The sequence below is a fragment of the Coloeus monedula genome (genome assembly GCF_965178545.1).
Source record: "Coloeus monedula genome assembly, chromosome: 27".
NCBI classification, from domain to species: domain Eukaryota; kingdom Metazoa; phylum Chordata; class Aves; order Passeriformes; family Corvidae; genus Coloeus; species Coloeus monedula.
This window is the reverse complement of record NC_138807.1, coordinates 918,303-1,057,082: the sequence shown is the minus strand read 5'-3', so window position 1 is coordinate 1,057,082 and position 138,780 is coordinate 918,303. Positions and strand designations below refer to the sequence as shown.

The 138,780-nt window shown below is 44.9% G+C and overlaps 4 protein-coding genes across 10 annotated transcripts; 3 read left to right on the top strand and 1 right to left on the bottom strand.

The window, feature by feature from the left end:
• Positions 1–35,323: 35,323 nt before the first annotated feature.
• On the top strand, positions 35,324–90,701 carry RANBP3 (RAN binding protein 3). Of its 7 annotated transcripts, none has more exons than XM_082298029.1 (18): positions 35,324–35,412; positions 49,516–49,571; positions 57,664–57,867; positions 63,724–63,760; positions 63,848–63,934; positions 66,437–66,508; positions 69,161–69,226; positions 70,695–70,787; positions 71,895–71,998; positions 77,830–77,949; positions 78,513–78,616; positions 80,909–80,987; positions 81,864–81,966; positions 82,816–82,925; positions 84,879–84,999; positions 86,193–86,335; positions 88,195–88,375; positions 89,261–90,701. In XM_082298029.1, the coding sequence occupies exons 1-18, from the start codon at positions 35,391–35,393 to the stop codon at positions 89,302–89,304; spliced, it is 1,746 nt and encodes a 581-aa protein (XP_082154155.1). In that variant the 5' UTR covers positions 35,324–35,390; the 3' UTR covers positions 89,305–90,701. The 7 variants fall into 7 exon arrangements, with proteins under 7 accessions (XP_082154155.1, XP_082154159.1, XP_082154154.1 ...); XM_082298028.1 differs by having other exon boundaries at positions 35,327–35,412; positions 82,801–82,925; XM_082298033.1 differs by lacking the exon at positions 66,437–66,508 and having other exon boundaries at positions 35,326–35,412.
• Positions 90,702–97,318: 6,617 nt separating this feature from the next.
• NDUFA11 (NADH:ubiquinone oxidoreductase subunit A11) lies at positions 97,319–100,675 on the top strand. Its single transcript, XM_082297840.1, has 4 exons — positions 97,319–97,433; positions 97,519–97,611; positions 99,452–99,574; positions 100,466–100,675. Exons 1-4 carry the CDS (start codon positions 97,352–97,354, stop codon positions 100,576–100,578), a joined length of 411 nt encoding a protein of 136 aa, XP_082153966.1. The 5' UTR covers positions 97,319–97,351; the 3' UTR covers positions 100,579–100,675.
• Positions 100,676–103,677: 3,002 nt separating this feature from the next.
• Positions 103,678–108,151, top strand: KLHL33 (kelch like family member 33). The gene is made up of 5 exons (XM_082297924.1): positions 103,678–103,789; positions 104,496–105,023; positions 105,280–106,213; positions 106,637–106,807; positions 107,368–108,151. Exons 1-5 carry the CDS (start codon positions 103,705–103,707, stop codon positions 107,942–107,944), a joined length of 2,295 nt encoding a protein of 764 aa, XP_082154050.1. The 5' UTR covers positions 103,678–103,704; the 3' UTR covers positions 107,945–108,151.
• Positions 108,152–111,271: 3,120 nt separating this feature from the next.
• Positions 111,272–113,419, bottom strand: GP1BA (glycoprotein Ib platelet subunit alpha; the record flags this gene model as incomplete). The annotated part of the gene is made up of 1 exon (XM_082297674.1): positions 111,272–113,419. The coding sequence occupies one exon, from the start codon at positions 113,417–113,419 to the stop codon at positions 111,272–111,274; it is 2,148 nt and encodes a 715-aa protein (XP_082153800.1).
• Between the last annotated feature and the right edge of the window lie 25,361 nt (positions 113,420–138,780).

The following is a 138,780-nucleotide window of genomic DNA, read 5'->3' as shown; positions in this document are numbered from 1 at the left end:
TTGGAGGTAGCTTCAAGGCTTGAGCAGGGAGCACAAGATATTTTGCAAGAAAGTTCAGTGTTGCAAAACTAATGCCTAGTTCCTGGCAGTGAGGTTTCACATAAACAGAGGAATTTTGGCTATTTTAGGGGTATCAGTCAGATGCTGGTGAAAGAGAAAAATGGGGAAGGAAGACTTCTGCACTACATTTTGTCCTGCTCTTTGCAGATTTTTCAATGGTTATCTCCCCATCTATCCAAGGAGATTTCCAACATGAGGGGAGGAGTCCAATAGAGCTTAAGGACTTATAAAGAGCTAGAAAACAGGGAATCTCCGAATCAACTGAGATGCATCTGTTCCAACTTGAACCGGACATTAAAGAACATTTGTCCTCTTTATCTTTTGTCTGTGCTAAAGCAGCCAACATCAGACAAGCTGGCATCACCCAATGTGCAGCATCTTCCCATGAGCACGTTTTAAAGACAGAAGATATTAAAATTCTGGTTGAAGGGAGGTTGGAGATAGCTGTGGCACACTTACAGTGCTGGAGAGCCAAATGTAGGACCATCGGGGCAGGTTTGCTTCCCCTTCTCACAAATTGTATAATTTTGGCCCCACAAAGTTCTACAAAAGGTTAGAATCTGAGAGTAAAATATTGTACACAGCAGAAAAACTTCCTGAAATAGTATCTTGAATGTAATCTTTGACTACAGCCTCTGTAAAGACACACAGCCTCTCACATCTTTGTCCATGCCCCTCTCCCAGAGAAAAGACCAGCTTGTTTAAATGGAGAAGTAGGGAGAGCAGGAGAAGTAAAAAGCAATCTTCAAATGCATCTAGTTGAAGGAAAACCCACATCAATAAGGATAGGGCCTCAGTGTCAGATTAGTCAGGGTTTTTAAAAAACTTCTGTCAACGATCATGTATAAAAGGTTTTTAAAGCAATGGATATGAAAGGGAATGAAAGGGGAGATCCTCTTTTCATCATCACTTGTGGTGACAGGCTGCCAAAAGAGATTTCAGTTGTGAGGTCCAAAAAGAAAGTGTGCAGAGGGCTGAGCTGTCCATCTGCTCACAAGTGACAGGAAGAATGATCTGCTCTATACATAAATGAAAAGCACTAAACACAGAAAGAAAAACTCTTGATTCCAGTGACTCACAAAGAAGCTGGAAAGACCACAGACTGACAGAAAAAAGTACTAGGAATTATTTGGGAGACATTAGGGGACAAAGAAGAAAATACAGAGCATATTCCATCCCTGAGAGGATGAGTGGCAGCTGGGACAGAGTTAATTTTCCTCCTAGTGGTTGGTACAGTGCTGTGTTCAGAATTTAGGGTGAGAGTAATCTCAGACTTTGTCTTGTGATAAAGTGAAAGTGCCAAGACATGAATCGCACTTGTGGGAATGATACAGCTTTCACGTTGCAACATTAAATGCTTGAAACTGTTGAGATTTTTAATATTTGGAAACCCATATGCACATCTTCAATATTGCTACATCACAACAACAGAAAAAAAAGAAATTTCAAATTTCAAGTTACTTGCTGAAGAAATTTTGCATTTAACTCAGACTCTAGGAAAGTTGTGTGAAAGTCTTCAATGACTTACTTTCTTTGTTGTGCAGGCTCAGCTTCGGAAAAAAACCCAGCCAAGTTTGACTGTTATAAAGCTGTCATCACTGAAATGTTCCTGCACTCAGTTATTCAAACATCAAGAGGTAGGCTGTAAGTATTTAAAAGGTTTTTTTCATGTGCTGCAAAGTTTTGTACTGTCTATATTAAGACAGTTTGCATCCATGGGAGCCCACAAGCAAGCTCCTCCTGAGGCATGCATGTGTCAGGCTATCAGCAGAGGTGAAGGGCAGACTTTCCTCAGAAGTGCACAGGTCATGAATCCAGTCTGTCCACTGGGCAGGCAGGTAGACTCTCAGTCTACGTGTTCCATGGTGCTGGGGTAGCCCTGCAGAGCCCCACAGGAGTGGTGCCAGTGTTGGCAAGAGCAGAGCCCAGTGCTGCGGCAGTAGGGCTGCACCTGGCGGCAGGAGCTGGGGGGAGCTGGAGGAGATAGGTTGCATCTGCATATGCACATCTACACAGCTTGTAGATCTGCAGAGAGGGCACAGTTCCACATGGAAAACATCTCAGAAGAGGTCAGGGCAGTGGTGCTGGCCAGAGGAGATCAGTTCTGTGTAGCAGTGATGCACTGAGTTTCTGCCAGGGAGAATAGACAGTTCTGCTGCCTGCAGAGAAGCTGTTTGACTGGAACCGAAGGGGACAACTCTGTTTCGCGTGAGCTTCTCATGCCTTAACACCCCTTTGTAACAAGAAGGGAAAATACACCTAGGGAAATAAATCTACTTCATGCCTACGTGCAGCTCTGCCCTCATTCCAGAGACATGCAGCAGCTCTGAGGTCACAGAGCAGCGAGTGTTCTGAGCATGGGGGTAAGCTGCAGAGAGCTCTGGCCTGGCTTTGTCCAGGTAATGGTCAGAATAAGGCTCTGGTGGATGAAGAGGAAATGTATCTGACTACTTTACATGGTCCAGACAAAACTCAATATGAAACCCCTAATAACAGTTTCCTAGGGCCTGCATCTGGTACATCACCCCTGGGACCACAGAACTCCCGGGACATCCCAGGTGGGACCAGCAGTAGAGTCCAGAAACTCTGCTGTGCTTGTGCCAGCAGGTTGAGAGAGGTGATCCCGCCCCTCTGACTCAGCACTGGTGAGGCCGCAGCTGGTGTGCTGTGTCCAGATCTGGGCTTCCCAGTATGGATACACTGAAGAGAGTCCACTGAAGGACTGCAGAGATGATGGAGGGACTGGGGCATCTCCCATGAGGAAAGACTGGGAGATCTGGGACTGCTCAGCCTGGAGGAGAGAAGGGGGGTGGGTCTCATCAATGTACACCTGTAGGGAAGGTGCGAAGAATTCAGTGCCAGACCTTTCTCAGTGTTGCACAGTGACCACCTGAGAGGTGGCAGACATGAATTGAAGTACCAGGAAATTCTTCTTAAGCATAAAGAGAGTCTTTGTTGCTGCAAGACAGATTGAACACTGGGACAGGTTGCACAGAGGGGCTAGCGGGGGGTTCTCCATCCTTGGAGATATTCAAAAGCTGTCTGGACACAGTCCTGAGGAACCAACTGTGGCTGACTCTGCTTTGGGCAGGGGGATTGTACTAGATGATGTTCAGGGGTCCCTGCCAACCTCTGCAATGCTGTGACCTTCCTTCTGCTGATATGAGACAAAGCTTTACGGAACTTCAGACAGCACTGACACATCCTGTCCATGGCAGTGTCCTGGAGCTGATTTACATTTATAATTAGCACGGGGACATGGTCGGTTCTCCACTCTTCTCACCCTCTGACCCCTGCACAGCACTTCTGCACCACACTGAAAGACAAACAAGAAAATGCTGCTTCATTGAAACAGCCAAGTGCCATTTGTGGCTGTTGGACAGATTGTGAGGAACCCAGGGATGTCTCAGTAGAGGGGGAGCCATCAGTCAAGTGGATCCACTGTGAGATACTTCTCTGGGAAAGGGGGAGGTCCTGACCACTGGCAGGACATGGCATTACAGAGCGGTCTTGCCATGGTGTGTGGGATTGGAAAAAGTAACAAAAATTTCAGATGAAGACTGTGTCTGCCTTCTTGCCCTGTGCTGTGCTCTCTCATGAGGCAGAGCACAGTAGTTATCCCATGCCTGCTTCCTCTGCCCTCATACAGCATGCTGGCGCAGCTTTCTGATTGTTAATGCATCCAAGAGATATCAGCCAATGATCAAATAACCTGCCCCAAGGGAGGCAAAAATCTGTGTGGCCAGCATGGCAGAGGAGAGCTCCATTCTTCAGAGGGTTCAGGCTCTTGGCTGGGACAGGCCCAGTTGTCAGTACACAGAACAAATGGATGGGAAACAATGACTGAAATGGGGCTGCTTTACACCGTTGTCCCACTATTGCTAATGTCTGTGTAGAAGAACACAAAAGGGATTCATCTAATTAGCCAGTTTTACTCCTGGGACTGCAGAAGTCAGCCAAATTAGAAATGCCCATCGCAAACCCTCTCCCAGGTTTACCAGCCTCCAGGGGCTGGTGGAAGAGAGGCAATATAATCCCAAGACAGCAGTGTTTGGTACAGCATGTACCATCACACCCTGCCACAGGCACGGCACGTGGCACTCGGTCAAGCCATGCTGCTAAAGGGATGACACTGGAAAAGCATGTCAGGTGTCCCCCTCAATGATGGCTGCTCCAGGCTCCCTCTTCCCTTTGCTAATGCAACTCCCTTTTTAGTTTTCATTGCTGAAAGCTGGTCAGACTGTGAAATAATCAGCACTTGGAGCCCACTGTTTCTCTTGTCTCCAAGGAAACTCTGCTTTATGTTCAACATCAAAACCAGAATTTTCAGTCAGGGAAGTCTCTGCAGGTAGCAGCAAGGAAGCACCCTAAGTGGGAGAAGAAGGAGAAATCTCTGCAGAAGGAGAGGTATTGGAAAGAGTTGTGCACAGTTAGGCAGATATGGAAGGGCAAGGCAGGGGGTCACTGAAAAAGCTGTGCCAGTCTTTCCACGGTGGACTTCTGGTGCTGGGTCACCAAGGGAGAGGAGTTAAATAGCCCATCCTCACACGGTGGGAGGGGAGGCTCAGTACTTGCAAGGAAGGGACATGTCACTCTGCTCAGTGGTCTGAAAGTTGCTGTTAGCAGCTCTCAAGTTCTACTTGCTTTTGGGCACTCCAGAGTGGGAAGCTACAGTCCCCCCATTGCCAGCTGACTAAAACAGGTGCTTTGTGGTGCTTTGTCTTTGCAAGGATGGCAAAGAAGGAGTAGATGTCTCCACTCCCACCTGACTTCCTCCCATCAGTAGCTCAGTGCCTGTGATCAGGAGCATTAAGTCCAGCCACTGTGCTATTGGCTGGGCTTTTTTTTCACTCCTGAGGACCAGGATCTCTGTCTTCACAGGGTTTGTAGAACCCCCCTTGGCTGCAGGCATCCTCACCCCTCATACTATTAGATCCTTTGCAGCCTGGCCCATTGCTTGCCCTTGGGAAGGGACGTACAAGCTGAAAGCAGAGCAGCCAAAGAGCCTAGGTCAAAAATTTCCATTCACAAGCCCAACTCAGCCATCTTTGCATTGCTATAGCAGCCCCTGGAAGGGCTTTCTGCTCAGTAGGGCATTTGTGGTTTTTGATACCAAAATGTCAGCCAGCCCCCTCCCAGACAACTCCCACCACAACAGTGGGCCCAGGAAGAGAACAGATCTGCTCAAGGCCTAGCTACTGACCCATCTCTGTGAGAGAGCACCAGCTAAAGGGAGAGGAATCACAATAGGCAGTAATTTCAGCCCAGCTGAGCTCTACAATGACAAAGTGATCACCAACTGAGCAGTGGGTCTGGGGCCTAAGTCCAATACTGGAAGGACAAGTGCCACTCTCTGCAATGCTCCCTACTCATGCCAGCTTACTTACCACCTCCTGTGGTAAGGTTGTCTCGCTCAAGCTCCTCACCAGGCATTTGACTCCAGCCCAGGACACAGAGTCCCACTTCTAGAGCACCCTGCACTGGACAGACCCCTGTCCTAAAGCAGATGAGAGCTATCCTTGCCGCTCTCTCACGCACATGCCCAAGGAAATCTCCTGCCCTGCTTCAGCCCCTGGTACTGGCACCACTCTTATTCATGCATCCAGATTCACAGACAAAACCACTCACCTGGAACCAGTGCAGGCTGTCAAGCAGAGAGGGCAGTGAGTTGTTTTCGTCTTGGGGGATTATTCTGAGTTGTTTTGTTCTTTAATTCTTTCAAAGGCAGGAAGCAGGATTTTCTCCCTAGAAAGGTTCAGTGTTAGCAGAGAGCTCTGAGCAGTACCTCCTGAGAGAGGAAAGGAAGACTGTAATATGCTCAGGATACATGGCAGTAAGGGGTGGGGGAGTGGCATGTAGGAGGAGACAGAAAAAATCTTTGATGATTGCACCAGACCAGAGCACAGAAAGCACCTGTCACCAGGAGGTTGCATAGAGCCCTTACTGGGTTTCACAGTACCAGTGGGTTTGCACTTTCTTCTGCCTCCCCACACAAGCTTCAAGAAGAGTTAGCAGTAACAGACAGCAGGGCAGCTGTTAAATGAGAGACAGATCTCATCCCCATTCCACTCCTGCCCCTTACAAGGGCTCCTTCCACAAGGGAGGCTGCATGCATAAATCAATCCAGCAGCAACAGCTGAGCACTGGACAGGCAGGTCCTTCACAGGTCCAGTCTGTGTGCCCAGGACCTCTGAGGTCCAGACAACCCCTGTGGTTTATCCAGATCAGCCTTAGGGGATAGACATGTGTCTGTGCCTCAGCCAGACTGCTGCAGTTTCCCTTCGATGTATTAGGCACATCATAAAGAGGAACCAGTTCACTGAGCGTGCAAAGGAAATACACTAGCTGTACAGGCTGTCAGGGAGACAGGTTCTGCTTTCAAGGAAGCAGGCAAAACTTCCACTGCTGACTGATTTCTTAAATATTGATTCCTCATGCAGTTTCTTAGATAAAAGTCCCACATTTCAAATTTTTGATCAATGAACTATGTCAAAACCACAAGTCAGGTTGCAGGTGTGAGCACCACACAGCCCATGCTGGCAGAGTGAAAAATTATATTCAAAAATCAAGCCACAGCACCGAAGTTACAACAGCACCTCTGTTTCTAGCCCTACCAGATACATGACTCGCAATGGACATATCATGAAATGATATGATTTTAATGAAAGTAGCCTTCTCCTTAATTCAGGTGGCCCCAGAGTAGGGTTGTGCTCTGTGCTCTGGCTTTGGCATACCACGGCTGATATGTTGTGTCTTCAGCGGGAGCTTGTGACAGAGTTTGAACTCATCCAGGAGTAGGTCAAAGCCAAAGTGTCATGCTCATTTGACAGAGGACCTTGGAAATTAAATCCCCCCAAATCCTATGTCTCCATCGGCTCTGTAGGAAGAGAAGAACTGGACCTCTTCAGCCCAGGTTACAGAGCGCAATTCCCAGCACCAGCTGGCTTTTTCAGACATTGATCATAGAATTGTTTAGGTTTGAAAACAACTTCAAAATTATTGAGTGCAACCATAAATCAGGATGGTAATTTGATGGGACTTCACTCAATGAACCATTTGGAGTCTGGGTTCTTGACTATCTCTGCCATTCTCCCTTGTTGCTTCACACAAGCCATTGCTGCATCAGGAGACAAGGACACTTTCTGAACCAAATAAATTGCTTGGTCTTCACACTATTCCATGGCTCAAGTGGCACTAATGGCCCTAATCTTCCTATTGAAGGTTCAACAACATCTCAGGTCATGCAAGTGTCAACTGGGGACTGGAAATCCAAGTACTGTACCCTGCAAAGTTTCAGTCATCTTTCCAGCAAAACACATATTGGAATGGGCTACACAAGAAAATATTTTTATTCCAAAATTAATGTTTCTGGGTTTGAGGAAAAGGTGTGCTTTGCCTGTACCACGCATCAAAACCCTCCTGCAGAAATGTGGCTGAGAGCCAGTCCAGCCACAGAGGTAAAGGGAGACAGATTGTGGCAGCCCAACCTGGTACATGGCTGATCTTCTTTCCTGCTTCTGCTGGTTCACAACATCGGCCATTGCTGGGGCAGTCCCAGAGAAAGGACATCTCCTATTCCTCATGCCCCTACTTCTTGCATAGCTTGGCCAGAAGCTGGTCTTGCAGAAGGGCCCCTGAGAGCACTGCTGGCTACTGCTGGGGGCTGATGACCTCTACCAGAGCACTCCTGACCTGGACAAATGTGTTTCTGGTGCTACCCAGAGAGTGGCAGAGCACCCCTCAAATGCTGTTCTATTCCCCAGTTGCACCTCAGGCAGCAGTGAGTGGTTGTCCTTTCCACCTCCTATGCCTGAAGTTCGGCTTGGCTCCTAGAATCTGTGCTAATTCCTACCCTTGTTTTTAATCCCCTCGTTAGCACCCATAGGCCTTTACAAGCCATAAACTTGCAGTGACAAGTCCCTTAAACCTTGTCCTTTGGCAACTTCTTCTATATTTTGACTTGTACCTGTGGCAAATTCCAGACAACTTTGAGTTATTAAATAGGACACAAAGCAGCAGCCTGAAGCTATGGAGGAGGTGAAGAGCTCTGCTCCCTCAGGATGGAGCTGCCTGATGCCCAGACAGTCTTTCCAGGGTAGGGCAATCCTTGGGGAACAAACCCCATGGTCAGCTAAATCCCCCAAGTCTCTCCTTGTTCTATGAGTGCCAGGCACACTTGATCATCCACATCAAACAGAGGCCACATGATGCTCTATGTTTTCGACAACGGGTAAAAAGGAAACTCACAATGTCAGCTTGTGAGAGGCAAGGAGAAAAGACATGACAACTGCACCTCATGTCATGGAGTCACCTTACAGAGGGTGTTCTGATGCTATCCTTGCACAGCTGCTTGAAGATAAAGGAAGGACTTGATGGGAAACAGCCTGGAACAGCTTTCCAAAATCAGCTCCCTGGAAATTTCCTCCACAAAACACCTTTCAAAATGATTTATGCTAATTCCACAAGTAGACTAAAAATGTTACGTAGGGACAGGGCACTTTGTTTTGCACCCATTCCATCTTTAAATGCATCCTCAGTATGTATTGATGCCTTTTTCTCTAGTCCTAGAAATATGAGCCAGGCACAGTTAGGGTGATAAAAAGGGGTACCTTTATATTAGAATCCTTAGATGCACAGTCCATTGGGTGGAAAATGCCAAAGATGCTTGCCCCGTGTGACACGTGTACAATTTTTATAGATTTTGCAAATTGAAATATCTGACAAGAGCCCCCCAATTAGAAGTACACTCGATGAAGTCATGCCCCCTAGCTCTAGCACTTTCTAAATCCTCCACCCTCAGATAAGGACCAGGCCCTATTTATAAAAATATGTCTCGAAGAGCTGTTTTCAACCTTGGTTTCTAAGGAGAACCAAGATAGCATAGGGGTCCTGGAATTTGTTTTGTCTTTCTGCCTAGAAAAATACTAAAGCTAAGTTACAATAATAGACTACAAAGCTACAAATATATGTGTAAAGAATACTGAAAATATATAAAAGAAAAAAGGTAAAAATTCAGACGCATCAGTATCTCTGCCCAAACTGGAAAGACTCTAGTCCTAAACAAGTGAAGTTCTGGGCAAAGGACTCTGGAGACAAATTTTTACAAAGGGCTTGTGTATCTAAAGGAGAGGTTTGCAGGTCTAGCAGAACAACTCCTTTATCATCTCTGCCTTTTAAGAAAGACTGACTTCTATTGGATCTTTAAAAAGCAAAACACCTAAAAATGGGCTAAGGGTTGACTCGTAATGAGGTAAATCTCCCATGTCAGTCTCTGTTAGAATGCAGTTAGTGTGTCCAGTTTGGACACACAACCTGGAGGAGGCATTGAGGCTGCGGGGCTGGGATACAAAACCCAAGTAGATGGTTGTATCCACTGTCCCATGGCTTTCCTGGCTTCCAGCAAGCACTTAGCATATCTGCCTTTTGAAAGTGCTTGATTTCTCTGAACTGCTGGAAAAAACCCCCTTAAGGACCATGATGTAGTGAATGGCAGGTAAGTGTGACAGCCCTGTCAACTGAACATGTGGTGACTGGGAGGATGGATATGGACCATCCATATCTAGACCTGTCCTAGGACATGGATACTTTCTGCTGGAGTGTAAAAAGCCACCGGGATATTCCCTGCTGCTAATTGTCATGGGGAAAGATGTGATTTCTTTGTGTGTTAAGCAATCCTTCAGCCCTCCCTTCCCTGGATTTTGCAATTCTATAGTCTTGTTCTCCTTGTTACAGTAACCTTAATTTGGGGGTTGGTATTAATTCTGTCTCCTGCATTGCTCACTGGCCCTGGGAACAGAGTCCAATTATGCAGCTGTGACCTTCATTACAAGTTAGCAGACTTTCTGCAAATGAACTTCCTTCATGTTTCACAGAGCTGCTCAAATAATGGAATTTCCTTCCTATGGGAAATGCCAATCTTTCAACATCTATTTTTGCCCTATTTTTTAACAAAATGTCAAAATTTCAACTCTTACCACACATGAAGCTTAGGAAAATTTAGAAATGTAAAGAAATGTTTTGGTTTGGATCACACTGATGCAAGTCTACTCCTACCTGAGCTATAGTATTTCTTCATGTAAGTGCCTCTCATAATTTTTTTACCTCATTTTTTATAGACTACAGGTCTCATGGTGCTCTGCAGCGTCCCCGTGTAGCCAAGCTGCTATGGTGCATTTTCCTGGATGTGGCCTGGAGGGAGGAGCAAGGGCCAAGGAGAACAGGGCCCAGAGAGCTAAAAGAGAAAGAGCATGTGATGCCATTCCCACTGACAGCACCTGCCAGAACATTCGGTTAGAATTTCTGATGGGACAACAAAACAAAGAGGGTAAAGTTAAAAAAATTTATATCCAATGACAAAAATTATTACCCCCAAAATTTGTCTGGGTAGTTTCAACTGATGAGTGAGACAAAGTTTTGTGAGTTTCTGAAGTTTCTGTCATTCTAAAAGTGCCCTCATTTTCTTCTTGACTCTGCTGAGAGTGTATGTGACTGAGGCATTTTAGCTATTTTGAATCCCAGCTCGTGCTCCCTGCTTCTTCCAGGTGCACAGGGAACTTGAGCTGTGCACTCCTAGGAGGAGTTCTGCGCTGGGAGTTTGTGTGATTTGTTATGTACATTTTGCTTTTAGCAATCCCTGTAAATCACTATACAGGCACAGCCAGTGCAAACTGCAGATTCTCGTAGTGGTTACTCTGAAGCCTGACTTTTCAAAAGCACCATTTTCTCAAACAGTTTGAGAAACTACACTGCCAGTGCCACTGGAGAATAAATCCCCTGCTCCCATCCTGAGAGGCTCTCTGATGGAAACTCACCTGGTTCCCACAGCATGACAAGAGGGGTGAGGAGTAATTTTGATTTTCTTCCCTGCCCTGATCCACCTCTTCCTCTCAGCCCCATGCTTGTCTGCTGCACTACAAACCAGCAGTTGTTCAGCCTATTTGAAAGATACTTGATTCAGGTTTCATGCCATAAACAAGTTCTTTCTAAAGACCTTTTTATTTTCACTTGCCTTATTGTATTTGTACATTTAATTCTACTGTATTATGTGTTTTACCCATTACTTGGGAATGCAGCTTTCTTCCACTGCTTGTGCTGCACAGAGACAATTCCAATGCCAATGTGGCACTGACTTTTCTTCCTTTCCATGAGCACGTTGCATCTCTCCTTCCTTCCCACCTCTGCTCTGCCTCTTGCAGCCTGTGGTTGGCTGTGCTTTCTACCTGCACAATTGGCCTCCTGGTTCTCAGGCTCCCAGGTTTAACAGCTCTCTCCTCTGCACTATTGTGGTTTCCATGCAGAGTGGAGTTTCAGTGAAGATGCCAACAGTCATCAGCTGCCTGGCTGAATATCAGCACAGAGTTTATGTTCTTTGTCACAGAGGCTGAAAAATCACTTTCTGCTTCTGCAGTAGATCAGTTATAAATGCAAAATACCAGAGCTGCCTTCTCTATGAGTTATTGGCATTTTAATTATTAAACAACTCTTTACACATATATGAGATTCTTCTTTATGGTAATAGGCAGTTTTCTTGCACTCACTTATAGATTTGAACAGCTGAACTCTACATGTGCCCAATTGCTCTGGCTGCTCTACAGAGGGATGTGCAATGCAACCTCACAAGTGAATTCACAGTAGATAGAAGCATTTCTCAGGGCCCATCTTTGTACACCCTTTGAAGCACTGTGAAATACAGTCTGCCAGAATGACAGGTGCCATGACTCCCATGGATTGCCCTTACAAATATATTATTTCTTCTTGAAACTCGGGCAAAATCTTCCAATAAGAGAATGTCCTGCTATGAAGAAGAATAGACTTCAGTACAGCACAAGGTGGATGTGCCTTGCCACAGAGGCCGGAGAAAGCAGTGTACATATGAAGACTGGGCCATTCCCTGTCCCTTTCTCCAGACCCTTATTTCTGAAAACCACTATCTGTCCAGGAAGACGCATTTCAGACTGGCACATTAACTGAATACCCACAATATAGTGACATGAATGCCATCTGACTTTATCTCTTCATTTCCTGCCTTGTCTGATCTGACTCCATTCCTTCTGAGTCATGCTTTCAAATAGTGAGGATCAAACCTTACGTGGTTTTTTTCTGTGGTCCAGGGTAGTGTTCAGTTTGAAAAAGCCCTCTGAGATCATCAAGTTCAGCCATTCCCCCAGCACTGCCAAGCCCACTACTAACCCATGTCCTGAAGTGCCACATCCAAATGGCCTTTAAATCCCTGCAGGGATGGGGACTCCACCACTGTCCTGGGAAGCTGTGTCAGGGCTGGACAGTCCTTTCGGTGAAGAAATTTTTCCAGTCTGAACCTCACCTGGTGCAACTTGAGGTCATTTCTTATTGCCACGTCCCTTGTTCCCTGGGAGGAGAACCCAACCCCCACCTGGCTCCACTTTCCTGTCAGGGAGTTGTGGAGAGTGATAAGATCACCCCCAGCCTCCTTTCTCCAGGCTGAGCCCCTCCAGTTCCCTCACCTGCTCCTCATCAGATTTGTGCTCCAGACCCTTCCCCAGCTCTGCTCCCTTCACTGGACATGCTACAGCCCCTTTAATGTCTTTCTTGGAGTGAAGGGCCAAAAACTGAACCCAGGACTTGAGGTGGGGCTCACCAGTGCCCAGCACAGGAGGACAGTCACTGCCCCGATCCTGCTGGCCACACTATGGCTGCTACAGGCCAGGTGCCATTGGCCTTTTTGGCCACCTGGGCTCATGTTCAGCACCCCCAGGCCCTTCTCCGCTGGCAGCTTTCCAACCACTCTGCCCCAAACCTGGAGTGTTCCATGGGGCTCTTGTGACCCAAGGGCAGGGCCTGGCACTTGGCCTTGTTGAACCTCACACCACTGGCCTTGGCCCATTGATCCAGCCGGTCAAATTGCCTCTGCAGAGCATTCCTGCCCTCCAGCAGATCAACATCCCAGCCAGCTTGGTGTCATCTGTGAAATGACTGAGGGTGTCCTTGATCCCCTCGTCTAGATCATTGATGGGCCCAAAACTGAGCCCTGGAGAACACCACCGGTCCCAGCTGCATGTGACTCCATTCATCACCACTCTTTTGGTTCAGATGTCCAGACAGTTTTTACCCATCAAAGAGTACACCTGTCCAAGCCATGAGCAGACAGTTTCTGTGGAATACAGTGGGAAACAGTGTCAAAATCTTTACGAAGGCTGAGGTGTACAACATGCACAGCCTTTCCCTCATCCACTAAGCAGGTCAGCTCCTCACAGAAGATGAGGCTAGTCAAGCAGGACCTGCCTTTCATAAACCCATGCTGGCTAGGCCTGATCCCTTGGTTGTCCTACACATGCCATGTGACAGCTTAAGATGATCTGCTTCACGACCTTCTCTGGCACTGGCTGGCCTGTAGTTCCCTGGATCCTCCTTCCAATCCTTCTTATACGTGTGCCTCACATTTGCTAACTTTCCATCACCCAGGACCTTTCTGACTGACCGGGACTGCTGGTAAAACATGGGAGAGTGGCTTGGTGAGCTCTTTTGCCACCTCCTGCAGTATCCTCGGATTTATGCTGGTCTAAGTGGCATAGCAGGTCACTGGCCATTCCCTCCTGGATTACAGAGTCTTCATTGTGCTCCCCATCTCTGTCTTCCAGTTCAGTCCTCTGGGTACCTTGAGGATAATGGTGCTATTAAAGACTGAGGCAAAGAAAGCATTAAGTACTTTAGCCTCTTCCTCATCCTTTGTGGCAATGTTTCTCACCGCATCCAATAAGGGATGGAGATTCTCCTTGGCCTTCCTGTTGCGATGTGTCTACAGAAACACTTTTTGTTATCTCTTACAGCAGTGGCCAGGTTAATTTCTAGCTGGGCTTTGGCCCCTCTAACTTTCTCCCTGCATAACCTCCCAACATCCTCATAGTCCTCCTGAGTTCCCTGCCCCTTTTTCCAGAGGTGATAAATGCTCTTTTCCTCCCTAAGTTCCAGCCAAATTTCTCTGTTCAGCCAGGCCAGTCTCTTCCCCACCGGCTCGTCTTTTGGCACATGGGGACAGCCTGTTCTTGTGCCTTGAAGGTTTCCTTCTTGAAGAATGTCCAGCCTTCCTGGACCCCTTGGCCCTTCAGGGCTGCTTCTCAAGGGACTCTCAATCAGTCTCCTAAACAGACCAAAGTCTGCTCTCTGGAAGGCCAAGGTGGCAGTTCTGCTGTCTCCTTTCCTTATTTGTCCAGTACCAAAAACTCATTATCTCCGTGTCCAGACAGCCTCAGCTGTCACATCCCCCACCAGTCCTTCTCTGCTCACGAACAGCAAGTCCGGCAGGGCAGCTTCCCTGGCTGTCTCACTTTCCAGCTGTGTCAGGCAGTTCTCTTCCACGCACTCCAGGAACCTCCTAGACTGTTTTCTCTCCGCTGTGTTGTATCTCCAGCAGACATCTGGTAAGTTGAAGTCCCACACAAGAACAAGGACCAGTGATTGTGGGGATTTTTCCAGCTGCTTATAGAATGTTTTATCTGCCTCTTCTTCCTGGTTGGTCAGGCTGTGACAGTCATTGACATTCCCCCTTAACCATAAACATAAGCATTCAACCTTATCATTGTGATGCCTTTATCAGCCCAAAATGCACACGTGATATAGGGCTATGACACTTTTATAAGTTTAGCATATTAGCATAATTGACAAGAATTCCCAATTAGAAGTACAGTTAATAAAGTAATTCCCCCCTTGGTTCAGCCTCCTACTGAAGCCTTCCCACCTTGGTTATAGCCCCACATTGTTTATGTCTACATACATAGGAAAGCAGAAGAATGGCCTTGGTTCACTGAAGAAGGAAGATTAGAATAGGATTCCAGGAATGTGTCTGTCTTAATAGACTACTGGAAAAGTACTGAAGTAAACTAAGAAACGATATAACTATGCAATACAATAATCATCTACAAAGCTATGACTATATGAAAAATATATAAAAAGAAAAAATCTTGTGGCATCAGTTGCCATTATTAAGCTCGAGGCAGTCAAAACACTCCCTCACACACAGGGTTACCCCAACACTTCCCCTTCCATGCCTGTCCCTTCTGACAAGTCTACAGCCACCCATTGCAGCACTCCAGTCATGTGAGTTGTCCCACCATGTCTCTGTGATGGCAACTATGTTGTAGTTTTCCAGATGCACCGTGGTTTCCAGCTCCTCCTGTTTGTTGTCCATGCTGCAGGTATTGGTGTAGGTGCACTTCAGTTGGTCTATTGATACCACCACCTTTTTGGAGGGAGAAGTCCTAATTCCTATGTGACCATTCTCAGATGATTCCATGGTTTCTAACGCATCAAAAATTCTTGCTTCTTTGCTGCCACATCAATCTCCATCCCTTTGCAAGCATGGAGATGACAGACTGAAGGACCTCACTAGCACACCATCTCTCAAACATCAGCGCGCCACCCCCAGGCTTATCTCTAGTGAGCCTGGGTTATTCACCTTTGTAATTTTTCTCACTTTGTCTTTTCACTGCTCTGTTCCCTCCTCAGCAGCACTTTCCTGCTGCTCTTCCCTAAGTCCCCAGCCTCCCTGCCACCACAGGTGGGTGATGATGAGGTAACAAAGAATGGTTAGGATGAAGGAAATCCCAGGCAAGAATAAGAGGTGGGTTCTTAGGAAGCAAAAGGTTATTGAGTTGGAAGCAATCACTCTGAAACAGTTTCTGGCTTGATTGTTGTTAGAAGCTCCCTGGTAACCCAAGAATCTTCAGTATAGAGTGATGTTATCCCATAGGACAACCATGGTAGTAGGAAGGCCAAAACTGGAAGAGCAGCTGTGTTGAGAGGAGCTACATTTAGGTTGCACTATATTGTTTGAATGCATTTTTTATGTAGCCAAGCAATTTAAAAAAAAAGCAAACAATCCTTGGCAGCAGCAGCAACAGTCTTCTGAACCATAGTGGACACAATCATTATTTGTTCTGAGCGTGGTTTGTTTCTGTGGCTAAGACTCTGCAATAGACAACTTCATGTACGCCCTGTTCCATGTTAATAGACCGAAATGTCTGAACTGGCAATTAATTATTTCAGGGGAATGGCTTGCATGATATTGCAACAACAGCATGTGACTTTCATTTGGATATCCTCTATTAATACAACCAAAGGATGTCCCAAAGCCTTTCTGTTGCTTCAAGTAGCTTGGTCTGATACTGCTATGGGCTGTCTGCCTTCTCTGAGCTGGGAAAACAGGATGGCAATGCTTCATTTCTGCTGCTCTGATGATATATTTGTCCAAATTTAACTTGGCCCATTTTCTTTGGCATTCTCCATATGGTATTACCATTGGCATTGTGCTCTTCTCCAACAGCACCCAATGCTATGTATTTGTATATGTATTACAAGGACAAAAGGGACCAAGTGTGATCATCTAATCTGACCTCCTTTTTCAGGACAGGAATAGTCCTGTGTTAATTATTTTTCTTTTAAGTAGAATATACTATTTAAAAAAAATTTTGGAACCTGCATTACCACCTTCTGGTGGTCATGAATTCACCACAGTTTCAGGCAAATTATGTAAGCCTGGGTCTACCTGACCCTGGATATGATGCATAAGCACTCAAGGAGGAAGAAGCAGTCAGCTGCTGCTGTAGAGGAGCTGAACCAAACCTGCTAATGCTGATGGTAATGCTGACATTGACACGCCAAGAGGCTGTAGCTTAATCACCATGGGTAAGCAAACATGCGTGCATACAGCACCTGCAGGCAGTCTTAGAGGCTAAAATGCAAATGGGGTCGGTGGTATGAAAGTCTTAGTCAAGGTGGATGATCCTGCAACTGTCACTGGGACAGCAGCACCTCCAAGTTTTTTCCAGATGCACCCTCAAATCATCACTTCCCTCAGCATAGATTCACATGGTTCCTCTTCCTCTCTTTCCAAGAGAAATCTTAAACTACAGACTGAAGTGTTATGTTGACTTCTGGGGTCTGCTTTTGCAATTTGCTGTCCATTGGGAGTCTACCCTATTATTCAATGGCTTTCTGGAAGAAACCACAAGACTTCAGAGAATGCAGACAGCTCTAGAGGAAATCTACACCATTGGCTTTCCTTCACTGAATTGCAGAATCCCCTAAAACTATCTGCTTTCAACCATTCCTCATGAACTTTGTATTTCACTCTCTCAAGTTCTCTCTAGAAAAAGCACCTCTCTCTTCTTCAGAGACTTTATATCACTCTGTTAATGACACTCTTCTGTCATGTTTCTTAGGCTCCTAATTTTGACAAAATATCTGTTTACCTTGGGGTAGAGCCTTGCTGTAAGACCCCCAAGCGGAGAACTCAAAGGTTCCCAGATCCAGCAGGAATCTCCAAATCTTCCTCACTGTGGAGCATCTCCTGGAAGCTGTATCAGAAAGATACAGGATCTCCTCTTTCAGACTGCAGGTGACAATACATGCATCTCCTTGCCAAACTGCCTTTGTTGTCAAATGGTATCTTACACCAAAGGCATATGTAGCTATGCCTATCTTTGTATCTTGTCCAGTCAGCAAGATTTCTGCCAGATCACTCTTTTATAGATGTTAATATATTAATGCAGTCTGAAGCCAATAAACCAGCTTTCAGATTAACCATTGAACAGGTTCAGCTTCATAAGCTTTGCCCTTTCTGCTACATCTTTGAAGTATTACAGGGGGAAGCATGGACTTATCTTCAAACAGTTCTCCAGAGCTGGTGTCTCAGGGATCAGTTTGCCCCCTTTGGTGCTACAGAAGGGTTTGCCAAGCACACTTCACCCACTGAGACTGCACAGATCTGGTGCCTGGATCTCCCTGGCCCATGAAGGAAGCATGCACAGACAGTAGTGGGCTGTGATTCGGAAGGTCTCCATACATGGGAAGGGTGCACCAAGCTGGCTGTCCTGTGCCAGCACACAGCACAGTCGTCTAGAGGCAGTCACACTATATGGGATCACTCCTGCCTCCAACCAAGCATCCTTTCCAAGTTCCCAGACAGGGAGTTTTCTCCCCATTCCCTATCATGGGTCATAAAGCAGATGGGTCATGAGGTGGCCCCAGATGCCTGTGGGTGTTAGGCTGAGCTCAGGCAGGCATGTGGGGCTCAAGTCCTTGCTCAGGAAAGTGTGGAATGGTGCTGTGCTGGCTGCACACTGTCAACAGAGGCAACACAAGCTATCTCACAGCTCATTACAGAAACTGAGCCAAAGGGAAGACACGTTCCCAGCTTATCAGGCCACCTCCTCTGTGAGCTCTCTGATCTACTTTTCCAGTGATTGCTCCTGACCTAGGAGAAGCCCCTGAGAAATCTCACCGTTCATAGCCTGCAGCTAAATGGGCATCTGCAAGCAGCCATGGTGGGGAGACAGCAGCATGGCATGCAAAGTCTGATTAACCAGATGGAAAATTCCACTCTTCTTCATCAGAGCATACCATGCTGAAGAACTTGGGAAGCAAACCAGCCCTGTGTTTATCTGCTTGCCAGGCTGCTGGTCTGCTTTGGTCCCATGAATGGTGTACATTTGCCAGGATACCTGCATTATCTGCTCAGCCCTCTTTTAGCACTATGATAAGAAGTACCTCTGGAACAGCATCCTGCACACTTTGCTCTGCTTTGAAATATTTTTTTAGCACTGCTGACAGTCAATGCAGTGCAACATGAAGGGTGAGGCTCCAGCATGGGGACCAGCGGAACCGACCCCTCCTTCAGCTCTGGCCATGCTGAGCACAAGAAACCCATTCCCCTGACGCTTGCACTCCTTGCACCTCTGCTAAGTGATCAGCCTGGACATGTCCTCACCCCAGGTTAATTCAAACCCTGCTACCTCGTGTAAAAATGGTCAAATTTACAGACTCTTCTTACTTAAACACATGAATGATAAAGTAACTAATGAATGCCAGCCTTTCAACAATTCAGGAATCCCGTCTGAAAGCCTTTGTGTGCTCCCAGCAACCATCGCTTTGACTTACTTGCCCTTCTTCCCGGTGCTTTCCCACACACAAACACACTCTTACCTCCCTGATCTGCAGCTGTGCTCACAGCAGGTTAGTTTAGTTCCCTGTGAAGAGGTGAGAAACGCGTGCGAGTGTCTGGGCAGAAAAGCCTCGTGCTACAATGTCACTCAGGTCACCAGTGTACAGCCAGTGCTAACCAATGGGAATAAATCCCATGGGAATTACACAGCTGTAAGTCCTGGAAACTATGCTTCACACTGTGAATGTACTATTGCTGGTTCCCTGGCAATGAAATCATACAAAACCAGCAAGTAAAAAATCATTTTTAACGTACAACATTATTCAGACTCTGCCCTCTAACACTCCTCTACCATGGAGTGTCTCACTTGCTAATGGCCACAAAGCACCCGCTGCCTCTGATCGCAGCAGGGAAGAGGAAATGCAGAGCAAGTGGCTGCACAAACGATCCCAATCCCGGCGGGGGGGGGGAGGCCAGTCGTCCACCTTGTAGCAGGAACATGCTTAGACACTGCCAAGAAGGGGAACGAGCCTCAGGAATGAAGTGATCTCTACGGGATTTTACTTAGGTATGCAGCTACAAGGCTATTTAGTAAGGCTTCAATTCCATTATATGCTTCCCTTGGATGAACTTATATATGCATATATGTTTCATCCACATGTTTAAAACATTGTCTGAAAAATGAGTTGATGGGGGAGGTCTGTTAGCACCTTCCAGATCAGATAATTTAAAATGTGGTGTCAGAAAAGAGAATGAAATTTAAAGAAGTGGTGCTTGCTCAGTCTAACCAACCAGGCATCTAGCACAAAAAATTACATACTGAGTTCTGGTTAAAATGCATATTTTGCATAGCTGTCAGGGAAAATGTAAAAGATCAATAGAAAGCAGTGACATAGCCAATATACTGCATTAGGCAGCTCAGCTCCTTCACAGTCCAAGAGCAAAGCTGCTTTTTGAAGGTCAGAAGTGTATGAACGTCTGTTCACAAAACCTGGATTCACGTAAAAACTGTAAGGACAAATTATATTAGTGATATCCCATACCCTCATCCCCTCTTCCTGGGATGGTGGGAAACGCACTAAATCTCTGAAAACCAGAAATAAAACAGAGTATTTCTGATCCTTTCAAGTCTCTTACCATCTTTAATGCTTCCCTGGATCGGGAATTTGGGATCTCCTGTATGATTAACAAAGTCTTCATGCAAAATTGAGCAGAGTATTACCTTAACAGGGTGCTCACCATACCGTCACACTGTAGACCTGGAGTAAAGGTTGTGGAGGGCTCGGGGGAGGGGAGGGGGGGTAGTTCAGACTGGCTCAGGAACTAAGCTCTGCCGGTTCAGGTCGAATGACAGGCTCTGCCTACTCCCAACTGCACAGTAACGCCAGGCGCTGAGCTTTTGCGGATGGAGAGAAATCCTTTGGAGAGGAGGGGTTAGCCACAAGCATCATATCCACAGCTCGTTCCTTATTCCTTCTTTGTGCCCGTGGCTTCCGCTGGCTCCACCACCCCCAGCCAGCACGAGGCCGCTGCCCAGGGCCGGGGGGCACGGGGGGCAGGGCAGGCTGTGGACAGCGGTGGACAGCGGGGTCCGGGTTATCCCCCAGTGCTCTGTGAAGAATGGCATGGCTGGAACAGGCACACGTGGGGCTCAGCGAAATGCCGGGCAGTGGCGTCTGAGAGCAGCAGGGGTTGCAGCGGCAGGACACAAGGAAGAGCCAGGAGGCCTTGATAGGGAAGATGTGTGATAATGTCTTTACAAACAATTCGATGGGTGAGGGCACGGGTGCTAACGTCTTTGAAGGGGGTCTTAATGTCTTTACTGCCTTCAAGCAGCAGGTTTGTTACAGAGCCCAGGGAGCTCGGCTCCTGAAACAGACAAGTGGGTCTGCACAGGCCTGAACTTCTGAGCTTTGCGATAAAATGCCAGCTTCAAGGGGGACTGTGGTGGGCGGTTTGGGAAGGCTGCACCTTCCTGGTACCTCAGCCAACGGGGAAAGGAAGAGGGCAACCTGCGGCCGGGAGTGCAGGATAAAAGGAGGCTGCGCCCTCCGAGACCTGGAGAGAGAAAACCCCGCGGGCGTGTGCCCCAGGGCACTCTCTCCCTTTATTCCAATAAAGTTGCAGGGCTCCTCTGTCTCTTTTATGGACACTGGCTTTTCAGTGCGTGATTTTCAGTACAGCCTGAAGTCAATCTTGCAATGCTGAGGGGGGCAGAGTCTGCCCTGGGGATAATGTGGACTACCGCTGATAATCTGCTGTTTCGTGAGAACAACGAACCGTTTTCAAACGAAAGGCTGTGTCCTCTGAAACCTCCAGAGAGACCTCATGGGGATGTGCCCCAGTGGATTCTCTCCCTTTATTCGAATAAAGTTGCAGGACTCCTCTGTCTCCTTTGTGGACACTGGCTTCTCTTAGCATGATTTTACACACAATTGCTTCTTTGCCAGTTTGGAGGAACCAGTTTCCACAGACCTGATTGTAGGTGAAAGCCATTGAGGCAATCTGCCACATTACTCTGCACTTCTCATAGCCTGCCTTCGCTATTACAGACATATCGTTTGCAGCCTTCCTACCTCCATCAGGATCTCACTATTAGCAAGGAAGGGATGGCTCAGTCATTCAGCAGTTTTGTATTTCTATTTTAGGCCAGTGAGGTACAAGGCAGTCAGCAATGCTGCTCTGCAGAGAAGAACAATACCTGAGGAAGGTCTACCACTGCCTTGCATCTTACACACCTAATTTTTACTTGAAATATTTCCTTTCTGGCTCTAGAGACAAACAAGTATCAGCAGCATGGGCCAGCTGTCATAAACATGCTTGTGGCTCTGATATGCTTGCAACCTGATGGACCTCATCAGCAGAATGGCAACAATAATCTGAATAATCTTTGTAGAAGATGCTCACTTCTACTGCTTTAAAACAAGAAAAGTTTGACTACTGGAGACTGATACTGGATTTGTACAGTGTTGCTGTGAAAGTGTGTGTAAGGTTGTTTTGCAAAGCTGAGGAAGGAGACTGATAGTACATTTTGAGTGTGTTTACATCAAGCTTTAAAAGTCCTGAAAGCTTTTTTTTATTAAAAAGAAGCAGCAAAATGTGTTCCCTTTTGAGTTTTGTTTACATCAAAATTCATGTTTTCATATTTCAGCAAACTTTTCGTTGTACAGAGACAGTTGCCTCCTCTGCATAAATCTCACATCTAAAAACTTCTGTTGTCCACCCTAGCACTTTCTCATTTCTAGTTTGCACCTGAGCATTTAGCTTGGAAAAGGGTGACTCGTCTTCCTTTAATCTGAGACGGCACCCAGCAAACGAGATGCAGAAGGAAACAGACAATCGTTCATGTCCAGCATGGGAAGTGACAGCCCCGTCCGTCCATGTGTGGCAGTGGGAGCAAGGAGTGCTGCTGCTACGGGCACTGATGTGCAAAGCATGCAACAATATGGGTATTTGTGATATCTACTGAACTGCCGAGATCAGGGTAGTTTTGCTGGAGAATCAGTCTTTGTGGTTACAACCACTCCCGCCAGCTCTTAGTCCCAGACAGGAATGCAAAAAGCTATGGTGTCTAACCCTGCAGCTCCTCCCCTAGGGAAGCCTATTCCATCTTTTAGAGCCTTTTGGAAGCTTCAGTGGAGCTAAGGGGCTCTTTGGTGCTAAGGGGATTCTCTGCAATGACCCCTCTGCTTACAGAGGCAGACCCCTCTTCAAGGGTAAGTTGCAGGGAATTGTCCAGTTCAGCTCCCTGTAATGTGCCAGTTTCTGGCAGAGGTGGCAAATGCAGTGTTGCTGGTTTCTTAAGTTTTCACTGCCTGGTACAGGAGCACAGGGTATAAATTGGCCAGGAATATTTGGTGCCATCTGCCCTGGGTAGTGCAAGGTGCCTGCATTATTCCATGTGGCATGTTGCTGCTATGCCTCTGCTTGGCCCCAGAGTAAAGTTTTAGGGGCAGGGAGCTGGAGCTGGTTCCAACTTGTCAGTGAGGCTGGTGTTGTTGCTTGTCTGTGTCAGTGCAGGAATTTCATTACTGACCATATTCCTTTGCTGTACAGCTCTGATAGGCTGATATTCCCCCATTGCATCTCTAGCATGACATCTCTTGGACAGTGCCTCCTATAATCTTCCTGAAGGTAAGATGTGCTGGTGTAAGTGGTGGTAGGAACAGTGTCAAGGTAGACTTCTGAAAAGTTATCTGGGCTCTCTGCACTTGCCTTCTCCAGTGGCCATAAAGAACACTGATTTGAGAAATGAGGGCAGGCATGCTGCCATCCTGGTACCTTGGGATCTTCCCCCACACCCTGACCTCAGCATTTTCAGCACTCTGACCCTTCATGCTCCCGGGTGTGAGAGCATGTGCCTAGCCTGTCCACTTTGGATGAGCAGAAAGTTGCTGCGTCCATGCCTAATGTCCCTCAGAGGCTAAGCTCACCATGGTGTTAACCAGGGAGGAGTGTGTTTGAATTCATACTGGAAAATTAGAAACATGTGGGAAGCCTGTGCTGAATTGCAGCTACTCAGGGAGGGTCCTGAAAGGGGTCATGGTTGCTCAAGTTCATGGCTAACAGGTCTAGTGCCCTGATTGACAAAGGTGTAGTGCCCTGCTTAGCATGGCCAGAGGACCAAATACTGTGCCTGAGATAGAGCCATAGCTGAATATGCAGATCCCCATCCTTAGCCAGATGCCTTCAGCTGTGTGCCTCATGCTTTGCTTGCTACAGATGTTTCTCTGACATCTCAAGTCTAGGAAGATGCCATTTAGAATAAAAGATGGAATTCAATACCCAGTGGTTTCCCAAGAAAATATTCTAACTGCCTAATCACAAACTTGTCGTGGCAAAAGTCATGCTGGATAACCCCAAGTAGTATCAGCCTTTGGGACAGACACTGATTATGAGGCACATGAGAACCAACACCTAAAACTTATTTCCTCCTTAATATGCCCCACAGTTTTAAATGTCCACAGTCTGTAATTCCAGTTTTCCAAATTGTTGTTGATGGTATTTTTCAAGTACTATATTGAAGCTAAGACAGGCTTCGACTGCTTTTGTTATGTTCCAGGCTGCTGAAGGATCTTTAAAAACATAATGAAGGTAAAGATTGAAGATACCCAAGGTACTGATTGTTTGCAGGTGTATCAGCAAACGTGTCTGTTTAATCATTTTCCTGTAAGTCATTCTCCTGCTGTACAACCTGCACAGACCTGAACCCATGCACGACCTTGCCTCAGACTTCCTGCCTCTCCCAAGCTGCTGAACCTCCAGGTGAAGGTTGGGGGACTGTGTTCCTCCCACCGTCAGCAAAGAACAGGTCCAAGACCACCTGATGGAACTGAATAGGCATAAATCTGTGGAGCCTGATTAGATGCATCCCAGGGTCCTGAGGGTTGATGTAGTTGCCAAGCCATTCTCCTTCCTATTTGAAAAGCCATGGTGGTCAGGTGAAGTCCCAGTGATTGGAAAAAGGAAAACATCCATCATACTTTTAAACAGGTGTCATGCTTTTAAGCCCAGCTTGAAATTCAGCCTTAGGCAGCTGCTACCCCTCCCATAAGAGAGAAACAAAAGTCAGAGATAAGAGCAATTTACTGGAAACAGTAATGCAATAAGAAAACCAACAGTAACAATTTTAATAACAGAAGTATACAAAAAGAGGGTGATTTACATTCAAAAAAGTGCTCACTGACTGACCAACCAACCAACCTGGCAGGTGCTGCATGGTTCTGAGACAATGAAGAAAATGGCCCTTGGGCCCCCCATGTGAACCTTTTTCCCCCTTGCTTCTCAGAAATGAGAATCCCTCATTTCCACCCCACCTCCCTTGATGTGATGTCGATGGTATAGAATAACAACCTGGGCACACCCACAGAGCTCCAGGTTCTGCCCCCTCATGGCTACTGCAAGAACATTAACTCTGTCTTGGCCCGTGGAGCTACATACTAGTGACTGTCACCTCTGCGCCTGGGAAGATGTTACAGGTTCAGGAGGATGCCCGTGCACAAAAAACTCAAGATGCACTTAGAATTGCAAAGCAAATTAATTTTATTAGTCGCATTAGCCATTAATACATACTGACCCCTGGATTCTAGAGAAGCTGCCGAGCAGGAGAAGGAGATGGAGCCTGGCTTCTGAGCTGGAGGCGTAGGAAGGCAGCACACCTTCAGGGTGTCCCCTGGAGGAAAACAGCATGCATCCTTTCTTCCTCTCCCCTCCACCCCAGGGCCACACCTTACATCTCCTCCTCAGGAGTAGCCAGTTTCAACATCATCTCATGTGGAGCCAGCGTGTGAGATGAGGTCATAACAGCCCATGATAACACCTCCATGCCAACAATGGCTTTATTGTGTATTATTTCCCTTTCACAGGTTGAATCCTACCAGGTGACCAATACATAGTTTCATTTCTGAAGGTTAAAGTCCTACCAACTAACAATAAGGTCTTCTACATTATCTTGTTGATGTGCACAACAGTGGACCAAATATGGCCTTAGACACGTCTTTGGTCCCTGACACAGAAAGTGCTGGAGCAAATTTTCATGGAAGCAATGTTAAGGCACATAAAAGACAAGGAGTTGACCCGAGACAGCCAGCACAGCTTCACCAAGGGCAAGTTGTGCCTGACCACTTTGGTGGCCTTCTGTGATGGAGTTACTGCAACGATTGACAAGGGAAGATGACCAATTTTATCTACCTAGACTTCTGTAAAGCCTGTGACATGGTCCCATGTGGCATCCTGTTGGGGTTTTAGGAGTTCTCCTTCTGCTTTCTTTTTCTCTTAAAGAATTTTCCCCATACATGTTGCCAGGGGGACAAATTACTGGGTACTTAAGAGAGACAAAAGACCTGGCCATAGGGGGAGGGGTCCATCTGGCTACTCTCTTTCACCTGGTGTTTTCTTGTGTAGAGCAGGGGATGCCTCCAGATTTGAACTGGGAAAAAGGGGTTGGGTACAACCCCCAGCTTCTCTTGTTCTCCTGGCATTCAGAGGGAGAGGAGGGCTGTCGTCCGTTGTGGAGAGAGTTCATAGCTGCTGCAAGTTTCTGCTTTCTGTTGCCTTCCTTCTACCGTGAGTGGAGCTTGCTCACTGGAGTGGCCGTTGCACTGGGACCCTAACAGCCCACCTTATTAAAAGAGGAACCTTTTCACCATCTGCTCGGGTGCCTCAGGGAAAACCCTGGGATCCCAGGCCCGCCGTTCCCTGCCCTGCTGGGAGCCAGGCCGCGGCCGCCCTGTCCCCGCCATTCCTTTGCCGTTGCTTTGAGTCTTGGCTGCACTGTAGCCCCACATGCCCTGTCTGCCGAGACCTCCCGGGGTTCCCGCTGCCACTCCGGAGTTTGATACATCTCGTCTGCCACCTGGGATTTGTGCTTGTCCCTGCTGTTTCAGCCTGCTGTTCCCGAGGGTCCAGCCAGGCACCAGGATTGGCTGCCTGATGCCATGATGATTTTTTGCCTTTTCTTTTATACCCCAGCTATACCTTTTTACAACTTATGTATTCTTTAGTGCTTTTGCCTACATTCTTGGACCCATTTGTTCAGCTAGGAGACTAAACATTTTAGAAGCTTCGTAGCTAGGGATCAGTGTGCCCCCGACCCCAAGGTCCTCTCCAGAACACATTCTGCAAACTAAGATAGAACCATCCAGGAGAAGGTTCCTTGGAGAGGGGGGCTCATTCAAGCCTCCCATTGGGAAACTTTTAATAGATATGCTAATTAGTAAAACCTATAATGTTACACCAGATCTTTTTGGGGGTGTGCATTTTGGTGTGCATTTCGGTGCATTCAACCTGGATGCAGTGCACCTAAGGATCCTTAAAATCCTAAGAAAATTTTACCAAGGTAAAATCCATTTTTCCCTTCTAACTGTGTTTGACTCTTGATTTTAAGACCAGGAAAAGGCATCATGCCCAGGGGTTTGTGGAGCCTTTGTTCCATCTCTCCCCAGGATCCCAGGCCGCCAGTGCCGCGTGCTCCCCGAGCTCGCTCCGGAGCGCCCCCTGCAGCCGCGGGGGAACCATCGCACCTGCCCTGCTCACCGGGAGCCGCCAGCGCCCCTGCCGGCTGCGAGCGGAACTGCACCCGAGGGGAAAGGGCCCGACAGCCGAGAAGGCTGGCACTGGGTTTGGGATTGTTTGCTGTTACTGCCAGAGTTACTGCTGTTTGTTTGACTGGTTATACACATATCGATATATGATAGTAAAGAACTGTTATTCCTGTTCCTCATATCTTTGCCTGAAAGCCCCTTAATTTCAAAATTATAATAATTCGGAGGGAAGTGGCTTACATTTTCCATTTCAAGGGAGACTCCTGCCTTCCTTGGCAGACACCTGTCTTTCAAACCAAGACACATCCTTATCTCCAAACTGGGGAGACATGGATTTGAAGAGCGGACTATTTGGTGGTGTAGTGATTTTAGAATGGTATTCTCCAGTTTAGTACTCCCACTAACACCATGAGCTGCTTCTCCTCCAACTGGAGGCTCAAAAGGCAAAGATCATGGGTTGACATAAGAACAATTTACTGGAAACAGCAATGAGATAAGAAAACTAACATTAACAGCAACAATATTAATAACAAAAGGTACAAGAAAAATAAATTATTTTCATGGAAGGCCCCCCACAATAAAAAATACCAGACTATTCTGTCCATGTTTTCTCAACTAGACAGAACCACTTCTTCCTGGACAAGACAGAGAGGGAGTCTCTGTTATGTCAAATAACATCTGGGCCTTAGCCACACCCCCTCTTGGCTACTGCAAAAAATTAACCCTGTGCTGTCTGAAACCAGGATAGGTGGCTAAGAAATTGGCTGGATGCCGCAGCCAAAGATATATGGTCTGTTGAGGATTAAAATAAGTTTACTTATAGAATATTGGAAATTATTTGTGTAGGTTGAAGTTTAATTGTAACTTGCTTACAGTTTAACATGACTGGGCCCTGCTCAAAGCTTGGCTTTGAGGTGAGCTGTAAATGAATTCCGTGAACATGAACGGCTGAGCAGGGGAGGAGACAGCAATCTGGAGAATGGAGATCTTCAGATAAGCTGAAACCCTGGAGGGCCCCAAGGTTGCCCCAAGCTGGAAGAGAAGAGCAATTAATGATCTGCCCACATGGATATGGAGAAAGAATCCAATGAGGTTTTAGAAAACCCCAGATCATAAATTACCATTGGACCAAGAGGCATCTGCAGAGCGTGTGAAGAGCATGTGAAGGTCAGGTACACAGACTGTGAGCAGATAAAGGCCCAGGGGTTACGCTGTTCGGGGTTGTTCTTTGGAGGCACCAGCTCAAGCTGAAATAAACTGGCTGCCTCATAACCTTGTCAGAAGAGAAGGCTCTGGGGTGACCCCAACTGCAGCCTTTCAGTGCTTAAAGGGAGCTTATAAGAAGAGGGAGAGCGACTTTTTACAAAGGCAGATAGTGATAGGACAAGGGGGAATGGTTTTAAACTAAAAGAGGAAAGATTTAGATAATGCTGAGTTATGAGGAGGAAATTCTTCCATGTGAGGGTGATGAGGCCCTGGCACAGGTTGCCCAGGGAATCTGTGGCTGCCCATCTCTGGAAGTGTTCAAGTCCAGGTGGGACGTGGCTTGGAGCAACCTGGTCTGATGGAAGCTCTCCCTGCCTGTGGCATGGGATGGAATGAGATGGCCTTTAAAGTCCCTACTAACTCAAACCTGTCTGTGAATCTATAACTATACACCTCCAGATTTAGAGTCTTTCTTTTGTGGTCTTGTGCAGAGCCTTCTTTAAATTTGGATAGGCTGAAATCCTGAGGTTGGATGCTACAACACAAGGTACTAAAGCAGGTATACATTCAGAGATGGTAAACAGAGAGGCAAGAATTGTATAAACATAGCCAAAACCATGGAAGTACAATTTTCAGTAAGAAATTGTGAAAAATCAAGTGCTTGCTTCCCCATCTAGTGGTTATATTCAGAAGGAAGAATGTTCCAGTAAATATAAGTTGCTAGTCTCTGAAGGCTGGGGCTATGTGCATGCACTAAGGTCAAGCACCACAAATGTGGTCTTACATGTTTTTGCACATTGATCCTATTTAGACGGACAAAGAGCTGCAGCTATAACTGTTCACATCCTCTTCCCCTTCTACCTGCACAGCTCATTTCAGAGAGTCTTTTAAGAATGAAAGAAATTAAATATATCACAAAATCATAGAAAGGTATAGGTAGGGCAAGACATTTTGTACTTTAAGTTGCTGCTTGAAACAAAGCTGTCTTCAAAGTTAGATGAGGTTATTCAGTTGAATTTGATCCAGCTAAATTTGAAACTCTCCAAGGATGGTGATTCATCACCTCAGTGAATATACCATCTCAGTCCATATACCAGTACTGTTCCACCAGCTTGGGAAAGCACTTGAAGAAAACAAAGTCCTAGCAAAAAAAAGCTCCCAAGTCCTGCCAGAGAATGAGCATGCAGGTCCCCTTTTTCTTGCACACTGTGATGTCTGCAGAGGAAGATGCTCTTTGCATTACAGCTCTTAAGTTGTGCCAAGAACAGGCTCGAACTGCCAGGGTCTCCCAGCAATGCAGGGTGGTGAGTGAGATTTCTAAGCCTTTTAGTTTAGCCCCTGAATAGCCCTAATTACTGACAGCTTTGCTTATGCTTTCAGGGTCTAGAGTCCTGGGCCAGTGTGCCTGGAGAGTCACAGCTCAGGAGCAGCACTAACATTGCAAGTGAATTAGAGATGTGAACCTCAGACTATGAATGCTTCTAAGGCATTTCTTTGTATTTGTGAGTGGACTTAGTTGCCCTTGCACAGATGCACTTTGCTAGAAGCAAGTCACAACTTGTAACAACCCAGCTTGCTTCCTCTGAGAGAAAATATCAGGAAGGTAGCTTTAATGACCCTCCCATAGTGTTTTTAGCTCCTTGCCCCCAGGTCTAGTGTTTTGACAAATCCCTTCAGTCCCTCAAGGCAAACAATCCCTGCTCCTTTGCTCTCGGGGCCTCATAAGCCTCCTTCTTGTTATCCCAGACCACCATCTAGTGGGTGCTGGAGATCCCTCCACAGCCAGGGAGGAGGCTATGCCATGGCCTAAGGACACCAGGCTGCTCTTTTGAGCAGCCCTTAAGTGATGCCTGGATGAGCAGAGCTGTGTGCCAGTGGGACATCATTGGAATTTTGGAGTTTCACTCAGCTGTGCTGTTGGTTATCTGCAAAGCATTTAACAGAAAAAACCTTTCCCTTTGTGTCAGTAGTGCCTTGGCCCATGCTGTTATAAGATCTGCAGTTGAAATTGCATACAATTCCTGGAAACGCTGAGTAAGCCCCCAAATAGCCCCTTATTTTTATAAAGCCAGATTCAGTTCTGGAATGTGTTAAGCATGTTAGTAGCTTCACTCATGAATCAATTCACTGATAGGACATATTGGTCATTCCACTTTAGCAAGTATTTTACCCTGTAGATATTCCCACTGAAATAATTGTAAATCCTTGCAGACAAGGATACTAAAAGGAACTGAATTTAATAACAACCGGAAAACCTTCTGAAACTACACTAGATGCCAGAGAAAAGACAAGGTGTAGGCTGTGTAGCTGGTTGGTTCCTCAAAACTGACACGAGATGACCTCTTTCCTTACAGTTGGAGAAAGATTGATGGCTCTCTTTCCTTGGGGAAAAATTTATGATTCAGTCCTCACAAAGGGGGAAACAAATGCTTCATAAGAAATCCCCTGCTGAGTTAGAACCTCTGAAGACATTAATGGTGGTAACCAACATCACTTTCATGTTACTAAAGACCCTCAGATGCAGGCGTGGCCAGACCCACCCCGACACCCCCCATTACTTTAAGGTTAGGGTTACATGCAGTTTTCAGTGATGAACCACTACCTTCACATTGCATGTTGCCTGAAATCAGGTTAACAGATATATTTTCTTTATTGTTGTAATTTCCAGCAAACAAGTGCTTGAAAATACTTGGCTTCGCCACTGCTCAGTTACTCAGTGTTATTAATATAGCAGCTTCTGGCTCAGGGTCATGATGCCACAGGAGGTGTGAGCTGCCACAAGAGGGATCAGGACTTTAACAAAATATTCTGAAGTGGATCTATAAGACCCACGGAAATGGTCTGGCAGCTGGGAAAGCATGTGACATTGGTCAGTTGAGTGTGACATAAACCCATGATGCTGTTGAAAAAGGAAGCCCTATTCCTCTTAAGGTTGCTTGTCTTTGCCAGCTCTCCCATGCCGTAAGGAATGAGTTATCTGAGAAATTACTTCATTAGCTCAGAAACAAGTTAAAAAAATAGGTTTCAGCTGAATCAACACCAGCAGAACCTAACTTACACAGAGTCTTGGATATATTTCCCGATTAATAATAATTACTGAAAATCATAGAGGTGTGGGCAGAATGGACCTCTGGAGGCCTCAGGTGCAACTTTCTGCTCCATCCAGGTTTGCCAGCAGAAGCAGACAAGGTAGTGTATTGACTGACCCACATGGTGTGAGCATCTAGTGACTGCCTTCTTGTCCAGGACACTGGCAGAGCGATAGAGCCAGAAATGAGATAGTGGTTCTGTCTTCACTGTAGAGCCTCTGGTTCTTTTCTTGCTGATGAATGCTTATGACTATGGATCAAAATGTCACTGTCATGCTATGGAACAACTTTGAGTGCTCCAGGGTCTGAGTCCATCCAAATGACAGTTTCAGAAGTAGAAAGTTTTCAAACAGGGCGGGTTGGTTTTGGCTGGGGTTTTCTTTGTGAGGTGGTGGCTTTTTGCCTTTGTGGGGTTTTTGTTTGTTTGTTTGTTTGTTTGTTTTTTGTTTGTTTTGGTTTTTGTGTGTGGTTTTTTGGTGGGTTTTTGGTTTTCTTGGTGTTTTTTGGTTGGGTTGGTTTTTGATTTTTGGGGGTGGTTTTGGTGGTGTGGGGGTTTTTTTTGGTGTTTTGTGGGGGTTTTTTTGAGAGCTCAGCTATGGAAAAATATTTAATTTGTCAAAGTCATAGTGACTTTTAGGCCATGTCCCTTTAGAAATACTGACCTAACAATAGTACTAATCAGAAAGTATGGCATTTATAGTATCTTAATGGCATGCACCCAAAATAGATTCTAGTTATATCAGCAAGTTGACAAGCTCATATGGTACAGATAACTCTTGTAATTAATTTCTAAAAGTCACAAGAACTGTAAAGTTGGTGTGGGTGGCGTTTACTTTTTATTGAAATAATAAATTGCTAGAATCACATTTATCTGGGTATTACTACAGATATACTTGAAGGTAAATTAAATCACAATCAGAAACCTCCCAACACTGTTAGGATAAAACTGTTAATTCTCCTCGTTTATGTTAATGATTCTGAGAAGTATGGGCTCTAATTAGAACATGAATAGAGAACACACTGTGACCTGCTGGTTCTTAAGGTCTAGTAAGTGTAACTTTCTGAGGTACATTCTTTCCAAAACACTCCCCTTAAATAGGTCACATCACTCACTATGCTGGTACCACACATTCATTAGAGAAGCACAGGACAGTAATTCCTATAATTAAAGTTGCCCAACATTTTCATGATAAAAGTATGTTCAGAGTTTCTTATAGGTTTAACAGGTTTTAATGCTCTAAAGTGAAATTTTCTGTAATGGATAGCTGTATCAGAATAAGTACTTAAACTAAAAATGTAATTATTGTTTTTTAGACACATAATAAGTAATTACTCTCACTCTCACTTTTCAGTACTAGTGTTTGGCTCAGTTTGTAGGACATGTGTGCTTTGGGAAAGGAACTTAATTCCATAAAGACTGGAGCTAAATCAGCCATGTTGTATATCCCTGAAAATTACAGTTCTTGTATGAATAGAAACAAGCTAATTCTTTTGGCTAAATTCTCTGCAAATTGTCTGCACCAAATGTTCTCCAGGAAAAAGGCACAGACAAGGTCTAGAACCACACACAGACTCAGGCTGCCATGTGGACATCATGCAGCTGCCTGCACTAATGTCCAGCCCTGTAAGCTCCCAGTGGACATGCACAAAATGAAAAAAAATCTTACAAAGCTATTCAAAATGTCAGGTCATGATCAGAGGATATGCTAAAATCAGCTCTAAGTCAGTTGGGATCAAATAAAAAATGTTGCAGCCCCAGGTATCTATGGGTACCATGGCTGGAGCTCTACCCTCAGGGAAGATGGGGATGACTTGTTCAGGACCATGTAGCTTATTGACTAGTGGCAAGTTCATTTAAGCCAGGGAAGCATGACAGGACCCATCTCAGGTGAAAAGTAACACTTCTAATGGTATTTTTCTTCTGCCTTGGTAGATGGAGAGTGAGAGGTTAAAAAGAGCCTCCTGCTGCTTAAAGTGCCCCCTGGAATGCAGACTCGGTCTTCACTGATCTCCAGGATCCTTTAAAGCTGGTGGTGGAGAGGTGGGACTTAGAACTTCTACAAAGCTCAGCATGCTCCAGCCACGGGCACTGGCACACAGAAACCCCCCCTGTGCTGGGCTGAGCCCCAGCGTGGGCAGCAGGGGAGGGGGGATTCTGCCCCTCTGCCCCGCTCAGCTGAGACCCCACCTGCAGAGCTGCCCCAGCCCTGGGGAACAACATCAGGAGCACGGGGAGCTGCTGGAGCCACTCCAGAGGAGGCCACGGAGCTGCCCCAAGGGCTGGAGCCCCTCTGCTCTGGAGCCAGGCTGGGAGAGCTGGGGGTGCTCACCTGGAGAGGAGAAGGCTCCAGGGAGAGCTCAGAGCCCCTTGCAGGGCCTAAAGGGGCTCCACAAGAGAGGAGTCTGGAATGACAGGACAAGGGGGAATGACTTCCCACTGCCAGAGGGTAGGGTTAGGTGGGATATTGGGAATAAATTCTTGGCTGTGAGAATGGTGAAGCCCTGGTACAGGCTGCCCAGAGATGTGGCTGCCCCATCCCTGGGTGTTCAAGGCCAGGTTGGATGAGGCTTGGAGCAACCTGGTCTAGAGGAAGGTGTCCCTGTCTATGGCAAGGGGTGGAATGAGATGGGCTTTAACGTTCCTTGGAACCCAACCCATTCTGTGATGTTTGTTTTTCCTAAATTAGTGCCATTCATTTATTTTTATCAAGTTTTGTCAGTTCTGCTGTTATATTCCTGATGGAAAATTCTCCCAGCAGGCAAACCAGATGGTTTCAATGTAATGTGTGGTACTTGCAAAAAGAATTAGGAGCCTGGCCCTTGGGTTCTGCCTTGTGCTAGTGTGATCGCTTGTGAGGGATGTAGTCAAAATGATGGGCTCCATGCATGCTCTTGTTAAATGAGCCTTGAAGCTACCATTAGGGGTAAGATGAGATTCATGGATTGCTTGGTTTCTACCCCCTATGCCAGCTGCTGTTGACTAATGCATAGAGACTGAGACCATGCAGTCAGGGGAGCTCTGGTGCATCAAACAAAGCAGCCAACAAAATATGGGGCACCATCAAGAGAACGAGAGCACTAGTATGGTTATATACTGTACTGTTTGGACTGACACTCTTCTGACCATATAACCCTGCTGCACCTACATTTCGAGCAGTGTGGACTGCTGTAGAGCTAGATGTCACACAGAACAGCAAACACACGTGTGGGATGGAGCAGATTCCTCCCAAAAACAGAGAGTTTCAGTCTTAAGTCTGGAGAAAAGGCTCAGAAAGTTATGACCCACGACCAAAGTGAATGATGTGAAGCTGTGTCATGGGAGGTTTACATTGGATAGTAGGCAAAGGTTCTCCCAGAGGGTGGTCAGGCACTGAACAGGCTCCCCAGGACAGTGGTCACAGACCCAAGGCTGCCAGAGCTGAAGGAGTGTTTGGACAATGCTCTCAGGACCAGGGTGGGATTGTTGGGGTGTCCTCTGCAGGGCCAGGAGTCGGACTCGATGATTTCGCTCGGATATTCGACGAGTCAATGTTCAGGCTGGCAGCATCCCAGAGGCGTCCTGTCCCAGAGCAGGCGCTGCACGGGGATTGCTGCCCCGCGACCGGCCCGGGCAGCGGCACTGCGAGCACAGGATGTGGCACCAGGAGCAGCACATGGCCTGCCCGCCTGGGCTCCGCAGCCGCGGGAGGAGCTGCGGAGGGCAAGGCCGCGCGCGGAACGGAGACTCGCAACTGGCCCCGCTCCGACGGCCGCGGCCGCCACGGTACACACGGTGCGCGGGCCGCAGGGAGCGATCGGGCCAACGGGGACCCGTAACGAGCCGGCCCACGGGGGCTCCGTAACGAGCCGCCCACGGAAACGCTGCCCAGACCGCCCGCCCGAGCGGCGAGAACCGATCGGGCACCGCGCGGGGCCCGCGAGTCCGCCAGGAACGGCCCGGCCCCGCCCCGCCCCGCCGCGCACGCGCGGTGCCGTCCCGGAGCGGCCGTAATTCGGGGCGTGCGCGGCGCGCGGGGCTCGCGCTGAGCGGTGTCGCCCGGCCGCGCGATGCATTGTGGGTGCGGCTGAGGAAGTAAAATGGCGGATCTGGCGAACGAAGGTAGGCGGGAGCTGCAGGCGTCGCTACCCTGGCCCACACCGGCCCTGCGCCGCCGCGGGCCCGGCCCGGCCCGGCCAGTCTAGTCTAGTCTAGTCTAGTCTACTCTAGTCTAGTCTACTCTACTCTATCCTATCCTAGGCTATCCGTGTTTAGGGGCGCGTCCGGGAGCGCCACCTCCCCGCGGCCGTCCCGGCCACTGTGGGGCGAGCGGCCGGACAAAGGAAGCGCCCTGGCCGGGCCACCGCGCTGTCCGCGAGGCGGGGGCGGCCGGGGTTAGGCTGGGGTTGCGCCCTCAGGTGCCTCCCGCGGGTCGGTGTTCCCTGGACGCGGACAGCGGGCTCGGTGCTGGGCACGGGCCCTGGAGCGCGGCAGCGAGCGCTGCCTCTCGGCCCCGGCTCTGAGCCGCTTTGTGCCCCGCCTTGTCCAGTTGCTCTTTGAAGTTGCTGTCCACAACTTTCGCACCACTGTAAATCTTTTGCTTACACTCATGTTAATCCTTTCTTTAGTTAAAGGATTAATAGAAGGGCTATGTAAAACAAGATGGGGTATCATAGTAGATGTATTCTATTTTTTTGAGCTGAAAACATCACAGGTCCACTAGTAAAGTGGCTTCATTTTTTCTTCTGAAGAGCATTAGGAGAACCTGGGCAGCAGTACTCCAGTATTGGGGTATTCTGCCCCAAGGTGTGTATAGTGGTGTTTTAAGTGGCAGTGGGTATCTATATTTTGCCTTTGGGAATGACAAATGTCTCTCAGTGTTTTGACAAAAGCCAGTTTGCCCTGCTGTCTCTGTTGTTTCTCATCATTCTTCTCAGGTAATGTCAGAGGGAAAGAAATGCCTAGAGGGAGGTGAATGGAAGTGTGTGTGAGGCCCCTTCTTTCAGGACTGTTTCTTACTTTTGAACTCTCTGTCAGTGGCAATTACTGTTCCGATATTAACGTTAAACAACAGGAAGCAAATAAATGTTGTAGGTGCAGCCTTTGAATATGAAGCCTACAAGCAGCTAACAATACAATTACACTTAACAAATCCTGTGATGCAGCATGTCTTGGGCTGTTGGCTTCCAGACTCAAGATGAGTTGTCAGTGCCTGAGGAGGCATGATAAGTGGTCTCAAGAATAGTAGTAGCCAAATCTGTAATGACTATTTGTGAGGAACTTAATGTCAGTATTTGCTTAGTATACTGCCATTATAATGATCTTATAATAAATTTTAATGGGTTCTTTTGTTCTTTTAAAACCAGAAGCTTGGCAATAGTTGTCTTAAGTCATGCAATCCCCTCACTTTACCTCCCCTTTCTGCTGGAGAACATTAAGCTCAACAGTTTACCAGTATTTATTATGTCTTTTGATTATGACTTGTTTTGTGATTCTATCTCTACTTCTGTTTTTCTGCAGGGTCTTATAGACTGTCTGGGATGGCAGGGGGAGTGTGATCCCATCCCTAAGACCCTTTTCTGCCTCCAGAGACTTGCCTCACCTGCAAACCTCTTTAGTTCATATTCGGGTGTCTTTCCAGAGTTGTCACCTTCATCTGTTGCTGTTGTTTTTTCTTGCAGTAAGCATGTGATACAATCTTTCCTCAGATGAAGCAAGATTAGCTTGCTTTGGAACTGTTATCTCCTGCTCGTTCTAATACCATTGACTGTTGCTAGTTTTGTTCCCTTCAGTTCCATTTTTGAGGTCTATGTTCTTTGTGTAATAGTGGAAATACATGCACTTTCTGGAATTTGCATCTTTGTGGTGAAACTTGGAGAATTCCGTAGTCTTTCTACTTGCCTTATTTGCAGTCTATCATGGCTAGGATCTTCTCAGGTGATTGTTTTCTCCTCATTCTTAAACACATCAATTAGTTTTGTTTTTCCATTGTTTAGGTGAATGCTTTACTTCCTTGTGCTCAGGTGTTTTCACTTGAATATTTGAAGTAACTATTTTGGTACTGATAATTCTTCGACCTTCTGCATCATATTGGTCTTCTATTATTTATAGTATTTGATAGCTCAATGTTCATGTTCACAAAGAAGTGTGATTACAGCAAAGTTCTTAATGTTCCTTAATCCTGATTGATCTGTACAACAGTGCTGTCTCAATTATACTTCACTGTGAGGTGTGAAGCTAATTATTCTTTGACGCATAGTGGACACAAGTACCTAGAATGCGGTTTCAGTCATTCTTCCAGACTGTTTTTGTTTGGCATGTTTAAACAGTAGCTTTTATTGTCTGTTCATGCAGGTGAAACTCAAGATTCTTACCTGTTTGATTACTGCAATAAACCTTTTTCTGGCCTTGAAAAGTGCTGAGTTTCATGCTGCCTGTGTCTTCTCATCTTACTAATGCAAGGCTCTTAACATTTACCATGACAGCCATCTTTCAATTCATTGATTGGTGTTTCTGTTTCCAACGGTATATTAGTTATCTTTACCTTCTAGGTTCTGATGTCTGTCTTAGACTACTGAATGTCTTAAATCACCACTGAGCTGTCAGTATTGCCTCCAAGTAACCATTCTACCAACGTCCTTGGCAACTTCAAACTATTTTAATGGATGATCTTTCTGTGATGCATTTCTTCAAAGCTACAAGCATTTCCTCTAATAATTACTTAACTTTTTTCATTCTTATTGTTACTCAAATCTTTTTCATTCACTTGTCTTTCCTTTGCTTCTATTGAGTAGGTGAAACGGTTGGCCATCATTCTTTATATTGGAGTGATGGCCAACTATATCTTGACGGAAGAAGGTTGTTGGTTTAAGGACGTCCTCTACTGCATAGAGGGGGGATGAATGATAAGGTAGTCCTAGTGTCACTTGCCAAAGAAGTTCGTACTATGAAGTTTCCTAGGAACAGATCCTGATCTTGGCATTGCCTGTCATGGTGAGAGATGAGCTGATAAGTGTGGAGCTAATGAAGAGGAGGAGAGAGTGACTTCTCCCTAGCTGTATGAAGTTTGATCGACTTTGCTGCAAAGATTTAGTGACATTGTGGTAAAGGTTTTGGGGACTGTTATTGTGAGGGTGATTATTGAAAACCAGGGTTTTAGAATGGTAGGTGTAGTTGGTATTGGTACTAATGTATAAAGTAGTTACTAAATGTTCTTAGAAACTTTCTTTGAAGTCTTTGGTACTTCACTGCCGCATGTGTGAAGTGACAGTTTTAAGACAAGCCAGCTAGAGTACCAAAGAGAACTAGCAACTTCCTGTCAGTCCCATATATTCATGGGAACCTGAATGCTTCTCATTAACTTGCAGCTAATACACAGCTAGTAATTTGCTTGTCTATAAATTACTACTGAAGCTGCACTTTCAAGACAACAGGATCCCTTTGGGTGGGGAATGAATTACTTTTTATTTTCAATGGCTGAAAGGTGATAAAAATTTTTCTAAGGGCTAAAATTTGATGGATGTATTCACATTTCCCTTCAGGAGGTATCTGCAACTTACTTGGCTTTATGAAATTGCTGAGCATACAGTTCACAATTATAACAGGTTTACTGTGTGTAACTGCCTTAAATTAATTAGAGGCTAGAGAGCAGTGCTGCAGGAAGGGACCTGGGGGTCTTGGTCAAGGGCAACTTGGATCTGAGTCAGCAGTGCCCTGGAGCAGGAGGGCCAGCCGTGTCCTGGGGGACATCAGGCACAACCAGGCGAGGGAGGGGATTGTGTCTCTCTGCTCTGCACTGGGGCAGCCTCACCTTGAGTTCTGGGGGCAGTTTTGAGCACCACAGTATAATCAAAGACATTAAGCTTCTAGACAGTGTCCAAAGAAGGGCCAGAAGGACTGGGAAGGGTCTAGAGGGGAAGCCGTATGAGGAGCTGCTGAGGGCACTTGGTTTGTTCAGCCTGGAGAAGGGGAGACTGAGGGGACACCTCAATGCGATCTTCAACCTCTTCATGAGGGGGGAAAAAAAGCTGAGGGGCAGGTACCAGACTCTACACTCTCATGACCAGTGACAGAGCTTGAGGAAACAGCATGAAGCTGAGTCAGGGGAGGTTTAGGTTGGATACCAGGAAAAGGTTTTCCACCGAGAGGGAGGTTGAGCACATAAGGCTTCTCAGGGCAGTGGTCACAGCACCAAGACTGAGTTCAAGGAGCATTTGGACAGTGCTCTGTCACATGGTGGCCTTTCTGGGGTGTCCTGTGCAGAGCCAGGAGCTGGACTCGATGTTCCTGATGGGTCCGTTCCAACTCAGCATATTTTATGAAATGCACAGAAGGTGAGCAAACTGAAGTAGTTCCTTTCAAACTAATCAATATCATTTCCTTGCCAGACTTGTAGGATGCTGACATTGCTTCTGAGCTGTTTTGGGGCAGGGTTTGCCCTGTTTATTCTACTTGTCTCATGGTAGCTTTTGAACAGAGGAAGGTCTGCTGTTACTTTGAGGGGAAAATGTGGCACTCACCACTGACTCTGTTTGCAGACTCTAGCAACAAGATCTTTTTTTTTTCCCCCACGGTGACTTCAGATGTATTAGTGGGTGCAAAGTTGGACTGAGTGACAAGTCCTAGTAATTCACACCCAGACACCTTAAAGATCTAGGTAGTTGACAAGATAGAGGTATCTAAATGCTTTAATATTTTAAGACTTTTTGGAATTCTTTATAAATATTTTATCTACATTGCAAAGTAGCTGGCCTGCCTCATGGCTTTCTTTTTCCTCTTATATGAAAATAAGCTACTCTTTTCTTTTCTGACTTGTAACATTTGCAGGAATATCTCTTTTTCCCCATGTCAGTTCTATTCATCGTGACATCATTTGTGAAGTTTGGCCATAAATGATCCATTAGTGTTTCTCATTCTTTCTGACATGAAGTGTGTCTCTAGATTTTGCTTGTGGAGGTCTTTCTGCAGATCAGCTCTTGGTGTGGCAGCTTGCTCTTTGCTTTGAGTCTATTTTTAGCTATTGAAAGAGAATCTTGTGTTGTTAGCAACACCTTTAGAATTTTATAGTGCTGCAAATTGTCTGGATCTCTTAATACGTCACATTTAGCGTGATTATTCTGCTCTTCGTAATGTAAATGGTGAAAAAATCCCCAAGAACTTTTTTTGTGGCCTGCAATGTTCCAATAAGCATAATTAAACCTAACTTTGAACTTTTATTTTCTTGGCTCTCAGGTAAGTGTTTCACAAGTGATAAATTACCGCTCTGAGTATTTTCAGTCAGCTAACAGCCTAATTGGTGTTCTTTTTAACACTCATTCATTGTTCACAGGTCTGGTACACCTTTTCTCTCAGGTGATCTATTACATGAGTTACAGTTGGAGTAGCTATTTTCAGCTTCTATGCTTCTGGTGTCGAAGAGTGCTTCTTGAAATCCAAGCAAGGACTCACTTGCCAAGAAGTTGCAGTGCAGTTTTGGTTTTTTCTCCCCTGCCTCATGTAGTTTTCCATGTAATCAGGAGCTATTGCATTTCTAAATGTAATTTGGAGCAAATTTAAAAAGAAAAAGTGTTTGAAACATTGTAGTTCTTAGCTTTAAAAATAAATTCTCCTCTTAACAACATGGCTACAGCAGATCTGGTGAGGTCTTGAAAGTTGTTTTCATGACATGGTTCCTTCTAAAATTTAAAGATTAGTGTGAATTACCAAGGTATTTGGTGATCTGGGTTGCATGTCCTGTGAGGAGACTTGGATGTGTTCAGCCTAGAGGAAAGAAGTCTTCAGAGAGGCACATTTGGAGCTTATCAGGGTGTGTGAGGAGGTTATTAGATAGACAGACCCAGGCCCATCAGAGTGGTGTATGTTGGAAGGACAAAAGGTGGAAGGTGGAATGAGCTGTTCAGGCTGGAAATAGAGGAAAGGTTGGGTTTTTGAGGTGGTAGTGGTGTTTTTATCAGCATAAGGACAGTCAAGCAGTAGAAGAGATTACCCTGGGAGGCTGCTTAGCTTCCATCCTTGGATGTTAAGACCAGGCTGAATAACCTGATTAGCCTGGCCTAACAACATAACTGACCTTACTTGAAGCAGGAGATTGGACTAGAGACCTCGAACCTGAATTATGCTGTACCCTTATGGTAGAGGCACAATGGGCTCAGCAGTGAAGAAGGTGACTGCTTTTTTGGTACTTGTCACTGCTGTGCCATAAGATATACTCTGTGAGCCTGAGAACTCTACAGAGATACACACTTGTGCAGGTGTTTCTATTTTCATAAGAACCGTAGAATGGTTTGGGTTAGAAGAGACCTTTGAAGACATCTACCACCTACACACCACCCCCCCCATCCCCCCAGTGTTCGGGGACACCATCCACTAGACCAGGTTGCTCCAAGCCCTGTCCAGTTTGGCCTTGAATGTTGGCAGGGATGGAGCACCCACAGGTCCATGAAGCAACCTGTGCCAGGGCCTCAGCGCCCTTGCAGGGAAGATTTTCTTCCTGATATCTAATCTAAATTTACCCTCTGTCAGTTTGAAGTCATTCCTCCTTGTCCAAAGTCCCTCTTCAGCTTTTTTGGAGCCCCTTTAGGCACTGCAAGGGGCTCTAAGGTCTCCCCAGAGCCTTCTCGTCTCCAGGTGAGCACCCCCAGTTCTCCCAGCCTGGCTCCAGAGCAGAGGGGCTCCAGCCCTTGGGGCAGCTCCGTGGCCTCCTCTGGAGTGGCTCCAGCAGCTCCCCGTGCTCCTGATGTTGTTCCCCAGGGCTGGGGCAGCTCTGCAGGTGGGGTCTCAGCTGAGCGGGGCAGAGGGGCAGAATCCCCCCTCCCCTGCTGCCCACGCTGGGGCTCAGCCCAGCACAGGGGGGGTTTCTGGGGTCAGTGCCCATGGCCAGGGCAGGTTGAGCCTCTCACCCACCAACACCCCCAAGTCCTTCTCCCCAGGCCTTTTCTCAATCCATTCTATCCTCAGCCTGTGTTTGGGATTGCCCTGACACATTTGCAGGAGTTGCACTTGGCCTTGTAGAAGTCCATAAGGTTTGCACAGTCCCACCTCTCCAGCCTGTCTGGATGGCATCCATTCTCTCCAGCACATCAGCCACACCACACAGCTTGGTGTCATTGGCAGACTTGCTGTGGGTGCCCTCAATCCCACTGTTCATGTCACCAACAAAAGTATTAAACATTGCTGGTCTCAAACTTGATCTCCACTTGGATACTGAGCTATTGACTGCAACTCTGAGTGCAGCCACCAGCCAATTCCTTATCCAGGGAGTGGCCCATCTGTCCAATTTAGAGACAAGGATCACTGTGGGACAGTGTCGAATGTTTTGCACAAGTCCAGGTAGACTGTCAGTTGCTCTTCCCTTGTCCACCAACCCTGTAACACAATCATAGAACTCCACCAAATTTGTCAGGCGTGGTTTGCTGTAAGTGAAGCTGTGTTTCCTCTCACCAATCACTACCTTATTTTCCATGTGCCTTAGCACAGTTTCCAGGAGGGTCTGCTCCACGATCTTGCCAGGTGCAGAGGTGAGGCTGGCCAGCCTGTAATGCCCCAAGTCTGCCTTTTCTCCCTTTATGTAAATGGGGGCTATGTTTCCCATTTTCCAGTCACTGGGAACTTCTCAGATGGCCACGACTTCTCAATGAATGGAGAGTGGCTTAGCCGCTTCCCCTGACAGTTCCCTTAGGACTCATGAATGCATTTCATCAGTTCCCATGGACTTGTGCACCTTCAGCTTCCTTAGATGGTCTCAAGCCTGTTGTCCTATAGCAGGTGGTCCTTCATTGTGCTAGTCCCTTCTGCTTTTGCCTTTTATAACTTGGGTGGAGGTGGAGCACTTCCTGGTGAAGACAGTGTCAAAAATTGAGTACCTCAGCTTTCTCCATATCCACGGTAACCAGGTCTCCTATTTCCTGCTGGAGAAGGGTCATGTTTTCCCCAGCCTTTCTCTTATCACTAATGTACCTACAGAAGCTTTTCTTACTGCCCTTAACCCCTTGGATTTTTTTCAGTAATGAGTCATTTCATGCTGCAATAAAGGTCTGACACCTTGTGGCTGCTAGAGGTGCACCAGCTGCCGTGGTTGTGTTAGTGTGAACGCATGTTTTGTCTGGCTGTGAGAAAGGTGGTTGACATGGGAGAGTTTGCTACAGCTACTAGTGGTCACATATCTAGGTTAAAAATCTCATATTAAATGGTATATATGACTTGAAGATGGTATCTCTGCATGAGCTATTGAGGTAGTATTTTCTGTTTCTGCATTCTGATTTCCAGCTTGTGAAGGAAGCTCAGCAGATTTATTAGTACATGTTTTTCTGACAGCACATAGGGATTTATCGATAGCTAATGACTTGATGGCAAAATATGTTAAAGAAATTTAGCCTGTGAAAGCCAGCTCTGGAGGTTTTTGTAGTTATTCATGCAGGTTGAAATACCTGTAATGTGAATAAACTGCAGGAAGGAGTTCTGTGGATTCAGTTGGTTTTCAGTTGTGGATTCAATTTGATTTGACAGCCTTAAACCATTCAGGTTTGTATGAGTTCCAGATCTTGAGACTGGAGAGGTACTGTCTCTGATGCTAATTACTGAAGTTTTGCTTTCCTTCTTACATGCTTGGGCTTTATCTGAGCACCTTCATCAAGACTGACTTGGTTAGAAAATTGACATTTGTTTTCTCCAGCTCTTTGTTTTGCCATGTTTCTGTCTGCTTCTCTTGTTACAGTGGTGGTACTTTAACACGATGTATCAAACAAGGAGGCCTGTGGAAAAGAAATATATATATATATGGACAGATTCTTGATAGATGTTTCAGAGATGTTTAATTTCCCAGCCGCATGGCCGGGGCTCTGCCGAGGAACTGCGGCAATCACGGGACCCGAGGGTCCCTGCCCATGCAGGGGAACACAGAACAACCAATGGGGAACGAGGCTGACCAGGGCCAGGGAAACCTCGTGCCTCCCCCCAGGGCCCCTCTCCCAGGGCTCCACGGCAGGGGGAGGGACCCTGACATTTCACCCGTTTATTTTTAACAAAAAGAGATTTAAAACTTAACATTGAAAACAACAAGGACAAGTTCAAAACGAAACAAACCACCCTCCTGAGTCTTTGAATGTCCAAACAGATTCTCTGGAACATCTTAAGGCTGACAGAAGGGAGACGTGACTATCTGGGCATGCTTTGTGGGGAAACTGAGGTAGGAGAGAGTTTAATTTCTTCCCTCCCCCTTTTCATCCCCCACTCGGCATTGGAAAGGGATTTTTTGGGGAAACAATTGGCAAAGGCATGGTTTTGTGAGGGAAACCATGGGTGGAAAAAAGGATTGGGAATACACTGGGGGTAGTAGGATACAGGGTAAAAGGGAAGGGTGGGATTAGGAAAGGGAGACTGTAGGGGGGGCTTACAATGGAGATATTGTCTAACATGACTACGATTTTTAGCATATATACTGCCTTTTACAGGAACACCATCAGGCCCAGTGACCTGCGATGCTTGTAACCCTCTTCTACCTTGTATAATTTTGAATTGCACCACCTCTCCATCTCCCAAGCTTGGGATGCATTTTTCAGGGTTATTCTTTTTAATAGCAGTTCTATAAACGAATATGTCTTGCTGGTTGTCACACCTTGTTATAAAACCATGATTTTGTTTAACGTTATACCATTTTACTATGCTTAAAATCGTAGCTACGGTGATTTTTCCCTTTTTCCAAGTGGCTGCTGTTTTCTGTCTCACTGTGTTTTTGCTTTCTCTTTCGCTTTCGGTCGCTCCTGTGTTGGAATTGTCGGGGCTGCTGGTGCCTGCGCGCTCTTCCCGGGGTCGCGTTCGGGGCTGCGCGAGCCGGGCCGGGCCGCGCCGCTCAGTTCTCCGTGCGTCGCCTCCTCTGGTCGCAGCTTCGCTGCCAATGCCAGGCGCTGCACTCACGTCTCGGCCTGGCCCCCGAGCGATGACCCCCCCGCGCTCCGCTCCAGCGCGCGTCTCGGCCGGGCGCGGCTCCGTTCCACCGGCACCACCGCCAGCTGCTGCCCGTGTGCCGCCCCTCTCGGCCGGGCGTTCCCAGGGCTCGCTCCACCACGCGCTGCGCGGGGCCGGGCGGGCACCGCCGGGTCCCACCGCGCCTCGCTCCGCCGCCGACACTGCGGCTCGCTTGGCTCCGCCCGCACGCGGGAACTGCCTCGCTGCTGCTCGCAGAGCACTCGGTGCACGTGGCCTGGGCCGCACGGTCCCTGCGCCAGGCTTCCCTTCGCCAAGACACAGCTGACATTGCTCAACAGTCTCGGTAATTAAATAATATTCACGAAAATACTCTTCCATCGGCATATATTTTGACTCAGAAATAAACTGTGTCCAAATGGTGTTCCAAAAGTCTTTGGTAAGAATTAAATCCCAAGAAACATAGAAAAAGTTCTTAAACAACCATGCCAGGAAATGTTTCAGTTCTTTCTGAGCTTGAATTAAGCTAAAATTTACAAATCGTTGTTCAAGAATCTTTTCAAGTTTAAGATAAATGTCCATATGTGGCTCTGAGAGCCAAGAGTCTTTCCACGGTTCCTCCATAGTTTAGATATGGAATAGCAAAACAAAACAAAGAAGAGGAATCCACGGTTTCTAGAATTTAATTACAAATCAGTCGCTGTCCTTAGGGATCGGGGATCGTTCTGCTCGCAATTCTCCACCATTTGTTACAGTGGGGATTCTGCAACACGATGTATCAAACAAGGAGGCCTGTAGAAAGAAATATATATGGACAGATTCTTGATAGATGTTTCAGAGATGTTTAATTTCCCCAGCCGCATGGCCGGGATCTGCCGAGGAACTGCGGCAATCACGGGACCCGAGGGTCCCTGCCCATGCAGGGAAACACCAACCAATGGGGAACGAGGCTGACCAGGGCCAGGGAAACCCCATGCCTCCCCCCAGGGCCCCTCTCCCAGGGCTACACGGCGGGGGGAGGGACCCTGACATTCTCTGAACAAAAAAACAAGTCGTCTATTCCTCAGTTTTTAAGAACTATGTGCTCTGACTGCTCCTCTCTTGGTGAAGGAGATCTCATGTTCTCTTACATGCATTCTCCCTGAAGTTTGAAGGTTATGGGGTTTTCCTTCATCTATCATGCTTTATTTTCTTTTTAAGTTGCTGACAGCTTTGTGGACCTGGCAGATCCATTTTATCGTAGGTCATCCTTCAGACAGCCTGGTGGAACAAAAGCATGCTTGAGAACGTGACCGTGTGGCCCAGAGTTTGGCTAGTACAAATAACAGTGTAATTCTTGTTTTGGAGCAGCACTTGACTGGAAAAACTGAAGAACTACCTAACATCTACATTTTTGATTTTCAAAAATAAAAGCTGGTATGAGGGTTCTTCATTTGATAAGGAAATATGGTATGTGTAAGTGTACGAAAAACATTAAGTGCTAGAGAGCTCTACATAAATGCATTTAAAAACATCACTAGAAATGGGAACCAAAAGCTGGACATTTGAATGGGAAACTTGACACTAGAATTTTTTACCAAGTGTGGAAATGGATGATTGAAGGCAGTAATACTTTGCTTTTGATGTCTTCAATGAAAACGTTTACCTAAAATTTAAATAAGGCTTAGAAAAATATGCAGTATTTAATGAAGGTGGTCAGATTAAGCAGTCCAGTGATCCCTTCTTGCCTTGGGGTAGAATTAGGGAGGTGTTTCCAGCATTGTGGTCTTGTTGCAGACTTCAGAAAGGACACAGTGAACAAGTGTTCCCTGTGTCTGTTCCTGAGTAAGCTCTGGCACAGTTGTAGCTGTGAGTGCCTGTTGTCTCATTGTCATTCCTGACCCTGTCAGTTGGTCTTACAGTCAACAAGAGCAGTAGTGAGATTCTTGGACCTTGAATACTGGAGGACTGTGTTCCTTCGGTGGACAAAGGCTATCAAATGTTGCACAAGTGTTCCCTTTTTCAGGTTGACTAACAGGCCTGGCCATAATTTGCTTTATTAGATCCTTTTGCCATTTTCATTTGTCATATCTGGACACAATCTCAAATAGTTGGGGTTTTTTCACTTTCTTTTGTTCCTTGTTCTTTCATCTAATTAATTTTTTTCCTGGGGGCTTTCTGCTGTTCCCGGCAGCTGTCTTCTTTTTTCCTGAGTGCTTAGTTTTCAATCACTGGACTCCATCTCCTATTTTGTTGTGTTACTTTGCATCACCTTCTCTGGCTACCCATTCCATCTTTCCTTCAGCTGTCCCATGCTTTCTCTGCACTCTGCATTGTTGTTGGATCTGTTTTTCTTTGCTTTCTTCTCTCTCAGTACTTCAGTCCTTTATTATGGAGTAGATAGACAAGTAGGTTTTTTTGTTTGGTTCTTCTTGGTGTTTGTGGAATTTGGTGCAGGAGTCTTGTAAGGTGTGTGTGACACAATCAAGTCCCACATTCTGGTAGATCTCCATATTGACTGGTTTGGCAGAGAGCATGCTACTTGCTGCTGTAGCTGTAGCACTAATGAGCATTAAAGTATACATGGTATTAAGAAATAACTGTCGCCTTGAAGTCAAGGGTTAAAAGCTTGGCCATTGCTTAAGTGAAGCCTCCCACAGGCAGGTTGTGCTGAGGCCAAGGGAATGAAAAGGGATCCCTGGCTTGTTTCAACACACTCTGTTTTTTGGGACAGGTATCACATTTAAGGGTCTGTATTGTTTTCACTTTTGAAATGGATTGTCTGCATTGCTCTTATTAATAAGCATTTTTAAGATTCAGATTTGATGGATAGATAAACTTAAAAAATAAAGGGGAAAAAAGAGCAGGCAAAATGATGTCATAAGTAGCTTAATTTCTTGATTAATTTTACCTTTCATAGAACAAATTATGCCGGTCTTGCAAGATCAGTCTTGCAGTGTTTTTTGGTTTTGCTGGGTTATCCCTTTGAGTTAAATCCTCAGAAAAGTAGAAAGAGGCTCTTCCACCCTCACAATTAATTGCACAGTTCTTGTAATAATTTTCATAATTTTGTGTATGTCAACTAAAGTTTCACTTTTTCAGCCAAACTGATCTAACACTAGCAGGTCCCAAATGGACAGTTTAATCCCTTTTTCCTTATATGGTGATCCAAGTACTTTACTGATGCTGCAGCTGATTTATGGAGGATTTTGTGATACTGTTCTTTTTTTAGGTGCAAGGTAATTCTTCCTGATGGCTTTAATTTTTTTTTTAATGGTAGCCTCTCAAGTTGTGAAAGCTTTAAAATTTTTAATTTTCTTAAATGTCTAGACTTGTTTATAAGACTGGATAATTGCAAAGGTGGAACTTTTTGGCTAATTTCTTTGCAAATCTAGCTCTCCCTAAATCCCGTTTTCCAGACTGAAAGACTGAAATATCGTACTCATCTTTAGCCCTACAAAGATACAGGAGGGCTGCCGACTGCATAGTGTGCATGCAGCTTCTCTTCAAATATAACTCACAGACAAGGTGCGTCAGTTTGTTGAACTCTCAGGAATTCTCACCTCTGCTTTATCACACACACTCCCCCTGTGTGTGTATACTTTTGTTATTCAGGACACTGAGGTAGTTGTGAAATCTCGAAGGACAATGGAAACATACATTAATTCTAGACATTAACTCTGTTCTTGTAGACTAGATGCTGATGTGCTTATTTAGAAAATAGCATCTTGCTAATAGTTGATTCAGAGCTTTAAGATGAAAGCACATGTGCTCTTAAATTATGCAGAGAAGACTGGTTCTTCTGTAATACGTGTGAAATACGCGGTTTGAATTTTAGACCTGCAAATAATGATTTAGGACCTTCCTAAAATTTTCAATGATAATGAAATACAAGCGTAATCAAATGTCAGTATTAGGTGACCTTTAAGTAAGGGGTATGTGGGAGTGTAGAGCAAACTCCCTTTTTATTAATGCGTGACAATGGGGAAGGAAAAGCATCTGTTCAGCTAGTGAACTGCTGCAGCAAAGGGTCTTTTCTGTCTGATGTACCAAAGTATGGTACTAGCTTGAAAGTGATCTGGAGGAGAAACACAAATAGCTTTCAGATACTAGTTGTGTTATTCACCTTAAAACACTCGTTTTTACTTTTGGAGATCAAGTCCTTAGAAACATGTGTTACCAGGAACTGGTAGAAACAATATGTGTAACTGAGATTTAACCAGCTTAGGGATTCATTGTTGGTAAAAGCATCATAGAAGATAACATTTTCATAATAGTCAGTATGAATGTGGTTGGAAAAAACCCCAATGATTTCTCTTTTTACAGAAAAACCTGCCATTGCTCCACCTGTCTTTGTATTTCAGAAGGATAAAGCACAGAAGGTAAGGAGATGTTGATACTTCTTGTTCTGTTCTGTTCTTAGCCATGACTCCTTCCTTCCGTGGTGATCAGCCCTTTGTCTGTATTGTCTTGAAGATGGCTAGTAGAGCATTAACATCATTAATGGGCATAAAGCAGCCAGGTACTGAAGGGCTAAAAGTGGGAAGATGTATGATAGTTTCACAATACAGGTAGCTCTTCAGACAGAAGATGGACCAATATGGGAGAAAAAGTGTTGTGAAGGTGTATCTTGAACGTGTGGCAGAGGAGTGCTGGCACTTGAGTTGCATGACAAAGCTACAAAATTTCTTTTTCTGATAATAGGGTTAAGATAAAGCAAAGAAAACTGGTCTAGATTATTGCTTTTCACCTCAGTGTATTTAAATGTCTCTCATATCTTTGGTTAGTAAGTGTCTAGTTTCCTTGGGAAATAGTAATTCTGTTCCCTCATCTCCATATACTATGGTATTTAATTCTGTCTGGTTAATAGTAAAAGCTGTTAAGATTTATGGGGAAATAGAATCAAGGGTATTCTTGTTTCTGTTGAAGATGGTGGGAAGTAAGAAGTGTATGATAACACTTTCTGTTGGATCACTGGATTGTTTTGTTACCTGTGGGGTCAGAAATGTTTGAATTGAAATACTGAACCACTTTTCAGTTGATAGCTTTTCTCTGGTTTGGAACAAGTTCCAGACTCAAGTTTTCTCACAGGTTCAGTAGGCATATTCCTCAGCAGGAGCTTGAAATCTTTTCTCAGCTTGGAAAGGCTTTAAGTCTGCTGTCCTCCTAATATTAGCGAATCAAATTAAATCTGCTGGAGAGTAAGTACTTTCAAGACATTCTTTAAATTACATTTTTTGCAGTGGCTGTTTACATATACCTTGGAATGACGGGAGTGATAGTGCTTGCACTACCAATTATGATCACGTTGCCTTTTAGGAAACAGCTCCCAGTCACCCACTGTTGCTTAGACTGTTCTGAAGTCCTTTCTGAATTGCATCATGGTGAGTGTTCTCCACAGGTGTCCTTTAGCCTGGCTGTGGTGATCATAGCAGTGTGCAATCCCAGCAGAGTGACATGGTCCTGTGTCCTTTTTTGGTGGCCTGATCCTTACATGCCGAGATAGCAGTTCTTGTATTCTCAAGTTCCTTCATGTTGTACCTTTGCTTCTGCATCCCTCCAGCAGCCTGCACACTCCATGTCTTCAGCATTAGGCTGTGCAAGCTCCTGCATAGGGCTGTGAGACAGATCTGTTGCGCTCTGATAGGTCTCAACAAAATATTTTTAAAAACATGTTAATTAAAGGCATAATGTATTTTGGGGCTGGTAGAGAGGATCCAGGGAGGGAGATCTGTGATTTAGTCTTCCCAGCTGCCTCTGAGGATGCTGAGGTGGTGCTGAACAGGGAGCTGTATTCCAGACAGCCTCTGCCTGGGCACAGATGAAAGTCTGGCTTTGTTGGGTGGAGGGTCAGTGGGTTCCCGAGCATCTTGAAGGCCACAGGAGTTAGAGATAAGTTATAAATTGATCTAAATGCCAAGTGGTGTTGGTGCTGTTGAGGGGGCTAGCCACTGTTGCTTTGGGCTTAAAATAAGTCTGGCTTGGCTGGGGAATAGGGCTTGTTCCTTGAAACAGATCGGAGAGTCTGATAGTAGCATCTGTCAGTTAGTTGCCGATTTTCGAAGTAGTAACAGACATAAATGCTTATGCTACACTATGTATTACGTGTATTAGGATTTTTTTAAAGGGGAAGGGGGAGTGATTAGTAATTTTAGTAGTTTTTATTGTGCTGTATTTGACACTGCAGAGAAGGACTTGTAGAAGCATCAGTGCTGTGCTTCTTGCAGTTTGATTAAATAAGGAGCTTGTTGCTCATGCCAGTAGGTGTTTTTTGTAGTATAGATACAATGGTAGTATAGTCAGAACATGGTGCTGTGAGCCAAAAGTAACAGCCACTTAATCTACACTGTATATATCAGAACCTAGCATTCAGGCCAGCTTTAATAAACTTAAGTAAGGAAAAGTGCCTCGTATTTTCCGAAAGACTTAATAGTTAAATATTCCCGATAAGAGTTAACCCTGTTACTGTTTCTGTAAAAGGTGCCTGGTTAAGTGCATTGCCAACCACAAAAGGCTATCCTTATTAAAGTTAGCAAGGAAATCCTGTAAACAGAGGAGTTTTTCCTAGAGCAGTGTTTTGAAGAAAATGCAAAAGTAACTTCAAAATAGTTGTTAAACAACACACTACTTGAATACGTAATTTCTCTATGTAAATGACTATTTTAATTTAGCAAAATGTCTAGTCAAGTCACTTTCTTCTGCAAGCAAAAGTGTTAGTGGAGGCTTTTAAGTGCTGACACAGCAGTCTGACAGTAAGCTGAGGGGGAGAAAATGCATTGCATTGTGTATTCAGTTAACTGTCTGTGATGGTTGTTTATATGTGTGCCTAGTGTTTTTCCACATGAACCTGAACATCCTGACCAGAATTATTTCACTGCAGCATCTACAGATCATCTCAGTATTACAGCTGGGTTGATTACAATTCAGCGGTCTTACTGACTTCTCTGGAACTACCAGTGTCTACTATTAAGTTAAACAATATTCTTTTCCCAGAAATCTTGACTTAAGTTTGTGCTTGGAAGGTGTCAGACATGTGGGTCATACCAACACCATGAAACACTTGAGGCTTGGGGCAGAGTGGCTGGAAAGCTGCCCGGTGGAGGAGGACCTGGTGGTGCTGATCAACAGCAGCTGAACATGAGCCCAGGTGGCCAAAAAGGCCAATGGCACCTGGCCTGTAGCAGCCATAGTGTGGCCAGCAGGACCAGGGCAGTGACTGTCCCCCTGTGCTGGGCACTGGTGAGGCATTTCACATCCTGGGTTCAATTTTAGGCCCCTCATGACAAGTAAGTCATTGAAGGGCTGTAGCATGTCCAGTGGAAGGAACAGAGCTGGGGAAGGGTCTGGAGCACAAATCTGATGAGGAGCAGCTGAGGGAGCTGGCGGGGCTCAGCCTGGAGAAAAGGAGGCACAGAGAGACCTTCTCACCCTCTACAACTCCCTGACAGGAAAGTGGAGCCAGGTGGGGGTCAGGCTCTGCTACCAGGGAACAAGGGATAGGAGGAGAGGAAATGACCTCAAGTTGTGCTGGGGTGGTTTAGGTTGGATACTGGGAATTTCTTCGCAGTCTCTGAAAGGACTGTCTAGCCCTGGCACAGCTGTCCAGGACAGTGGTGGAGTCCCCATCCCTGCAGGGATTTAAAAGCTTGGGTGGATGTGGCACTTGGGGACATGGGTTAGTGGTGGACTTGGCAGTGCTGGGGGAATGGCTGGACTCTGATCTTGGAGGAGTTTTCCAACCTAAACAATTCTATGGTTCTATGATCTTTTTCTCCACTAGAAATTGGAAAATATTCAGCATGTTCCAGGACAAAGTTCATACTAGTCTGGAAACTAATTTTTTAACTGCATCTTCCAGCTAAGGATGTATATACACTTGAATAAAACATCAGAACTTGCAGTTTGACATGTTTATTTAGAGGGGACAAAAAGTGCATGGTGTTCATAATGCTGCCTCTTAATTTTACTTTCAGTAAGGAGGTTTGAGTTGTTTTGTTTTGCAGTTAAAGACAGGATAAGTCTGTCCTTGTTTTCAATTTAGATGTCAATTAATAGTGGATGTCAAGTTGGCCATTACTAAATTTGAGCGAGTCTGCATTTTCATGATTTTCATGTCTCCTTAACTCTTTGAGAACTATTTTTACAATGTGTGAAATATAGTCTTGCAAATATCTGAATAGTAGTGCTGCTGTTCATTTTTCTAACAAGCAGAGTTTCTAGTGCTAACACCAGTTGGAAAATTGCATCAGCTTAAGACTCAAACTGATGAGATCTGAAAGTAATACAAAGTCTGAACCTTGCTATGTTAGGCATAGAGTATTTCTGTTACTCCATTATCTATCCAAATAACTTATTTATGAGCTAAGCTGTGCTTTTCATAGCACTTTTAAAATTAAATATTTAAATTGATAGATACAACTTATATATGTGCTTAATATTAGACACTTGTTTGACTTGTGTTTCTGCTCTGAAACTGACTTTAGCTTCTGCCATAAAAAAACATTTCATGGCAAGTTTCTGGACACAGGTTACTTGTAATTTTCTGATGTTAACTTTCAACATACATTTCTGAGGTGAAAGTATTGTCGTTTTTGGATTGATGCATTTTTAAGCAGGTATATTACCTCAAAAAAAATTAATCAGTAGCAGTGTAAAGAAACACTTTGTCCAAAAATATTTTTTAAGTAGTGTCATTTGTTCTGCAAGTGTGGACTTTGATAATCTGGTTGTTACTGATTGTCATCATGTAGGATCACTATGACTTCCCTAGTAACAGGTATAGGAAAAGGTAGATTCTCCACTCGGATTTAAAAATTTTTGCACTTGAAAACGCCACTGTTTATGATGTAGCTTGCACCTTGTCCTCTTCCTTCCACCAGCCTGGATTGGGGTATTGGTAGACTGTAGAAAAGAACACTTTATTTCTAGTTTGTTGTATAACTAGTTTTGATCAGTGTACTGCTTTCCATATGTGAATTGTTAGTGGTGATCTTTTAAGAATGACTCTGAAAGAAGGTAAGTTATGTGATACTTGGGTCATGTTCCATACTGAAGTGGTACAAAAAGTTTAAGAGGTAACTGGGTTCTAAATGCAAAGGTTCTGGAGTGAATAAGGGGTTATGCTGTTAAATTGTTCTAGCTGTCATCATGGTCTTAACTATGGAGTTATAAAAATAGGTATGGAGTTGTAAAAGTGATGTAGGTGATCAGAAGATGGCATTCCCAGGTAGCCTGGAGAGCAAAATCATGAGTTTAAAAAAAATTTTTTTAGATGATATGTAAAGTAGGGGTTAGTTGAAGTCCTGCTTTGATGCAGTGTTATTTGGAAATTCTTGGGTTTTGGTGGTTTGGGGTGGCGGATGACTAGAAAAGGTTCTTCATGCTGTGGCCACGACTTACAGGTTTAGGATGGTGGCAGAGAGAGAGCTGTGAATGAAGTAATTTGTGTATGGAGAGGCAAACCATTCCCTTTCCCAGTCTGGCTCAGCATTGTTAGCATGGCTGCCAAGAGGCTTTGTTAGAATACCCAGTTGAACTGTGTTGTAAGTCTGTAGTATACTTAAAAAGTTAAAATTTATGCTTAAGAGTTCATAAATGTGAATGTATTGCTGTATGTAAAAGAACAGTCCTGAAGGTATTTGGAGACAGTTGTGCAAGACAAAGCTTGGAGGAATGTAGAGAGGCTGATAAAGTCAAAGGCTGTTAGGCATACAAGCAAGAGTTGTCCTTGGCTCTAAGCAGGTAAAAAACGTGAAAAGATACACTGAGAGTAGTCTTTTTAGGCCATTGGATAGGGGTGCTAGGGTGAGGAAAATGAGGAAAGGAGTTGCAAATAGCTCAACTTAGAATTGGGAGGAAAAGCTGGTCCAAGAGTGCTTGTGCCAGTCTTTATTATTATTTCCTTGCCTTTATTTGGTGATTGTAGTATCATGTGAGTCTTAGCTTTTAAGTATTCCTTCATGTCTCTCCTTATTTTCTGCACTGCTGAAGAAGCCAAATCTCCAAATAGACTTAGATGTATTTAGTCTGAGTGTGTTATTTTTAGTTTTAATAAAATAGATGTCATTTGATCTGGCTGAGCAAGGTGAATTAGTGTAGGTGGCTTCCTTACATTATTCATCTCTCCCTTGATCTTTGCCATAGTGTTTGAGAGACAGGAACAGGTTTCTGTCAAGTTCTCCCTAGAACTGTATTTTATAAGGAATGTTTTATGTAGAGACAAGGAGGCTCAAGGATGGACACATTTCTCAGACAAAACATTCCAGCAAAAAGAAAGAGAGTGAATTGTTTACCAGCTCCAAAGAACTTCCAAAAAGAGCTTAGATCAGAATTAATGAAGCTAAGAGACTAGGAAACACTTTCAATAGTATGCATGACTAAGGATTAAAATTAATTTTAAGAGCTCGCAGTTTCCTTTGGATATGCTTTTTTGAGAATAGCTGTACAAACTTCTGCCTGGAGCAGTTCTGGTTTGCTAAATCCTTGAGTCCTTTGTTGGTCTTGTCTTCCATGACTTAAACCACATACTATTCACAAAATTCTGAAACTTGCAGTAGTTTTTGATTTAAGATTTTTTTTCTAATATAATTTTATATTTTTAATGTATTTATATATTGGCCATGAAATTCTTATCTTGGATTCAGATTTTTCTTCATGGAAGTGGTGATTTGCAATAATTATTTTTTGTTTGTTTCTTTTGTGGGTCTTAAAGCAGATATTCCAGTCTTGCTTAGGATAGAAATCAGATTTATGCTTATTTCCACTTTTTGAAATGCTTGACACCAAGTATTTCAAGTATTACAGGAGTTTTTAAAATCTGTTGGATGTTTACTTAGCCTACTTTAATATGTTCTAAACTGTGTCGATATAAATTACTTGCAAAATATGTTGTCATTTCCACTTGTGTTTAGTACAAGTGTGTATTGAGTATTCTTGCCTCCTCTTCATTATTAGCAACTTTTTGAACTGTACCTAGAAGTCAGTGTAAATTTCTGGTAAGGCTCTTTTTTGTTTTTTACATATATTGTAAGTGCTACGGCCAGCTCCAAGTAGCCTTTTCCTTCTGTTCTCCCCAGACGAAAAGGTAAGGATAGGTTGCTAGACTGCTAGATTTTATTAAATGTTTGGTGACAAAATGTTTCTATAACTCTTCTCATTCTGTGGGATTTTAAGTTAGCGCTTGGGTCTGTTATTAACAACTAAATATTAAAACCAGATAACTTTGACAGTACAGAAACCCAGCATCCTGAACTTTTACCTGACATCCATAGTGTTATCTCCAGTAAATATATTTTGACTATTTTGAGCTTTAATTATAGTAAATTTTTGCATGATAAAATTTCATGTATTGCTGGCTTTTAATAATTGTTTCTGTTGTGAGGACAGGACAACTCTTACATGAAGAACTTGAGGCTCTTAAGATGTTAAGTGCTGCTGTTTATTTTTGAGGCTTTTGCTTACTTTCTTGCGTGGACCTGGGCAATGATGAGCATTTTTAGTCTCTCTTTTTTTTCTACCAAGTGTTTTCTGGGAGCAAGCCAGGGTTGTGTGCTTTTGAGTGCCATCTTCTCCTTACTGCTTGATTCTTCAGATACTTCAGCATGAGATGCAGGGAAGCTCAGCCCACCGATTGCAAGTGAGAGCACATCCTTGGCCTGCATGTTATCCATGGACTATAACGTAGTCCTTCATCACAATACAGTTGTTGGTGCTCAAAGCCTTTTTAACTTTTTCATTCTTTAGACATGTGCAGAATATGATAATGCTTAACTTTTGTTGTACAAGCAGGGATGTGCAGCATTAAATGATGTGAAGGAATGAAAACTTTATGGCAAAAGTTCAGCAAATACCAAATCCCATTAGGGTGCACTAGTTATCCTGTTACCTCCCTCCTTGAAACAGATTGAAACTTGTTAATTTATGAAAAAAAGCATTGGTGTTTTTTCTCAGGTAATTCACCGTCATGTGAATATGAAAGGATCCTGTGTCCTGTGTGAATGTTAAAATAATTAATTTCTGTGAGAATTTTATAACCAATCACACCTCCCTCAAATGTGGGCTGAAGAGGCAGTGAAGGACACTTATTTACAGTAATTGTCTAATTTATTTGTCTGAATCTGCGGGTAAAAGCTGTCAGCTGTCCTTCAGTCCTTGAGAGGGGAGAGGTTAAACCCCACCAAGCCTGTAGCTGGCAAAATCCTCTTTGCTGGGGACACAGATGATTTTGGTAACTTTCGAAAGAGTGCATTTGCTCCAGCTGAGGCTTTTTGCAGGGAGGGGAAGCTGATTCTGTCAGCAGGTTCTGTTCCACAGTTTCTATGTATTTTAATTGGTGTCTCAGCGACAAGCAGCTCCTTCTGCCATACAGTGAAAACAGTGAAATTTAAAAATGGATTAGCAGATCCTCTCACTAGGACGACCGATCTCTCATGTTGCAGCCTTGCATTGAAGGGACGTTGTCTTTTCTGCTCACAGTCCCCTGCAGAGCAAAAAGCTTTGTCGGATTCAGGCGAGGACCCCCAGGGAGAGGTTGAGCCCCCCTACCATGGTCTGGGTCACACAGAACCAGCTGGTGAGTGCGACTCTGAGTACCCTGCTCCTGCTGTGGCCTCAGTCAGTGCTACCCTGAGTCCTGCTTCTGAAGCCCAGCTTGCTCCTATTCAACAGGAACTGGCAGGGGTAAGTGTCAACCTACCACGTACTTCTGCTGCTGAGGGGATTAGAGGAAAAAGTCCCTTCCACTAGGTAGAATCCATTCTGTTCACTGTAGGAAGTGCAAATCACGGTCTCTCTGGTTCTTTGATCTCAAGTGGAACCCTCGTTCCAATTAGAAGAAATGGAATTTGTGAGTCTCCCTAGTATAGCGTAACTGTAGAAGACACCTCAACTATTTTAAAATTTAGGGTGTAAACTGTGTGTATGCTAAGGGTAAGAGCACTTCTGAATGAGTGAGAAAGCAGGTCTATATTTGAGGCATTTGCTTCAAGCAGTTAGAGGAGAACTCTTTGTTCCCTGTCTGGGCCATAATGCTGCAGCTTGACAAAGCGAGCAGCTAATACTGTTTCCACTGGATACGTCATGCCAACCTGTAAGGTATTTAACAGCTTAAAGGCACCAAGCATCAGAGCAGAGTTTTGAATTTGGGTGTTTTGAGTGGGGAGGAAATCAGTACCTTGTGGAAAAGCTATCAGTGCTCATAACTTTATTTTTCTACTGGTGATGTAGCAAAATCTTCTCTGAAAGATTGGATGACTAAATGACTGCTACCATACAGTCTTTCAGAGCAATTTTAAGTGTTCCTAGTCTTTCTTGTTGGTGACCGTGTTTTCTTGGTGCAGGTGAGTGTCACTGTTCACTCTGGCATCACACCCTAGGCAAGTGCTCTTTGCTAGATCTTTGTCTGTTAAGGCTCCTTCACCCAATACCTGCACCCTTTTCGTCCACTGGTTGGTTTGGGTTTTTTTTGTCCAAGATTGTCATGACAAGGTGCAAATAGCTGTAGGTTAAGTACCTCTCAGTGTTCAGACTGTTGCTTGATTACCTGCAGAAACCTTTCTGTTTCAGTTTCTTTTCTGAAGGTTAAAATTTTCAAAGGTTAGTATTTTAAAATATAGCTAGTAAACATGTGTGGAAAATCAGTGTCCATAAAAGAGACAGAGGAGCCCTGCAACTTTATTGGAATAAAGGGAGAGAGTGCCCTGGGGCACACGCCCGCGGGGTTTTCTCTCTCCAGGTCTCGGAGGGCGCAGCCTCCTTTTATCCTGCACTCCCGGCCGCAGGTTGCCCTCTTCCTTTCCCTGTTGGCTGAGGTACCAGGAAGGTGCAGCCTTCCCGAACCGCCCACCACAGTCCCCCTTGAAGCTGGCATTTTATCGCAAAGCTCAGAAGTTCAGGTCTGTGCAGACCCACTTGTCTGTTTCAGGAGCCGAGCTCCCTGGGCTCTGTAATGTGAAAAACGAGGTTCACTCTTAGTAAAATTTTAAGGAAAGCTTAATAAAAGGGACAATTAGGAGACAACAGCAAAAAGGGTATTACGGCTGGGTGCTTTGGCAGAGATCCAAAGGCACACCTCTACATCCAAAAGATTGTCTTTGAAAGTACATCACTTATTTCATATTCATCACCATCGTGCATAATTCATTCATTCTTTGGAGTTGCTAAGTATCATCCCATCAGCCTTATCTTCCTCCTTGGCTCCATTCCGTCTGGTTTTGGGTTTTTCTTCTGATAAGATTCTCCAGGAGTGTGAAGATCCCCCCTCATCCTTCCCAAACTGACCACACAAACAACAGACATTCTACACCATTACATTACAGAACCTAGGCAAAGCCCCCCCAACAATAAGTAACATGCAAAAACCAACATCACAATATATTCATAACAATTATGTAATATGCAAAAAGCCAATACCACTGTACATTCATAACAGTAACAAACCTGCTGCTTGAAGTCAGTAGAGACATTAAGACCCCCTTCAAAGATGTTAACATCTGTGCCCTCACCCATCGAATTGTTTGTAAAGACATTATCACACATCTTTCCTATCGAACATAATCACAGACTTTATCTCAGTTTTCTTTCATTTGAAATTGCAGTGTTACTAGAACTGTCCTAGAGAACTGTATTAACCAGACTTTCAGGAACACTGCAGCAAGTGGTTATCTTCATCTTGTTCTTAGAGAGCAGAAAATCTTACCCCAGTTAACCCAGTTCTGAAAGAAACTTATAAACCACAAATGCTGTTGGGGATCATATGCAGAAATTAGTGGCTGTACAGAACAGCTGTTTCAGCATTCTTCTTTACTCCGTTCAGTTAAATGTACAGAATTGTACAGTACTCAGTATGGGCATTCTGGTAGATCTCCATAGTGTAACTGGCATGCACTGGCAAGCACTCTTCAAATTATCCCAGTGTCTTACAGTAAAACCATCCCTTACCTTGAAATATAGAGAAGGTTGATGCATCTTAACAGTGCTTGTACTGGTTTGCTGGAGTGGCAGTTTTCATGCAGTCTTCCCAGGGTCTGGGGAGACAGAGGAATTAAGACAGAAGAAAAGACACTGCATATTTCTTGTTTACTTGTTTGTACACAAAGAGGCAGATATTTTTGATACTACATTAATTTAGTGTGGCCATAGGTACAGCCCCTTGCAGAGCTGATGGTCGTGTCCTCTTAGCTAGCCCACACCTGCCTCCCACAGCATGTGGCCATTCCAGCAAGACTGCTGGTTAAGAGGTTCTGGAACAGCTTTTTAACAAATCATGGCAGTTCTATAATGCCTGTGAATGTGCTGAGTGTCTGGACTGCGGACTTGCATTACTGTGCTCTGGAGTCCTTTCTGTATGACTTTTTGCATCTTAAAATGCATTTTCAACAATGAACACTAGAAGTGTACTCTTAGAGCTTTCCCTGAATTACACTGACCTTTTCTGCTTTACCCAAATTCTCCCTTCCTGTCCCTGTTTCTGCTCACTAGTGTGAATAAGCAAAAACTGACAAATTTGTTGAAGTTTTGAAGTTCTTCTCTTAGCTTGGTGTAACAGCTGTGTGAGGAAATAGTGTTTGTATTTAGTTAATTACTGTGAGTTACACTTTTAAGAAGCAGTTGGTAGCCTTTATGAAGGTAATTTCCTTAACTAGAAATGTGTCATAATTGTAGGAGCCTCTATTTATGCATAATTGTAACTTTTCTCTAGCTGTATTTCTGAAAGCCGGGGGCAGAGGGAATAAGTGAAAAGTGGCTTCTGCTCTTAAATGGGAAAATTCTAGGTTGGATTTTGCTGTTACTAGTTTGTGGCTCGTCGGCATCTAAGTCCAAGGAGCTGAATGGACACAAACTGAATCACCTTGGTGGTTTCTTATAGGATGAGATGGTCCTGCCTTTTGTTTCCATTGTGTGGGATACTTGTGTAAAGCACAAGTGGTGTTGTGTTGCTGTGAAGTACAGACTGAGTAGGCCGAGAAGAGAAGCGTAAAATGGAGAGGCTGGACTGCTGTTCATTGTCACTAAATGTAATTTGCTGTTTTTCCAGTCTGTCAGGCTTGTTGTGCATATATTCCCCTATTTTTTGTCTAGTCTATCCGGCTTCCTCCGAAGCAGCACTGCTTAAGCAATTCTGGCTGCAGTGCTAACTTACATTATCTGTGGCTTCATAGAAAAGTGAAGCTTATGTTAATACAGTACATCTGTGTACCCCCACCCCCACAGAATCTACCCTGGCACCTATTTGTCCAAAGGTGCATAGCTTTAATCTCCCAAAACTCTTGGACTAGGAAGCATGGAAATAACTTGGAGCAGATTCTCTGTTCTGCTTTGCCCTTAGTAGGGTACAGAGTTGGTTTTGGATATTGATTCCTGTTGCCCACTAAACATGGTGATGGTATACATTAGTTGTGCTTGTCAGTTACGAAATTACAATGATATGATGATTTGAGGCTTGTGCTGTATAGGTTTGACTTTTTTTTTTGTCTGTGTTACTTGAGCATTGAGAATGAAGCATATGTTAGTAACATCTTAAGGTTTTGACATTCAGGTGAAAATCACTTGTTTATTTTTGAGGATTTTTGCATACGGAGATCTGCAGTTCTACTCATGCAAATTTTTTACCAAGTATTTTCTTTTTGCTTTCAGGATTTTTGATAAAAGCTGAAACAAATTGCTTGCATATGTGACAACACTTTATGTGCAAAATGGAATATTTTCTGAGTTCAGGTGCTGGTTGCTGAAATACATGATATCATGGTTTTCCATTTTAGCCTAATCTTTTGGGAAACTAGTGTATGTTGGCAAGGGCAGTGACTAGTAAGACCACCTTCCGGTAGTACCATGGACTACTTGACTAATTATGTAGGAAGAGCCATGGATCATCAAATGCAGTATTAACATGGCTGGACTGATAGGTGTGTGTGAAAACAGGGGGTTGCGTTCCAGAACTGTCAGTAGCTTCTTATTCCCAATGCTAAAGATTTCAAAAGTACTCGACTAGGATGCTAGTGAGGTAGCTATACTTTTCTATGAACATAAAGCAAAACAGAAAAGCCCTTAAAAGTAATTAAATAGGTAAAGTGCAGTGTAAGTGGGGTTTTATTAGCATTTAGTGGAGTACTGATAGTACAGTATTATCTGGGTTCTAAATGTATTGCAGTGCTAAATAGATAGTTTTGCACTTTTTGGTATCCTTACACCCAAGGTATGCCTCAGATTTCAGTCCTGTGCAGACTTATGCAGTCCTTTTGTGTGTCTGCCTGCTCTCAGTGCCCAAGTGGGCCAAATCATGGTGGGGAAGGAGCTTTGGGGCTTCGGTGGACTCTGCCCATGAGCTGCCATTCCTCCATTTATCAGCCAAGCTCTGAAGTGAGACTGAGTGAAGGGGAGGTGTCTGTCTGCATGTCCTGGGACAGGAGTGGGATGAAAGGGTGGTGCTGGACTAGGTAGATGTCGGAGCTACCTGAAAGGATGGTGTAGCCAAGATGGGAGTCTGTCTATTCTTCCAGGTAACAAGTGATAGGACAAGAGGAAATGGTTGAACATTTAGATTGGATATTAGGAAAAGCATGTTCCACAAAAGGGTTGTGGAGCCCTGGAACAGGGTGCCCATGGCAGTGGTGGAGCCATCATCCCTGCAGGGATTTGTAAGATGTGTGGATGTTCTAGCATTGGGCATGGCAGTTCTGAGGGATCTCTTAGCCTTGGCAATCTTAAAGGTCTTTGATAGCCTAAGCAATTTGATGATTCTAAGATGTTTTGTAATGAGATGAAGATGCTGATGCTGCCCTGATCGCCTTCTGTAGTGAAAGGATTCTGTCATGGGGTTATTTTTTGAAGGAGCAAGGGAGATTATATTAGTTGAGGAACTGGCAGAGCAGTAGGAGGAAAGAACCATAGAAATTGTCAGAAAATATGTCAAACCTTTGTTCAAAGACTTTTTGAATATTTGTGATAGTTGGTAGCCTGTGATGCTTCCTTTTTTGTTCCTGATACTGTGGAAGATGTTAGGGGACTATCCATTGCTAATTCAAATAAAAATACTATTGTACTGGTTTATAGAGCATACTTTGAAAAACATTCCTCCAATGCTATCATTTTGTTGAAGGAACTAGCATCACTTAGAGTAATTAGGTAAGGTGCTTTGGAATGAACTCCTAAACAATGAGTATGTTTATGTTGAGCTTGAAACTTTATGATATTTTTAAAATCAAACCAGTTTTGAAAACTGTGATTTTCAAATTTTCAGTATATAGAAAATGTAACTGTAGTAATTGTTACACAGTCCCTAAAGATATTAGTGCTTGGGATATGAATTTTCAGGAATTCTATTTGTAAATGAAATATTTTGAATTAATTGTATTTGATAGTATCTGTGAAACTCTGTATGCTTACGTGTAAGTCACAGAAGATTATTGCACTGAGTGTGTATCATTGACAGTAAAGAAAAAAAATCTCCTAACTGATGCTTAAAACATTTGGATCAATCTGAAGAGACTGAAATGTTCAGTATGTGATCTTTGTTTGATCGGTGTAATCTGATTTCAGAGATCTGCAGATGGATCAAGTCCAGAAGATGGAGATGGTAAGAGATTTTATTGTAAAATTAAAAGCCATGAGCATGTGTCTTGCTGGGATGTTTTACATTTTCCTAATCGTTTTTTTTCTACAGAATCTGATCGAGAGGATGGAAGCTACTGTCCACCTGTAAAACGTGAGAGAACTTCATCTTTAACTCAGTTCCCTCCTTCTCAGTCAGGTAAATGTTGCTACAGTATTATATATGAGGGATGGTTTTCCTTCCTGGGCATTCTTTTTCCAGTCATGTAAGCAATCTTATTACAGTGTTTTGTGCTTTGGATTAAGACCACAGCAACCATGTACTCATGTTAACAAATTTGGTGAAGCCCAAAGGAGTTGGTAGATAGTTTTTTAAAATGTTTTCTATCTGTAAGTTTATGTATATTTGTAGTTTCAGCTTTCACTGTTGTGCTGTTAAATTGCAGAATTAACCAGAAATCTTCTTGATTTGTTGTGATCAGGTTGCTTCTTTCCAAATTTATATAAGTGCTACCTTTTTCTTAGTTACTCGGCTGCCAGGGAAAATTTTCAAGTCTCAGCTCACGTTTTAGTCCTTTTCTCTTCTCCCGTTTCTTTTAAAATGGAGAGGATTCAGTGCATTCCTGAAACACTTGACAAATGCACACAGCCTCTGTGTGTGCACAGTCAGGGCAGTGAGATCACTAGGGTAAATTCATGCAGTTCACTTGCACAGGAACGGTCATGTTTAATATTTGTTCACCCACAGGAACAGTCTTGATTTGTGCCTTCTCTCCTCACAGATCATATGAAGGTTTTAGCTTCAGTCAATGGTTATTTTAGTTGAGATATGTCAGTGTTTGAGGCAGATTTGGAGACTGCTACTTTATTTCTACCATCTTAGTTGAAATAAAGGAGGTGAAAAACCTTGAAGGAGAGAACAGTAAAAAAAAAATTGCTCTCATATGCAACACATTGTAGAGATGTGAATAAATGATGAAAGCCTGGTTATTTTGATTTTAAAGAAATAAGTGACTATGAAGTCCAAAATGTAGTTGCTGATACTTTATAGGCACAGTATTCTAAATTCATGCACCAGTGCTAGTCAGGGGAAGAAGCCCTTCTCTTTCAGATCCCAGTTTTCTGGTGTGCAGCTCAGTGGGTCTCCAGATGCCATCCTGTGAATTGAGTGACCAGCATTGCTGCTGTCTGCTTGCCAACCACTCTTAGTAAAGGAATGCACAAAAATAACCAATGCAGGGTTTTGGTCCGTAGATTTTCTGTTAGAATAATAGCATGTGTATACCCAGGTTCCCTATAATTTTTAACACTTCCATTCTGCAATGTCTTTGTCTTAGAAGATTAGAATCTCTATGCTAACATCTGTTAAGAAGTGGAGGAAAACAATTTACTCAACTCTTTCATGGTTAAATACTGGATGTTCCAGGAGACCAGTATCTTTTCTCAAGCCTCTGCTTAGCTAATGTATTTTGACAGGATATGGTGACTTAGTCCCTGATGCCTTTGTTCTCTTCTGATGTGTGGTGTTGTCAAGCAGTGACAACTTTGATTTGAATTGCAACTTCTGTGAGAGACTCTTTGAATATTGTTGACATCATTCAATGGCTTTGGTTTCCAGAAAAATCTTTCTTTTCCACCTTTTTTTTTTTTTTTTTTGGTGGGGTTACGTTTCTCTCAAGAATAGGGAAATTTTACTTATATGAAGACTGTGTCATGTTTAAGCTTAAGGCAGACAATAATAAAAAGAGAGAAGGTGGAATTGAAGGGAATATGAAAAACTACTTAAGACAATTATAAAAGGCAAATGCTACATCTTTTAGTACAGTGGTGTTCAGAGATGAGCTTCATTTCTCTTTCCAACATACTTAAGCTTTTTCTATAGCCTTATAAAAGCTAAAAGAGCTAATAAATACTGTTATGCTTTTCCTCATGCAAAATGATCTATTGGAGAAATTGGTCTCCTTCTCTGATTGTCCTATTTCATAAACTGGGTTGTGATTTTTGTATAACACCAAAAGTACTAGAACTGCTGGACAGCACCTCAACCAAACTCCCTATTGCTTGCTTCTTTAGGTCCCAGCAAAGGGTGGGAAAGAATCACTGTCCTTTGCCTGGTTTTTCAAACGTATTTTCCCTTTTGATGACTGTTATGCTGCTGAGGTGACATCTGACAGTACTCTGATGTGCTCTCCTCTGTTTCTATAGGAGTTTTGTCTTTGCAGGGCAGTTGAAACCTAAGTTGCCTCTTGGTGCAGGCAGTGCTGTCCGTCACATCACACTCCTACTCTTTAGCAGACATTACACACCTTTCTGCTCTCTCTCTGCAGAGGCCTTTTGAAATGGTATTATACATTTTGGAACGCTCTTATATAGTCTAACACCACTTCTAATTCCTAATTCAGATACAATTCATATTGGGAACCCTGTATTTATATATTCCCTTCAGAAAAAATGAAATTGTTCTTCTTTTTCAGGAGGCACTGAGGGGGATTTCCTTTCTGTTTCAGGATGCACTGAGGGGATTTTATGGACAATGACTTGTTTGCTACTTTGGCTGTAATATTGTTTTAGTTTAGAAGAAATAAAACCAAAATAAAACTAATTACTAGAAAGTAATTTTCAGTTTGAAGTCTGGGAACAGGTTTATAATAAAGAAAAACGTACACAACTTCCCTTTTTAAAAATTTTTCCTTGACTGCAGTAACAAAGAACAATGTCTTTATGCCATCAAGCTTCTGTGAACCCTCTACAGGCAATTCTGACTCAGAACCAGGTGAGCTTCCTGATTTTTCTGCTTTTTTCTTGAACTGGTGTTAATTTGTCATGATCAAAAGTACCTGATACTTCAGAAGTAATACCCTATCTGTGAGAATGGAAGTGATGATGGTTCTGATCTTAGAACTGTTCTCTTGCTCACTTACTTCGTTGTTTGACTTCACCTTGCTGGAGGTAATTAAAATACTACCAAAATTGTTAAATGTGTTGGGAGTAATGGTAGAATACTGCAGTATGACCCTTTCCTGCTAGCCCCACAATAAAACCTATGGGAAATTTTCATTTGTCTACTTTGGAAAACTGTTCTTCTGTACTGGAAAGCAAAACAACCATAATGTATGGTCATGATTGTGTTCAGCTATGGCCTGTGAGCCTTGTATTGACAGAACTGCTCATTTTGTTAGTCCCCGTAGTTCTGGTTCCGTTTGTATTGGTATCAGTGTAGTGCACGTCAGTATCCTATGCTTATAACCAAGCACAGTGAGACTGTAAGATGCTGAGTTGTCTCATTCTGAATACAGATCTTAAGCCCCTAAAAGGAAAAAAGTATAATTATTCTTTGTAAGTTCTTAGGAACTCGATTTTTAATAGCTTTAGATTTTTAATAGCTTTAGATTTTTTTTTTTTTTGAGGTTTTGGTATTTAAAAGCCATAACTGTAGTGAATGCAAGCAAAGGAGTTTATTTTATCTTCATTCTACAAAAGCATTAGTAAAAGCTAATGGTATTACAAGAAATTAACATTAGGCAATTAAGTTTAACTTAATTTATGATAATTAGCAGTTAGATAATCATGTCAGGGTTTGACACTGGCTAAAAGTTAGGCACCCATGAAAACTATTCACTCGTTTTCCTCTGCTGTAGCTGAGCAGAGGAGGGGAAAACAAAATGAAGGCTTCATGAGTTAAGGATTAGGGGAAAAACACTCTAAGGCAAAACAGGTTTAAAACTTAAACAGTGTAAAGAAAATTTGTTACCAACAGAATTAAAATTAAAAAGGGTAATGAGAACGAAAATAAACCTTTGAACACCTTTTCTTCCCAGTCCTTTTCTCTTTCCCACTGACAGCGCAGAGAGACAAAGCATGGGGTCTTTAGTCAGTTTGTCCCTTCTAAAAATCTTTCTTCAGTTCACTTAGGGAAAGGAGTTTCTTTTTTTTTTTTTCTGCTGTGTCATTGGGCCCATCCTATGGGAGACAGTTCTCTGTGAACTTTTCCAGCCTGTTTTTAACTTTCATGAGTAGCAGTCCCACCTGACCTGCTGCAATGTGAGCCCCTCCCACAGGCAAACAGTCTTCCTACAACTGTTTTGTGTGGTTCATTAGTTCATGGGGTGTAGTTTTTTAAGGATGAGCTGTTTTAGTTTGGAGGCAAGGGTCCTCTTTCTCTACCTTCTTCTCTCTCTGTTCGAGTTCCTCACTGGATTACAGCTTTTCAGCATCTGTTCACTCCAGCATGAGTACTTGTTCTCACGGGCTGCAGGTGGATCTCTGCATCCCCCCATGCACTTCATGAATTACAGGGAAACAGTTTGTTGTGTTATAGTCCTCACCACAGCTTTGTAGAAAAATCTCAGCTCTGATGCCCAGAGCACCTCCTCCCTCTCCCTCACACGGATCTTAGTGTTGCCATGTAGTTCTCCTCACATCTTCATCTTTTCCTTTTCTTTGACTCAGGAGAAAATTGTTGTCAGTGGGTTCATTTGTTCTTCAAGTTCTATCAATTGGAAGGTTCTTAAAGGGTTTTGCAGTGCTGAAGAGTAGTTTTTGTCTGGGCTCCATACTGGGGAATTGTTCGCCATGCCCTTTGCTGTCGGCCACATGGTCCCTGCTGGCACCGCGTGGGCAGTGCTGGCTGCCGCAGCGCCGGCTCTATTCAGCTCCTCTCTTCATGCGGGGTGCCAAAAACAGAGAAGCTGTTGCCATTGCTTCTGTCTTCCTGCTCACAACGCTGGCTAAAAGTGGTTAAACAAGCAAAGTTCATTGTGAGCCGTGCCTAGATAGCGGCCGCCATGTGGCCACACCAGGATCACCCCCGGCAGCTGCTTCACCACCCCTCAGGAGAAGAAAGAAAATGCCTGCGTTTTTCTCCCTTCTTAAATATGTCATCACAGAGGCATTATCAACTTCTCTAGCTGGGCTGGTAACCTGCCTGTTGTCAGAGCCTTCAGCAATTGGCTCTGTGCCAGACATAGTAGAAGCCTCGAGCAGCTTCTCCTGCCCACCAAAAAACTAGACTGTTTTTAATCTAACAGAACTTGTTAGCAGCTGTCATGTTCAGTCATACTTTTGATTGCTCTTTCTTTAGTTTGATTCTCACTTAAAACCCTTATTATCTATATTAAGTCCTTCACAGAAGGAGCCCCGTTTCTCTGGTGAACAGTCTTTTTCCTGTTTCTCCTGATAAAAATTTTGAATTTTTTGCTTAGTGACGTGTGTTTATCTGTGATGTATATTTGCTGTGATGATCACTGGAAATTCAGGCTTCTTTCTTTCAGAAGAGAATTTGTTCTTTGGAAATCTCTTAATAACTTTGCATATTTATAGAACTTGTGGGTTGTTACAGTGGGGAAAACATGAGGAATTGTATGACTGAATGAATATTAGAAATATGTTACAGCTTTGTCCTTGTGATTTTGTATTTCACTTCCAGAGGAAAAGAGCAGTGGATTCCGGCTGAAGCCACCAATACTTATCCATGGTCAGGCACCTAGTGCAGGTGAGTTCACTGTTTACTGCAACGGTACAAAGAAACCAGCTCAAGCATTTTATTTAGTTAGTAGTTTCATCAACCTGCTACTGTAAATAGATAGTGGCAATACCTATGTGTCTGCAGAAAAAAATCTTGGCTTCTCTAGGGTGGTTGTGCCCATATCCACTGTGTAACGTGTATGGATGCATCCATGTTTTGCTTGGATCACCTGTGCCTGTCTGAAGTGCATCTCCCAGTTGTCGCTGCTTAGCAAACTTCTGTTTGTGCTTGGAGTAATCCTGCAGTCAGTGAACTCGATTCCTTTGGTAGCAAACTGGAAGAAAAAAGGTGTTCCAGGAGTGCCTTGAGCAAGTTCCAGCCATTACTGAAAGTTCAGTCTGGAACCAGGCCAGGGCAGTTGGAAGTGTCAGAGAGTGCCCACTTCTGCTCTCGCTGGCGTTTGGCAGCAGTGTGGGTGGCAGGTCCTTGATCATGCCTGTTCTGCACTACAGGTTGGCTATGACTGAGTTCCCTGTTTACTGATGTAGACCCAGCCACTATCAGAAAGACATTAGTATTACAGCTCCTTAGGAATTTGAGGGGGAAAAAAACAAACCCAAAACTATTTAGGTAATGAAAGCTATTGCTGCATAACTATATGGAAACTTCATTTCACTTGCAGAAAGAGTGGTAAATTTAAGAAAGGAACAAGCTTTTTTGAGCTTATGAACATTTGAACTTAAGATAACTTTATATTCTGATGTCATGCCCTTTGAATATGGGTGGCCTGAAATAGAACTAACTGCTATGAGTGAGTTCTGTTGCAGTATTTTATTGGATCAAGAGTTCATCTTGACTTTTTTCAGTGAAGAAAACTGAACCTTCTGGGCTTGCCATAACCTTCTAGAGCGGATGTTACAATGTTTGGGGTTTTTTTAATTAGGTTGTTTAAGGTCAATTAGCTTTTTGAATCATAGCAGATGCTGTGCAGCTTACTATAACAAACCAAAGAGGCCAGGTTAATTCAAAAAGCTAAAAGGTTGTTAAATGACACAACACAACTATTGCAGTACCAATATGTTTGATTGTATGAATAAAAAAAAAAATCTTTTATCCATATCTGAAAATTACTTCATTGGAAGGAGAAAAGAAGACTTGAAAGTGTCTTTATTTGAATAAAATGTCAGTGTATAAATAGCTGTACTGTTCATTTCTCTTACATATTGGCTTTTATTTCTGGATCAGTAGTAAACTTTCGTTCTGTGGATTAGGTAGACAATATATTTTAAAATGTCTTTTAAGGCTAGGAAATAGTCTTCCCTATTTGGGACTAACTCTTTTGAGGCTGAGTGAAGGATGGAAAAGAAGGGAGTAGAAGCTTTTCTAGTGTCTGTTTTTTCATTGTGTGTTCTGTTGGAAGCAGTTAGAGATTAGATGAAGCTGAATTTTCCAACTTTAAAGCCTTACCGTTCTTGAAAAAACTTTGAACTTGCAGGTCTCCCTAGCCAGAAACCGAAGGAACAGCAGCGAAGTGTGCTCCGTCCAGCAGTATTACAGGCACCACAGCCGAAAGTTTTCTCACAGATGGGTAAGTAATGCTTTTGCATTCTAAATACAGTGGAGAGAGAACAAAAGTATTGAATTGTTTGGTGTAGTAGTTTGGTTTTACTCAACACCCACCTTGGTTTTTCTAGTTTTCTCGTTTCAGAGGAGAAACATCTTAAATGGTAAGTGTACCTGTGTTACATGAGGGATAACATAGTGGAATCTTCAGGTCTTGTGTAGGATGACTGTGATGTTGCCAGACTTCTAACTTTGCTGTAGTCTAAGCTTGAGTTTTGGAATAAAAAGACTTCTAGGGATGTGATATAGCAATCTCAAATGACAGCACTGACCATGGTGTAATAAGCTGTTACTGGTAATTGATCAACAGTAAAGTACCTAAATCAATGAGAGGTGGCTCTGGGCTTGGGGACCATTTTGGAGTTGGGACTTTGACGTACAATTTTAATTCTGAATATAGAATTTTAGTTCTTAAGTTTGGTCATTCATATAATGCTTGTTGTAGTATGGAATTTGATATAGCTGATGGAAATAGGCATGATTAAAGTCTGGAAGTTAAAGGAAAAAAAACTGTTTAAAGTGTCCATGTCTCTTAAACCCCATGTTCCCCCAGCCTGATGCCACTTGTTATGTGGAAGTTCAGTTGAACAGAAACAGGAGTAACTTCAGTTAATACTGAATCTGGGATAGAACCAAACATTTCTAGGTTGATTTCTTGAAGTGCCTCCTGACACAGATTGGATTCTCCAGAGAACTTAGTATTGGGGTACACATTTTCAGTGGGAGTTCAGTATGTGAGCAGGTAGATCAGTCTGAAGACAAGCCCTGCTGGCTGTGAACTGTATTAGATTGGAGCAGGATGGTTGCTCGAAGTTGTATCTGTTGAAGTCCTTACAACATTTGTATAGGTTAATTTGCTGACTTGGTTTTCTGCATTTGGAATTTTGATTCTGCTAAGAATTGCTGAATTGTGGTCTTCATGTCTCTTGCAAAATACTATGGGAACTTTTAGTTTACATAGCAATGTTTAATGGACTTAAACAGAAGACTGCATGTAATTTGTGTAAGAAAACTTTCATGACAGTCTAAATATCTAGAGAGTTTATGTAATTTCTTTCTTTCCATGTTGCAGTTCTCAGCAGTGGCACCAATGGTGTAAATATCCCTCCAGATTCTGCAGCCACATCAGAATCACCAAGTGATGCAACGCTGAAAAGTTCAGACTCTGAAGACAAGGTGAGTTGGAGAAGGAGACTCGAGGTGCCACATAAATATTCTCTGAACAGAGTAAAAAGCCAGTGGCAGCACATGAATTCCCTACAGGAAGCGGACAGTGCCGGTAATGAGGGGCTGAAAAGCTTCACCTAGAGCAAAAGACATCTAAGTGCATTGGAAGTTGTTTATTGGCTGTCATGAAAGAAAGATAATGAAATATTCACTTCCAGTTCTGTGTAGTGTGTCCAGTCCTTTCCTTCCTTGCAGGTTTTGAGCTAACCATTAGCATTTGAAGGTCTTGATTGATAGCATGAGGAGGATGTTTGGGGATTTTGAGTGTGGGTGGATTTTTTGGTAGCTTCATTAGGCAGTTGTTTGCTTTTTGTCCCCATATTGAGCATAGAAATAATGTTGCTAATACAAGAGTATGGAACAGTTTACTTGAAATTCAAGTGTTAATCCTGAATATGCAAGCAGAAACACTTGCAGTGTGAATGGCTTTTAAAGGTTTAGTGATAGGCTACTGCCACAACTAAGTAGCAATAAATAAATTGGATGTACCCAGGGTTCCAACATGTACCAGTATGAAAACTGTGGGACATGCTTGTAACCCAGCTGTGTATGTCATTAGGGACACCCTTTATCTGCTTTTAACATCCAAAAGTCCTCTTAAGTTTTTTAATCAACTGACCTTGGAGAAAGTTTTCTGGTAGAAGAAAGCTCTTAAATCTGGTTGCTATGTATAAATGGTATAAAGCTTCATAACTGAACATTTGCAATTTTACCAAGGATTGTGGTGAAATATTCTATTGTTTTGGGATTCGTAGTCAATTTCGTCTTCCTGAAGCTTTCTAGCACAGCTAGAAGTCATTTGAGTTCATGGAGTAGTTGTGTTAAGTGCTGGAGTCTCTGCAGAATATTAGATGGCTTGATGAGAGTGAAAGGTTACTTCTGGAATTGTTTTATATTGGTAATTGTATATGCAAATCTGTGGCATAGATTTGGTGTACCACAGAGAGCGAGCTTCCTTGTGAGGGCAAGTATATGGTATTTGCAGTGTTACATGAGCACGATCTACCTTTGTTAGAGCAGATGTGAGTCATGGTCTTATTTTACTGGCAGAAAAGATTTTTCTTTGATGTCTCTGTCTTGTGCTTACACAAGGTAGCAGAGTGGGAATGTTCTTAGTCTGGTGGTTGTCATACCCTGAGCAGCTCTGTGGGAAGTTCTACTTACCTGGTCTCTGTCTCGAAAATCCCTGGGAGGCCTAAGCAACATTGTCCTCAGATGGGTACAAGCTACAGCCTTTGAGCCAACGTTTCTTGACTGGTAGGAGAGTCTGGTAGCTGAAAGTTGTCAGATGTGCAAGGACACTTGATAGCCCTCAGCCTTTTTTGGTTGCAGGGAGATGCTGATCCTTATCCAGAAGGAAGAGGACGTGTTGAGGAAATCCTAGGCTAATGATTTTTCCTTGTGTTCAACAGAATGCTCCTTTATGCTGTGTATCATTCAGTGGTGAAGGACTACTCCCAGTGATCAACACTGGCCCATTTCTAATTGCAAGCAGAAAAAGGATGTATTTGAAATGCCAAAATTAGAATCTGAAGGCAAATGATACAGCTAGGTTATGCAAAGGTTGTCCCTTAAACATAAAATGGGATTTGTGAAACTCTTGGACCTAATGTTTTGTTGTTTTCCTACTGCTTTTCTTGACCTATGTGATATGTGCAGGAGGCACCATAGCTGGCACGTGGAGGCAATAACACTCTACTTGAGAAACTAACAGAAGGAATCGGAGATCTGTGTTCAGTGATGGTTCTGTAACCTCACTGGGATCATGGATACAGGAGGTTCACTTGGACAACTGGAGTACTGCATTAGATACATAAGAGCTTTTTAGGAAATAAAGCAGGAAAGAGACCAGAATGGGTTCCAGTATGCTAAAAGAAGGTGTTTGAATGCAGAGGCTTTGTTTTGGGAAGGCACTGAATTGGTCAAGGCTTTATAGATTAAGATCAGAGGAGAAGCCAACAAGAGGGAGATTAAAGTGAATCTTCACCAGATTTGGACTGATCAAGTAGAGAAAGTAACTGAAGCCCTTGAAGAACTAGAAGCTTCACAATTACAGGTCTTGGTTCTAAAGGAGAACTTAAGTACTTGGACACCTGATAAAATGGCAACGTGTCCTGGTAGAAATACTCCAGAATACTCCTGGAGATTTTAGGAATAAGTTGATGAGAGTATTTGCATATGCTGGGTGAGTTGACATGGGAGGTATTTAGCTGTACCTTGGTATTCACAGCAAAGAACTGGCTAGAAATACGAAGGTTGAGAGTAGCTGTCATTGCGGCATCAATGAGATGGAGTTTGAGATCCTGCGGGATCTGGGGAAGATAAGTAGCAGAATAAAGATCCAGACTTCAGGAGAGAGGAGTTCAGCTTATTCATCAAGCTGGTTGGTAGGATTCTGAAGGACAGCAGGGCTCATGAGAGCTTGTTACCTCCATGGACAACCACCTTAAAGAATGAATAGTTTATCCCAAAGTGCATGAAATTGTGCAAGTTTGGCAGGAGGCCAGCGCATATGGGCTGGGAGCTTCTTAAACCCAGAAAGAGAATGTGCATATAACTCATGAAAGCAGTCAAGACACCTGAGAAGTATACAGAAGGATTGCCTGGGTGTGTGGGAGAGCTGGGAAAGTCTAAACTTAGCTGGAGTTGGAAATGACAGGGAATGAAAGGGCTGCAAGCAAGGCTTCTACTGGTGTTGGCAGCAAAGGTAAAATGAAGGAAAATTGTAGGCCTTCTGCAAAATGTTGAAGGGAATCTAGTGAGGAAGGACATGAAAAAAATCTCAGGTACTCAGTGCCTTTGTCTTGTTTTCTACTGAAGAGATCTGCTGTCAGGTCTACCAAGTCCCTTTCTTTAGGGGAAGTTTGAGGGAGTGAATTCTTACAATAAATTTGCTTAAGGACTGTTTTAGTTTGACATATGTAAGTCCATGGGACCAGATAGGATGTATCCATGGGTGTGGAGGGAGAGCCGTGATTTAACCCCAGCTGGCAGCTAAGTACCATGGAGTCACTTGCTCACTCCCTCCACTCAGGTGGGATGGGGAGAAGAATCAGGAAAAAAGTAAGGCTAGTGGATTGAGATAAGAACAGTTATTTAACTGTTGAAACAGAGTAAAGTATAATAATAATTGCAATGAAAAAGGGAGAGAGAGATAAATAATACACAAAGAAAACAAGTGATGACCAGTACAGGTGCTCAGCACCCACTGATCTGTGCCCAGCCTGTCTCCCAGCAGCAGTCAGCCCCTCCCGGGCAGCTCCCCCAGCTTACACACCAGGCAGGATGTTCTGTGGCATGGAATATCCCTCTGGCCACTTTGGGTCAGCTGCCCTGGCTGTGCTCCCCCCCAGCTTCTTGTGCAGATCCTCGCTGGCAGAGCATGAGACACTGAAAAGTCCTTGACTTGGGGTGAGCCCAGCTGAGCCACAACCAAAATATCAGTGTGTGATCAAGATTATTCTCATCCTGCATCCAAAATACAGTGTTGTACCAGTGTTGTACTGGGAAGAAAATGAGCTCAGGACAGGGAGCTGGGGGTTGCTAGTGTGAGACCACTACCTGTTCTCAGAGAGTTGTGGTACTGTGGAGGGTCCCCGTTACTGGGGAAGAAGAGAACATGGCACATGTTTCCAAGAACAGCAAGAAAGAGGTTCCAGGAAAGTAGAAATTGCTTGGCTCCTTCCTCTCCCTTTGTGGTGAAGGAGTTGTAGGATATGAGGCACCTTAAAGGGATTGAGAAGAGCCAGCCTAGCTAAAACAGAGACCAACCTGATGGGTTTTTTACCCTTTGAGATTATTTGCTTTGCAGAGAGCCCTACTTGTTGATTTTGCCTTTAAACAAGATCTTTGTATGGTCTGAAGTATCATTGTCATAGCCAAAATGGAGAGAGGTGTACTGGTTGGGTGGAATTTAAAGTGGGTGAAAAACTGGCTAAAGCAAAAAGGTGAGCTTTGAGGGTAGCAGCCAGTGGTTGGAAGTGTGACAAGTGTCAGTCCCTGAAGGCACTCTTTAAGAGTATTCTGTTCAACATTTGCACAAACAACCTGACAAGGTGGAATAAATCTTAAGTTTGTGGATACCAGTACACTGTGGGAAGGGGGAATGGCCAATATGTTGGAAGGTAGGGGCTGTTCAGCAGGATCTCAGCAGGTCAGAAAAACGAGCTGAGAAAAACTAGCTGATGGTCAGCAAATGCAAAATTCTGTACCGAGGGTGAGAGAACCCATGTGTCACAAGGACTGCAGAAGGACTGGCTAGAAAGCAGCTGTGCAGGCAAGTCTTGGGGATCTTGATACTGCATGGAAAGTGTTGAGACAAGTTCTCACATGCAGAATTTATTCACAGATCTATAGCTGATAATATTGCTTCTAAGGGTGACAGTTATTTTTATGTTGGAAGAAGGGAAATCAAAAAGGGAAAGAAAAGGGAAAACTTCACATTGGCCAGCCATAAAGACTAGTAATGGGTTCCCTAGACAGGCATCTTCCCCCTGAGTGTCCCCTCTCCAGTGGAGCAGGTGGTACCCCCTGATGTTCTTCCCATAGTAACTATATAGTTTTCTTCAGAGTATGCTCAGACTTCCTTGTGTTTTTTGGGGTTTTTTTCTGCTTATGGTGCTGTTGATGCTGATGGGAGTGTGCTTTGCTGAGGGGCACTTCTGTATGTGGATCACTTGTGAGGCTTTGTGTGTGTGTAGTGTTGGGTCTTCCCATCAGTGTCGAAAGCTATGGGCTAGGAAGTTAGGACAGAAGCGTAAGGGAGTGATTCCCCTGCAGGTTGCAATTGCTTTCCAACACTACTTTAAGGGTTTGTAAGTGCAGGGCTCTGAGTACAGTGGAACAAGAACTACAGTGTGGGAATATTCAGGAAAAGTGCCACCACAGCAGGTGCAGGAAGAGGTCACAAAGCCACTTGTGGAAAGCAGGTGGCAGAGGTGCAGAATAGAAAGTCCATAGCAGAACAAAAGGTTTAGGAACCTTCAGATGCTGTGCAGCAGTGATGAACAATAGGTCTAACATGAATAAGTAGCATATCCTTTTATTGATTAAGGGAACTTACGGTCTGCTTTACTAAAACTGCAGCCATTAAGTTCAGGAAAGTGACCTTTCCCTTTTTGTGCCACTGGGGGATGGCATCAGGAATACCATATATAGTTTGGGGCTTGACAGTACATGAAAGACACGTAAAAATGACCAAGGGGACTCGAGGCTGGAGCTCAGGATGTGGGATGAAAGAATGAAAAAGCTGAGTATGTTCTTCTTGGACTAGGGCAGGGGAATTGGATTGTTCCCCTCAGTTCTCAAGTGGTAGGCGGTGGCAAGATAAGAATGAAGTTAGGAAGTGTCTATCAAACAGATGAGAAGCTGCAGGTGTGATGTGAAGGGGATTCCAGATGAGTTTTAGGACAAAGCTATCATACTTAGTGTAGTTGAACATTGAACCAGACTACCAAAATGTAAAACTGTCGCATGTGGATTTTTTGAAACTTGATGTGAGATCTTGGGCAGTCGAATATACGTTTGAAGTTGATGCTGCTTTGAACACAGTTTGGACCAAATGGTTGTTAGAAATTCCCTTGAACCTTAACTATTCTGTGATTTGCTAAGAAAAACACTTAAACAACAATAGAGACATTATTTAAATGCAAAATGTGCCTTGTAGATCTGGAAGTGTTATTGGCTTGTCACTGTAAATTAGTGTGTGACTCACCTTGTTGTAAGGTGTTTTTGTTTAGAGAAACTCAACTTCTTAGGCTACATTTTTTCCATTTCTTTAGGCAGCAGAATGTCAGAAAAAGGAGTCCAACAATACTTCAGATGATGACAGCTGTGAGAAGGCTGAACTAAATGCACAGCAAGCATTTGTGTTTGGGCAAAACTTAAGAGATAGAGTTAAGGTAAACACGTGTTTGTTCTCTTGACTAAGAGTTTATGAAGTACTGTGAAGCTACTATATGAAAAGGTTAAAACCTCCATGTATATATGTAAAATTAAAAGCTGTGAACACAGTAGAGTTGACTGTTCAATAAAATTAGTCTTCTGGACATTTAATAAATGAATTCTGTTAAGTAGCATAAGAAGCTTTTTCAAAAATAAATGCATCTACTGCAATCATAAGTAACAGCTAAAGCTCACTACAATGTAGTGTTTTCTCTTACCTTTTGGGTTAGAATTAAGTTGAAATGTTGTCCTAAGATGCTTCCATGCAACCAAGACTTCACAGAAAAGATGGAAAAATGGGGCAGCCTGGGCTCAAACTTGTGCATAGAATAACTGAGTTGGATTGTTAGTACTTCCTATTGAAGACAGGTTTGCACAGGTTTTCTAGCATAATAAAAGAAAGTGTAACATTGGGACATAGACTTACCTTGTTTTGTTGTAGAAAGTATTTGTGGATGGAACTTTGTCTTTGGAAAGAATGAGTTGAAAAGCTATTGATACATAGTTGTTCTTTTTCTAGCTAGGAGATGAAAGTGATGAAACTGCTGACGTGCAGAATGCTGGCCTTTTGACATCAGATACACCTTCTGCAACAAACTATTTTCTACAGTACATCAGTTCCAGGTGAGGCTACAGGGAAACCAATAGAACAGTTCTTACTCTTTATTGAAAATTCTTTATGATTCTGCTCTTTATTGGATGCAGGGCTTAGACTGGGTCAGTGAGCACCCAGGCTTCTGAAGAATGAGATGGCAGTCTTCAGATCTTGGGGAAACCTCAATCATCTGGTCAAGGGAGATGCATTTGATACTATTTATTTGACCACATCCTCACCAAAACCTCTTCAGAGAACCAACAAGCATGAGATGAGAAGTCTTCTCATGAATGATTAGAAACAGTGATGGACTAAATTTGAGCTACCAGTAGAATCCTGTGGAGATCTGCAGTGTATTTGTGTTGTTCAGTATGTTTCATATATGATATGGATAAAAGGAAGAATAGTTAAAATTTTTCCATTATAGTAAGCTTTTCAGAGTAATGTAGAGGGCCTGTATGAATAAGTAGGAGCCTAACTGTGGGAGGATTTTGAAAGAACTTCTGATGAGGCAATAACATCAGAAGAAATGTGATGTATAGGTAAAGTGAGGCAGCCAGGAGAAAACTGCTAATCCTGTCTTACGTAGTGATGAGCTCTGAGCTGATAGCCTTCACTTGAGGCTGAGGTAGTGATACAGCTCTGTGAAAATGCTAGCTTCGTAGTGGTCAAAAAAATGAAGTAGTGTACAGAATGAGTAGAAAACAGAAGATACAGAGCTGTGAATTCAGGTAATAACTGGAAAAGCATGAGAGGAAATCCCACCAAGAGTGATGATGTAGAGCAACATCTCTGCTCCTGGAGTAAGCTGAAGTTCCGATTATTTGAGGCCATGAAATAGTTGTAGGAAAAGCACCAATACATTCTTGCTTTGTCCTTACATTTGGCATTTTTAAGATCCTGTTGTTCACCATGCAGTGGGCAGTTTTGCAGTCCGATGAACTTTTGATGCTGAACTTTCCAGATGATGCACTGGAGAGGTAGAGAACACCTTTGCCCTCTTGATGCCAGGTCAATGTCTTTACAAGAGAGAGTCAGATTTGTTCAATCAGATTTGGCAGACAATAACTACTAATATGTGACCTTCAAATACTGAAATACTTTTTTCGTATTTTCCAACTCACATGACATCTCCTGTCATTTCATTTGAGTGTTTACTTTGGGAGGATTTATTCATGGTGAGTCAATTTCCAGAAACCTAGTTTTGGACTTGTCTTAAAAAAAAATAGTTTCTCTAAGGGGAGTTGGCTCTGATTTTCAGTTGAGATGGCAAAGCATTATGGTAATCAACTTGTAAAAGGAAACTCCTCCCTTCGTGTAACACTGTCAATTCTTTAAAAACTGTAAATGTGCTGGGTTGCGTAGCAGATGCTGGTAGGCCACATTGGGTTCCCTGTCAGCATTTAGAGCTCAGAACTGTGGTATTTAATTCCCTTAGTAGGTAGAGCTGTCTTCCACTGAGGATCTCCTCTGTTCTAGGAATCCCCTTATTCAGAAGTAGCAACTCTACATGTACAGTTTAAAGGTTTGTTTGGTTTCACTTGAATCATGTTGATGTGAGTCCCCATTTTCCAAACTTGGTGAAATGCATGTAGGCTTGATTCAGAATGGTCTGCCTTTTGTATGTTCACTTAGTGAGCAAGCTGGTGTCTTAGAAAGGTGTGCCTGATGGAAAGGGACAGGAACAATAACTTGAGTCTGTAAAAGAATAAAACTGTTGTCCTTCCTAAATAGGATTTAAAATCTGTTAATAAAAATACTTAATGGGAGGAGGACGCTTATTCTATAAGGAAGAAGTAAAGGCTGATATTTGATTGTGAAACTTCTTGGAGAAGCTGTGGTATTGCAGCTAGTCTGATAAAAGGCATTACTTATCCCTGCTACCTTTGCTTCAGTTACGATGTTGGAAGTGCTTTTGTTTCAGTTCTTTCCCTTTTTGAGAGAATTGACCTAAAAATATGTAGTAGTTCAAGTTCTGTGCATGTAGAGTACTGTTTTTAAAAAAGCATGTTATATGTTTAGACAATCAGCCCTCACTTAGCACTCAGCATTGCTTTGTATGTTATTAGTTATCTGAAGGGGAAGATTTTTACAGAGACAAAAGCATTTGTTGTCATTCTGAGAGAATTCTCGTTCTGTAGAACTAGAATGTGCTCTTGTGTTAAGTTGAATTAATTTTTACCTATGTTTGTGTCAATCAGTGCTTACTTCTTTAAAGCCAGTGACAATCACTCACTTTCTGAGGAATTTTATTAGTAGAAAATAAAAGAGGTATTATTTTCGGTCTTGTAAACCTGGTTTATTTCTTGGGTTTTTTTCAGTGTAGAGAACTCTACAAACAACGCAGATGCATCTAGCAACAAGTTTGTTTTTGGACAGAACATGAGTGAGCGAGTCCTAGTGAGTATCCACTATGTATATGTTGTAATTCTGTGAGCAGTTTGTTATGGATTCTCACTCAGGAATTTTGAGAGCCTTTAATTATACTTGTCACTTGAGTATGGGGGTTTTTTTCAGTGGTTTCCCTTGAAGGTAACTTACTTTGAGTGCAGCACAGGTAGTTCATTATGAGCTATTGTCTGCCCAGCAATACTCTCCAGGTTTTCTCTGCCAAACTCTGTCAATGTAAGGATATTCAGTGCCCTCTCTGTAGCACATGTGGTTCTTGTTCCCAAGCATTTTATGGCACAGCTTGTTGCTTTAAATGGCTATTGGAGTGTAAATATTAGAGGGTATTTTATGCTTGTCCTCAAAATTGAGAGCAGTTCAGTTATGTGACTCCCCCCCCAGGATGGGATTTCAAGCCCAGCAGTAAAGCAGCTGCCTTAGGACTGAGGTATGATTCCAGAAATGCTGTTTATGATGTACCAACCTAAGGAATAACTTCTAGTACCTCACTGTTTCCTGCTGTTTTTATTCCTGTGCTGGAACAAAATGGAAACATTCAATGCTGAGTGTTCACACCTGTCTAACTACCAAGCAGGAGTTCAGTCAAAGTGAACAAAGCAAGTCAAAAAGCTTCAAAATAAGGATTGAAACTTGGTATGAGTTCAAGGGAAAATTATTTGAACTGGTTTTCAGGTCTCACTCCAGTCAGTTCCTTGGCTGGCTAGTAGGATAGCTTTAACTGTGAAAGCATGTTGTCTGTGAGATTCTTTTTTTGCCATATGGTTTATAAATACTGGAGCTGCCCTCAGTACTTGGTCACTAGTCCTGTTCAGCAGAATTAGTGTTTGTTTTCTCTCTTCTGTTTACCTCCTCTTATTTCTGTGATAGAGTCCACCAAAATCAAGTGAAGGTAGTACAGAGAGTAATAAGGAAAATGCTGCTACAGAGTCTGGGTCTGAATCGTCTTCTCAGGAGGCCACGCCAGAGAAAGGTGAAAAACAAACTATTATATTAGGAATGGTAGTTAATCCTTTTTAAAATTATTGTATTTTTCAATATCCTGTTACTTTTCAAAAACATAAGATTTTTATGTTACCTTTACTGTCTCCTGTGACCAAAGATACAGGCTGAATGTGGAAGTTGCCGGATGCTGTAGATCCTCTAATATTGAACATGTACAGGCTGCACTGTCTTTTTCATTGTCGTTCTGTGGTACTGGGAGTATCTTCAACAGAATAAAAGTAGAGGGAATTAACAGAACTGGTAGTAGGAGAAATGTGGCAAACTTTTTTTTAACAATTCTATTTCAAGTGACTGAATTTCTGAGTCAAATGTGTATTGCATTGCATGGGAGCACCACATGTTGCTTGAACTCAGAACTGTTTGCTGGATTCCATGTCTTCAAATTGTCAAGATATTATGGAAATTCTGAGAAGTATGGGTTTCCTTCAGTAAACTGCTTGCAAGCCCAAATGAAAGTGGAAAATTAATTGCACTGTCCATGTGTAGGCACAGCTGTATGGCTGGCAAGAGTATCAGTACTGCTGGAGCATCTACACATAAGCAGGTGTCCCTGCAAAGGTTGTGAACTATTGTGTGTAGGGACAAAATTTACCTTTTTTGTCTCTTGGGCTTGTAAAACAAGTATTAAAAGACAAGCTTTAACTTCTGCTTAAAATTTCAGTCATTTTTTTACATGTTCTATTAAGGTCTGTCTTCTATACTTTTCAAAAAATCTCAAAATTCTGGTGTACTTGTGTGAGACCTTTGTACATCTTATAAAATTATATGCTAATCATTCTCAGACTCTCAAAATGTTGTTCAGCTAATAATATTTCAGAATCACTGGCAGAGTCTGCAGCAGCCTATACTAAAGCAACAGCAAGGAAGTGTTTATTAGCGAAGGTAGAAGTGATTACTGGGGAGGAAGCTGAAAGTAACGTGTTACAGGTAAGAAATGGATAGAGTAGAGGAGCTTTGAGTTTGTGGGGATTCATATGGATGTCCAGTGGATGCACACCATCTGATTCCCTACAACTCAGCCTTCCTCTATATTTGTAATGTATTTTCTTGTGTTAAAATGCAAACTTTAGCTATTTATATCAGATCCTTATTTATTAACTTGTTATCCATTGTTTTTTAATTTCATCTTTCTGGAAAAGTTTTAGTGTATAAGCCATCCAGGTGTATCTTAAGCATACTTTTCTGAATCCACCACATAGAAGCTTCTGTTTTTTATGAGACAATTATTGGAGGAAAATTTAAATGAACTTAATATTTTTAAGTTCTTTAATTGCTGTACTACTGAAGATTTTCTAAAACTTGGAGTGGACTATTTATGCCAGCAGTCTGGTTTCTTGCAAAGCAGAAACCATATCGCAAGCACTCAGGAATTTGGCTTGAGATACTTAAGTGAGTTAGTGATGTTGTAGAAGGATATTTGGTCATGACTTAGACTCCTGATCTTAATAATGGTATATTTAACATTGTGGTTATTCATTAACTTAAATATACTTACTCCAGTATATCCTTAAGAAAAATGTGCTGGGTTTTCATATAAAATGAAGTGGTATATATATTTTTTTTCTTGTCTTTCTTTATCCTCCAATTATAGTTTGTTTTTTTCCTTGAGATATTTTGTTTCTCAGTATTTGAACTGTGTTCTTTTCAAGGATAGCTTTTTTATTCTTACAGTCATGATGCTCTATTCTGACACCAAACAGTTGCACTGTCAGTATCTAATGCCTATCAGTTACACTTGTATTACCTTACAAAATGATACTCTATAATGTTTATCTTCTTGGACTTCTTTTTACCAGACATAAATGGTCTTTAAATGGTTCTTCTGGTACTTCTCTGTTTCTATGTAATTCAGAAATGTCTGGATGCTTCACATAATTGAACTGAAGGGATAAAAATCCTGTTTCGCTTAGGAAAACCACAGCTTTTGGCAGTTGTATACTTAATAGAGGACTGACTTGCATGAATATGTTGTAACTTAACAGACCTCTTGCCTAACATTTATTCTTTTTTTCCTGTGAAATGTAGTGCATTAGAATTCCAAATTGGAGTTGTACAGACAGAACTATGTTAATGTTACAGAAACAGAGTATACAGAGCTAGATGTTTTGGGGTGAAGAAAATGAGAAATGGAGGGAAGGAAAATGGAAGTATTTTTTCCACCTAGTGCATTCTCATCTGTGGGTAACTTGAGGGTGATGGTTTGAGGTAACAGTGAAATTGGATTAGAGAGAGGGATATAGAGTAGAGATGTTTGGCATAGAAGAAAAAGGGAGCTTTTATGTCAAGAAGGGTCATCCCTACTGTTGGGAAAAATACATACACCTTTTGAATTTTATAACTAATGAACCCTGCAGGGAGGCAGTGAAAATACTTCACTTACTAATGACTCTGTGTAGTTCAGGCTTTATTAATTGATTATGAGCCAGCATGTTTGTTCATCCTTTGGTTCCTTAATGCAGGAAGAATTTTGCTTTGCTTTCATTATATTTGCTGGGTCTTCCCAGCAACAAATACCATCTTCAGTGGTGCAATGTGTACCTAAGGCTTTTAAAAGAATTGGCTGATATAAGGCAGTCTCTTTTGACATTGTTTCCTCTGTGAGAGCTTATATCTTACCTGAAAATTGCTTGTTGTTTTGATCTTGAACCCTTTTATTCTTTAAGAATATATAGCTTCTGTTAATAAAACCTTATGAAAACAGAGAGTGTATTTTGAGAAATTTATTGCAAAAGAGAGGATGACTGTTTTTGCTTCCATAGCTATAAACAATTAAAAATTTCAGTATGAAATCTGAATATTTTCTTAACCAGCAGTAGATGACTAAGAAATATATGATTACATCAATCAACCACTATGCCATAGAGATATTTTCTGTTACAGATTCAGTGCAAGCTGTTTGTATTTGATAAAAGCTCTCAGTCTTGGGTGGAAAGAGGTCGAGGGCTCCTGAGACTCAATGATATGGCCTCAACAGATGATGGAACATTACAGTCTCGACTGGGTAAGAGGAACCAGGGGAAATGAGATACTGCATGACAGTCATGCTGTTTTTGTAGGGTTCTTCCTTGACATACAGCAACTTTCACTTCAGTTTGTCATAGCTACAGCAACTCAGAAGCAGTTTGGACCTTTTCTTTTGCTTCAGTTAGTGGACATTTGCCCCCTTCTAGTGCGGCAAGTGTTCCAGTTACTTTTTCCCCCCATAAAAGCAAGCCATGTTTAGTAACTAGAATATTTGACTAGAAGTTTATGGTAACATCATTCAGACCTGGCTGTTTTGGATGGGTTGCTTGTGGTGGGGAAGTCTGTTTGAATAGTGCACGATTGTTCAGGCTGGCAGGAATGTGCATTAGCCTGAGATTATCAGCACAGATGCAGCCATGAACTTTGATGTATTAACATATAAGGCTTCAGACTAAGTACCTTTAAATATGACCCATAGTCTTTAATAGCCTTGTTGTAGTTTAAACCCAGCCAGGAGCCAAGACCCTTGCAGCCACTTGCTCACTCCCCTTCCAGAGGATTGGGGAAAAAATTGGAAGTGTATAAAAGTTAGAAAACTCATGGCTTAAGATAAAGACAGTTCAATAAAGAAAGCAAAAGTGGTGCATGCAAACACATGCAAACAAGAAATTAATTCACTGCTTCCCATGGACAAGCAGGTGCTCATCCAGCAGGGCCCCATCACATGGAATGGTGACTTGGGAGGACAAACACCATCACTCCAAACATCCTCCCTTCCTCTTCTTCCCCCTGCTTTATATCTGGAGCATGGTTTTATATGGTCTGGAATGTTCCTTTGGTCAGTTTGGGTCACCTGTCCTGGCTGTGTCTCCTCCCAACCTCCCACTTCACTCCCAGCCTCCTCACCAATGTAGTGGTATGAAGAGCAGAAAAGGCCTTGGCTCTGTCCAAGCACTGCTCAGCAATAACAAAAACATCTCCATATTATCAACTGTCTGTTCAGCACAAATCCAGAACACAGCCCCATACCAGTGACTGGGAAGAAAGTTAACTCTACCCTAGCCAAAACCAGCACAAGCCTCCATTCTTCTCACTTACAGTTGTGACAAAAGCCCAAAAGAGCTTACTTGTAAAAAGACTGAAACATTTTTACAGTAAAAAGTGTCTTGACTGTTTTGAGCTTCTTGATGTGTCTTTTTCCATCTAACTGATCTTGTAACTTGGCTTTAGTGATGAGGACTCAGGGGAGTCTCAGGTTAATCTTAAATACCAAGCTCTGGGCTCAGATGCAGATCGATAAAGCCAGTGAGAAGAGTATCCGGATCACCGCCATGGATACAGAGGACCAGGGAGTTAAAGTTTTTCTTATATCAGTGAGTACTGGTTTTTGTTTGTCGTAACCTTCCTACTAAAGTTGGTGCTTGCTTAAACTGCAGTTGAGGTAGCATTCCCATTTTTCTTTTCACCCTACACTGTCTTAACATCACCCCCGCCCCAAGGACAGGGCGCTTGGCAGATTTGCTTGTCTAAAAAGTCTTGCTAGTTGTGAGCAAATGCCACATCAAAGGCTGTCCTAGGAATCCAGGTTGTCCAAAGCATTGCCTGTGGAGTTATGTGTTCCACACATACTGAGACTCTATAGTGTTTAATGTAGAGTGTTTTCTGATGTTAAGAAAAGTAGGCATTATTTCAGAGATTTTATGCAATAGTTTAACCAAAATTAGATCTACAAGAAATTTCAGCACAGGAAAGCTATCACTGTCTACAGTGTGGAAGGATGGATAGGTGCCCACTGAAAGGGAAACACTAAAACTCTGTCAAGAGCATTATATTAGTACTTAAAGGTTACACATTTTAACTTCAATTTTCTTTTGATACAGAGTATTCGAAGCAGTAACAGCATAGTGAAAGTGATTTCTGTGCTTGCTAAATGGGGAATGGCAATCCCAATCAGAATTACTAAAACACTTGGCATCTCATCATACAGTCAGCAAGGAAGAAAAGTCATTCCCTAATGTCTGCTAAAGCACTGACAGATTTGGCGAGGTCCGAACACATTCTTTTGATTTACACTGATTCTACACAAGATGTTGCAAAAGAATTAGTGTTCCTAGGGATCAGAAACTGAGAGCATCAGCAAATGGTCAGCTTTCCCTGTGACGTTAGGTTTGTAGGGCTGGGATCTGGAGTCCCAGAATGGAACTTAAATGGAACTTAAATACCAATACCAAATACACATTGACGAAGAAAAAGAAGTTAAATTAATGGATAAGTTTTTCTCAGTATTTTTCTAGATTTGAAAGTTTTAGTTAGTCTGCCATCAGGTTATTTGCTCTTGATTTTTGTATTGATAAAAAGTATCTTGTTTGGAATTATTTTTTCATTTCACCTCATTGCAGGGGAATTTTGCAGATACAGAGGTGACAGATTCAAGTGTCAGATGGGGCTGATGGAAACTATTTTTTTATGAAAGAATCTGAGGAGTGGGATTGCTACCTTACAATTATCGTGGAATAAGGATAATAGTTACTATGAGGACTTAATTGACATAGTGAAAACAGAGTTTTGTAGTATTTGAAGGGAGTTTCCTTTTAAATAATGTCCATTAAATATTTAGTTTGATAGGCCTAATAATTGATTGGTTTAAGTGCCCATTAACCTTTGAGAGTTAAAAATATATAATCTTCAACAGGTTATCAGAAATGCTTCCCTCTGAAACAGTCTGTTCAAAAAAAAAATGGAATAATTGCCTGCCTGACTGTCCATTCAGTTTTCTCATTATATCTCATATTGAAATTTTACGCCAATGCCTCATAAAACAATTGGCTTGATTATGATTAACTAATGTGTGAAGTTGAATGATTGACAGGCCAGCAAAAATCTGCAAGATTTTAATTGAAGGTCTTTTTAATATGAGCTTTTGGAAGGTGTCAGGAAAGCTCTGTGATTTCTGTGTGAAGAAGGCTATATGAAATCAGCTAGTACTGGCTATATTAGCCAGAGAAAGTTGGAGCTGAGCAGAGGAACACACTCTCACCACCAGAGTTCAGTGTATCTAGTGTCCTGCTGTGTGTACCACAGCCCGTTCTGACTGGTTTGAAAAATACTTAAAGAGAAAACTGAAAAGTATATTGTCAAATTTGGCATGACTGGTGTGTATTATGTCAGCAGTGTTTTATTGTGTTATAATTCTGTGCACCTTTTTCTTATTTCTGAATATTAAAAAATGCAGGCAAGCTCTAAAGATACAGGGCAGTTGTACGCTGCATTGCACCATCGGATCTTGGCCTTGCGGAGTAGAGTGGAACAAGAGCAAGAAGTCAAGAATGTAGCACCTGAGCCAGAGGTAACGCAGTCAAATGAGGAAGACAGCGATGATGATGTCATTGCACCTTCAGGATCAGTTGGAAGTGGTAAGTAAGAAAGACAGTGGTGTTCCCTGTTTTCCATGCGTTTTTCTGTGTCATTTCTTAAGGCAGACTGTGCTCTTTGTATGTCAGTGGAGTAGGACTATTGCATGGATTGCCTTTTTAAATGCAACTACTTCCTGCTTCTTCTCCAAACTGGTAGAAGGCCCTTGTGCTGCCTCTGAGTTACATGCCACAGTTTAGCAGAGGTTTTCTGTGCTTTTTATAATTTACAGGATTTCTAAGGTTGGTTCTGAGTTTCATTTTTGCCTTCATCATGGCCAAGAGTTACACATAAAACCTGAGATGACTCAGTGTCCCAGTTTGAGATCAGGGGACAGCATCCAGGCTGGTCTTTCAGTAGAGAGCTGTTTGGAAAGCAGATGGTTTACAAAGGGGCATGGAAGGAGTGTAATGTTTTTTATTGCATGTGAGGAGGCCATAATTTAAGAAAAATACTAGTCTTCAGTTTGAGGAAGGCTTCCTTTTGTGTTTTCAACTTGGAAGTCATTGTGCTTTGCTTTCTTGTGGCTGAGAACATCCAGCCTTTGACAGTCCTCCATCCAGATTGACAGAAGGGGAGGAAAAAACCAGGAATGAATATGAACAAAAGCAGTGGGAAGATTGAAGAAGTTGGAAACTGAGCTTGTAGGCTTTGGGATCCTGCTGGGATCCCTGAATCAGATTAGTCAAGAACATAAAATTCTACAGTAGACAGAGCTTAGTCTGGAGAAGGAATATGTGAGGCAGGAGAGGAGGAATTCAAGAGTTCTCATCTCTCATTAACACCTGAATCTGAGACTTCTGTAGGCTGCTTGGGATGGGTCTCTTACTGCAAGGCAAGAAACAAAAGATACTTCTTATGACCAAGAACTACTTTTATTGTTTCAGGTCCTAATGATGAAGGTGATGGGCAGAACGTTGGCAGCACATAGCAGATGTGAGCCGATCTGCTTGCAAGGCTGCTATGAACACCATCTTGCAGGCATCTCTGGATACCCCAGGCCAGCGATTATTTCAGGCGGTGTTGAAAGCTCCAGGACTTAAGAACTGTGCATCTCTGTTCTGTTTGTTTGGTTTTTTTGGTCTGGATCAGTAGATTCCACACAAAAAAAAAGCAGACTTGGAAACTACCTGAATGTGGTTTGGGACGTTGAAAGCTCATCATATTGATGAGCAAAAAAAAAAAAATCCAACCCCAAAACAAACAACAACAACAAAAACACAAAATGCAACTACCCCCAACCATTTCCCCTCTTCCTTGTAATTAAAATGGCACATTACAGCTTGTCACAGCTTTTCATTGGGACCTTTTGGCTGTTTCTTCAGTAGTTCATGTCTTGCAGGTCTCCGAGGTAGAACTTTTCAACGCAGTTCCAACTTGAATTCTGCTTTTGTAACCCCTACTCCCCTTTATGCAGGGAAACCCTGTCCTCACCACTTCCTATGCTCACTGGCTGCTCTTTTGGGTTCCTTTTTTTTTGGACTGCAGATGGGGCAGGTTATGTTTTTACCTTTTAATCCCAACATAGGTTGTGGATGTGGACACCATTGTTTGCTGTCTAGTGGGTTTGTAAACAAAGAAACAAAACATTGTGGTTCACCAGAAAAGCTTTTCTAATGCAGTAATAAGAGACTTTAAAGTCTGCAGGATGTTTTGCTAACTCCTTTTTTTTCTTCCCATTTTATTATTATTTTTTGGGGATTTATATTGTGGTGAGACTTTTTTATTTTAGTTTTTCAATAAGATGCTCTTGTGTGTTGAAAAAGTGAAACTATTGTTTTGTACTGTTCTTTTCTGTTACTATTTAAGGGAGAGCTAAGCCACTATATATAATAGATGTTGCATACAATTTTTCTTAGAAAATGTTAAGTTTCTGTGGCTACAGTAGAGTGTAGGAGGCATACAGGTTACATCTTCAGAAAAGTTAATAACAAAACAGCTGTTAGCCCTTGGAAGAATAAAATAGGCTCATGTAATGAGCTCTGCCAGCCATTAAACTAAATCTGTATAATAAAGCAGCTCACATTTAATGGCTTGATTCAACAAGCCATTTTAAGCACTTGCCTGACTTAACTGTATGTGAATAATCTTACTGAAGTCAATGCAACTCTTCATGCTTAAAGTTGAGGACATTTTTAAATATGTTGCTGAATTAATGGCCTTAAATAGAAAATTTAAATTCTAACCCTTCCTGTCCCCATTCCGTTTCCTGAAGTCTTGCAGCATGAAGAAAAAGGTAATACTGCCAGACTTGAGTAGTTTGGGCTGAAGGTTATTGTATTCTGTTCCACCACAAATAAAAGCAAGAATATGTTTTTCTGTGTGTAATTCTGAAGTACTCCTACTGTAACTATAACTCACCTTTTTTTGCTTTGGGTGTTTTTTAATCATTTGAGCCTTTTGTTTGAAAGTTGAGATTTATTTTCTTATTGAAACATATGGTATGTTCTTGTCCGGCAGAGTTGGAATTTGGTAGTCACCAGGTCACTTTCACTATAAATTCCCCAAATTGTTCTATTTCCTTTATAAATAGTTTGCTTATAGATAATTTCTGACTTGCATGCTTGCTCTTCTGTAGGTTAAGGATCTAAAATGCATCACCTGAAAAAATGAAAGGGGAAGAAGTATTTGGTGTAGCATGAATTGAAAACAGAAACCCAGGTTATAGTACAAAATCAACTTTGAAATTGAGTATTCAAATAGTGAAACAGTCCTTATTGCCTCTATTTTAATGAAACACACTTTTCACTGGCAGTCAAGAACAAGTCTTCCCCTGTTTCCTGTTGTTAACCATCACTGAAGACTGATGCTGTTGGGGTAGGGGTGCTTTTACTTTTCCTGGTAGCCAGTTGAAGGAATATCTGTTATTACTTTTCTGGGAATTGAATAGGGCTAATGATAAGCTGTGCCACTGCATCTTGATCTCTCTGGATTGTCTGCTCATGCCTTCCTGCATTTTGGTTTTCTTTTTTCCTCCCTAGAGTAGGGAGGTTTTACCAATGAACAGACCTGTTGCTGTACCCCTCTACTCATGCCATGCTTCAGCAGGAACATGGCAGGTTCTTTAGTACCCACCACACAATTGTTTCTGCATTACAAGGTCTGGGGACTTTGAAGTAAGTGATCTGCATTTTGGATCTGGGATCTTTTTACATTGTTGAGATACTCAGATTTAAACTACTCTCTTCAAACACCCTTGCACCGTAAAGGTGTTTCTTGTCAGCAGCTTGTTCATAAGGAAAATTAATAAGGTGTCTTGGCCAGCACAGCCTACTTCTGGGAAAACAGGCATTATTTCCTGGTCCCAGACTCTATGGGGTCTATGCTGAGTCTCACTTTGAAGTGTTTTACCTAAAATGCAGTTGATGGTGCATGAAAATTCAGAAAAATGGAATAAGCATGCTTGCTTTGGGGTTTGGTGGTACACAATCACCTACAGCTTTCTAAAAATTTCAGCAACTGTTTACTGATGCAGATTTTATTTTTAGCTGGAAGCTTTGTATAAATGTTTATAGTGAAGGCAGAAATGCTGCTGTGCATCCTGACAGAAATTGTGTTGCTGTGCATCCCAACAGAATTGGCAGTGGGTTGAGTTCAGGCCCTGCCCAGCAAGATATAGTTAGGCCAAAGCAAAACCCTGACTTAGCTCTGCTTTAAGCCTTAGTAAACCAGTGACAGGCAAAACCAGATAATGCCCATGTGTCTCAAAAGATCTGTGTAAGACTGTCATATCATAATGTACATGGGAATTACATTAAAACCTGTGTCAGCAAGCAAACAAACGAAACACCCTGAGCCCTGCGTTGTGTTTCCTGTACCGGGCAGCGGCTGTTCGAGGGGAGGGTGATGGTGACCAGCTCTGCTGCCTTATAGCAGTCTTCCCCTTGATTGTGCTCCTGTTCCATCTTTCCCCTTAGGCCTTTTGTTAACTTGTATGGTGTTGACAATTCCTGTATAGCCTGTGTGGCTGCTGACCCACGCAGGCACAGCCTTTCTGGTTTTCCAGTGGAAAAACAATACTGAAGAGTGTAGTAAATTTGAGCATGCTCGATGATGTACTCTGGCAACCAGGAGGGCCAGCCGTGTCCTGGGGGACATCAGGCACAACCAGGCGAGGGAGGGGATTGTGTCTCTCTGCTCTGCACTGGGGCAGCCTCACCTTGAGTTCTGGGGGCAGTTTTGAGCACCACAGTATAATCAAAGACATTAAGCTTCTAGACAGTGTCCAAAGAAGGGCCAGAAGGACTGGGAAGGGTCTAGAGGGGAAGCCATATGAGGAGCTGCTGAGGGCACTTGGTTTGTTCTGCCTGGAGAAGGGGAGACTGAGGGGACACCTCAATGCGATCTTCAACCTCTTCATGAGGGGGGAAAAAAAGCTGAGGGGCAGGTACCAGACTCTACACTCTCATGACCAGTGACAGAGCTTGAGGAAACAGCATGAAGCTGAGTCAGGGGAGGTTTAGGTTGGATATCAGGAAGTTTTTCACCCAGAGGGTGATTTTAGAACTGGAACAGGCTTCTCAGGGCAGTGGTCACAGCACCAAGCATGAGTTTAAGAAGCATTTGGACAGTGCTCTCAGCCACAGGGTGGGATTGTTGGGGTGCCCTGTGCAGGGCCAGGAGCTGGACTTGATGATCCTGATGGGTCCCTTGCAACTCAGCGTGCTCTATGATTCTGTGAAAGTGTTGCTAGAATGGTGATGCTACTGAAACCAGAAGTAAGCCTGTTATCTATAAAATGAAAAGAAAAAGATTACACCTACAGGAAATACAAACATTAAGGTAAGAGAATGCTGTAATACAACATCCTTCTGTAGTCCAGTTCCCAGTGCATGATGCACAGTTTTAGAGAAGATAGGGCAGGAAATGATCGAAATAAGTGGGTCCTCAGCCATCCTGCACTAGAACTAGGGTGGGAGGTGACCAGATTGTTAGAAGCCTGCAGGGATAAAAAAACCCCTCCAACTTTGTAATGGCTCCTCTCTGTTCCCTGAAGCATCAGCTGATGCCATTGCTTGGGTATTGCTGCCATTAAATGACTGTTCCTAACATGTCCAAATCTGCAGTTCAAGTGATCTCTTGTTCTCCCAGTGAGTGTAGGAAATGGTTTCTTTCCTTTCTAGAAACATGTTACATATTTGAAAATTTACCATGTTTCCCATAATCTCCTCTAGTTTTAGGATTTCCAGATATGATAATTGCCATAATTTGTCATACAAGATTTCATTAAACTGACTTTTCACTGTGTGCTTTTTCTCCCGGTGTTACTTGGTCTTTCTGTGCACTGGCTTGCTTAAATTGAACTCTAGTTCATTGCGTGGGTAGCAGATTTTCAGACAGGATATTATAAAGATGTTTTAATTTTTTTTAAGTGTTTCTTTTTTTCCCTCCTGTGAAATCAGCACAGAGCAACACAGGTGCAAGAGAAAATTGCTAAATTAGACAAAGTCAGTCTTGATTCTTTTCTGCTAGTGAAAGTACAGGTGTCTCATTAAGAAATGCTTACAGATAATTTCTGTAAATAAAAGTCTCATTTGAAGATAGTATTTAGAGCTCCCTTTTAGCTACCTCCTTTCAAGGACCCCTTTCCAGAACTTTTCCTTTTGTAAAGATACAAAAGCTGAATTTGTCACTGAGAACACTGGTAATTCTGTTGCAGGGGTGGACAGTGAATGCTTTTTCCAAGGTTATCTGTGAATTTAATGTGCAGTTATTTTGTATTAACTACTCCTGATCGAATTCCTGTAGCTTACCTTCAGCTTGTAATGAAACTGGAAGAGGCAAGTGGTGATACTATGTTTGATGTTCTCCTCCTGTTCCAGAGATCAGGAGGTGTCACTGAGCCCCTGCTGCAGGATGTGTGCTGCTGGTAACATGTACCTGAGCATCCGTGTGCTGACTGTACACTGTCCTCTGAAAAGCAGCTTGCTGTCTGTACTCCCTTTAGCAGACAAGATAAATTCCTGTTCTCTGGAGAATTCAGAGCACAACTGCTTCTGCAGACAGGAGATGTATTGGACAAGACCCTACAAAAAGCTCTACAAAAAGAGAGGGAAGGATGGGGAAATGTTTTGAATGCAATTTGCTGATGGATGGTTCTGCCATTTCTGAAAATAGAAGGAACCCCAGTTATTTGCAGCTTTGTAGTACAATGGCAAGCCCCTCCCCCTATTTAAGGGAGCTAATATTCTGCATCAGCAAGTTTGTTTATCAACAGTAAAAATATTTGGAACCAGGTTAATGTTTTAAGAGTAATGTTACATTAGTTATGTGTTGCTTTCCCTGGAACTTGCCTGTTTATAGTAAGGTAACTGTTCCCTCCTACTGTAACTGATGCCTTTTCTTGGTCTTAGAATCAAGAGTCATACACGGTTAGAAGGGGAAAAGGGATTTTACCTTGGTATTTATTTTAAGGATCCTTAGGTGCACACGTCCAGGTCATGTGCATCAAAATGCACTCCGCCAAATTCCCCCCCCCCCCCCGCCCCCCCAAAGATTGGGTATAACATTATAGGTGTTACTAATTAGCAGATCTATCAAAGATTCCCCAATGAGAGGCTCAAGTGAGCCCCCCTCCCCAAGGAGCCTTCTGGATGGTTCTATCTTAGTTTACAGAATGTGTTCTGGAGAGGACCTTGGGCTCTGGGGCACGCTGATCCCTAGCTACAAAGCTTCTAAAATGTTCAGTCTCTTAGCTGAACAAATGGGTCCAAGAATGTAGGCAAAAAGCACTAAGAATACAGAAGTTGTAAAAAAGGTATAACGGGTATAAAAGAAAAGGCAAAAAATCTTCATGGCATCGTAACAGCTCTCTGAAGTTGGCTGGGGAGGGTCTGCAGCCCAAGGATGGGTACCTGCAGAATAACCCCTACCAGCAGTGTGGCAAGGTTAGCTGCAGTCTATTCACGAGGTAAAGTAAAAAGCTGTACACACCAGGGTGCTGAGTCCTGCAGCTACAGGCATTGTACCTGCTGCAACGGAAAAGAGATGTGAATTCTCTGTCCCACCTCCTTTGTTGGTGGAAGAAGCAGTATGAATCTACCGCATGGGGTACAGCCTCAGAAGAGCTTTTAACAGCTGCTTGGAGCACAGAAAGCGATTTGTTATTTAATGGTGTAGAGTCTTGCCCTGTGCAAGATTCAGTGGCTTCTGTATGTTTATATGGGGGAGAGAGCATTTGCAACGTGTGCCGCCCTGCAGGCGAGTGTTTTCTCCATTCTGCTGTCCAGAAGGGTCACACAGCCCTTCGTCCGATGTGCTTAGAAAGAGCTTTGGAAAAGGGGCAAAGCTGCTCTAAAAAATGCCTCCTTTGTTAAAGCACTGGTGAGTGCCTGATGGTGGCATTGGTTCTGTGTGTAAGAACAGCAACCTCTCTGGCACGCAGAGGAAGCAGTGCCCAAGCCGAGGGACCGTGGAAGACCCTCTGCTGTGAATGCACTCCACACCAGTTCCTTCTGGCGCTGAGACAACTCTGGAACAGAGGTGATTTGCCTGCCGTGTTGAGCACACTCCCGCACATCTCCGGTGTCCCACAGCCCGGTGCAGCTGCCGAACCCTGGCCGTGCTCCTTCTCCTCTCCCGGCAGCCGGGGCTCATGAAGCTCCGACTTCACTGCCGGCCGGATACAGTGCTTCAAACCGTTCCTTTGGATAATGGAACAGTAGCATCCAACTCCAGCTGTTTTGAGCTCCTATCGCAGAGAAGAGATGCTGTGGGGGACCCAGCATACTGGAAAATGCAGAAATCAAGTATTGAATATGCTTTTCACATACAGGGAAAAGAGAGGTAGAAAGGTGAGAAAGCTTGAGCTAAGAACGATAGTTGTAGATTTCTTCACTCAGATCTTGGAGCTATTTCAAGAGTCGGGAAAACAGCTGAAAGAGCTTTGCTTGAAGGGATGTCACTGATAGGGAAGATGTGTGATAATGTCTTTACAAACAATTCGATGGGTGAGGGCACGGGTGCTAACGTCTTTGAAGGGGGTCTTAATGTCTTTACTGCCTTCAAGCAGCAGGTTTGTTACAGAGCCCAGGGAGCTCGGCTTCTGAAACAGACAAGTGGGTCTGCACAGGCCTGAACTTCTGAGCTTTGCGATAAAATGCCAGCTTCAAGGGGGACTGTGGTGGGCGGTTCGGGAAGGCTGCACCTTCCTGGTACCTCAGCCAACGGGGAAAGGAAGAGGGCAACCTGCGGCCGGGAGTGCAGGATAAAAGGAGGCTGCGCCCTCCGAGACCTGGAGAGAGAAAACCCCGCGGGCGTGTGCCCCAGGGCACTCTCTCCCTTTATTCCAATAAAGTTGCAGGGCTCCTCTGTCTCTTTTATGGACACTGGCTTTTCAGTGCGTGATTATCTGTACATCACCGAGAAGGCACAGTAGAGAGCTGTGCTTTTATTAGCATACTATGAAGAGCTGGAAAAATAAATGCATACAACGTCCCTATAGCCTATGTCAAAGCATCTTTATTATTTCAGAGGGAAACAGGGCCATACAGCAGTATAGATACAGACAGAGAATTAAAACAGAATCCTTGAAAATTCATTAAAAATACTTAAAGCGCTCTTAAGTAAGAGTTGTAGACTCTACCAAAAAAACTCCGCCCCCACAAAAATGCAAAACACCCACAACGAAGCAAAGCCACACCAACCTCCCCGTCCCGCAAGCAGCCAGCAAAGACAAACGGCAGCGTCAGAGTCCGGGGTGCAGGCTAAGAGCCTGAGAGCTGCGGCTGGGGCAGCTGGGAACAGGAGGTGGGAGTCCTTTAGGAAAGCGATTGCACGGGTGCGCTCGGGCGGCTCCCGGCCCGCGAGGGCTCCCGGCCCGTGACGGCTCCCGGCCCGCGAGGGCTCCCGGCCCGTGACGGCTCCCGGCCCGTGACGGCTCCCTGCGGGGGGGGCGGGGCCTCCGCGCTCGCCACGCGCGTGCCCGCGGGGCGGGGCCGCGCAGACTCTCGCGACAGTTCGGCCGTGCCCTTGTCGCCATGGCGGGGTACTGGGAGGGCCCCGAGGGCGAGCAGTGTCCGCAGCGCACCTGGCTCGCCACGCGCGTGGGCGCGGCCGCGGGTGGGCATCGGGGAGAACGGGGCACACGGGGGGGCGGCCGAGCGGGGCCCGGGCGCGGGCAATGACGCGCGGTGCTGTGTTGCAGGCCTGGTCGGGGCGGCGTATCGCATCATCCTGCTGCGGCCCGGCTCGGCTCTGGCCGCGTTGCAGACGGCGGCGGCGGACAGTGTCACGATGGGTAAGGGCCGGCACTCTGGCGGTGTAACTGTAGGGTGGGACTCCCGCGCCCCGCAGCCGCGCCGGCCTCGCCTCTGCCCGGTCTGGCTGCGCCCTCTCACCTGCCCTTGCCTCTGCCCCTGCACGGTTTCGGCGGCTCTGTCCTCCATCGGCCCTGGGTCGTTGTTTGGCCAACAGCCAGAACACTGACTACTGACATGGAAAGACATGTTCTTGATTTGCAGGTCATTTTTTTTTTGCAATCTAGAGTAAAGGTACTTTTTTTTTTTTTTTTAATCTCCAGAATACCCAGTTTGTGGGCAACAACATAGTGCAAGCAAATTATTTTTTTTGCTTAATGTATTTAGGCATTGTATTTAATAAACTGCATTTGCTGAAGAACAATGCAATGGTTTTGGTGGGAAAAGGAAAATAAACCTGGGGGTTTTCCCATTACGGGTTACAGACAAACAGAAACTATGCAGTTGTCTTGAATTGTCTTAGGAAGAGAAAGTGAATGCTGGAGAGAGGAGCAGGGAGCTGAGGGGGCTGCGTGGTTGAAGCTCCCTCAGCCCCTTGTCAAGTGCAGTTTTCCTCTTAGCAGACTCTTGCTTTTCAGTCTAATTCAATGCCTTGTGCCACCTCTGCCGCTCCCCAAGTGCTGGTGCTCTGAGTTGGGGCACAGTCAGTCCAGGTCTGCGTTTTTGAGTAGTTTGACTCTAAACCAGGGTCTGGCATCTCCTCTAATGAGCTGAGGTCGTTATGAAAGGACTGAATCATGTAATCAACTATGATTTCAATAAATCCCTTAATCCTAAACAGGCATATTGGGCCCTCTTACCAGTTTCACACCTGAGGAAGGGTTTATCCTGTCCTCTGTTCTGGGATCACACCTCATGGCCTCAAGCTGTGTGTTTTGCCTACAGATGCCTTTGTCCAAAGCAAGGAGAGCAGGAAAGCTGAAATGCAGTCCTAGGTCTGGGGGTTTTGTTTCTGCAGTGCTCTTTTCAGCTGATTTTGGGATCAGTGTAATTCATTTTCTGCTGAAATCTGCCCAGGTTTGTAACAGGAGCTGCTGGTTGTATATAGGGATTGAAAATTTTTGTCCTGGACATTTTTATTGGTCCCAAGAAAGATGAATTGAAACCTGCAGATGGTGCCTGGTAGACAGCTTCACATTTCATGATCAAGAGTCTGTATTAGATGAGGTGTGTAACTCAGTGGACAGGATGCTTCTACTTTGCAGTTTCTTAGTTCAATTCAAAATTCTTAATTCAATTTCAAAGTCAGTTTACAACAAGAATAATTTACAAACCCAGTTGATTTTTCTACTATCCAGAAATCATTGTGAGCCTGAGGCAGGCAGAGGAGGAAAGTGTCAGGACTAGCAGTCTGCAGGGAGAGCAGAGCCCTTGGGGTTGCTCTGCCCAGTGCTGTGAGGTGGGCTCACAGGGACTTGATGGCTGAGTTACAGCGCAGAGTCCAGGCAAAGCTGGGGAGGTGGCTGCACAGACAGCACTGCTCCCCTGCAGTGCCCCCGGCTGTCAGGGGCAATCCCATCACCTTGTTGGGAAGGGTGTAAGGCCTGCGCCGATACCCCGGCAGGATGCGGTGCTGTTTGGTGGCAGTGGGTGTGGGGCGCTCCGAGGGTGCAGCTCACAGCTGAGCGGGATCCATGTGGTGCAGGAGGAGAAACCCAGGGAAGCTGGGTGGGACTGGGTGATGCTGACCCTCACTGTAGGAGCTGGGATAGGATGTCCCTGGTTTTCCATTGTAGCCACTGTGAATATCGAAATCATGCTCAGTGTGAATTCTCTGGTCCTTGAGGATTTTGGTTTTGTTTTTTTACTTCTTGTTTACAGCTACACTAGGAGCTGTGTTTGGCTTAAGTACCTGCCTCAGTGCCCAAGTCCGGGAAGAACCAGAGGATCCTTTGAACTATTTCATAGGCGGTTGCACAGCAGGAGCTGTCTTGGGAGCAAGAGGTAATTGTGAACACTGAAATGTGCCTGCATTGAAATGTGCTGGTTTTAGAAACTTTTCTGTTGGGGAAAAATGTTAAAGAATGTTGATGCCAGGCTTCTTTGGTAAAGATTCATCTCAGCCTGTATTCATGCCAGTTTCATTGGCATTGTATGGACCTGCTAAAATAAATATGGCTACAGGAGGGGAGGGCACCAAAGGGAGCATGAAGTGATACACAGAATGAAAGGAGAGGTGACTCAGTGCTGCCAGTAAGAGCTACCAGTTATACCTTAAAATTGCAGGATAGGAAAAATATAGTTGTGGAAATCCATGTTTTCTTGGCAAGAAGTGTGTTTTATTTTAGACAGGAAGTACAATCTAATATCTGCCGTGTGAATTCTTTACATAGTCTGAGGGACAAGCTGTGTCCTGCTGCTGTTGCTCCTATAGCCCCTTGTAAGGCTTAAGCAGCTCCTGCAGGTACTGACACTGTTTTCTGTAGACATTCATCCTTGAACCTAAAGAAGTGAGGGATTTATTTAAGTTGTAATTGTGGTGAAATAGAATTAATCTTTATTTGTCCTAGTTGCTGAGCTGATGAGAGTTCAAAGCAGTGATTGGTTTTTTTGTCACAATATTTGTTATATTTTGTCACTTAAATGAGCCATTTAAGATTGCCGACTTAAGGGGATGGGGCAGTGGATTATTGAAATTGATATTTCAAATTGCAAGCTAAAAGCATGAGAACTCAATTTTATAAAAAGGCCACTTTTCCAATTCCTTGGAAACATTGGCCAGACAATGTTGCTGATGGTCAAGGGACTTACGAAAAATGGCAGTCTATTGAGATCTGCTGCACAGGACTTAATGTGCCTTAATGGGTGTTTTCTGCTTTGATGTGTTTTCTTCAGCTCACAGTTACCTCACTGGCACCACGGCATGTCTGGGGTTTGGAATCACTGCGGCTCTCATGAAGATTGGTAACCAGGAGGGCTGGAGGCTGACAGGACCTCCCAAGCTGTAAACGTCACCTTTCACCCCTGTGAGCTGGCTTCCAGATGCTGTATGTACTTAGGACATCGTGTAATAAAGATTCGGTCCAGTCAGCAGTTGTCACAACATTGTGGTGTCGTGTGGCTGTTTCCCAGCGTTTGGGCTGAGGTGCAGAAAGCTGGTGCTGCTGAAGGGGAAGCGGCATCTTCTGGTCTGGCTGCGATTTCTGTGAGCACTACGCTGTAGCTTCAGTGAGGTCCTTGCAGTTGAGTGGGCCCTGTGGGGCTTCTTGACAAGGATTGGGATTACGCTGCACTGAGCCCATCAGTGAGGGTCTGGAGCCAAAGCTTCTGAAGGAGTGCTCGGCTCTGCACTGAAGATGGGGAAGGTGGGGTAGGGAAGAAGTTGTGGGTTGCCCACGAGAAGGTGTTTGGGAGCCTGAAGTCTTTCTCCAAAAAGCATTTCAGGAAGTCTAGAGCTAAATGCTTCATGGTTGAACTTGAGGAATATCTGGGGCTGGAAAGGACCACTGAATGCCAGCTGAGAGCTGGAGCAGGTTGCTTATAGCTGTGTCTGGTTGAATTTTCTATGAACAAACTGAAGTGTGTCCTGCGAACCCACTAAGGTGGAGAGCATGGAGCCACAAGATGCACAAAGAGAGGCAAGAACTGGATCATTTTGCCTGGAGAAAATGTCAAGATTTGATCTAATAGCACTTTTTCACAACTTAGTGGCTACAGAAAATGCAGGCTCAGGTGTGCAGTGGAGGGTGGGAAATAACAAGATAGGGAAATTCTAACTAGATAAAAAAAAATAATCTCACAAGCAGGTTAAGTGCTGAAAAATAGACTTGTAGAGGATGTGAAATGATCTTTGGGAACACAGAATTAACTGGACGCGTGGGAACACTGCGGGACAGAGATGGGACATTAGGGGATGGGTGCATGTGTTACAGGACAAGGAATGTGAGTATGGGGGACGCAGGTGCATGGGAGAGGGGAACATGGGGTGTGAGGGGAGGGGACAAGGCAAGGAGATTGGAGCACCAGAGGACAGCAGAGGGAGGGACAGTGATACAAGGACACAGTCAGCTGTGGCAGGTTGTGTTGCTCTGGTTTGTGCTCTGTGGGCCAATGGGGTCCTGGGTGTGTGTGGGGTGGTCCTGGGGGCACTTGAGGCTGGGTTGAGGAGCTGGTGTCCCCGTGTGCTCCTGGGGCTGAGACCCCCAGCTCTTTGGGCTGGGCTGCAGCTCAGAAGCACAGCAGGTGATGGCAGACCTGTGTAGTGGTTTGGTTCAAGATACCCATTACTTACTTATTTTCCTTCTGTGAGATAAGAATTAGGAGAAAGCAAAGCAGGCACAAAACTTAAAAGAATAAAAAAAGTTTAACAGACCTAAAAGAAAGAAAAGAAAGTCAGACTAAACCTTCAGAACACTTCTCTTGCCTTCACCTTTCTCCCTTCTCCCACTGACAACATAAAAAGACAACCCTTTAGATTTTCAATCAGTTTACCACCTCTATAATAATCTTTTTCAGTTCACTTAGGGTGAGGAGTCTCTCTTGCTCATGCTATGGAGACATTTCCACAAGAAACAGTTCTCTCGTGGCTCCAATGTCACAGCAAGACAGCCGCCCGGGTTGGTTCTCTGCTCGCATGTGAGAGTCCCTTCCCCTGACTTACAGCTTTCCCCACAACTGCTTTCGAGGGTCCAGTCCTGAGCTACTGGGGTACCATTTTAAGGATGAGCTGTTCAGAAACAAAGGTTCTCTTCACCTATCTCTGCGAGCATCTTCATCTCTAGGAACAGAGGCCTTCTCCTTCCCTGGGAGCAAGGGTCTTCATCACTTTCATCTCTGTTCAAGCTTCTCATCAAATTACAGCTACTTCAACATTTGCTCTTTTCAGCACAAGTACTTCTGCTCACAATTGCAATTTGAACACTCTACTCCCCCTAAGCTTCATGCAATTACAGCAGGTACTCTGATGCATCATAGTCCGTCACCATAGCTTTACAACAGAATTTCAGCTTCTAGGTTTGAAGCATCTCCTCTTTCTCCTCCCTCAGGGTTTCAGCTCTTCCTTCTTCACTGACTTTGGTGTCTTTATGGTGTTTTCTTCTCATGCCTTCACCTTTCTTCTTTCTCTGACTCGGGAGAGGATTGATGTCTGCAGGTTTCATCTGTATTGGAGGAAACTTACAGCACTAAAAGGGTTAATCTCACCCGGGCCTCGCAGCTGGAATTCGCTTATCGCTGTTGGTCCCATGATCTTTGCCGGGCAGAGGCCTCAGATGAATTTCGGCCGCACTGGGTGAGGGCCGGCCTGGCCGAGCCGCGCCGCGGAGCCGCCCGCAGGAGCAGGGCTGCGGGGCTCCGGGGTGGCTGTGTCCCGGCCGGCCCGGCCCACACTGAGGGGCTGCGCCGGGTGTCCAGCGAGCAGAAGCGGCTGAGATCTCAGCCAAGATGTGCCGAGCAGGGCCCGGCCCGGCCCCGCTGGGCCGTGCCGTGGGCCCCCAGTTACCTACCCAAAAGCTGGAAGCAAGAGAAGCTTTCCCGGGCTTTGTTCGTTCTTAAATGTGGATTACAGAGGTGTGTCAAGCTTCTTAAGTGGTTTTAAAAAGTTGCCAATATTCAAACTAGCCGGTTGATTGGTTCTGTTGGGTCTGGAGGAAGCTGTAAGCGCCTCTTTGCAAAGAATTACTTCCATGACTGATGGAGCCCTCTTTAACTAAGAACCCAAACTATGCTAAACCATGATATTCTGTCACCCCCTCATGGGGGTGGGGGGACAGGGGATTGTCTCCTACCTGAGGACTTGGGAGGGGGCTCTGCTTCACCCTGGGATCTGGAGAAGAGCAGTGTTTAGAGAGGGGCCCAAGGGGCCAGGGATCTCCAGCAGAACCTGCCCATGGTAGCACAGTGTTTACTGAAGCTGCTGTCAGCTTCAGCTGGCCCTGCTGCCTGTCCTCAGAGAATTCAGTGACCCCACTGCCCCAGCCTTGGGACTCTGGGGCCTTGGACCTCCCTCTGCCTGAGCCTCTCCCAGCTCCTGGCTGGGGCCACGTGTCCTGTCTGGTCTATAATTACCCGGGCACATTCCTAGAGGGTCACAGGAGTTCTGTGGAGCAGCAGCAGGCGGTAAGGGGGACAAGCGCATGGCACAGCATAACAAACCATGCAGTAATGCAGGACACGGCATACAGCAAGCGCTTCACTGGGCTGCAAAGCGCATGGCCTTTGGTGAGCGAGGACACGCAACACAGCACAAAGAGCGAGCAACACGGCGGGGGCAAGGGGTGGCAACAATGTCATGAGGGTCAGCACATCTCGACAGTCTGTGGTGCAGGGGAGCATGACATGCAACATTGCAGACAACTAGGGGGATAATGCATCACAATGTGTGACAGGCAGCATGACACACAACAGGCAGTGCACAGCAGGCACTGCCATGCACCGAGCAGGTGTGGCGGGTGCTTTCCTGGGGGCCAGTGTCTTGGTTGCTGTTGGACCATCAGTAGTTTCAGCTAATGGGGCAATGGCTGAGGAAGGGCTTGGTTGTGTGTGCTATAGGACTGAAGGTCTGAGGGGTGACAGTGGCCTGAGCTACGGGGTTGTGGGGCAGCAGTGTTGGCTCTGGGTCAGTAGCTTCATGCTAAGGCTTCAGAGATGAGGCAGGTGATGGGATCAGGCTCAGTGGGGCAGTGAAATGGGCTGTTGTTCTCACCTATGGAGCTGTGGTTTTGCCAAGGGGCATCAAATTTAGTAATGGAGCAGTAGCAGAGCCTGGTGTTGCTGGCTGTGGGGTAAAGGCTTTGGTGGTGGATCCAGTGCTATGTGGCAGTGCCAGCAGCAAGATCCCATGTCCCCAGCCAGTACTCCAGCCATGGGCCAGAAGCTCCAGCTGTGGAGACAGCACCCTGACACCCTGCTCCATGTGTTCCCACAGGCAAGATGTGGGTTGCAGAGGGGCCAGCCCCAGACCAGTGGAGCCTGCAGGATCGGGCTCACGCTGGACACTTCCTGGCCATGGCTGACCACCTCCGCACCACAGGACAGCTGGTGGATGTGGCTGTGGGCCCAGAGAGTGACATGGCCCATGCTGTGGTCCTGGCCTCCATCAGCTCCTTCTTCCACCGCTTCCTGGAGAGCAGGACCAGACAACTCCGCCAAGATCCCCCACCCCATGTCCCCTTGCCACCTGGGGCCACACTGTGGGGCTGGCGGGCTGTGCTCACCTTTGCCTATGGGGGAATTGTGCCCCATGGCCGGGCGAAAGAGGTGGAGGAGGCTGCCCGGGCCCTGGGTGCCCCCCGGCTGGTGGCCGCCTGTGCCCTGCGTCTGGAGATTGACCACCAGGAAGAAGGTCCTGAGCCCCTGGAGGAGCAGTGGGAGACGCTAAGAGCCATGGAGCAGCTCCATGCCAATGGTGTGGGCTGTGACCTCCAGCTCCAGGCAGGGAACGAGGTCATCCCAGGTGAGCAGGGGGTGGGGGTCCTCCATGAGGGGCTGAGGAGTGGGACAGAGCGCTCTGGGACAGCCAAGTCCTCTGGTGGGGATGATAAGGCTGCAGCTCCAGGTGCGTGTCACGCTCTAGAGGTGCCCTCAGGGCTGCTCCCCTTGGCAAAGCTGGGGCTTTGATGGGCATGGGGCCAGGACACGTGAGTTCTGGGGGCTGCACAGTGCAGAGGGTTCCCTGCTGCCTCCCACCATTTATTCCTCCTTCCTCCTAGTTCAGCGACTGGCCCTGAGCTGCTCCTGTGACTTCTTCCGGGCCCTTTTCACCTGCCCCATGCGGGAGGCCACCCACAACCCTGCCGACCCGCTGGTCACGGGGCTGTCCCCAGCCGAGCTGCGTCTCCTCCTCTCCTTTGCCTACACAGGAGCTGTAGCAGGGCCATGGCCCATGGTCTTGGAGGCAGCTGAGACCTCCCTGCGCTACCAGGCCTGGGGGCTCCTCACTCTCTGCCTGGATGTTTTCACCCATGGCCTGACCCCAGAAACTGGCCCTGATGTGCTGGCCTTTGCTGTGGCCTATGGGCTGGATGAGGTGGTCCATGTAGCAGAGAACTACATCTTGGCCACCTTCCCCTGTGTGGTGATTACACCGGCCTTTTTGGATCTTCCTGCACACCTTCTCATCCGCCTCCTCCGCTCTGATGGTCTCAATGTCCTCCACGAACTGGAAGCCTTGGAAGCAGCATCTCGGTGGCTTATGGCCAATGGAGATGGCCAGGAGGATCTAGCCAAAGAGATCCTGTCATCTGTTCGCTTTGCCCTCATGTCCAGCCTGGAGCTGAAGAAGGTCCCATCTGTGACTGCAGGGGTAGCTGACCCAAAGGTCCTACGTGAGCTCATGGTAGCAAGTTTCGCCCCCATGGCCCAGCTGCCATGCCGGGTACGTTCCTTGCAAGAGGTGTTGGTGGTTTGTGGTGGAGACAAAGTAAAGGGCAACCTGACTGCCCGGAAGCCCAGCAGACACCTCTGGTTTGCAGACCGCTACCTCAGTGCTGTGGGGCTGGTGAAGCAGGTTGAGTGGAGGGAACTGGGACACTTTCCTGATGGCCCACGCTTCCGTCATGCTGTAACTGTGGTGGGCAACAACCTCTACGTCCTGGGTGGAAAGCACTACTACGGGGTCCATGACACCCTAGCCAGTGTCTACAGGTGAGAGCTACAGAGGACTTAGAGTTCCCATGTGGCACCAGGACATTGTGGGATCAGAGGAGGTGTTGGTAGAGCTAGAGCTGCCCCATGGATCCAAGACATTGTGGCATTGAAGCTGGTCAAGTGCCCTAAGACATTCTGGGATGGGTTAGGGGTAGGACTCAGAGGTGCCCTCTTACTCCGGGGTGTTACAGGCTTTTTTGGAGTAGGAGCGGGAGGCTTCTATCTGGAGATGCCGCAGGTCATTATGGGTTTGGTATTGTCCAGAAGGAGAGGATATTCCCATGCAAGGTGACCATGTGACCCTAAGGCATTCTGGGACTGGCAGGTTGTAGGTGGGTTGTTGCCCTCAGCAGTGCCAACATCAGCTCATGGTGTTGTAGGTAACAGGTAGTCTCTTGCCCCTTTGCCTCTCAAACCCAGGTACCAGCCTATGGATGATTCCTGGGAGCGTCTGGCCAGTATGACGTGTGGACGGAGCTACTTTGCTGCTGTGGCACTTGGGAATTTCATCTATGCCCTGGGGGGCACCTCAGGGGAGCTCTACTGCACAGATACTGTGGAGTGCTACGACCTGGCCAATGACACCTGGAGGTGAGGCTGCTCCAGCAGATGCCTAGTTTCCCTTTTCTCTAAGAGCCCCTTGCCTTGACCAAGGTGCCCACTGAGTGCTTTGGGTCACTAAGCCTCCAGTGGAGGATGGACTTGCAGTGGTATTTGGGAGAGGTCTACTGGTTGTTGAACAACCATGTCCCTTGTGGACTGCGTGACGGCCAGTGTTTCCTAGCGGGTGGCAAGTGAGTTTTTGGCCAGTAGTGTGTTCATTGCAAGTCTTGTTGGCCATCTGCCAATGAGACAAATAGTTTGATTCCTCTCATTGGCAGAATGTTCATAGGGTGATGGCCAATGTTGTCCATTGAGGGAGCCCGCTGTGGTTGACCAATGGTGCGGCAACTATAAAGTGTTGAACAGTGATGCCCCTGGGGTATCTGTGTCAGCTGATGTTGTCCACTGGGGCTCGTTGGGTGCTGGCAAGTGTTGCCTGCTGAGTGGTTAATGAAGCCAATGGCACCCCAGGGAACCCCTGGGTAGTCAGTCACTGCAGGATAGCCCTGGTTAACCTGTCCTTCACCCCTCCCTCTCTCCTTGCCTAGGAGGTGTCAGCCCCTGCCAATGGCTCTGTGTGGGCACGCGGCATGTGCCCTGGATGGTGAGCTCTACGTGTCGGGTGGGTGTGATGAAGCATACCAGTGTCAGGCATCCTTGCTCCGCTATGTCCCAGGTGCACCTGTCACACTCCTGGCACCCATGAATGGCCAGCGAGCTGGCCACGTCATGGAGGAGGCGGGTGGGCAGCTCTACGTGGCCGGGGGCCTGTGTCAGCGGGCTGGGCAGACTGGCTACAGGGACCAGCTGACTTTTGAGGTCTACAGCCCCAAGCAGAACATCTGGGTCCTCCTCAGCCCCCTGCCCCGTGCACATGTAGTTGGGGGTGCAGCTGTACTGGGAGGGGAACTGCTTGTACTGGGAGGGTACAGTCATGAGACCTACCAGGACACGCACTTGATCCATGCCTACCAGCCGGGTACCCGGCGCTGGATCACCCGGGGTACCTTGCCCCATGCCTATACTGACCTACAAGCCTGTGTTCTCACTTTACCCCCTGCCTTGCGTGGCCCCAGCTGCCTTAAGGACCCCTTGAGATCAACTGAAACTCCCAATAATACCTAGGGTATACTTAGCTTAAAAACTCTGCACCCCATACTGGGATACCCAGGTAGCATCCATGGGTACCTCTATGGGACAAAAGTGCCCAGACCCCTCTCCCAGAGTGGGTTCCTCCTGTGGTTTCCAGCAACCCTTCACCCTTAAGGTACATGACCTAGACTGTAGTGAACTTGTGGAACATAGAGATTTCCCACACTGTAGTGCTGTGCCTCCAGGAATACTCAGTCTTCTTTGTCTGAGCCCTTCACTGGGAGCTGGGAATCCCCCAGTTTCCCCCCCCCCCCCACCTGGTTTGAATAAAAATGCTTCCTGAATTGTCTGTCTGGGTCTTGTTGTTTCTGGTGGGAAACCCAGACATCCAGGTGCTTCTCACAAGGAACAGGAGGAGAGCAGGAGGGCAGTGACCTGGGTGTCCTGGGTGGGTGGTGCTGGGCACTGGGGCTCTGTGTGCCTGTGTTCACTGGGCACGAGGGTGTATGTGTTTGTCTCAGGACTGAGAGGGATCTTGGGTTGCATAGGAGATCCTGAGGGAATAGAGTCCTGCGAGTGCCAGGATTTGGGCGGGTTGATGGTGGGGTTGATAGAGTACAATAGGGGGTCCTGGGGGCTTTGGGGTTCCTAGGTGGTTTTGAGAGGTCTTGGATTCCTGGAGTGACCCGGAGAGCTTGTTCTGTGGAGAGATGGGAGAATTCCAGGGAGGAGTTGAAAGGAGAGGCAAGGGTAACGGGATTCTGAGAAATACTGGGGTACCAGTAGTGCCTGTAGGGAGGGAACTGGGTGACTTCAGATGTGTAGAGGAAGGTGAAAAACGGTAGTCTAATGAGTTCTGAAGAGAAGGGGATAATCACTTCCCTTGGCCTGCTGGCCCTGTCTCTGTTAACCCAGTCCAGGTTTTGTTGCCCTCCCTTTGCTGCCAGGTGCACTGCTGGACCTTGTTCACCTTTCCGTCCATCAAGATACACAGATCTTCTTCCACAGCTCTGCTCCCCAGATGTCTGCCCCCCACTGTTGGGGCCTTCAGACTGTGCCAGCACTGGAGCTGCTTGCCTCATCGTTGTCCCAGGAAACAGGGATAGAAAGGATGGTGTGGTAAGAGGACAGCACCAACAGATGGACAAGTGCCCACTTACAAACGCAGTATGTCCATGTCCATGGACACACTTGCACACCAGACCTTCACCAGCAGACACACTCATGCTGGCCAAGCACAGGCACACGTTCCCACCTGTGAACCCAGTAGTTAACCTGGCAGAAGGCCATGCTGACTCAGCAGTTTGACAATACATTTGGGGCAATTAGAACTGGAACTGCATTTCAGGCTGGAAAAGTGATTCATAGGATCCTTGAATGGTGCATTTATGCACCATTGCTGGGGCGAGCCATTCAACCTTCCACCAATGGTGACTGTTGTCTGCTTCTTACACCTCCCAAAATGTTTGAGTGACATCTAGACAAGTAGTCACAAAGTTTGGCCATCTCCTGAGTGCTTTGTCCCTGTGTAATCCCTTACAAGTCACATCCGTTGCCCTTCAAAGCCTCCCACCTTACTCCCCAGTATCCAGCCATCCCATAATTGGTCATGCAGAGGCATCAACAGTTGCACTTTCTTTATTACCTGCCAGTGGGATGCTTTTCCCATGTGATTCTGTACCACAGGGAAGAAGCGCACACTTGGGGCAAAAGTCAGGAATAAGAGTATAAGTGTGCAGTTTTGGATGCCAAAATACAAGAAGGACCCAAAGCTATTAAAGAGTAACGCAGTTCTGTGCTCGTTGCACGAGCTCTGGCGTGCCCTCGGTCAGAGAGACTCCAGCTGCGTTACTTCTGTGCCTCGCAGAAGCGACTTCGGCATCAGGAAAAGTGCTGCTGGCTGAGCTCACTGGCTTCTTTGCAGAGGAGACACGGCAGGAGCTGATGATATCGGCTCACGTTAGTTCGGAGATAAAGGAAGAGAGAGGCTGTTCGGGTCTGGCTTCCAACAGGTTTATTGTTAGAAGTTTCACAACCCAAACAAGCTCGGAAGGGATGGAATGCGATTAGATTCCCCTCCTCCCTCCCCAAGGCTTGTCCTCAGTTTTATAGGGGGTTTCAAAACCATGGGGAAAGGGGAAAACAACCAACGAGTTCCAAGCCAGGGGGAGGATGCAATTGAACAAGAACCACTGTGGTAAACCGAGAGGCGGGAGTTATAACAGAACCAATGAACGACCGAATAACCGAGAATTTTCCCGAAGCGGGGGAGGTGGCTTGGACCCGGGCACCGCCCAGGGGGTGCGGCTTAGGCTTCTGAGCCGCCCCTCGACCCACCCTCTGAGTCTGCCTCTTGGGGAACTCGATCCAGGGGAGGGGCTGGGATTGGTTGGCATCACACAGCCCCAGCCCCGCAGTGGGGTGGGTCGTGGCATCAAAGGAGTATCCAGAAGAGGCTGCAGAGATGGGGAAGGGTCTAAAGCGGAAGGGTTTGAGTAGCAGTTGACGGCACTTTACTTATTTAGCCTAGAGTACATTGAGGGAGACAATTCAGCCTAGAGTACTCATCAGGGAGACCTCCCCTGAAGGGAGGCAGAGGGGCAGCTCTGATCTCTGCTCTCTGGGACCAGAGACAGGACCCCAGGGATGGCTCTGTGTTATGGGGGCATCCCAACGGATGAATATTAGGAAAAAGTCAGGAAATGAACAGTCTCCTCAGGGAATGGCACAGCTCCAAGGCTGCCAGAGCTCCATGAGCATTTAGATGTTCTCTCAGGCACAGAGTGGGATTGCTGGGGTGTCTGTGCAGGGCCAGGAGTTGGACTTGATCCTCAAGGGTCCCTGCCAACTCAGGATATTCTAGGATTCTGGGATTCCATGGACTTTTCTCCTCTGTCTTCACTACTCCATATACTGAAGACAAATTTCTCATTCACTGTGCCCTGCCAGGACTGTGGCAGGTCCAATGAAATTAAACCAGCACCCCTTTGAAATTCAGGCATAGAATATTTATTATGTGATTAAGAACCTGGCACTGAGTGGAAAGTGTATTGCATCTTTGTGTGCATCATTTGAACAGAAGCAGTTGCGACAGAGCACAACGTAAGTTCTGCTTGCCCTCACTCACTCCAAAACCAGGCAGTGGCAGCCCCAGATTATCACTGACCAGTTTAGGACATTATCTTCCTCTGCCAAATACTCAAGTAATTATTTTAGCTCTGGAAACCTCAGATGATTGGAGAATACTAGAGCAAGGAGCTGGATGGCTTCCCCTAGGCAAGTAGATCTTTCCATTGTAAAATAAGGCATGTGAAGCAGAGCCACGACTCTCGATCTCTTTCTCTGAGTGTACAGAAACATTTACATGGTGTTACCCGCATATTTCACTCTGACATCACCGATGGCTTCAACACCCCTGTCCAGGCTGTAAGCAGATGGGGTCCTCCGGAATCCAAGGTCTGTGACCATCAGCTTCCTGGAGGAAGGCTTGATTGATGTGTGCAGCGGACTGTGGTGAACCCACAACTCCTTTGTGGTGCAAAAGGAGTAACTTGCAGGAGGACTGTGTTGTATCCCCAGATCTTTAACTGTGCAGTAGGTAACCTCAGGACACAATTCCACTTCCTTGATTGTACAGAATGTGGGGCGCTGGAGGGGGATTTTGAAGCTGCTGAGATGGATCATAGGGCTTCCTGTTGACTCCCTCCATTCCAGCAGTGGATACTGCACCCCTTCGGTCTGCAGGGACTGGTGCCAAGAGGGTTGTCCCAGCAGACACATCCATGCCAGCCAACCTGCTAGAGCCAGCATGGTCAGGACCAGCAGAGCCAAGGAAGCCAGGTAGAGCACCCAGTGCAACAGGCAGCAGTGCCTCAGCACCCACTGCCCCCACTGTGGACCCTCCCCACCTGCCTGCAAACGCAGCACGGGTACAGCCCGTCCTGGGATGGAGCATGGGCAGAAAGGAGGAGGAGAAGATAGGGGGGAACATGCAGGATGGGTGAAGGGTGTGGTGTCCAGGGGAGGTGGTAGTGTTGGGACATGAGTGGAAAGCATGGTGTTGGCCGACATCAGAGGAGGAGATGGAGGTCTGGCAATGGAAGAGGCCTCTAGCATGGCAGTAGAAGGCACTGCTGTGGAAGTGGTGGGAAATGTGCCGGTGGACCCCATGAGACTGGCATAAGTTGTGCTGGTAGCAAGGGTGGTTTGGGGATGGGCACTGGTGCTAGCATGGCTGCTGCTCATAGTGGTTGGCAGTGAGGTGGCAGAGTCAAGGGTGGCAGATCTCTGCAGGGTGATGGTGGTAGTATCAGTGAGAATGGTGGCAGTGCTGGGGGTCTGTGTGGGTGTCATGGTGGGACTGGCTGGTACAGGAGTGGTGGTGCTGGCAGCTCTGATGCTTGTCAGCACCGCAAGCAAAGTGCTTGGGAAAAGGGTGGAGATACAAGGGGTGCTGAAGGAAGGTCTGGTGAGGGGAGGTGTTTTGGTAGTGAGGGTAGGGAGGTAAGGTGAGGTAACAGCATAGGGCATGGTAGTGTGCTCTTTGGAGATGAATGGATGTGGGGGGAAGGTGGTCATGGTAGCTTTCTCTGTTGTTTCTTCCCCGTAATTATATTCATCCCCTCCTTCCTCATCCTCATCCCCCACAATGCTGCAGTTGAGCTTGAAGTGAATGATGGGCTTCTGCCTATGCTCAGCAGGGCTGTGGCACAGTACCTTCTCGGGTGCGACCTCCACCTTTGTTTCCTCCAGGCCCCGCTCTGGCTGATAAACAACGTCAGCATTCTGCCTGATCCAGGTCTGGAGGTAGTGCAGGTCACAGTCGCAATGCCAGGGATTCTCAGTGAGGAAAACGTACATGAAGAGGCGCCCCTTTGGGAAGAAGTCAGTGGGCAGGGTCTGTAGCTGGTTCCCCGAGAGCCAGAGGGTCTCCAACATCTGCAGGTCCTGCAGCAATTCCTTGGGTAGCTCCTTCAGGAGGTTGTCTGAGAGGTCCAACTCCTTGAGTGCCCTCAGCCCTGCGAAGGCCTCCTGGGGAAGCTGCTGCATCTTGTTCCCTCGCAAGTCCAGGTCCTGCAGCTGTGGCACTGTGTGGAAAGCCCTCGGGGCCAGCGTCTCCAGGCTGTTGTGGGCCACAGCCAGGTGGGTAAGCGCAGGCAGGCCCTTCAGGACAGGAAGGACCCCCAGTGCATTGTGGGAGAGGATCAGCTCCTTCAGGGATGGCAACACGGCCCCAGTGTGCAGAGCCACCAGCCCATTTTTGGCCAGGTCGACGTCCTGAAGCCGGGTGAAGGGCAGGAAGGCGGCGGTGGAGAGGGACTCCAGGCAATTGTCGCTGAGCAGCAGGATGCCTGTGTCCACAGGCAGGTCTGGGGGCACTGCGCGGAGAGCTTGCCCTGTGCAGTTCACCTCCAGGAGGTCCTTGACCTTGTTCATCTCTGAGGGGCAGGGCTGGGCTGGGGGCAGCAGGGCCAGGAGAGTGACCAGGGTCAGGGCAGGAACCTGCATGGCCTGGAGGGGGGAGAACCGAGGGGTGTGGGTGCAAGCAGGCATGAACCTACACATTGCCTTTTTCCTGCGCAAGCACCATTTGCAGCAGAACTGGCATCCCCTGCCAGACCCTCTGGCACCCTCTGAGCTCTGCAGCTCCTTCCTGGGATGGGGGAAGAGAGGGATGAATCCCACACCTACTGCAAATCTTGGCCCTTTTTCTCACCTTGTTCTCTTCCATAGTGGGGAGAACCTGACTCATGGGCCCCTTCACAGCAACGCCTTCTCCCCTGGAGCAGCATTGCTGCCCTTGCCACTGTAAAAGCCATCCCTCTGCAGTGTTTGTGTCCCAGTGTACCCACACCCAGCTCAACCCAGACAAATTGTGTGCTGGAAGAATCTCCCTGAATATGCTCTTACCCAACACCAGCCGAGCCCTCTGCTAGATTTGGAGGGCAGGAGCATGAATCATGTGAAAGGAACTTCCCGTGCACAGATGTGACTTCCACGAACATCCAGGCCCCTGTGAACACTGTGACTCACCTGTGAAACTTCCAGCGTTTGCTCTCCTGCTGCTCTGCCTCCTCCTGCTCACAGCCCAGGCAGTGCTTTGGGACAATGCTAGCAGGGAGCTGCTCAGCCCTCTATCAGCACCCGCAGCTGTGGGAAGGGAGCTGTGGTTTCCTGAGCAGCCAAGCCTATCTCCTGTCCTTTCGCACGGCCCTTGCTTTGGCTGCACCGTCACATCACTATCTCTCTTTGCAAAATGTCGACGAGGATCAGCAAGCATTGCCCCAGAAGCAAATGGTTGAGGCCCACTGCAGCCTGCACTGGATCCTGCTTGTTCTGCTGCTCAAGCCAGTTTTCCCCTTAGGATTTGCAGGAGCGCTTGCAGAAAATAATTCCTTTGGCTTCTGGAGAGGAAATGGGCAGGAACATTGGCCACAGCTTCTGAGAAGGGGCTGAGGTGGTAGTAAAATGAATCTATGCCCATGATGCTGGCGAAGCCCTTGCATCTGGATGCAGTCCCATCTGGACCAGGATGCCTTGAGGCTCATGACATCTCTTGCTGTCTGTGATAGGAGTGGGATGGACTGAGGCTCTCCTCCCCCAGCAACTGTAGTTTAAGGCCCTCTTTTCCAGCTTGACAAGCCTGTGAGTGAAGATGCTCGTTGACTTTTCTGACAGATGGACTCCATCTGCCCCCAATAGACCAGGTTGTTCAAAGCAAGTCCATGGGTCTAAGTAGCCAAACCCCTGGCTGTGGCACCAGTCCTGTAACCATTTGTTGATTCCCCAGATTCTACTGGCTCTTTCAAACCCCTTCCCTTTTACCAGGAAGACTGATGAAAAAACTACTGGTGCTCCAAAGTCAGCAGCTACTGCTGCTCCCCAGGGCTCTGTAATCCTTCCTGATGCTGCTCAGACTGCTCTTGACTCTGCCACTGGCACCCACATGAAACAACAGCAGCAGGTAATGGTGGACGGACAAGGCATGGTAGTCTCTCAGTGACATCTCTGATATGAGTCCATGGTAAGCAGCATAATCCACAGAATGCAACAGGCCAGTAAATAGTGCCTCCATACCTCTCAGAAGAGTTTCCTCCTACTATTACCCTCTTCTTAGTTGTGCAGATTGTTATATGGGGAGCAGTTTATGCTGCCTTACTGGTTGTTATATGGAGAGTAGATGGGGCTGCCTTGCTCACCTCCAGTGCCTCTTCTGCTGGGTCTTTCCTGCAGACCACTGAAAGGTTCTGCAAGGGCACCTCTGTCTTCTGGAAAGGTTCTGCAAGACCACCTCTGGCTTTGGGGGAAGTCCTTGCTGTTCCAAGTTTCCATTCTTCCACATTGGCCCTCCTCCCTTCTGTGTGTGTTCTCTTGGTCCTCTTCCCTTCTATGTGTGTCACTGGGGGAGTCTCTTGCTGTTTGGCTTTGGGCTGTGGGTCTACTGCAAACTGTGCTTGGAACAAGCAGACTTTCTCCTTCCTGGGAAAGAACTCCTTCTCAGACTCCCTGATACTATACAGCCGTCTCACTGCCTCTCGCCTTTCTCAGCTGCTTGTCGCAGGTGGTCCTCCACCTGGGCACACCTTTTGCAGGTAGGTCTGCTGCCTGTCCCTGCCCTAGAGAAAGATTCAGTCACTTCCTGCAGTGAGAGATCTGCACTGCAGCCTCTCGATTTGGCAGCTCTATCTGGATGGAGGCATTGGCAGTAGCCAGGGCAGATGGCGCAGACGTCCACGTTGGAGTTGCAGGCTTTGCTCTCAAAGGAGTGCCCACCGTTCTGCCTTGGGAGTCAGGTAGGAGGAATGTCTTCAACCTGTGCGGATGGTCACACAACATGCCTGGTTGCTGGAAGACAGAGCTTAGATGCAAGTTATGAATGGTATGTGCAATGATAACTGCATTGGGGTACTCATCTGCAGAGGCATTTCCCTCTGCCATGGAATCTTAATCTATAATGGTACCTGCAGAAGAAATGGAGTCTGAAATGATACCTACATTTACAACAGTAATTGCAATGGCATCTGTGTTTGCCTACAAGACATGAGTTACTTAATCTTGGAATATAAATTGTTCTTAATAATATTCTTGCCCTCTTTTAATTTTATTTTTCTTTTTTTCATTCTCCCTTGTCCAAACAAAGAAAACATGGACAGGGTCTTCGTGGATTGAGACAGGAGGTGTCATTTTAACTTGAACTGCTGATTCCCCAGGCTTTTTTGCTTCTTTTTACTTTTAATTTCTACAGTCAGATGCACCTGTGTGCTCTGGCTGCTCCCTTTCCTAGACCCAATTGCTGGAAATTATATAACTTTTCTAATTTTAAAATTAATGGTTTTAATTAACTTCTAATTATTAAAAAAATTAATCATAACCAGTATGTAATTTATAAGTAGTGTGTTAGTCTTAAATCACTTTTAGCCAGCGCTCAGCAAAGTTGTCATATGCTCCTTTTATGGGAACACAGCTTGGGAAAATAACTGAAATTTTACGTTTTGCTGAACTAACTCTGATACGCTTCAATGAAAAAAGCCTGGGAGAGAGAGATGTATTGTTGAAGCTGGACATCTAGGAAGCTGTCTTGGGGTGACAAAAAAATCCACAACAAATGCAGAATGTACGGACGACAAGGACCTTTTGCAGAAACCAGAAGATAAAGAGGAGACTAACAAAGACTCATATGTGTTGGAAAGTCCCTACTGGAGGAAAAAGATACTAAAAAGACTAAAAATATGGACTAATTAGCATAAGAAGCAAGAAATCAACAGCCAATAGAAGATAGAATACTAATTAATGAGTTATGTAATTTAGAACCAATGAACATTAATTTCTTTGTTTGCTAACAAGGTATAAATAAGTGAAAAAGTTTTGTATCTATGTCTGTATGAAGGCTGGAATTTTGTTGGCCATACACACACCTCCAGACCAAGGATAAAGCAATGCCTTACTTGTTAACACTGAAAAGACTAAACACTAAAAAAACATGTTAGAGGGGTTTATTTATCCTGACCATGCTGGGGGATTTAGTAACACAAGGATAGCAGAGCGTGCTGACAAGTCACATTGGCTTGCGCCTGTTTTTTCTGTTTTATATATTGCCTGGCTCACATGTGTTTGCCCACTGCTGTAGCAGTGGTGTCACTGCCAAAAGCAAGTGCAGAGTGTGTTCTCCGATGGGGTCTAGAGATACAAACACTGGCTCCACTGCAGTTTGTTGGTGGCTCCTTATCCTCTTTTGCAAGAGAGTAGAGGAAGGCTGTAGCCAGGTCCATGTTGAAGCTGCTTGAGTGTCAGAGGCAATGAATGGATTTCTTTTGGGCCTGTTCAACAAATGCAGTATGCGCTGTGTATTCTAGTGATCATTTCAGCTGCAGCTGCTGCTAGGCCAGCCGCAGGCTGGAAGGGCATTGCTGGGTCTCCTCTCCACTGTGGTCTATGGTGTCTCCTCCTGCCATCTACCAGGAAAAAGAGCCTGTCTGAAGTCCCACACAGTCCTGGTGGGCTGTGTCAAGCCCTGGAGCCTTCTGCCCAGGCTGAGCTGCTGAGATGCCCTTAGCATCTCCCTGGGCAGTGAATGCTTGTGCACCCTTCCCCTGCAGCAGCGTCCCCTCCTGGTTGATGTCTCTCCTGTACTACAGAGGAGGGGAATGTGGGTGTGGAGGGAGGCAAACACCATCCATACATGGTGTGGTATTGTGTATATTTGGCCTGAGCAGTGCTGAGTCCTGGTGTGTTGTATGTGTACATCTGTAAAAATGTTGCTGGCTCCACAGAATTGTGCAATGCTATCGACACATGCGACAGGATCTGCAATGCTGTCTGCATATGGAATGCTATACGTAGCACTTCTTGTGTCCAAAGCTCCAGTGCAGATAACATTGCAGATGTAGGTAGTATTGAAGGTTAAGTTATCATAGCAGACTCTATTGCAGAGGAGGATACCCACTGCAGAGGTATCATTGCAGATAAAGATACCATTACAGACCCCACTGAAAATGCAGATGCTATGTCAGATACCATGTCAGATGCCAGTGTAGATGCAGAGCTGGCAGGGAAGACACCGGCCTGACTGAATAGAGAAATTTGGCTGGAACTCAGGGAGAAAAAGAGAGTTTATCACCTCTGAAAGAAAGGGCAGAGAACTCAGTAGGGCTACGAGGATGTTGTGAAGTTATGCAAAAAAGAAAGTTAGAAAGGTGAAAGCCCAGCTAGAAATTAATCTGGCCACTGCTGCAAGAGATAATAAAAAGTGTCTACAGATACATCCCCCTAATTAGTTGAGGCCCTTCAAGTGATCTTTCAAATGATCCTGACCTTCAAATGTCAGCAATCTGGGCACACAGATGGGTCAGCACATTTGTTTTAGCACTCTTGTAAAGCCCTTGGCATGTTTTGTCCCTAAATGATTTTTCTCTTTCCTTCACATTCCTTCCCTAAAAGAGGAAGATAAACCCAATGAGTAAAATCAGGGCATCTTGAGGTAGAGGGATTGTCCAGAAAGGGCATTTGCCTCCAGCAGCATGCAGGGAAACAGGAACCCCAACAGAGTGATAACCAGACCCCATGGTAACCTCTTGCTCCTTTTATCCTGGCAGATGACACTGGCCAAGCCCCAGGCACCGGCAGGTATTTGCTGTGCACAGCTCCTCCAATGCTGAAACATGTTTAAAAAAACAATATACCCCCAGAGATTTTGTCTGCTCACCTTGAGCTGCAGGTAAGGATGATCTGATTTCCCCATTTCATTTCTATGTCTCAACAAAAAGTGTTGCAAGATTCAGACTAGGGGAGAGCCCTGAAATCAAAGGGAGTTTTCAACTGCACATTTTTGCACGATTGCCTTAAACAAAACAGAGTTTGAATCTTGTTATTCCTTTCTGCCTGGAATAGTCCCATTCCTCATCTGAAAGATACTGTAAGTCTGGCTGAGGACAGCCCAATTTTGAGCTTTCCTTGGAACAGTACCCCAAAAACTCAGCAGCCCAGTATCAGATGTGTACTGAGGGAGCACAAAAGAAGGATGAGAGTGCACCCACATGCAGAAAGGATAATGCATACTTGTCCAGCACCTTCATGGAGACCACTGCCATGGCCTCCACAGAAGGGCACTGTCCATTCCAGTTTCCACCCACCACTGAGCTCTCTTGTGTTTGCACTATACTTTTAAAAGACATTTTAAGTTTTGTGTCTAATGGGAACCCCCTGGATAATTCTGGGTGCTGTCAGGAAACACCCCAGAACTTATTCCAGGTTGTCAGCACATCTGCAGTCAAGAGATGGAGCACCAGCCAGATCCACTGCCTCTGGGAATTCACAAAGTTGGTGTTCTACTGGTTTTGCAGCCTAATAGAATCAAAAGCAACTTAAGCCTGTCAGGAAAATTAATCCACAAACACCAGAGCTTTATGTCCAAAAAGGAGGCAGAGGGGTCCTGTAACTTTATTCGAATAAAGGGAAAAAAATTTCTCATGGGGTCTCTCAAATTGTTAGAGGATGCAGCCTCCTTTTTATCCTGATTTCCCAACCGCATTTCCCCCTCTCTTTCCGCATTGGATGAGGTACTTGAGAGGTACAGACTCCCCAAATCGCCTAATACAGACCCTCTTCTAATTTATACTCCTCCCCCCCCCCCCCCTTATTTTCCTTGTGTCTCTGTTCTTTTTCTCTAAATCCAGGGATTTAGCATGGTCTTGAGTGAGTAACAGTCTGTGTCAATTAATGGAATTCCTATGGAATTTATGGTTTCTCCCATTGCTTCTTTCACCTATCAATATCTGGCTTTATGTACCATCAGGCCCACAGTTTGTAAAGACACCTCCATCTCATTCCTTTCAAGCCAAGGTGGTGACTCTCCTTTACTGACTTTTGAGAAAAAAGCTCATGTCTTTACAAACAATTTGGTGCTAACGTCTTTGAAGGGGGTCTTAATGTCTTTACTGCCTTCAAGCAGCAGGTTTGTTACAGAGCCCAGGGAGCTCGGCTCCTGAAACAGACAAGTGGGTCTGCACAGGCCTGAACTTCTGAGCTTTGCGATAAAATGCCAGCTTCAAGGGGGACTGTGGTGGGCGGTTTGGGAAGGCTGCACCTTCCTGGTACCTCAGCCAACGGGGAAAGGAAGAGGGCAACCTGCGGCCGGGAGTGCAGGATAAAAGGAGGCTGCGCCCTCCGAGACCTGGAGAGAGAAAACCCCGCGGGCGTGTGCCCCAGGGCACTCTCTCCCTTTATTCCAATAAAGTTGCAGGACTCCTGTCTCCTTTTTGGACATAAACCTCTGGCGTTTGTGGATTTTCCTGACACTTTTGACAGCATTTTCCTCTTGGGATTCAAACCATTTAAAAAAAAAAAAAGTGAAATGTACAAAATGTGAAATGTGAAAAGTACATTTTATAATGTTGGCTTTTGCAGATGTGTTGTGCATTGTAATGTTGGCTCTGTGAGAGTGGTTTTGTTGTTATGTGCATTTTATTGTTGGTTCTGTGGGAGTGGTTTTGTTGTTATGAGGGAAGGGGACTGAGTGTTGACTTTCACTGGGGCTTAGATCTATTTTTAACACAAACTTTGTATTGAGATAGGGGGGATTACTGTAATTGGATAACCTAACCAGTGAGGGAATCGAAACCTATTGAATGTATCGAAATGTAACAACTGCCCTCAACGAAGACAACTGCACATGCTCTAAAAAGGCGGGACAGGGGAGGACTTATGTTAACTAGTTCAAAAAGGATTTTAATATGAAAAATGGTTTATAAATATGTAATTAGCTGATGCAATACCCAGGGGTATATGAGGGGGGTTTGCCACTGCTGACTGTGTGCCTCTGGCTGTAGCTATGCATCCAGCGCTGTTACCTTTGGCCTTGTTGACTTTGTCCCTTATTAAATCTTTCAAATTTTGATAAAGAGTGAGTTCTATTTTTCATGAAGATAAATATTTTGCTGCTTATATTTGTTTATCAAACCTGAAGATTTATTGAAAAGTGGTGCTGAATCGCCCCAAAGCAGGCCAGGAGACACTTCAGAGACAGAGTCAGAGAAGCGGGTATTTGCTTTATGCGGCGCTGGGTGTGTGGGGGATCGCTCCTCCTAACGCACACACACGGCACTTCCTACAACACAATATTATGTGTAAAATTCATGAACAGTCATCACATTCCTTGGGATAGGAGTGGTTATACAAATTCGTTCTCGGAAGTCATTAATATCATTAGCATACGTGCCATGCATGCGCTGTGTACGCTGATGGGCGCACTGAGGAAGGCTCCTCTTCTTCCTCGGGGGTCTTTCTGATGAAAATCAGTAGTCTTCGTCACAATGCACTTTTTACCTTTCTTTCTGGAGTATGCGCAGTTCTTCGCTGGATGATTCAGTGATCTCTGTGCTGGTTTTCAAAAGATCCTGTTCCTCTTATCTTGACAAGATTCAGGCGAATCCTGCTGCTTAGGTTTTGTGATTAACATTTGCTGTCTCTTAATAGTTTATTCGTGCTTACATGAGTTAACTGTGGATCATCCCTCTTCTCCATCCCCCCTTTTCCTTGATCGTTTGTAATTCTTTACAAACCTTTCATGTCTTGAAAGTAAGTACCCTTCTCTATCTTGTTTCTGGTTTTTTGCCATTGAGCATAAGCATTGCGATTCCAAGTACATAAAACCGTACAACAATAACTACTAATGCAAACAGTAAATAACAATGCAATTATACAAATAACTATTATGAACAATTGTTTAAGCCAGGATAAGTTGGGCAACCATGCTGTAAGTTTGTCCTATACATCTTTAAACCCCCAAGAAGTGTCGTCTAAGGTGATCTGATGCAATGTTTGTGTTTTGTCCAGAATTGTCTGCAAATCTCTTCCTATGCATTTATTTAAATCAACATAACTGCAACAGCTTGTATTTTTAACTGTACATACTCCTCTCTCTTTGGCATACAGCAAATCTAATGCAAGTCTATTCTATACAGCCAATTGTGAGATGCTCTTAATCTCAATTTGCTGTGCTCTTATGGCATCTGCACTGGCATTCATTATGGTTTCTACGGTAGTGGGAAGATGCGCTATTGATTTCTCTAGCTCACTTGCTCCAAGGCTGGGTACAAACCATCTGGCAAAGCTCTGAAATCTAGTGGGCCTATCTTTCAAGTGTGGGAGACAGAGGAGTAGAAACTCCTGCAATTAAAGGAGGCTTTGATTTACAACCCTGGGAGAGACTAGGTCTGGCTTAATTGACAGAGATTTGTGGACTTTAAGCAAAAGGATTACAAACTTGTGCTCCTGTCATTATAAGTAAAATTGTACACTGGGTGTTTTGGTGAAGGGTTTTAAAATATAATAGTGTGGTTTTATATAGTTTAAGTTAAGAATGTAGATGGTATAAGAGAGACATCTGTGTGTACGTGACATGAGAAGTTATTGGTCAAGACATAGCTGCATTGCAGTGAGAAGTGCCACAGGTGATAGGTCATTAATCTAAAACAAAGTGTCGTTTTAACTATCTATTGGATTAGAAAATTATAAATTATGATGTAACCTTAAATCTTGTGACTAGTCGCCATTACTCGGAGGTGTTGTAAAATCTCACGCCTCGACTGATGCGTTTGTTATTTTGAACAATAAATTTGTGTAATTGCATAGTCCCATCCCTTAAAGTTATTTTCCTCCGACACGTGAAAGCGCGAGAAACGGACAATCAAGGGGTTCAATGTCTTCTTGGTCCTGCATATAAAAGTTTGGAGCAAGCCTTGTAGTTGAGAGACAACTTTAATGTGGGGAAATACTGGTCCTATGACACAGCGGCCTTGCCATCCCAAGGGTAAAACTTTATAGGTGCTGTGTCCACATATCCAGTACCAATCCCGCCCTGTGGGCACTGGCCAACCCTTGGGCTTTGGTCCTTGTCTTGTTTGATTCTTATTCTACATGTTAGTCCCCCCATAGGTCTAAAAATCTGAGCAGTTGGGGTAGCTGCCTATAAATGTTAAGTTCCCGCATTTGGAGTCTGTCTTATTTCCTCCGGAGTTTTTGGTTATAGATTCCTCCCAGCACTGCAGCACGCAAGGTACCAGTGAGGAGTCATTTACTGGCTCCTCAGTCTCTAATTTCCACTGAAGTTGATCTAGGGATATGTTGACATAATGTGAAAGCCTGTTAGTACTAAGTGCAGCATAGATTTCTGTTGTATTAGGGAATGCTGCCCCAACCAAAGGAAAGCCTCTAGCAGAATTCTCAGGCAGCTGAGAACATATCCAGCAATCAGATTAAAGTTCTCAACAACACCTTTGAGCAATTGAAGGTATGTATTCTGGTCCCATGCACCTACCCCAGTTACCAACATCACCAGTATGGTCCAAATCATGTTGTGTTGATTTTTCGTAGTTGAAGGCGCAGAGGTCCTGTTCTTCTTGCTTCCCACTCTGGTTTTGGTGCAGGTTTGGTCCTGATAGATAGATCCAGGTCGGTTTTCCTTGTACTTTAATTGCTGTATGAGTGGTCAGCAGTGTCTGATAAGGTCCATCCCATTTTTCCTGAAGTGGATCCCCTGAAAGAGACTTAACAGAAACCCAATCCCCTGGTTTCACATTATGAAAGGCTTTATCAGGTGGTGGCGGTTGACAATTAACAACTGTAGTCCGTATTGATTGTAATTTTTGACCTAAATGCTTTACATAATCTATTAGGTAGCTTTGCCCTACCAGAGCCACACTGTCATTGTGAATCACGTTTGTTCCATAGGGCCTTCCATACAGAATTTCAAAGGGACTTAGTTTTTCCTTAAGCTGTGGTTTTAGCCTAATTCTTAGCAAAGCCGTGGGCAGAGCCTGATACCAATAGAAATTAGTTTCCTGCCAAATTTTGGCTAATTGTTGTTTTATTAAGTGATTCATCTTTTCTACTTGTCCACTTGCCTGAAGCCTGTATGCTGTACGTAACTGCCAATGTATACCCAGTAGATGACTCACTCATTGCACTACCTGGGCTACAAAGTGTGATCTCCTATCAGAATTTGTTTCTCTGGGTACCCCAAATCGTGGAATAATTTCTTGTACTAAAGCTTTAACAATTTCTCTAGCCTTGTTTTTTCTACAAGGGAAAGCTTCTGGCCAACCTGAAAAAGTATTTGTGACAACTAAAAGATACCTGTATCCCCGTTTTCTAGGTAATTCAGAAAAGTCAGTTTGCCACACATCCCCTAGTAAGGCTCTTTTAGGGATAGTCCCTGTGTTTAACCTAACAGTGGTATTAGGGTTGTTTTTAAGACAGATTTCACAAGTGGAAGTTATGTCCTCAATTGTCTCTTTTAATTTTGGTGCTATCACTTTGTCCTTTAAGTGGTTATGCAGAGCATCAACTCCCCAGTGTGTCTTAGAATGTTTGCTCTGGATAAATAATTTTAACAGTTTTCTGGGTATGACTATGAGACCCTTTATTCTAGCCCACCCATCTGTTCTTACTTGTCCCTTTTCTTCTTGTATCCAATTTAAATCATCAGTGTTGTACGGTGGGGGTTTTTCACCCATAAGGATGCTAGAAGGGATTAGAGCTAGGGGTTGGAGCTGAACCCCACTGGCCACTGCCTTTGCTGTTTTGTCTGCCACAGCATCTCCCAGTTCAGGGATGGTGTTACCTTGGGAGTGTCTTTTACAGTGCATTATAGCCACTTTTGAAGGTTTTGACACTGCTTCCAGCAAGTGTAAAATTTCAGTAGCATGCTTGATTTCTTTCTTCTGTGAGGTCAATAAACTTCTTTCTTTCCAAATAGCCCTGGGAGTGTGTACCACCCCAAAAGCATACCTTGAATCAGTCCAAATGTTGATAAGTTTTCCTTCAGCTAATACCAAGGCTCGAGTCAGAGCTATTACCTCAGCTTTTTGAGCTGATGTCCCCACAGGTAACAGATTTGCTTCAAGGACAGCGTCTGTGCTTGTAATTGCATAGCCAGCAAACTGCTTACCATTCTTGACATAGGTGCTTTCATCAGTGAACCAGTTGTCTGCATTTTCTAGTGGAGAGTCCTTCAAGTCTGGGTGGCTAGAGTAAACCGCCTCCATGATTTCAATGCAGTCATGCTGTACAGGCTCCTCAGCGGCCTTGCCCTGGAAGTAAGCTGCTGGATTGAAGACGTTAGTTACTTGGATGGTCACGTCCTCCGATTCTGTTAGGACAGCTTGGTGTTTGAGAAAGCGAGATGGGGTTAACCAGTGATTTCCTTTCTGCGTGAGCCCTGCTGACACTGTATGTGAGACAAAAATGGTTATCTGCTGGCCCATTGTGAACTTGAGGGCTTCCTCTATGTTCAGGGTCCCAGCTGCCACTGCACACAGGCAGGTGGGCTATCTTTGGCTGACCACGTCCAGCTGCTTGGAGAAATAAGCCACCGGCCTTCTGTATGGTCCCAGCTTCTGTGCTGAAAGTCCCAGCGCCAGTCCTTGCCTTTCATGTGAAAACAACAGAAAAGGTTTAGTGACATCCAGTATGCCCAATGCCGGAGCTTGCATTAACTCACGTTTCAGAATTACAAATGCATTATTAGTCTCTGGTGTCCAGCATAGGTGAGTTTCCCCAGTCTCTTTTAGGAGTTGGTATAAAGGTTTCACAATTAGTCCATAGCTGTAGATCCACAACCTACACCATCCTGTCATTCCCAGAAAAGTTCTCAGTTCTTTGATTGTAGTTGGCTGGAGCATTTGACAAATTGTCTCTTTCTTGTTATTTTCCAAGGCTCTCTCTCCTCCTGCCAGTTCATATTTCACTTTTTGGAGGACTAGCTGAGCCTTTTCAGGGGAGAGCCTATATCCGCTTAGTCCCAGAACATTTAAAAGACTTACAGCCCATTCCTTGCAATCTTCACGGGTTCTTGTTATTAGTAGGTCATCAATGTACTGCAGAAGTGTACCTTCCCAGAGTGGCGGTGTCCAGGCTTCCAGTTCTTTAGCTAATGATCTCCAATTCTTGTGGGGCTATTTTTGGAATCCTTGTGGCAATATGGTCCATGTAAGTTGGCTTTTTTCCCTGTTCTGGGGTTTTCTCATTCAAATGCAAAATTTTCCCGACTGCTTTCAGCTAATGGCAGACAAAAGAAGGCATCCTTTAAATCTAGAACTGAAAACTACACCCCAGTCACTTTGTAATTTTGTAAGTGTAAGGATTGGCCACTATGGGATGCAGTGTTTTTGTTATTGCATTTATTGCCCTCAGGTCCTGAACCAATCTATAACTTCCATTTGGCTTTTTGTACAGGTAGAATTGGGGTACTCCCTATTGGGGTAGGGAGACTTACACTCTCTTAACAACTCTTGATCAATAGATTTAGCAATTGTTGGTTCTATTCTCACTCATGATTCTTGTCTTAGCGGATATTGTTTAACTGACACTGGTCGTGCGCCTTCTAGTAGTTCAATATTCACCAGGGAAGCCCATTTTGATCTCCCTGGAATTTCAACATCCCATACTAGTGGGATCACTTGATCTGTTATTTCACTATCCATGGGTATTTCTCCTCTTTTAGGCAAATTTGCTAAACTTAAGGCCATAATTAATTTTTCCTCGGGAACCTGTAGTCTCATTCCTTGTTCTGTAAATTCTATTTTTGCTTCTAACCAAGTTAAGAGATCCCTGCCTAGCAGTGGCTTTGGTGAATTTGGAAGATATAAAATTGATGCATTCTCATCATTTTACTTAGTGTAAATTTTAAGGGTCTTAAAAGTAGGGTTTTTCTGTTTTCCCCATGGCCCCAATAACTTGGACATAATCATTGCTTACAGGACTCAGAGTCTGATTCCGGACTGAGAATGTGGCTCCAGTATCTACCAAAAATTCCACCTCCCGTTCCCCTAGCCTAACTTTAACCAGCGAGTCTGCTAGGGAGGGACCTGCTGGTCCCCATCACTCACGGTACAGCTGTGCTACAGTCACTGGTCCGGCGGCACTGATGATTCTGATGTCGTCGGAATCGCGGCACGATTCATAGGACAATTCTGCTTCCAGTGCCCGAGCTGGCCACACAGTAAACATTGGTTAGGGGCTGGGCGTTGCTGTCTTTGCCCCCTAGGTGGAGGCCTCCTCCCCCCCCTGGGGAATCTCGGTCCCCTAACCTGGGTGACCACGACCGTAAGGGGCTGTGCTCTGTTGTTATAAACTTTCCATGCCGCTGCTAAAAGGTTCTCTACGTTCCGGTTATCTGGTTCCCTGATCATTTGCAATTTTCTGCGTATATTTGGCGCTGACTGACCCATCAATAAGGATATTAACTGTTGCTGCCTGATTTCAGAAGCTGGATCCAGTGTAGCGTGCCTCCTCATACTATCTCTTAGCCTTTCTACAAATGAGCCTGGGGACTCAGTAGTTTCCTGGTGAATAGTGAACAACAATGACCAATTAACCGTTTTAGGTATAGTGTTTAGCAGTCCCCAGTGTATTAATTTCCTGTATCCAACCAAAAACGGATGTGTTTGTGGATCGTTTGGGTCCCAATGTGGATCTGCTGTGGGGAAAATATTATCTACATTACCGTGTAATATCCCAGTAGCTATTTGTCCCTGCACATGTGTTCTTGCTGTGGATATTACAGCTGCTTTTTCTGTTTCAGTTAACTCTGATAGCATTAAGTCTATAACCTCCCAATCAACATCCTGATTTCTAACAACTAATTCAAACCTCTTTGCTACCTTTTCAGAGTCTTCTCTATACATTCTGGCTGCCTCCCTCCGGGTATCTAAATCCAGAGCTGTAAATGGTGCTTTAACTTTTGTTATTCCCCCGTCTGGCCCTACCACTTGTATGAGCAGTGCTGTGAGCTTCTTCTCTACAGGGGTCTTGCTCCTAGTTCTGGATGATATTCCTGAGCTAGCCTCACTTGTCCCTTTGTCTCCACTACCCTCCGGGGATGTTAGGGATGCTGGGGACGTTGTCCCTGATGTTAGGGTGTCACCACTGTATTTCATTAACTGAGTTTCTAAGGGATCCTGGTTTCCCTCCGTTTCGAGCTTTAAACATCTCTGCCCTATACTGCATGATGAGCAACACCTCTTCATGCGGCTTTTCCCTTTTGCCTCCTTTTCTAAAAGCAGGACCATTGAATCCTGGGGTGCCAAATTGGTACCACACAATTTCTGCCACTCCGGTTTATGTCTTAAAGTAAAAAAACAATCCGTGTAGGAAATTTCATCCCATCTATTCTCCCTCCTTGAAACTAACATTAATTGTAGTAAGATGTTGTAGTTTAAAGTCCCATTTTCTGGCCACTTTTCACCATCATTTAATTTGTATAGTGGCCACCATTTGTTACAGTATTTAATTAAGGGGCTCTTTTCATAGTCCCTCTGGGGATTCCTCCTAGTTCTTTCTAATGTGCCAACACACATCCCAGCGGACTCTTCTGGGTTATTTCCTTGCTTTCTGATGATCCTATTGCCTCCTTTGTCTGTTCCTCTCTTTTCTCTCCCTCTCTTCTCTCTTCCACTCAAGCCTTCCTGCACATCTTCTCCCACTTTTCTTTCCAAGCCTTCTAAGTCTACACACTAAAGCTACAATAAATCTCTCACTATTCTCTGTCACTCTCCCCTTACTTTAACGTTACTTACACCCTCATTTTGGACACCACCCACTTCTCCTAGTACGATACCACTTTCTCTCACAATTAATATATGTACACAAAGTCCAAGCTTCACCACTGTTTCCACAGAATTTCAGAAGGGAAGTTATTAGAAAAGGGGTTGGGTGTCTGGGTGTTCTCAATTTAATGTCTAAAATCTCTCCTCTCCAGTGATACAATCTGCCTCCCTCCAGATAACAAGGTTGAACTCCAAACCAATAGTTTATATGATTTATACTCATTCACTCGCTGCCAATCACTTCACTTTTCACTGGCTGCTCCTGTCGCCGGGTTAGAAGATCAGTAGTTACTGAAGATCAGTAGTTACTGAAGATCAGCAGTCTTCATCACAATGCACTTTTCATCTTTCTTTCTGGAGCATGTGCAGTCCTTTATAGAATGATTCAGCGGTTTCTGTGTTGGTCTCAAGTAAATTCTTGTTCTCTTATCTTGACAAGATTAAGGCAAATCCTGCTTCTTAGGTTTTGTGATCAACATTTGCTGTCTCCCAATAGTTAACTGTACTTATGTGAGTTAACTATTGATCAGTCTTATCAGTGTTAGTGTGTTGAGATGATAAAAGCTCAAAGTTACATATAAAATTTGGCTTTAGATTTGTAAAGTGATTCTTTGAAGTGCCATGTAATTACGTATTAATATCCATTTTTATGAACTAATGTTTTTTTCTGAATTTGTGTTGTTTTCAGAATACTCCAATGCTAATGCCCGGATCCTGAAGAATTCCGCAGTGATCCTGAGGAGCGTCCTGGCTGGTGCAGAGCAGAAGCTACATGAGTATCCATGAAGCACTGGATTGCTTTTGAGAGTTTTCAGGGTGTGAACTTTCTGCATGGATATTAGTTTAAACAAGCATTCAGACTCCATCTTGTTAATTTTTGTTGTCGTGGGGTAGATTTTACTGTATCTGTCCCAAAGTAAACTTACATTTTTAGGCAGTTCAAACTTCAAAAATGGTGACTTTTAAGATGATTCTGAAAGAAGTAAGATGAGTGTGTCTTTACTAAGAGTCTGTGTAAACCTGCTTGCAGGTAAAACCAGAGACTGATAGATAAGAAAGGAATGTTGCCAACTGACAAAGAATTGTTGCTCAACTAAGGCCGTGTTAAGTTCCTGAATTTAAAGAAGAAGAACAAAAGAAAGGGAGGCGGGGATGAGCTGGGATGTGTGTTTTGTCACATGTTAAGGGGTTGCGTAGTAAGCAATTCAAGATGTCCATGCCTCTCAAGTACCTCAGCCAATGGGGAGAGAGAGATGGTGATGCAGCCGGGGAAAATAGGATTAAAAGGAGGCTGCGTCCTCCAGTAATTTGAGACACCTCAGGGGAATACCCCATGGTCTCTCCCTTTATTCAAATAAAGTTACAGGACTTCTCTGTCTCCTTTTTGGAGATAAACCTCTGGTGCTGTGATTTTTTCCACAGAATTCTGTTGGGTTTGGTCTTGAGGTTGATTTTGCTGAGAGCCAAGTTGGAGATCCTGTTTCCTCCATGTCTTGGTTTAAGACAATTTAAGAGGTGGATGCTCTCAAATTGCTTCCTCCCCTTACAGCTTGAATCAATCCCTTTCCACCAATAAGGAGAAATGAATACGAGCAGATACATGTGAAAAAATAATAGTCTACTACCAAGCGAAACAGCAATGTGTAAAAATGAACAGTAATAGTCAATAGTTACAAAGTTGCTGAAATTTCAGGCACAAAGAGAAACTCAAAATGGCAGAGTGACCCCTTCCCCCAGATGGTGCCCCCACAGCCGACTGCATGTGGGGAAACAAAGGGAAAAAGGCGGCAGCCATCCCTCTTATCGCTCCAGCAGTGGCCCCCTCTGGCGGCTGGTACTCGGTCAAGGGCTAGAACTCGCGGAGGGATTTCTTCCTCTCCACAGAAGACAGCAAGTCAAGGCAAGGCAGCTGGGCTGGGGCAGGTCTGTGCCTGCTCCACTCAGCTCGATGCTGCAGCTACAGACAGGTGTTGCAAAATTTAATCTGAAACAGTTTTTGATTGGGAAACGCAGCTTCTCGAGTTGCTACTTTTGCGAGTAGTGCCAAGCAGCAAGAACCAAGAGGCAAACCGCGAGGCCAGTGAATCAGGGGGTGTCGGGTGGAGTCGCGGGAGACAAGCACTCAAGGCATGATGTTCAGCAAGTCTCGTTTATTTTTCAAAACTACACTTACTTATAGTACCTTTAATTAGCTCATACATATTGCAAAAGTTGAGCTCCTCATTGGTGGGAGCTATTCCGTGGGATCTGCAAACACGGTGGTCTTATCTTCCTCTTCCATATGGTTTCTGTCTTCTTACTTATCTGAATGCACATTCTGTTATCTATGCAACTTCTTGCTCAAGGACTCAGTGTCTGCATCTTTACTAAGCCTGCTGTGTTATCATGACCTTTGCTTTTTAGCCATTCTTCAGAAAGACTCTCAACACTTCCCCTGTTTTCTTTTTGCATGATCATAGTCATATTGACTGACTTCAAAATTAAATTTTTTACACATGACATTATACAGCTAAGCATAAGTAAACCAAGCAAAACAATTATTAGCAACAGCATTAAAGATTTAATCACACTTTTCATCCATCCTTCTAAGCCCATCCACTCTGTAAGTCCTTCTAATCCGAAAAATCTGGAGTCTTTATTTTTTGGGAGTGTTCAATCAAATTCTTAATTTTGGCGTGGATAGACTTAGAATGATCCTCAAGGTCCATACAGCACATTCCTTCAAAGTCTTCACAGCCATGGCCGTGGGCTAAGAGTAGAAAATCTATAGCTGCTCTATTCTGAAGCAGGGCGTGTTGGACTGAACTCAGATCTTCTGCAAGTTCAGACAACACTCGGCTGGTACCGTTTGCCTGTTTAACTACCCAACATGCCAGTTTTTCTAAGTGACGATGGGCTCGTGCTGCAGCTGCACCAGGAACAAAAAGGGAGGTAAAAAGCACTTCTGATTTGCTCCATAGCGTGAGGTCATCCTGACATTCAGGTGTTATAGTTTCTGTTAAAGACCTCTGCCATTGTGTTCGGTGTGTAGCATTAGGATGGTGCTGTGGAAGTGCAAGACTCAGTTGGCCAAAGGTACAGGGCCCATCTACAGGCCTGGATGGAATACCTGACCAGGCACGATTCCCACAAATTAGGAAAAACCCTCTGGGTAACTTTCGAGGGAAAAACGTTCCAGGGGCTGCAAGAGATCGATTTCTCACGGTAACGTTGCACCATTCTAAATCCCACTGTGAAAGCATTGCCAAAATCAAGGTGGGGTTGGATTCATTTAGTCGACAGCCATTAAGGCTGCCCTCTTGGCATAAATTACGTGAACTATTAATATAAATACAGGCTGTAGCGTTAAGGGAATCAACTAGTTCTATCTCTTGTGGCTCAGGGCCCACCGGGAGTTTATCATCCCAGCTATCATACTCTTGTAGGCCAGCGGTAATATTCATTGTGGATTTTAATGGTCTAATAATTTTGAACTGGTTCTGGGTCTCGATTACGAAGTTACGCCATGTATTATCTGTTAGTGGTACTCCAACTAAGCATGTCAAAAATGGGGTACTGGGTGTGGCTAAGGAGGCACAGAATGTTGTGGTGTTCAATTCACATGCCAAGGAGACCCAGATATTATCTCTAGGGTCAAACACCTTAGGAGGGTAGGAAAGGGGGTGACCCATTATTGAGCCTGCAATTAGCAGCACGATGCTTAAACCGCTGGCAAACATGATCCCACTTTCTTGGGTCAACTTGCCACTGAATGGGGACCCGATATTTGGTTGGCATGAGGATTGCAAAACTACAGAGTAGCTATCGGCTAAGATCTTTTTTGCTAAATGCTGTACTGACCACGCTAATTCTCTTAGCTGCAGATCTTCAAGATTTTCAACTAATTGCAAACTGTCAATGATATTTTTGCCTGTGAGTTGTACTAATGCTCCTTGAGCCGTCTCACGGTGCCAGTGAAAACTGCAAGACTGACACCAAAACCCTTCTGATAGATGTTGCTGGTGGACCCACCACTGTAAATTACAGCCTCCGCAAAGCAATCTTACCCACGCCTTATGATTATTACAATTACATGCAAAGCAACTAGACTGGCAAAAGCGCAAAAAGTGTCTCTGCAAATGTGGGAGGAGATAACCCTCTATCTCCTGTTCAGAGTCCACAAGGAAGGTAATGCAAAACCGCTGCTCAACTTCCTGCAGGATCTGTGAGATCTTCCTCTGTACCCTTCTTTTCTTCTTCTGTTGTGGATTGCTCATCAGTGACAACAGGCTTAGTCCATTTGGCCGGAACCCATAGGGGACCTGTCGGAGTGGACACACATAAGTAACCTCTTCCCCAGTACAAGGTTTTTACAGGATCTTGCCAAGGTCCCGTCTTGGGGTCTTTGTAGCGCACCCAAGGCATGGGCGTCGGGGGTTGAGGATAGGTTCCAAGGTGATGGACTCTGCCTGATGCAGCAGGAGACAACGCTTCCGTGGGCGGGAGGTGAGATCAATAGTGAGTAAGGTCAGAGATCCAGTAGAGCCAGGACTTGGCTGACACCTAGGTGCATCACAAACAGGCGGAATGCTTGAAGCCAGATGTGGTAATGGTACTAGTTGTGCTAGCTTTTGTCCTGCTGGGATCTTAACGGGAGGATAATCGGTATGTGCTAAAATAAAAATTTCTTTAGCGGAGTCAGCATCAACAAGACCAGTCTCTACTAGGAGTCCCATTGTAATTGCAGATGAACGACTTACAATAAGTCCTCCCATAGCTTGGCCATTAATGTACACAGGTCCGATGACACCAGTGGGAATGCGATGGATTTCTGATGTTAGCAACTCGGTATCTACTGAGGCTGCCAGGTCCAGGCCGAGACTTCCGCTTGTCGCTGGGCGGGGACAGGTAGAGGTGCTGGAGCGGTTACTTGTGTCGTCGCGCGGCCGCTGTTCGCGCTGGGTCACTAAATTCTTGCGGCTGTACATTCCTGACGAATATGACTGGGTGTCCCACAGCGATAACACTTCATGCGGCCACCTGGAGCTGGGCGGGGACGTGCTGCTGCCGCTTGGAGAGGAGCAAGGGCTGCCATAACCTGATTTTGAGAGCTAATAGCCTGTTCTTTAAGCCCTTCACCTAACTTTTCTAAAGCCTGTGCTAAGAACAGCTGAGAGCCAGTGGGCATGGTAGCAGCCTTTTCTAGGAGCTGCTGGACAGTCCAATCCCCTGGGGTGGAAGTAATAAGGGCACGGGTGGCTTGATTGCCATTTTGTAAAAGGCATTGCTTAAGTAACGTATCATGCATATGCTCTTGAACCCCAGCTTTTGAGATGGCTTCCATAACTTTGTCAACAAAAGAGCCTAAAGATTCCTCTCTGCCTTGCTTAATGTTCATATACATCGGGATCCCACCCGGGGCTCGGACTTTACCCATAGCTTTCTTAGCAACTGCCATAGCTTCCCGTAGCTTGGCAGGTCCTAGTGCCGCTTGAGCTTCTACTCTCATATGTTGACCTTGTCCTAGAAGTTCATCTACAGTGATATCTGCTAACGGATCTCCCTGGGGTCTAGCGAGATCTGCGCTAACAGCTGCCTCCTCCCTCCAGCGAGCCTCAAAAAGCAGTCGCTGATGCGGGGTATACATGAGCTTAGTAATGCCTTTAATGTCAGCAGGAAGAAGGGTAAAAGCGTTAAAAATATAATCAAGCATCTGTTTAACTGGTTCACTGGTGACACCGTAATTCCCCACCGTTGCTCGCAGCTGAGCTAACAGCTTCCAATCCAGATTAGTCACCTGCGCGATATTGCCGCCCCCTTGCGGATTAGGGACAAATAAGACAGGGAACGCTATGCTGTCCTGAGCAGCCGCCAGCATGTCAGAATCACCCTTTTGTAAGCCCTCACGAGCAACCGCAGCCCAAAGTTCTCGATGGCCCCTAGCCATGGCCTCCGCGAGGTCAGACTCTGCCCCAGGGACAGGCTCAGGGCTAACAAAGGGGTTTCGCGAGCGAGAACAGTCCGGCGGAGACGGGTGAGGCAAGGGCGGAGGAGCAGGCTGCGGCAAGGAAGGCGTGGGAGGAGCAGGAGGTGGGGGGGTTAGGGGCAGCGGAGTAAAGGGAAGCAGCAGAATCGTAATTACGGTTTTTATCATGGGCTGCCTTAATTTTTTCTGCTGCCCTTTACTCTGCTTGTACCATTAAAAGTTCATTATAGACAACTCTACATAGTTTAGCCATCTTTTTAGCTGGCTTATCGTCATCTAAGACAAGATCCCAAAGTTTATCACTATACGCGCGCCACTGACTTAATTCATGAATGGAGTGGGGGTCAGCGAAAAAACCGTAAGAGCGCGCATGCGTTAAAAGAGCGGGGAGGTCTTTATCAAGATCAATCCCTTTAAAATTACGCTTAAGCAAAAAAGCCTTGAAAAGTTCCTGTGCTGCTTGCCTTTCCATACTTACGTCGGTACCGTTGCTAGCCCCTCCAGGCTTCGGCAGCACGTATCGGCGAGCCCGCCTGTGCGGTCGCTCGGGCGCGGAGGAAATCGTTGCAGTATACGAGACCTCTTTCGCCGTCCGTCTAGCTGCGGGACCCGACCCCAACGCAACTCCCCCGTCGCATAAGGCAAGGGCAACTTCTCCTGTTCGGGCGCCAGATGTTGGGTGGAGTCGCGGGAGACAAGCACTCAAGGCATGATGTTCAGCAAGTCTCGTTTATTATCATAAACTACACTTACTTATAGTACCTTTAGTTAGCTCATACATATTGCAAAAGTTGAGCTCCTCATTGGTGGGAGCTATTCCGTGGGATCTGCAAACACGGTGGTCTTATCTTCCTCTTCCATATGGTTTCTGTCTTCTTACTTATCTGAATGCACATTCTGTTATCTATGCAACTTCTTGCTCAAGGACTCAGTGTCTGCATCTTTACTAAGCCTGCTGTGTTATCATGACCTTTGCTTTTTAGCCATTCTTCAGAAAGACTCTCAACAAGGGGGGATGGGGAAGCAGAGGTTAAATGATTTGCTAAGAAGTTGTTTGTTAAAAGCAATGCATACAGCTTGCTCAACACTTACTGTGCCTACCAAAGCAGGATGAGAAGATAGAAGACTATTGATAAAGGGAAAGAATCTTGACCAAAGATCCTGTTTTGGACTTGGGCCAGGGACATAAAGAGCATGCACAGGGAAGAAAGGTGAAAAGTTCAGGATGAGGAAGACCCTTTACTTCATCTGAGGAAGACCCTTAGTTCATCCCAGAGCCCCCTGCCCATGACCACCAGACAACACTGTGCAAGCGCAATGCGGATGTAAATAACTTTTGGGCTCACGAAGCGAGGCTGGGCGGGGCCAGGTAATGAATATGTATAGGTGTATTGGGAAACTCAATGAATATGGAACTTGTAACCCGATAAATACCAAGCTGAATGCAGCTGTGGGCAGGAATGACTTTGGAGGAGCGATCCCCCACGTGTCCCAGCGCTGGAATAAACATACCTACTTTACTCCTTATTCCAGTAGTGGAGTTTTTCCGCGTATCACCAGAGAGAGAGAGACAGAACTCTCCCTGAGCTCTCCGACTTTAAAAAGCCCGGGCGCTGCCCAGCCCCAGCCCCTGTTCTGCTTTCTGGCCGCAGCGTCTTACAGAGACAGTAACAATTTTTTTGGCACAGACAACAATAACATTTTGGGTTACCCAGGACACTCTACATGAAGACATTCCTTGTTGTTTGTGTTGGCTTTCACTGTGTTTATAGTAATTACAGGTACACAGTGTAGTAAGTATTTATTATTATAAATAATATATTTTTTTTTGTTCCCATCTCAGAAGAGTCTGATTGTCAGTGTTCTACCATTTCTTGCATTTTGGGGAGGCAGGGGGATGGGGTATATGGCATGTATTCTTAAACCCCATACCTTGGGCTTTTGCATACTAGCTACAGAGGAAAGAACAAGGATTGCCAGCTGGTGACCTATGCAAACAAGATTCATCCCTAAGTGAGTCCTGTTAGTTTCCTAAAGGGGTCCAAAGGATTATGGGGAGCACTAGTACTAGTCTGGCCTGTAATTAAGTTAAATTTCTTCATAGTACCTTTTATGGGGCCTGTGTTTTGAATTTTTGCTGAGAACAGGGTTTATAGCACAGGGATATTTTAGTTAAAGTCCCCTCATTATTAGGGTCAGAATCTGAATCTGAATTCCAATGACAAAAAACCAAAAAACATTTTTTAAAAAGGTTTCAAAAATTAGAATCCAAACCACATTTTCAAGGTCCAAAGCGTTATTTTTCAGATTTAACCCTGAGATTTTCAGGCACAAACACTATTTATATGATGCAATCCTCAAAAAGAGGGAGAACCACATACATTTTAAATCACCAGAACATGTGTTTGGGAGAACAAATAGTCAATTTAAAGTCTAAATCCACATCTTTAGACTACAAAATTACTAAAATTAGCTAAATTGCTGAAAAGCAATTTATAATTGCCAAGGTTTATGCTTTTAGAGTTCAAAGACACATTTGACACATTTAGACACATTTACAGGGTCCAAAACATTATTTTTAAGGCCCAAGGTCCAAAGCCTCATTTGTGAGTCCAAAGGCTCATTTTTGGCCCCAAACCTTCCTTTTTAGTTTTTCAAAGCCTCAATATCAGGGACCAAAGCCCCTCTTTAGAATTCAGTCTGCAATTTGGCCATCTCAAATCCTCCTTTTAAGACTCCAAAGACCCATTTCCTTATGCACTTATGAGTAAAGTAGGTCCTGAGAGACTATGGGGGGTAAGAGTGCTCATCCTTCCTTCTCTGTGATGGTGTGGGTGTTCCCTGTGTCACACTGGGAAGCACGTCAGCTCCAAGTCTGTCTGCAGGTGGGTCAGCTTCAATAGCTTTTTGGGCAAGCTGAAAAATTTCTATGTACCAGCTGTGACACTTGAGACAGGGAGCTGCAGATTTTAGAGGCTGCAGAACATCTGTCAGAGCTTTCACCACTGAGGATCAACCCACCAGCATGAGGTAGACCAAGATGGGCTTCTGGGAGAGGGTGGTGCCCACCTTCATGATGCCCAGTATCACCCCTAGAGGTACAGACATCTACAGACACCACAGGACTGTCTCCAGGACCCACCATGCAGCATTATGGGACACAACAGCTGTCCTGAGGGTGTCTCCATCCAGGGCTACAGACAGCAGTGACACACACGCCTGCCAATGCCCCACAGCCCAGGGTTGCTGGGAGAGTTGAGAGCTGGCAGGTGCAGAGCACAGCCTGGTTTTCCTCTGCTTTCCAGAGCAAATGGCTGGCTGGGACACAGTGGCTGGCTACATCCAACAACAGCTCTTGCTGTACAAGGTAGGACAACACTCATGTCCTCCTCATCTGCACAGAGAAGTGGGGAGTCCCATAGCCCTGAAGCATAGCCTGCAGTTCCTCTTGCTCTCCTCAGAGAGCAAGAAACCCACCTCAAAAGGTCCCACTCCACTTTCAGGAGACCACCTCCAAAACTGAACATGTTCAGGGATTGCTTCCACACAAAAAGCAACAGGATGGAAAGCTGTTGCTAGTACTTAGCCCCCCATGGTAACCTAAAGCTTCACTTCTTGGCAGTGAAGAATCACTAGGTTCTAAAGGGTCATTTGTACTATCTCACCTATTAACTTTTTTCATGCCTAAAGCCTTCATTTTAGGGCCACAACCCTCATTTCTGAGCTTCCCACCTGCTTTATGTTACCTTTTATTGGCGCTGTAGGACCTGATTTGGAAGGTCCAAAGTTTCATTTGTAGGGTAAAGGCTCATCTGTAGAGTCCAAAGCCTTCTTTAGAAAGTCCAAAGGGTTTTTCTGGGTTCCAAACCCTCTTTTTAGTTTCCATAGATCTCCTCTCTGGGACCAAAACAAATGAGGCCCTGGACCCTGCAGATGTAGCTTTGGACCTTCCAAATAGAACCTGAAGTCTTCAAAGTGATGATCTGAGTCCTTCAGGTGAGTATTGGGGTTTGTGCCTAAACAAGGTCGGGTTGGACTTAAACCAAGATGTTTTGGACCCTAACAATGAAATTGTAGTTCCTAAAAACAAGACTAAAATACATGGATATTTAAGGAATGGCCTTAAAAATAGGGTTTCACACCCTAGAAATAATTTTTTTAGCTTCCAAATGAGGCTTTGTGCATGAAGAACATAAGGCTTTGAGCCTTCAGTGAGGAGTTTGCACCCTAAAATGAGGCTTTGGATTCTAATGTGCTCTCCTGAGAGGTGGATTCCAAAGAATCCTGGTGCTAAAAAGCCA

Coding starts and splice junctions, on each gene's coding strand:
- RANBP3 (XM_082298028.1), top strand. CDS start 35,391: ATGGCGGATCTGGCGAACGAAG. Junction 57,868..63,723: donor TTCAACAGGAACTGGCAGGG/GTAAGTGTCAAC, acceptor ATCTGATTTCAG/AGATCTGCAGATGGATCAAG. Junction 66,509..69,160: donor CAATTCTGACTCAGAACCAG/GTGAGCTTCCTG, acceptor TTTCACTTCCAG/AGGAAAAGAGCAGTGGATTC.
- NDUFA11 (XM_082297840.1), top strand. CDS start 97,352: ATGGCGGGGTACTGGGAGGGCCCCGAGGGCGAGCAGTGTCCGCAGCGC. Junction 97,434..97,518: donor GCGCGTGGGCGCGGCCGCGG/GTGGGCATCGGG, acceptor GCTGTGTTGCAG/GCCTGGTCGGGGCGGCGTAT. Junction 97,612..99,451: donor GGCGGACAGTGTCACGATGG/GTAAGGGCCGGC, acceptor TCTTGTTTACAG/CTACACTAGGAGCTGTGTTT.
- KLHL33 (XM_082297924.1), top strand. CDS start 103,705: ATGGCACAGCATAACAAACCATGCAGTAATGCAGGACACGGCATACAG. Junction 103,790..104,495: donor TGCAAAGCGCATGGCCTTTG/GTGAGCGAGGAC, acceptor GTGTTCCCACAG/GCAAGATGTGGGTTGCAGAG. Junction 106,214..106,636: donor ACCCTAGCCAGTGTCTACAG/GTGAGAGCTACA, acceptor TCTCAAACCCAG/GTACCAGCCTATGGATGATT.